This window comes from Emys orbicularis, chromosome 11, assembly GCF_028017835.1.
Source record: "Emys orbicularis isolate rEmyOrb1 chromosome 11, rEmyOrb1.hap1, whole genome shotgun sequence".
NCBI lineage: Eukaryota > Metazoa > Chordata > Testudines > Emydidae > Emys > Emys orbicularis.
Window position 1 is genome coordinate 45,812,754 of NC_088693.1, and position 144,179 is coordinate 45,956,932.

At 42.2% G+C, this 144,179-nt stretch overlaps 1 protein-coding gene across 2 annotated transcripts; it reads left to right on the forward strand.

Moving 5' to 3' along the window:
• The first annotated feature begins 8,124 nt into the window (after positions 1–8,124).
• UBE2E3 (ubiquitin conjugating enzyme E2 E3) lies at positions 8,125–99,360 on the forward strand. Of its 2 annotated transcripts, none has more exons than XM_065413213.1 (6): positions 8,125–8,188; positions 9,278–9,480; positions 12,346–12,396; positions 93,934–94,066; positions 96,883–97,030; positions 98,720–99,360. In XM_065413213.1, the coding sequence occupies exons 2-6, from the start codon at positions 9,287–9,289 to the stop codon at positions 98,815–98,817; spliced, it is 624 nt and encodes a 207-aa protein (XP_065269285.1). In that variant the 5' UTR covers positions 8,125–8,188; positions 9,278–9,286; the 3' UTR covers positions 98,818–99,360. The 2 variants fall into 2 exon arrangements, with proteins under 2 accessions (XP_065269285.1, XP_065269283.1); XM_065413211.1 differs by lacking the exon at positions 8,125–8,188 and adding an exon at positions 8,491–8,686.
• The last annotated feature ends 44,819 nt before the right edge of the window (positions 99,361–144,179 follow it).

Here is a 144,179-nt window from a genome sequence, read left to right on the forward strand (position 1 = left end):
TGGTGTCATCTAACCTGATTTTAATAAGGCAAGTCAGAGTGGATTTCTCAACCAGCTGTGAGGGTCAGAGACTAAACAGTTTTTTTGATCAGGCATGAAGCAGCATGAGTTTGAGCTCTGTTAATGTAAGCACTGTACAAACATAGAAACACATACAATTACTTCATGTAAGAGCTTTTGAGGGAATGAAATAATTGCTCTACCTCTGTGGGTACTCTTTACCACATTGTAGTAAAGGACACAGCTAGTGGAGATCTATTCCTGAGTACTGAGGAGCGGTGGAGGAAAACATGCTATTCTTCCACCCAGTTCCCTTTTTTTTTTTTTTCTTTTTCTTCTGGGAATATAACCTTAGCCTACTAACTTTCAACCCTGTGCCTTATATTGTATATACTATATATTACTCATCTGTATTGTGCCTTTTGAGTTTGTCAATAATGTTTTAACTGATAAGGAATAATACAAAGAAAACGAGTAGATTTGGAGCTTTGTAAACCGTTTTCACATACTCATTTATTTGTTGGATAGGATTCTAAAAATGCACAGTGTAGGAATTTCAAAGAGAGTCAGCAGTTTCCTCAGTGCAGGAAACTAAACAGGTTTTGTTGTTGTTGTTTTGTTTTTGCAGAATTTCACACATTCTGAGTCATGTGACAGTTTTCACCAATGGGAACTATACTTTGCCAAGTCTCTATAGGCTTATCACTATGAATTTGGCCATGTGTACCTCCATGAAAGATTTGCTAATTTTTCTTTATAAAAATAAGGTAAATATCACACAAGCATTTTTGCTAGAGCTATGTCCTATCTAGATATTACACCACTTCAGAGTATGTTTGAGACGAAAGACTAGGCAAATAGTAGAAAATTATACATTGAAGTCTATTAAAATTGTCATCAAAGTGAACATGATTTGACAATTTAAATTGACTTCTCATGGGTTCCAAAATTATTTTATCTTTGGACTGATGCTGAGATGGAGATACTGTGTATAAAACACTGACCTCACTGGGAGCTGTTAGGTGCTTGGCACTTTTGAAAATCAGGCCATCTGCTTAGGCACCCAAGTGGATTTAGGAACCTAACTTTAGGCACCTATTTTTAAAAATCTTGGCCTCCATATATTGTCCCAGTTCAATCCCCAGTCACATGAGAGCAACTCCACTGTCCAAGAAATTGCTCAGTTAATGATTTTCTTTTTGCACTAGCATCAATACGAACTAGTCACAGGGAAATAACTACTCAAAGTCCTATTCATGCTATCATCAAAGGCCAAGAGACCAGTCTTGCCCAGGGATGAAATAGAAACAAAAATAAGCAGAACTCAGGAATCATGATATGCATTAAAAAAAAACTAAACAACTTAGAGTAATTTAGGGATAAGAATAACCACAAGAGAAGTTATTTATGGCTTTCAAAATCAGGGATATAGTACAAAGTGAAATAATCTTTTGATGGAAGATGTCCGGAAGCAGCTTCATCAGCATATTTTTCCCACTATTTTGAAAGTAGCATCATGTTCTTATTTATTCTACTCTAAAATAGTGCTCTTTATTTTTATTTAACCAACTAATCCTTTTTTAAAAAAACAACAACACTGCATAATATTCACTATAGGCATTAGCAGAAATACTACAAGAAAAAGTAAAAGGCAACCATCCGAAATTCAAATTTGACGAGGCAGGATTAGACAAAGAAAATAAGCAAATAAGGGTGGCTTCAGTTAAGTTTGTTTCTGTCTAGTGTTCTGAACCACTGCTGTTTACAAGATATGAGAACATCTTTTCAGCTAACCGATGCGCATACTAAAGCATTTTAAAGTTGTACTTGAGCATTTGACAGCCACTCACTACATTAATTTTTCTGTTATAGTTGCAACTTTAACCTCAAGAGGACTATAACATACATAGGGAAGCAGTGTCACACAACTCTCCCGCCTGAAAAGATACAGCAGGTTGAGTTACATATTTATTAAATATTATAAAAAGATGCACACATTGCGGTGCCACATCTCATTTACTGGGGGCCCCAGCAGCAGCCAGGATCACTTTATTGAAAGCTCATCACATTTTAGTTGCAAACATAAAAGCGAATGAAACAATAGACGACACAGATTAGACTTTGGGACGAAGACGGGGCACACTCACCCTTGAAGCACCCCCTCCGCTTCCATCCATGCACATTGTCACCAGTATCCTCGGCTCAAGCACCTCCTGCAGGCTGTCTGCCTCTCACTATGTCTTCCATGGCTCAGCACCTCACCCAAGTCACATAAGTCACTCCCCTTCCGGGGTAATAAAATCCCAACTGAAAGGAACAAAACCCTTCTCTCTTTCCACACTCAATCCTCTGCACACTCTTCGCCCCGCTCCTGGGCTCTGCAGAGTTCCGCCTCACTCTCCCCAGAGGCCTGGCTCCTCCCACGCAAATGACCATCAGGGCTCCTTCTCTGGAGCTTCTCTTCTCCCCAGCTGCCCTCTCCCTTCAGTCAGTCTCAGGGTACAAGCTCCTCTGTTTTTTCTTTCCACTCTAGTCTGGACCTTCTTCCATCATCCAACTCTCTTAGCCTTGCCTCTCTTTCAGAGCCTTTTCAAAGCCCTCACCCAGTCCTGCCCTTCTCTCAGAGCCCACTGCCAGGGGTGTCCTTTTTCCTGCAGCACAGCTTTTCAACCCAGCCTTCTCCTAGCCCAGTTCGGATACCAGGGCTTACTCTTCCTCCCCCCCTCCCCCTCCCCGCCCTGTCCCCTTCCCCCCAAGGGCTTCCTTTTTACTTCCTCTCTATTCCCAGAAAGTGACTGCAGACTCTCTCCCTATCAGGAGCCCGCCAGCTTTTCTGCCGCCCTAGGCGGCGGAAGGTCCCACCCTGAAATGCCGCCCCCCACAGAGGCGGCGGAAGGTCCCGCCGCCGAAATACCGCCGCGGTTGCCGCCTCCCAAATTGTAGCGCCTTAGGCGACCGCCTAGGTCACCTAATGGGTTGCGCCGGCCCTGCTCCCTATGAGCCTATTGTACTATAAACGTCCTCTCTTTATAGTAACCAGCCTGTTCCTGCCCAAGTGGGCTTCATGTCAATTAAGCCTGGCTCCCCCTCCAGGTGCAGCCTGGTACATTAATTGGCCTCTCAGGCCCACATTAGCCCATTCGGGGCCTATGTGGGGTACACACGCCATTACAGGGACAGAGACAAGTTTAGCTGCAGATCATAGTACTTTGCACTGTCATTTGGGAGACTTGTTTTCTCTCATTTACTTAGCTGAGAGTGCTGGGGTGACACCACATTGAACAGGCTGGATTGGCCTCATGTCTCTCAATAGACAATTATCCAGCCCGTGAAAGAGTGCCATGAAAGGCTCCAAAGGAAGACCTGTTCATGCCTTGCCTGGAAAGAGTATGGTGGCCAAAATAAGTGTGAAATAGAGAACTTCATTATATCATGATCTGAAAGACAAAGGGAAATGGAAATTTCCCTTTGAAAATACAGGATATGTAAGAAGAGCTACCTCACACCTTCAGATCATAACCACTTTTGAATGAAGTCTTTCTCAGAAAGCTGACAAATGGTACTAAACCAGTTATTTAAAGACAGCTTCATTCTCACATCACACAGGTGGTGTGACAAAGAATGTGCTTAATATTAATGATGACCCATGTTGCCATCTACAGCACCATTTCACTGTTCCCAAACTTTTGACTAATTTTGGTGAATTTAACCCTCAAATCCATTCCTTATAGCTTCCTCAAACTTTTGCAGGCATCCTGTGCTTCTCAGGTAAGTCAGCTGATCATGATTCTTTGAGGCAGATACTTCTTCTCCACTGTAGACTAGGTGAGTAGGCCATGCTGACTTTTTCACCAGTGCAGAGGACCTGACAATAAATACAAATATTTTATGGCCCTTATCCTATAATTATTGTGTACTCAACCGCTTCTAGGTTGGTGTCTCAGTTGCTACCATAATACAAATATCAAATAATAATATTAGTGCAATCCATTTTTATCTCATAGTAACCACTGTCCTAAAAATACTTTATTCATTCCTTTAACTTTGCAACTGTTGCGTTTCTAGCTCTGGCACTGCAGTAGAATTTCAACAGGTATTCAGATTCCATAGTGTGGTATGGAAACATACATAGAACAGAAATACTTATTGCTATTCAGAGAGTCATTTACAGCCAGGAATAAGAGCATTTGATGAAGATGGAGCAGACAACTGACCGTGTCAGTCAAGCTGTTCCTAAACATGTACTGCCACAACCCCGGCATTCTGTTATCATTGGTGGGGCCTTATGCTATTAGAGGTAGGGGAGTCAAGCAATGAGTTATCCTTCTCTTCCCAGTTCTGCTGCTAGAAGGGGAAACTTGCTTTCCCTGCTGATTCTGCTGTCAGAATGGGACAAAAGTGTCAGGCAATTAGTTACTTTCCACTACTGCACCATCTGCCAAATTGAGGGGATGGGGGACTAAGTCATGAGTTCCTAATCCTACAAGGGATGCCCACATGCGTGTAGCCCAAAGCATGCACCAATAACAACTACACATCTGTGTTCTGTCACAATAGCCACTGAGCCATGTCCAGGAAGCTGAGCTTCTGAAAAGGATATCCACAGGAGTTGATGAGAGCATACCTGATGCCTCTCCATTTTGCCCAGGAACAGTGCTTTTGATGGTAGGATCAAAAGAAACAGCATCCAATGCACATATTCAATGTTTGTGGAAAGGAAATGCAGGTATCCCTCACAGGCAAGTGTCCTGAACTTTTCAGATCAATCTGAACTGTCCTTAGTTGAGCTTTGCACTCATTGCACCTCACAATGCTAGCTCTTTTCTCATAGTTGTAATGAGTTGATGGAAAAGAACATACGTAATAGGTACATCAGTAGTGATCTGGCTGATGTCAAATTATGAAGAATAAGATTAGTCACCAAGTTCACGGTATGTTGTTTTCGTATTACTGTCAACAAAATTCGCATTTTCCCCTCTGGCTCTGACTGTACCATACCTCTTCAATAACCTACTTTATATACCTTTTTTATGTAATCCCTTTTTAAAAGTCAGCTGACAACATAGAAATAATAAACAACATACGAAAGGAAAACACAGCTTCTTAAGAGGGAAGTGTCATCCCTTGGGACTTGATGTCAAAGGAATGAATATTCATTCAAATAAACATCTGTTACATCAGCAAGTTGCTGTAATAAATCTGTTTGAAGATGAAGATACAAACAGCTGAAAAATCACATCTAGTTTGTCTTTTCACTTAATCCCTGTTAAATGGGCTCTCTTTTTATTTTCATTTTACATCCTAAAAGCCAAACAGGAACCAGTATGTGGTAGCTGATATGGTGAGCAACCTTTGACCAGTCTAATTATACTCAACCTGCATTATCATTTCATAATTATCCTTCTCTGGATATGTATTGCTGGGATGTATTGTTCATTTTCACCTATAATAAAATATTATTTAAAATACTTAATCCTGACTTTCAAAGTTATCTGAATCTACTAGGCACCATATTGTAGCATCATCCACATCTTAACAAAAGCCTTGTAGTGCTGACTGTTAGATTTTGATATTGCCATGTCTCTCTTTTACTAATTATGCCCAGATTGCTCATCATACTAGATACTGTTTATGCTAGGAATTTTCTACAGCATACCTCAGGGGCAAATTGCCTGTAGTGGTGAGCAGGGAATTCTCCATAGCGTACTTTAACAAACAAACCTCCACTATTTCTCCACATCACATCACTACACTCTTCCACCAAACCTTTAGCATACTTTTCATTTGTACTAACTTCAGTTACCCAGAGGACTGTCAACTCAGACACATCCAATTGTTTATTCCTTTTAGACCACAGAGTACACAATCTGGCTCCTTGTTCCCATTAAGCCTAAAAAAATACAGTAGTTTTAAGTCATTTGGCTAAAGGTGTGCACTGTTTTGTTGGCAACACTTTTCGAAAAAAGCAACAGAGGGTCCTGTGGCACCTTTAAGACTAACAGAAGTATTGGGAGCATAAGCTTTCGTGGGTAAGAACCTCACTTCTTCAGATACTTTTCGAAAGAGATTTCTTGTTAATCACTGTATTTGGTCTTTGCACAAACATTTCAAGTAATACATTATTTTAAACAGTCCTTTCCCATCCCATTCTCACCCATCCACATCAGCTACTATCTACTCTACAAATATTGTTGGGCTATGATCAATTTTCCAATACAAGGTGATTTAATTTTCAATATGATCATCTCTTGCACAAGGTTGAAATATTCAGTTTTTCATCCTTCTTGTGCTAGATTCATACTGTCCCCACTTTTGCCATGTACAAATACCCTAGCTGTTGATTGCGCTTAGTTATTTACATCATATAGTGGACTAGTAACCACCAGAAATTACTCTATGCATGACTAGACAGGGGAAGGAAATGACTCTCCCTCCTAAACCAGCTTCTCTGTAAAATGATCCTCCAGCTGGCATATATTGTGATCATTATTCTTGACACCTCTCCCCCCTAAAAAATAGATTTTACAGCTTGTATGGCTGGTCATTTATGGAGTATCTCAGATCAGCATGCTGTTGCCAGTACTTTAGAATAAACAGGATTTTGAATACATATTGCTAACTTTGTTGCTGTTTGTTTTATGTAGTTGTGAATGCATATCTCCACCTCTTTTTGCAGCACAGTTGCACAATAATACCTTAAGGCCTGGATTATTCTAGTGCACTAAGAGAAGCTGTGTAATTTAGATGTAAAGAAAGGGGGCATGGAGCCAAAAGTTGGCTGGATGCTCTAGGACACAGGTGCCAAATAAGAGTTTTTACAACTTTCTTGTACTAGGGTGTTTAGATTTTTTGTTTGTTTGTTTTTGTTTGTGGAAAGGTAGCAGCAGCACTTCTTGCCTATTTTGATGGTACAGTTTCTGGGTTTGTGGCCATTATTTGTCAAAATCCAGACTGATCCAAATGCCGAATCAGAGTTTTTGTGGGGCTGTGCTGCTAGAGGACAGCAAGGTCTGGAATTTTAAGGGGCAGTAAGAGCAGTTAACCATCTTCTCTATTTACACATTTTTAATTTCAGGGCTGGGGGCCCAAAAATTGGCTGGATCCAGAAGGCCCTGGATTTCTGAGGCACTCCTGTGCTAGGGCACATTGGGGCCCGGCTTTTGCTGGTGCAGCAAGAAAGACTGAACATTTGAGGCAGTGGGATTTGGTGCTGGGGACAAAACCTGGCTGGATTTAGTTTTCACTCAGACTCGACATGCCGTATGTTAAGGCACTATATTATTCAAACCCAACCAATCCCAGTGCCCAGATACATACATTTACTCCTGAGTGACCTGCCTCTTTACACCGCAGGTTCAGTGACTATAAACAGCAGTGAGTAAGAGAGGGGGGACCGGCAAAAGCAGAGCAAGTCAGTTTCCTTGCTCTGGCGAGGCCCCAGCAGGATTTTGCACACTTGTGCATGGCACTGAAGTAATTTCAGGATCTCAGGCTCTCCCTCCCGTAGTGGCTGCTCGGGAGTTGCAAGCTTGCGAGAAAGGTATTTGTATGGGGGGAAGGGGAGACGGGACCAGCCACTAGTAAGACACACAAGCAAGGTCCAGGCTGCCAATGCCAACTTGGGGGCTACACAGGGACCAACTCTTTGTCCTTGGCCAGGCCGGGAGAACGCACGCTCCCTGCAAAGGTAGAGGAGCGAGAGAGCGTGCGCGTGCCCCAGCCCAGAGGGGGGCGCGCTCTACCAGCCAGGGAGCGAGCGCCCCCTCCCCCGCCCCCATGTCGTTTGGAACTTTGCTGACTGCAACATTCTGAATCCGAACGTAGCGACACAAGGGGGCGGAGGCGATAGAACGCTCGGCTCTTCCCCGTTCCATCCGGCCTCCTTCCCCCGAGGGGAAGATCGCCTTCTCTCTCTCCCCTCTTACCCCCTGCCCCGCCGCGGGAGCCCGCTTTGCAAAAAGGGGGCACGCCAGCGCCACCCTCCGGCCACCGAGCCGCACTGCAACCTCCCCCCGTCTCTCCCCCCTGCTCCGACTCTCAATGTTCCACACTGCCCGGCCACAGAGCCTCCTCTGCTGCTTTATATCCCCCCGGCTTCCTCCAGCCCCTCCACCGATACTGTATCCCCTTCCCTCCCCCCCTCCATCCCTCCCCTCCGACCTAACACCGGGACAGGACGCCTGCGAAGGTAAAGGAGAAGCGGGTTAGGTGGCTGCAGCAGGAGCCTGGGCGAGCTTGGTGGGGGGAGGAGGAGAAGGAGGCGGCGCGGGGGGGGAGGTTGGTAGAGGGAGCTTTGTTCTTGTTTTCAGCGCTTGCTGCCTGTCGGTGGCCGGGAGAGAGAGGAGCCGGGACTGAGTTCACGCCTCACTTGGTGCACACACACCATGCTGATCCTGGAGAGCCTCCTACCATAACAACCCCTCCGTACCCTCCTCGCTGGGAGCTCGATCTCTCCCCACAAAGCCGGGGGAGGGGGGGGGGAGAGAAGAGGGCGAGTGTGTGTGCAAAGCTGCATTTCAACCCTGCTGCAATTTCCTACTAGGAGCTTCATTTTCTTTTTCAGCACCCCCCCCCCCTCCAATTTGGGTGCCTTCCGCGTGCATCTATATAATTTCCCCCCCTAAAAATGTCGGTCTGTTTTGTAGAAACTGATCAAGAATCTGTGGCGTTGAAAGCTTTGCAGAAGGTGCAGTTTTAATTAAGCTTCTTCCCCCTCCAGGAGCTTTGTGGTGGCCAAATGCAATTCTTGCTGCTGGCCATGTAAATAACCGAGGCTTCTGCTTTCTGAGTTGTTTTAAATGTATAGTGTTTAAAAAAAAAAATCACTCCTCCTCCTCACGCCCTTTAAATACAAAGAGACAGAGTGAGTGTAAATTTCAATCTGAAATCGGCCGGAGTGTTATTGGCAATATATTGTCTCAGAGAGAGGGGGTAATCTGGCTGCTTGGACCCAATAAAATACTCTACTCCAGTGTAAATATTTACAGGGTATTAATGACTTTTTAAAAAACATTGTCAGCGAGGTCTGTTACTTACAATGTGTCATAAGTTATTAATGTTCATTGCCTGAAGGACCCTGCTAAAATCCCTGTCTGGGCTTTGAACAAAGTAGACAATTGATATGTTGTCTAAAGTATGAAAAAAATGTGAGTGGGCTTTAAAAAAAACTGGAGATGTCAATATTAAAAAAAAGTGTAAATATTACTTTAACTGTCAAACTGCAACCTAAAGTGAACTCTGCTTTTTTCCCCTCCCCTCTCTTTTCCTCCCCCAAAAGTTCACCACGATGTCCAGTGACAGGCAAAGGTCAGATGATGAAAGTCCAAGTACCAGCAGTGGTAGTTCAGATGCAGATCAGAGGGACCCACCAGCACCAGAACCTGAAGAGCAAGAAGAAAGAAAACCTTCTGCAACCCAACAGAAGAAAAATACCAAACTATCCAGCAAAACTACTGCTAAGCTATCCACTAGTGCTAAAAGGTAATGACTATAAGAAGTGATTGTTAAACATTCTATCACTGTATTTTTTGAGCTATAATATTTGCACTGCATTTTTAAGACAGACGGATTCTTGCAAAGCTGTATTAGGGAGTCATTTACTGAATTACAAACTTTTTTGAGTTAGGTGGCTGTCAATCAATAGCTTCAATAATGCGACGGTTAGTAAGCTAACCATTAAATAAACTTGTCACATTTCTTTGGAAGAGACACTTAAGAACTTTATAACTTTAAAAATTAAAATACTGGCTTCTAAAAGCTTTTATTCGCTAACATGAATTTTATCCTTGCAAGAAGTATGAGAACTATAAACATCTTTTTCACCTGAGTTCAAAGGCTTAGCCTTTCTTCCTTTATTTGTGTAGAGTACCATCCTTCTGGTGTATTTCAATAGATTGTGTGTACTGTTGACAATCAGTGCTATTGAATATAAAAATATTTACAAAAACTTAACTGGCACAAAAATAGATGGTTTTAGGATTGTACTTATAACTTCCTTTTCATGCCAACATACAGTATATCCTTTATACACAGTAACCTAATATAATGTGTTATTCTGTAGTTCTTCCTTTGGAAAAACTACCAACTTCAGTAGGACATTTGTCTTAATAGGGCCTGCAGAATCAGACTCTGGAGATTAATATATAGCCTCTACCTTTAAGTGTCAAAAACGTCACAAACCTCTTGTAGTCTATTTGATAAATATCTGTATTTACATATAAAATTTCTGTCAGACTGGCTTTCAGTAAGTGCACACTGATCATTTTCTTTAACTTCAGACATGTGAAACAGGCAGACTTTAAATCCCTTGATCTGCTGTGGTCTTTTGAGATAAGACACAATTTATTAATCCTTTCCCTTAAATTCACTTTTCCTTAGGAATACATATTATATTATGGCCAATAGCAAATAGATCTGAAGAGTAACAGTGGGAAAAGGATTTTTTAATTTTAGAGTCAGTTCTCTATTGAACAACTTTGTGCTTTGCTTATTCAGCATGGACACTATAGCTCAACCTTTCATAAAGATCTCAGGAGTTTTATATTCCACTTTAGTAAATATTCCTTGAAACGTTAAAGTGTTAGCCATAAGTAGAATACTACCTGTATTTTCCACTGATTTTTGTACTTGTAAAGAAATAGAGGTCTAAAATAGTAATAGCTAAGGTAGATACTTTAAATCAGGCCTGGTCTACACTTGAAACTGAGGTCAACCTAGCTACATTGCTCAGGGGCCAGGCTGTGAAAAATTTCGTACCATGTGACATAATTAGGTCGACCTAACCCCCACTGTAGATGCAGGTAGGTAGGTGGGAGAAATCCATCGACCTAGCTATGTCCTCTTGAAGGGATGGATTTACTATAAGTGACAGAAAACCCCCTTTTGTCGCTGTAGTAAGCGTGTACACTACTACAGCAACGTTGCTTGACACACTACAGCTGTACCATTTGTCATGTGAACATACTCTCAGTAAAGAAGCTAATGTATTTGATTGTTTTTATAACTTGTAGTATAATATGTTTAAGATAATGCTTTTGCCAGCCCTTTTGAAAAGCTTGAGATGTATTGTACAGAAAATCTCACCACTGAATTTTTCCGTGCAACTTTACTTTCCTTAATCATGATGGGGTCTGATTCCACATATCTTGAGTAGTTCTGAGTCATCTAATTGAACTTAATGGGACTATTCCTGAAAGGTCTTTCAGGATCAGGTTCTGTTGATCTCATTTAAATTGGAAACATTAGCATACTGACAGCTGTTCAATCTTATTTTATGGGCCTTCTTTTCTAAAAAGTAAGTATCTCTTGTTTTACAGACAATTAGCAGCAAGAAACAAAATTTCTTTAGTCTTAGAAGTAATTTAATACACACCTTTTAAACCAGGAGTATTTTTCTGGATAACTTGTTTAATTGGCAAAAAGTTTAGAAAATATTCTGGATATTATTAACACTTCTATAACTACACCTCTACCCCAATATAACGCTGTCCTCAGAAGGCAAAAAAATCTTACCGCGTTATAGGTGAAACCGTGTTATATCGAACTTGCTTTGATCCACCAGAGTGCGCAGCCCCGCCCCCCCCCCCCAGCGCTGCTTTACCGTGTTATATCTGAATTCGTGTTATGTCAGGTCGCGTAATATCGGGGTAGAGGTGTACTATCAAAGGAGACAGTGACTATCATGGATTATTTCTGATTAAGATAATGATTTATTTTACTAATATTATATAAAAACAGCAAAAATACTGTATTGTCTTGGGGGAGGAGATGTACCAAAAGGTGTGTACAGAAGCAAAGTTGATTCTCCAAGAATTATTCCAGTAATAAAAGCAGCTTGGGAAATTTTTAGAGTCACTATTTAAATACTGTATGAAGTAGCATGTAAAATATTGTCAAAAACATGTATTTGTTCACAATATAGCTTGTTAATTCAGTCTCAGTTACAGCTCTGTTACACTGGTTTAAAGTCATTGTCAAATATGCTTGTATAGTCCCCCCCCCCCCTTCCCTCATTTGCATATAAGCTTGAAAAGAAAATCTCTCTGGTAAAAAGCATTTAGATATGGATAATAGTTACTTTTATGAGTACTTGTGGGATATTTCTACCTATATCAGGTGAAAATGTTCTGTTCATTTACTGTATCAAGTAAGAAAAAAGCTGCAAAGTTTCTCTGTTATGGGATTTGGGTTATGCCTCTGAGAACAAAGAGGAAGCAGCCATGTTAGCATTACTGAAGGCACAGCCAATCTTGCATTTAACTGCATGGTGGTAGAGGGCAGTGTAATTCCTGATTTATTCTATAGACTATCTCAAATGCTTTGTGTCTGTTCTCATTTCACCCACAGAATTCAGAAGGAGCTAGCTGAAATAACCCTTGATCCTCCTCCTAACTGCAGGTATGTAACAACTTTTTAAATTGTGGACAGTGATAGGAAATTAAAATGGGTAGAGATGTTTGCTCAGCAGAACAGACAAGCAGTTCTTTAATGTTTGTAAGTGGACAACTATAATACAAACATTGTGTAAGGTAAATTGAACAATTGTCTGGGAACATTTGATAATGTATCACAAAGTTTGGATTTTTAAGTACATGTAGTAGTTGTCTCATTGAGATTGATATGAATGGTAGAGTTTGTTCAGTAGATTTTTCTGTAGAGGTTCATTGTGTATTTTAAAGTCAGTGTTATATAAACTTCCAAATGTACTGAAGCTTTGAAGTTAGTGCTTGTACACAATTTTAACTTACCTTTTGCATGCTGAGATATATGAAAGTGATGCTACAATGCTCTAAAATTTAGATAAATAACTGTGTGAGATTTTTTTTTTACAGTTTTCATCTTATTACAGTGAAGTGGTTTAGAGTAAAGCTGAAGTATTACATTTAAAGTTTCTGTCTGTTAGCCAGAGATTGTATTGTCTTGATAGATGGTATTTTAAGGAAATTCCCCAGTGGAGTGGGAGATTGTTGGTAGTTTTAGAAAATGAAATTAGAGTGTATAAGAGATAAGTGACTTATGCAGTCTTAAAGAAAATTAAGACTAGTGTGGTGCACAATCCGTAAGAAACTTAAACGGTAACAATTGACTAAACTAACTTTTTATCTTTAAAACTTGCTGGAAAATTATCAGCTGTGATGCATATTTATTTTAAGAAGATTTCATGTTGACTGTAAGCATCCAATGTTGAAATCTATAATAAATCTTCTTAGGTTTAAATAAGATACCTAATTTAATGTTACCTTTCTATTATACATATTTCAGCAGGCTGTCTGTGCATAAAGTGTACTTAGTTTAACAGATACTGTGCAATGCCAGCATTGTTCATATGTGAGAATACTGAAAATGTTCTGGAGTTTTATTTTGCTTTTTTGGAATATTGAGTAGTTGGAAGGCTTTGGTAAAAGGAGTTTTTACAACTCAGTAAAGATGTATTTTTTCATATTTTTATCTGGATGACTGGGATTTATCACAACTTTGTTCTTTTATTTGACTCTTACGGTCAGGGTATCTTATCTGGAGAGGTCCATGCCATGGACACCCTGTAATAGTATGATGTATATGTATGTATGGTCACTGTCTTCCCTGATCAAAGCAGTATGGGTCTCCAGTTCTACATCCCCTTCATGTTGGTGCTATCAGAGACCAAAAGGTGGCATGGTATGGGGGAAAGGGTATTACAAGGAAATAAGCCAGAGGTACGTCACCTTTTAATTTCAAAGCGTGTGTTGCTCTTTACCCATTTTGGGCACATTACGTTACAACTGACTTTCAGAAGGAGATAGTTACCCTCTGCTGTAACATCTGATAGGAGCATATTTAGCCTCTGGGAAAATTTGCTCCTCTGGTATCAGTTTAAGTATATCTACATACATAGATAAAGTCTTCAGGGTAGACATGACCAACCAAAGCACGGGGACCATTGTTAAGAACTAGGGAAAAAATAAACAAAAAAGTCTAAAATTATTTGAATTTCTCTGAGAGTGCGCGGAAAAAATATTTTTGGCCAGTGAAGAAATCTATAATTCTGTTCCTATGTGTCTCATACGTATTATATTTAAAGAGAAATTGCACCATTTTCCTCAGTGCAACTGTTTGGCATGTACCTTCCACCTTGTGTAAGATCAGCAATAAATGTGAAAAAGACATTGGCATCACTCTGGAGACAAGTCAGATTTTTGGGATGAACAATTTGGAGAGAGAATTCCATTGACTCCAGGAGTACCATGGATTGGAACTTAAAACAGTTTTTTTTTTCTTTTCCCCTTCACAAAAAGCTTTTCTATTAGGAAATGAATGCAGCATTTTGTTGCATGTAGAACAGTGAAGCGGAAGACATCATATACCTTCTTATAGTACAAATTTGGCAGCACAAACTGACACAGCATGTGCATGATATACCTTAATTGCTCTGCGTGCAATAAGCAACAAAATGCTATATCACCCCTTGCATATTTGAGGGAAATATAATTTCTTGGAGATGGGGGGAAAAAAACAATGTCAGTTAGTTTTAGGCTCATAATATAGATTGTATGTGTGTTTAAAAAGTTAGAGAGCTTTGCTATTCATTACAAATGTCCAGAAGATGTTTCTTAATGTTAATGAAGAGTGTTTTTTTCAATATGACTATAAATGTGCCTGTCTTATTTGCAACCATAATGTTGCAGGATTATGGCAGCACGTAATACAAAATTGAATGGTAACAAAAATGACTCACTGTACAAGCAGAAATGGTAAAAATAAATTAGATTTCTAAAATTCCTTAGTTCTAATAAGGTGATAGTACTACATGAAAGAAAAAAGTATTAGTGTTTAACAGGATGCAGTACAAGGGTTGATTGATATTTATCCATTGTGTAATGTATTTTGTGTAATGTATTAACAATTTTGGTAAAAAAACTGTTGGGGATAATACATCATGGAATAATGTTTAGTTGCTGCTCAATAACTATGAGCATAGTACTGTACAAACTGTTTTCTATGCCATTTAAAAAATGTAACTCGTGTTAAGTGTAATTGTATTAGCTGATGAATATTCAATGTTCAGCAGACACTTGAGGGTCTCAGCAAGTAAATCTGGTCTGCATTTATCTGGCCTAAATTTATCCATTTGTTACAGCTCTGTCAGCAGTACAGGGTTACAGTCAGGATGATGGCTTTAGGTATTAGCACATCAGCCACTGACGTGCATACGTCTGTCTGATTTAACACAAACCAGAATACACTTTTGTTCCATTTGTAGCATTGGGTAAAAAAGTTACTTAAGTACAAAATATGAAATGCACTGAAATTACAAATTAAAAGAAAAAGCTTAAGAAAACTAACCCTTTGTAGCTAGACTCATGTCTGACTGGTGGGTAGACCTCAATTCACGAACAAGAAAAGTGTGGATTTCCCCTGGCTGATTAAACCTTCCCACAGCCACATCTATAGCATCTGTTTTGTAAACATGCTAAAGTCCTACGTGAGATCCACATTGCTTGAGTGCTCAGGGTTGCCCTTTGGTTTCTCTTTAAGGTACACCGCTACCTCGATATAACGCAACCCGATATAACACGAATTCGGATACAACACGGTAAAGCAGTGCTCCGGGGGGGCGGGGCTGCGCACTCCGGTGGATCAAAGCAAGTTCAATATAACGCGGTTTCACCTATAATGTGGTAAGATTTTTTTGGCTCCCAAGGACAGTGTTATATCGAGGTAGAGGTGTACTTGGTAAAGGCTGTACCCTGCTAAATCATGTCACACTCTGAACTTCTCTGACTTCAGTAAGATTTCCCCAAGTGCAATGATGGCATGATAGGGCCCCAGAAATCTATGGTAAAATAAAGATTCAGATTTAAACAACAAACACAAGGAAATTAAGTGCCACTTCATCCTTAAGACCGCTCTTGTGTCTAAAGACAGGAGTCTTAGATGAGTGATTCCAAGATATACTGTAATACTAGGACACAGAGATAGATTGAAGACAGAAAACCTTAATGCCAAATTTTTCTTGCTTTTGTTGGCTTAACTGTTTGATGCAGTGTGTTGTATTTAATGGCTTTTGTGTATTTCACACTATAAAGCAAGGCTAAAAAAGGCCCTTCTTACCCCATTGCATCTAGGCAGCTCTATTTCAAACCATGGCCAAATGCTCAAACATGCTTCAAGGTATGGAAGTGTGCCAAATCTCACCTTTATACATGTTCAGAATAGTATTACAAGGCTCTTTTTCACATAATACATTGTAAATCCATGCTGCTGAGATTCTCTGATAGGTTTGACGCATGTCTGGAATAACTGTTTAGTGCGTAGCACAAAGCTGTTCTGGAATGGAAGTCACCACTCCTTGGTTAAGGCTGCAATTCTGAGATGTGCAGCTCAGAAGCTGCAGCTGAAAGGGAATGGGGGAAGGCTGGCTTTGTGTCATTGTTGTCGTTTCTGGATTCTTGCTGTTCATTAGCACAACTTAGAGCAGTTCCTATGATTCCGTAAATTTCAGCAACTTCCCACGATTGCTGATGAGCTGCTCTGCTGGTCCAGAATAGCTGGAGTGCACATTTCCTGTTTCTTTTCTTCTCCTGCTTTACATTCCAAAATTAATCAGGGCTTGTCTATGGAAGAAAGTTGCACCAGTTTAACTTAACATCTGAATTTAAACAGATTTAGTTATACTGGTGCAAGTGTAACCCATGCCTGCTTGGTGTGGCGCTCTGTCCTCCTTTAGTGGCACCTAGCCCAGCTAGAGATTGAGTCTGCTACAGCATTAGCTAGCGGTAGAATCTCATGCACTCAGCTTCAGAGGTCCCAGGTTTGATCCCGCCTGCTAGCTACTGGGGTCTGTTGGCGTTACACAAGGCCTATGTTGCCACATTTATTTCAGTTTAATAGTGGGTGTTTTTTTTTTGGTTTAGCTTCAGTTGACTGGGAACAGAAAACAAGTCTGTTCACCACAGGGCTTGCCCTAGTGTAACTAATTGGGTTTAAAAACAGCTTGAATTTAAACAGGTGCAACTTAAACAGGTAGACCAAGCCATAGTCTCAGAACTCTGCACTGCTTTTCTAGCATAGTGCTCACACCCAATGCTTAGAAATTTTATCAGACGCCTGATAGCTATAGGCCTAAACGTACTAGGCAAAGACTGCAAATGGAAGTGTCCAAGAACAATGCCCAAATCAGACAGTCAACTCCTCCCTTCCCAGTTGTTGGAAAAGTCTCACCAAGATGCTATCCTTGTAATCTGCCGAAGGCTCCATCTTTTATATCGGCCTCTGGCTATTAGACAACAGACTAAATCTGAAACCTCATCTCTCAGGCTGCTGAAAAGGAGTAGGAACATTTTCCTTCTGTATCTGGTCTCACAGTGCTGCTGCAAAAGTGGGTGTGAGGTGGGGGGAGCTCTGCCCCTGTACATTTCCCTAAATGTGTTGGCTGAGCCTGAGGAAGATGGATAGTGGGTCTGCTATCCTCTGCAACCTCGATTTTCCACCTCAATGAATAGCTCTGGTGTCCATGTTACAGGCTTCCCAAGCAGTAGCAGAATAAAATTTTTCTGTTTCACTGATGTCCACATTTTTCTGAGTGCCAACAGTTTTCACTCAGCAGCTTGGGAAAGCTCTAAGGCTTTGTCTTCACTACCCGCCGATCCGGCGGGTAGCAATCGGTTTATCGGGGATCGACTTACCGCATCTAGTGAAGACGCGGTAAAATCGATCCCTGATCGCTCTGCCGTCGACTCCGGAAATCCACCTCGGCAGGAGGCGGCAGCGGAGTCGGCGGCAGCGGTAGACTTTCCCGCGTCCTCACCGCTAGGTAAGCCGACCTAAAATACGCAACTTCAGCTACGGTATTCACGTAGCTGAAGTTGCGTATCTTAGGTCGGACCCCCGCTGCAGTGTATACCTAGCCTAAGTAGCAGCAGCAGCACTGGAGTTGTCTTTCTGCAAGCTTGGGAAGACAGCACAGCAATGGTTAATACACTTCAGATTTGGAGGATTTTCTTTGCAACAATAGGTCGGTCTAGAAATTTAAATAAAAGGTCTGAGTTTGTAAAAGCTGTTGGACATCCCAGGGAAAATTCCTACTCATCATAGATACAAACAGATTTTTCCAATAACAGTTTCTTGATACAAGAACGGTGATAGACTGCAACAAAAGCTGCCCTTAGCCCTGCTTAAACTCGCAACAAAATTCATCATTTGTGAGCCGTTCATTTTAAATTATCAGTGTACAGAATTGCTTTGAGGTTTTCCCAAGCTTTGTTTTTAAATAAAGCTTTTCCTTAGTTACCTTCATTTTATGATTACTTCATTACTCATACGTCCCTTGAAATAAGCTCTTCCACGCAGATTTTCAGTTATGTTGCTTGTATAATTAGCTTTCAATTAGTTTATAAACTTCATATTTTAAAACATGAAGGATTTTTGCGAAGGAAATTTACATATGGTCTCTGCCTTCATCTGGTTGATTTGAGTGATATGTAATTTGTACCTGTGAACATCGGTGTGTCTACATTAAAATAACGGCAGCCTATTCAGTTTACAGTTTATCATGTGTCTATAAACAGGGGAGCTGCATGCCAAAGACTGCCTTTGGCCCATACTATACAATTAGTAAAAAGAACAGGAGTACTTGTGGCACCTTAGAGACTAACAAATTTATTAGAGCATAAGCTTTCGTGGGCTGCAGCCCACTTCTTGCATCCGAAGAAGTGGGCTGTAGCCCATGAAAGCTTATGCTCTAATAAATTTGTTAGTCTCTAAGGTGCCACAAGTACTCCTGTTCTTTTTGCGGATACAGACTAACACGGCTGCTACTCTGAAACCTATACAATTAGTAACAAGAGACTTGGGTTTTGTTATATTACCTTATGTAATGGTCGTACTGTAGCATGCATTGCAGTACAGTGCAGCAGGACTCTGGTTTTTCCAAGTATTTCAGCTTTTGGCTAGTAGGTACTTTCAATATTTCAGTACCACTGCTTAGTTCTCAGGCACCCTTTGTCCCTCTGTTAGGGCTTTAAAACTTGCCAGTTTACTACTAAGGAGTCCATTTGGTGAGCCAATGAGTGCATCCCATCCTGAATTGTGTGATCAGAAGGGAGCGGCATGCTGGCCCCAGGGTAATTCTGTTCTGCCCTTATCAGAGGGCTCAGCTCTGGGAGAGACTGAGATCTACCAGAAATTCTTATGGAGCTTTACAGAGGAATGCTTCTTGTGTGCCATTGTGGCTCTATGCCACTCAGTTCAATGGGACCTTACTGGTATTACAGGTTATACAAGTGTTGTCAAAGTACAAAAGGTATCTGTGAAAAGTAAGATCCGCCCACAGTAGGGTAATACACTGTTTGGGTTTGATCCCCTCAGTGCATTTTTCAGTAGAATCCATTCCTGATCTGTTAGCACAATGCTACCACCACCAGCCCTCCTTCTGACTTTTGGCTTAGGGGGACATTGCCAGGGTCCCCTAACCCCTGCTGATGGTTGGCAGCTGTAGTGGCCCCTTAGAGCTGTTGGTAGTCTCCTAGGACTGGGGTGTGTGGGCAGAGGTGGCTACAAGCCACTTTTCTGCTCAACCTCAGGTCAGGCCCTATATCATTTCCACTAATATCTTCTGTACCAGCCTTAAATACCAGTAGTGATGGTGCCTTGACTAAAACAAGTAGGGTTCTAAATGCTAAAAATGTTCCTGATATTTATCTTAAAACTTCACCTGCTTGTCCTACCATCTTCACAGGCTATGAATAAATCCTTTCCTTCATGTGTATTATCTTGAAGCTGTTTATCGACTGTGATCTGATCCCCCAAGTCATCTTGTTTCTCAATAAATCTAATTCCCTCCATCTCTCCTCCTGTGTTTTATCCTCCAGTATCATTTTTGTTTTTCTACTTTGTCTTTTCTTTAGTTTACCTACATATCTTGGTGAGAGCAGAGCAAGTATTCTAGGTGCAAGCACATCAAGACTCTATAAAGCAGCACCAGTACTTCCCTAGGTATACGAATGTATGAATATAGAAGGGAGTCAATAGCACTGGCTTTTGATGGGGATTTCACACTACAAGCTAATTTAGTTATTACCCATTATCCTTCATCATCCTTCTCAGACGTGCTGCTTTCTAGATACAGTAGCTGTCCTTTAATTTTACATTTATATTGTTTATTTCCTCTGATTGGCAAAAGCCTTCACGTTTGTATGTATTACATTGTTTGATATCACTTGGCACTAAAATCTGAACTGTAACATTAAACAGCTCCCAGTAGAGAGAGGAGTTGATTAGGACATGTAAGAATGCGTAATGGGAAGATCCACAAAAATGCCTATGCTGGGGTTAGGGATCCTCTGTGGTGGGGGAACAAAAGCAAAGAAATAGCAGCCAAAAATGAATACAATGTCAGTTATACAATGCCTTTCATCCAAAAAGAAGACTTCCTTACCACTGTTTAATAAAAAAAAAAAAAAAAAAAAAAAAAAAAAAAGACACCCTTTGTGTAATTACTATACCAATTGGGCACTAGAAAAACAAAGATGTGAAGCAAAGCTTTCAATATGGTCTGTGAATATATATTTGCACGTTATTTCCAACACTATATTTCTGGATACATTCTTACCAATAACATTTTGCTCCTGTAAATGTGACCGTTTAAGGAAAGGGGTCACATTCCACAAAACACACTCAGTTCTTATTCAAACAAATGTTTAAATACTTGTAGCATTGGTCCAGCTCTAATGATAGACTATCAGTTCTATCTGAGATACTTTCTTCATCATTAATCTCTTCAGAAGGTAAATCAATGGGTTGCAACCATTTAAAGATATAGTTATCTAATGATAACCTTAATTCAGCTCTAATAACTACTTCTATTAAGGAATTTCTTGTGTTTAGTTCTTTTTTCTTATAACAAGGATGCAATTTTGGAGGATTAGACTAAACCAGTGAAGAGTGATATAATTTAGTGCAGCAATCACAAATCAAATATGTTTGCCCATTTGTACTAACTGCCTGGTTCTGTTACCTTTTCTCATGCAGAGCAGCTATTACCTTACTTTGTGAGTAGTCAATGGGAGTACTTAAGCAGTAAGGTGTAAAACACAATCAGGATCTGAGGAAGGAGTACCAGTAAATATGTAATCTATAGAAAAAGTGTGTTATTACTTAATGGATTTTTGATAAACTGGAGAGTGGAAGATGGCTCCAAAATATAGCAGTAAGAACCACTCACATCATGTTCTCAGCAATACAGTTTTTTGTTAAGGAATTATTCATTATTCTCTTGAATGTATGTATTAAGTATAAAAACTTCCTAGTCTTTTTCCACTTAACCTTTCTTCTGTGCAGAGGTTTGGTAACTACAACTATTTTCCAAAATCTTTTTCTGAGCAGTTATTCTTTCCCCTGTACTTTTGTGTTTAGTTTAGCACCTTGCAAGGTATAGAACAAGATCCTGCAAAGAGTTTTGTACATGATTAACGTCACTCATATGAGTAGTCCCAGTGAAATAGTGAATTAAGATAGACTGAAGAAATATAAAAGCCAGCAGGACTAGTTATGGAAGTAAAGCTTCATAGTTTATAGATTCCAAGACCGGAAGGGAGCATTATGATCTAATCTGACCTGTCTAACACAGGCCATAGAACTTCCCCCAAAATAATTCCTACAGCAGATCTTTTAGAAGAACATCCATCCTTGATTTAAAAGTTGTCAGTGATGGAGAATCCACCATGCCCATTGGTAAATTGGTCCAATGGTTAATTACTTTCAGTTAAAAATTTACACCTTATTTCCAGTCTGAATTTGCCTAGCTTCAACTTTCGGCCATTGGATCATTTTATATCATTTTCTGCTTGATTACCCCTCATTAAATATTTGTTCTTCACGTAGGTACTTATTAACTGTAATCAAGTCAGTCTCTCTCTTTGTTAAGCTAAATAGATGCATAAGTGTTTGCAGGATTGGGCCCTTATTATGTAAGCAGCATCCACAGTTTCCCTTTTATATATGCTCTGAAATATAGCTATAATTTAGTCAAAGGCTTCATAAAGCTGGTGCCAATCTTCATAGATATTAGCATCTAAACTGAAGAAATAAAAAAAAAATCCTCTTTATGATAAACTTGTATCTACTCTGGAGCTGCATAAATCATTTCACACACTTCTTCCCCAAGGACTGGTTTAAGAAAACTGACCTCCTTCTGTCTGTCTGGAAACCCTAAGAAAAGTCCCAGATAAAAAATATATCTGTTAAAACTATCTAATTTTATTTTGTTTGATAAGATTTGTAAAATTTAAAGAATTGTGTTCTCAGCTTTAAAAAAAATCAGCTTTTCAAATACTCATTCAATAGTTTACATAAAGGCCCTTCAGACACTATGATAATGCTGATTAATCCTGTTTACTTTACACCCAAGCTGTGTATTAATCAACATCAGCAGTCTTTCACACTTATTGTTTAATAAACAGTATATATGGTCAGGTCTGAGCACACCGAATGCATCTCCATCAGATTGTTTTGCCTGTGAATCTCAGTTCAGAGAGTTGGAGTTGCCACTTCCTGTCACTTCAAACTTTCTGTACATGGGAACATTTAGGAAAATTAATCTGAATTAACTGAAGATGTGAATTTGAAGTGCCTTAGTTAAACTTCATTGAACCCCTGTGTAGACACTCCCATTCAGAATAAAAAGTGGCCATAATTCACTTTATTTTAAGGCCACTTCAATTCATAGAATATCAGGGTTGGAAGGGATTTCAGGAGGTCATCTAGTCCAACCCCGTGCTCCAAGCAGGACCAATCCCCAACTAAATCCCCAAATGGCCCCCTCAAGGATTGAACTCACAACCCTGGGTTTAGCAGGCCAATGCTCAAACCATTGAGCTATCCCTCCCCATGAAAGCCTCCACACAGGTGTTTAATGCAGTTTAACTAAACCACTTTAAATTCACACATTTAGTTAATTTGGATTAATTTGCCTGAGTATCCCCATGTAGACAAGCCCCCAGTTTATTTTCTGATTCAGGCCTGAGCTGAAACCACTCTTTGATTATATACTATGTCTTGTAGAGACTGACCAAACCTTCTTTAAGGATCTTCTAAATAGAGATAGTGAAGAATATTTTCATTGAGTTTAGGATTTAAATTAGCACATCAAAGGAACAAAGTGTTACTCTCTGAACCTTCCTATAATAATAACATTTATTATCACATCTGTAGCATAATCATTCAGCAACGATACTAAGTCCTGTATTTTAAAAACACCTCAAAAATTATTCAAATACATGTTTCTAGTCCTTACATCACACAATGGAACAGCATGCAGCAAATCTCTTTTCACAGATTCCAAGGCCAGGAGAGACCACTGTGATCATCTAGTCTGACTTCCTGTATAATACAGGCCAAAGAACTTCCCCAGAATAATTCCTTCATTCTCCATTAAGAGCTTAAGATACCAAATAGGTTGCTTCTGGGGAATCTTGACCTCTGTTCCTTTTTGCCTTTTTTTTTTTTTTTTTTTGCTGCGGGGAGGGACAGGGTCCAGTCCTACATTCCTTGCACGCACAAAATTGATTGGATAGCATCACGGAGTAGATACGTCTCCACTGCATCACTAGCTCGAATGCCAGCAGCACTTGAGCTTCAAACCTCCTGATGGGCCAGCCACCTCAAGTTTACAGTGCCACTGAACTTGAGCTAAAGATTTGGGACCGGAGCTGAGTTAGGGGCAACACTCAAGGTGTATCTTGAGCTCACCCTGCAGTGAAGATGACAAGCCCTGAGACATCAGTGAGACTCTGCATGGACACAAGGGCCACCCATCCTGATCAGATTGCAGGATGGGGGCCTTATTCAGGTTTCTGGATGATCTCTTAGAGGGGACAATGTAGCTCCAATTTCAGTGAGGAGAATCCCATGGAGAATCATCCCACAGGAGGGAAGCAGAAGAATTCAGAGAAGGTTCCCCACCAGGTGAAAATGTTGATAGATTTAAAACAAAAAGCCAGCCACAACTTAATCTGCCACTATGTTTATACAACAGTTTTCCCATTCATTTTCTGCTTTCCTGTATGGTGACCTATAGCACAGGTTTGATATTTTCCTCTCTATAATCTACAATAATAAATGGAAAAATGTTTACTTTTGTTTGCATTTTAAACAGAATTTGGACTTTAAATGCTTTGAGAAAAAATGAATCTGAACAAGTATATTATAATTAGTAGCAATATGAAAGGAGATATAGATACATTTCTGTCTGCTGACACTTCTCATTGGGAAGCAGCTATTAGCATAGCTTCTATTTAAGCAAAGGGTGATCAGCTAGTGTTTTTCTCTTCATCTCCATGCAGACTTTCATACAGGTTGCAGTATACAGGAGGCAGCTAAAATATGTATACCAAATTACACAATCCAACAAACCCTCTGTACACAAAACCCACTTTGATTTCTGTGGTTGGAGCTCTGTGCACAGAGGGCTTGCTTGAATGATTTCCAGCTTTATTTTCCTTCTAAAGGAAAAGTGAAGATGAGGTCTTTGTTAGTAGAATAGAATCCATCTACAATGAAAAATGTAACCAATGCTATATTCCCATGAAACTGAACTTAGGTGAATTCAACCTGCTATATGCCAAATACAGTTTGTGAGTGGGCACACAATTTCTCACATGAAAGGAAAAATACTGTAGTATCTAAGACTATGCAGGCAACAGCTCTTGGGCAGTAAACGTTACAGGGAAAGCTTAACATTAAAGTACAAACATAGTACATGACTACAAACAATTCTCTTTGCCAGAAAAGTAGTTTTCTTCCAAGTATGTACTTAGAAATATATGGTAGTTATTGTAGTAGCCAGTGTCACCCTCCTCTCCTCTCTCCAAATCTTTAATGTGGCATTTATAGTATTGAGGGTATAAAATAGTAACATGACTGATTTTTTTTAAAGTGAATTTCAGCTACAGAAATCGCTAGCTAATAGTCTGTCTGATTTGGTTAATATTTAAAGCCAGAGTCCAAATTCACTGCTGGCATAAGAGTTTCTCTGTGGAATTGCATCCAACAACACCAGCTGTTGGTTTGGCCCCAAGTGTGGTAATTGAATTTTGCATCTAAGAGGCAGATTGCTGAAAGGGAGCAAAGCAAAAAAAAAATAGCACTGATTCATTTACACATATGAGAAATACAAAAGCAGAAATGTCATATAAAGTATTACTGCTAACACAAAATACATCAAAATTCAAATAAAGCAAGTAGTCTCTGGAAAAAGTAAATTTTAGAATAAAATTCTTTAAGGAAGTTGTTCTCTTTAAAATGTTTTAAATGTCTGTTTATGCTTCATTGTTTGTAATTTTTCCAGATTAGCATCATTATCAGTTCTAGTCATTTTTGCCATTTGACAAACACTGTGCCTCCTTAGCAATAAAAAAGAAAATATAATAGGAATTAAGGTCTTACCCGCTCCAGAGAGGAAGGTGCAGTTGCTAGTTGTAAATGGCCACTTTAGGCCTGCAGCTGACTGGTTCTGCCAGATATAAAGGGCCAGCCTCCCACAAAGCATGCTGGGAAAAAATCCCTATAAGACCTCAAAGCTGCTGTGGTAGGAGTTAAGTAATTAAAAAAGGGGGTATTCTGGTGTGTGTTAGAGTTCTTGTATTGCAAAATATTTTTCTTTGAAGGCAGTATAGTATGGCAAAAGATTCTTTATACTAATGATGTATTACAATATCTCTTAGTTAAGTTGGGCTCTCAGTGAATTATTGTTCTAAGTTTGCAAAAGAATAAAAATGGAGGGTTTTTTAATAGGTCATTCATTCCCTAATAGATTCTAACTGTTGTAAAATAGATTAAATCTGGGACCTAAACTTTGTGGGGGTGGCTCTTTTCATGTTGCACCTTCTGTGTCTGGGAACATGTAAAACTAGACCTTGATCCTGCAAGCCTATATGTATGGGTGGATGCCTGCACAAAGTGTGAACATCCTGGAGGGTGTAAAGATTAAACCATGTGTATGAGTTTGCAGGATTGGGGCCTTACTTACTTTTTGCCTACCAAATATAAGACTGTTCCCAATATTAAGAGTTCTTTAAATGTATTAAAGCATATAAACCACTAGAATTTACTTTTCTGACTCTTTTTAACATACAAAATACATCTACCTTGCCCTTTCTTTTTGTAGCAGTTTCAATTAAAACATTTTAAATACATTTTAGTCTTCTCCTTCTGCTGCATTTATGTTGCAATAAAGAAGCTACATACAGGGGCTTCACAGAGGGATCAGCATTTCTGTCAGTTCTTTAATCTTTGGGGAATGTTATGTAGATCCCATATAAACTAGCTTTTATTTTAGAAGCCTAATATTTTCAAAATCCCCTGCCAACCATTCCTTTATGCTGTTATGAGTCTTTACCTGTGGATAAAAGTGGTAGTGGCATACAGTGTGATGCACGCAAAGGTCTGCTGCTAGATGTCTGGGTACAGGCCTTCATGAGAAGTACATTTGTATATTTAATTTCACTCTCTGGATTTGAGGAGCCCCCCGTGATGTCTGTGGGTCCCTGGTACTCTGCAATAAGTTGGACCAGAATTCTGCAGCTATGTCCCTGCATGTTATAGTGTAATGCTGACAGATCCTGGTCATCAGCTGGCTGGATCGAACCTGGGAGCTCTGGATCTTAGTGCATGAGTCTCTAGCACATCAGCTAAAAGCCAACCAGCTATTAGCTAAGGCTGTAGAGCAGACTCATTTTATCTCTCTCTCTCTCTAAGGGTACGTGTATACTACCCACTGGATCGGCGGGTAGTATTCGATGTATCGGGGATCGATTTATCTCGTCTAGACGCGATAAATTGATCCCCGAATCGACGCCTGTACTCCACCTCCGCAGGAGGAGTAAGCGGAGTCGACGTGGGAGCCAGATAAGTCGAACTAAGTCGAATAGCGTAGCTGAAGTTGCGTATCTTAGTTCGAACCCCCCCGCTAGTGTAGCCCAGGCCTAAGTGGTGTCAATGCCACTAGATGGGACAGAATACCACACCCAGAAGGTGTGTGGGTTACAATAGCACTGCAGGGAGGCTGATGGGAAGATCTGCTGAAGTTTCATTTAAATGTTTTTTAAATTTATTACTTCAATATGTAAATGATTAATGCAATCTGTACACTTTATATGGCTTGGTATTAGATTTGATTTACTCTATGCCATACCCACATTCTGCAGGAGATTTTGTACTGACAAACTATCATAACTACATAGAGAAGTTGTTTGGGGAAGCAGAAGCTCTTGTACAGTTTAAATTTTGGTACATGGGGAAGCATGGCAAGCAGTTGGGGACGGGGAAGTGGGGGCGGGACAGGCATCTTACCTGGATGTTTCAATTAAATGGTAAGCAAGTGAAATTGACATTTAAACTGCCACTTTGTGGTTTCCAATTTAACACATTGAAGTGAAGGTGTTAGCAATTCACATCTGTGATTTTTTTCAGACTTTCTGCAGACTCATGGAGACACCAGTGCATCAGTTTGTACTTGGCTCACGTTTCCTAGGCTGTCTTCACAAATATGTGGGCTAGAAGCCTACAAACACAAATTAAATCTTTCAATCTGGAACACAGTTCTGAGGCAGAGTGTGGATGTTGTGCCAGATTCTTTGGCTGCTGAATTCTTGGGAAGGTAGTGATACCTGTCATTGAACACCTATGTGCAGAACTGACCATTGAAATACATTGAGGCTGGAAAATAAAAAAGGACAACAGGATACATCTCTAGGCTGGCAAATCAGTTATTGTATAGGAGATTATCCGTACTTCAGAAATTGTTTTAAATTAGGGGTGTTTCAATCAATGGAGGAGTTTGAATCCCTCCCAAACCATCAGACATCACTTAGAGCAACCTACGGCACGCGTGCCAAACACGGCACACAAGCCGATTTTGAGTGGCACGCTGCTGCCTGCCGCAGTCCCAGCCCCCAGCCCCACTCAGCCCCCCTGCCCACTGCTCTCCCCTGCGGGGGCAGGAGGCAGAAGCTTGGTCCTGCGGCAGCCAAGCTTACCCCCACCCCCGCTTCTTCCCCCAGCGTGGTGCTTTCCTGCCCCTCCTCCTCTCCTTCCCTGCGCCGATCAGCTGATGGCCCTTGCGAGGGGGAGGGGGATAAGTGGCAGCGTGCTCGCTGCTCTGTAGAGGAGGCAGAAAAGAGGTAGGGCCGGGGCCTTGGGGAAGGGGATGGGACAGGGCATATCCCTTCCAGCCCCCTGCCATGAGCTGCTCAGGGCAGGGGGCTGGGAGCACCCCAGCCCTCTGCCCTGACCCCCCCACACACCCCCAGCCTTCTGCCCTGCACCTCCACACACCCCGCAGCCCTCTGCCCTGACCCCTGAACTCCCCTCACACACCCAGCCTTCTGCCCTGACCCCTGAACCCCCCCACACACCCAGCCTTCTGCCCTGCACCCCGCAGCCCTCTGCCCTGACCCCTGAACCCCCACACACACCCAGCCTTCTGCCCTACACCCCCCACATACCCCAGCCTTCTGCCCTGCACCCCCACACACCCCATCCCTCTGCCCTGACCCCTGAACCTCCCCACACCCCCAGCCTTCTGCCCTGCACCCCCCACACCCTCCCAGCCCTCTGCCCTGACCCCTGAACCCCCCCACACACACCCAGCCCTCTGCCCTGACCCCTGACCCCCCCCCCCACGTCGGGTCCCAGCTGCCAGCCCCTTGCCAACTGGCGTCCCGGCCGTAGGCCCCGCTCAGCCCGCTGCCGGCCTAGGTGAACAGAACCCCAGGCTGGCAGCGGGCTGAGCAGGCTGGCAGCGTAAGATCAGCATTTTAATTTAATTTTAAATGAAGCTTCTTAAACATTTTGAAAACCTTGTTTACTTTACATACAACAATAGTTTAGTTATATAATATAGACTTATAGCGAGAGACCTTCTAAAAAACGTTAAAATGTATTACCGGCACGCGAAACCTTAAATTAAAGTGAATAAAGAAGACTTGGCACACCACTTCTGAAAGGTTGCCTACCCCTGACTTAGAGCATGAACAAGGCTCTTCTATCCCTGTCTATCCTGGGCTACTTTTTTGTATATCTTCTGTGTTGTTAAGGGAAGAATGGAGCTGGAGTGCCAATGAGAAGCGCAGTCAGGAAAGTAACAAATCCTTTCCTCATGGATTGTATTTTCTAAATGGACAACCAACCTAATTCTCAATTACTGAGGGACAATCTCCACTCATTGATATACTTTGCTTTCCACAACCAAATCTCTGTACAAGTTTTCATGAGTGATGTACCCGAGTATTTGGATTCTAATATCTAAACTGTATTGTTAAATCTATTCACCTAAATTTAGGTTATTGCTGATTATTTACTCTATGTATCAGATGACTTTTAAAAACTAACTGTGTATTTGTGGATAATCTAAGCACTATACCCAGATGTACAGACACTCTTTTCCCAACCTATGTATTATATAATTTTTTTAACATTAGCTTTAATAACATTTTTAAATCTAAGTTTTAAAGGACTACCACTTACTGGGCAGAATTGTAATGCAGGATTAGGGTAACTCTCTGCTTTGTTTCCTTAGCTGTTACACAAACTTGCAACTGCATTAGTAGCCTTACATCAGTATTTGCTATAGTTAATTTTTTCTTTAACTTTACTGCTACAACAGGCATTTTCAGATTTTGCACATGGAAGACTAAGCATTTTCTGATTCAGGTACCGAATAATAGAATCCATGATCTGAGTCGTCAGAAATTGGGCTCTGCCTTCTTGTTTTGGTATGGGTGAAGGAAGGGTGACAGTAAAAGTGTTCCTACTTCTATACATGAAATAAGCTGGCTAGCTCCCATTTAAAATCCTCCTGAAAAGCCAACTAATCTGGGAAACCTTCCAGCTACAATGGTCACCCACCCACTTCTGTGATTACCTACATTGCACTAGATTTAGAACTTGAGGTGGTAAAATGTTGTTTTTTTTAAAACTGATTCACAAATATAAGTGCTGAGACTGGTTTTCTGTAATTTGCTAGGCCCATGAATGTTACTGTTTGGAGTCTACGAGGTATTTATGGACATATTTGTGAATAACAAGTTTCCACAAATCTTAGCACAAACCAATGTTCATCCAAAAATGTTTTTCTAGAAGTTTCTTAATTTAGAAACCTTCGGTTGTCCAATTATAAAGCAAACACAATCATACAGCACATTTAATAAATAAGGTAGTGTCCATAGTCCATAGACCATTGTTTGTGTAAACTGTTTGTGTTTGTTTTTTTCTAAGTGTTCACCATTCAGAGAAACAAGAGGTCAAATAGGACTAGATTTGCAACAGATGTTATTTGCAATGAATAATTTGACAAGCTGTGTTTATAATATGTCTTGTATTGTACCCACTCATACCTTCAATACGTAAAATCTGTGCAATAGGGATTGCTAGTTGTGTAGAATGCTAGAAAAGTGTAAAATGGTATCAGTCATTATGACACTACAGAAATATTGTTTGAGCCATCTGAAAGACCAGACCCTGAGGGCTAGTCAAACTGCAATGAAGAGCAGGTCAGAAAAGGGCAGGAAAGCTCACATTTGCACTCTGATTCTGGGGCCACTAGTGTAAAGTTACAGCAGCTAGAGGGGCTGGTCTAAATTATACTGGCTGTTAATTATCCTCAGGGTCCGAAACCTCAGTCAGGAACTTGTGCTTTCTAGGGGTCCCATAACCATGTTCTAACACTGGGAGAACAGAGTAGGGTCTGTTATGAACCTGTATCTCACTGAGAAGTGATCCTTGTGACCCAGCTATGCTAGCTGTATGGCCAAATTCTGCCAGTGAGGTAATGCAAAGTGGCTGCACTACATTGCACCCAAGAGCTGAAATTGAAAGGGCTAAGAAGTGAAAGTGTGATAACAGATGGTCCAATTTCCTGTAGAAGTTCTAATAATACAGTGGACATGGTGCTGTGGTAATTGAGATGAATGCCTTAAAACAGGGTTTTGGAAGAAGGATGTTCCTTGGTATGATTGTTCCTGGGTATGATTGGTAGAGAAAAGCTTTACAAGAGGTTTTCTATTTTCATTTTTACTATCTGCTATAAATTGTTACCACTAATTATTTAATGCTTCTGGTTTGCAGAGTTAATTCTAATATACAAATAAATTAATGCTGCTAGGTGGATTGTAAATTTAACTATTGTCATGGTGCTCCAGGCTTTTTGCATGGGTCTTCTTTTTTAAATGTGAAATATAAAAAAAAATAAAAGAAGTCTAAAGTTTTTATTATTATTATTGGTGTTCTGTTAGATAAATTTAAAACACCAGGATACCCAGCCAGAATATGAATACTGAAGAGAGGATTTACACTGCTGAATGTGTTGTAATTTCCTATGGTGTATTCCAGTTTGTGGGGAGGGAAGGATACCGATACATATGTTTTACAAACGCTGTTGAACACAATGCTGAGCAGGTAAAAGTGCTTTGCTTTATTGCATGCTATAGTTTCTTGTATTTTTAAGACCAAGTCTGTATAGCAATTACAGCCAAGAAGAAAAGCCCAAATGTAATATTGAATTAACATGGCCACAACAAGAAACAGCTCTCTGATCCACTAGATAGATGTTAATAAATTAACATTTTTAAAATTCACATTCTTCTTCAGTTACATTATATATCAATTATTCCTTTGACTGTTCCCAGCACAGCTTTTATCCACATTCCTCACGTACTGTCTTGCTCAGTAAGGCTGGTGTGTGTGTGTTTTTTTCCCCCTTCATGTCCCAAAACTATTTTCCTTTGTGCTTTCTCTAAAGACTTCTTAACTACAAAAGTGAATCATCACATTTAATTCCATGAAGGGACTCTTCACAGCTAGATAGCTTCTCTTCTTAGTAAGAGTAGAGTCCAAAATCCAGGAAGAACAAAATCTTTGCTCTGCAACGCTTGTTTTTCCTGTCAGCTACTAAACTTCTTTAATAATCTCAGTTTTTGCATCCTCCTTATTAGTAAAGGGCCTTTCCCATTAATTCTGTGTACCCTGACTCATTTTCCATATCTAGATTTAGATTTTTTTTCCCCCAACCATTGCTTAAAATAGCAGATCGGATATCTCTTCTTCCTTAGGGAGGCCAAGAATACACAGATTAAATTTATTTATGTCAATACAATAGTTTAACTGTTTGCACTCTTACAGTGTGGAGCAGTGGTTCTCAAACTGTGGGTCAGGACCCCAAAGTGGGTCGTGACTCCGTTTTAATAGCGTTGCCAGTGTTGGCATTAGACTTGCTGGGGCCCAGGGCTGAAGCCCTGGACGGTGGAACTCAGGTTACGGGCCCCGCACCTGGGCTGAAGTCCTTGGACTTTGGCTTTGCCTTCCCTCCTCCAGCCTGGAGCTGAAGCTCTTGGGCTTCAGCTTCAGTCCTGAGTGGCGGGGCTGAAACCCTTGGGCTTCAGCTTTGGCCCCACTGCGTGGGACTCGGGCAGGCTCAGGCTTCAGTCCACCCTCGTGGGGTCATGTGGTCAGAAGGGGGTTGTGGTGCAATGAAGTTTGAGAACTGCTGGTGTAGAGCTTACTGTGTTGGTTGATCTGTTTCACTGGCTGGCTTGGGCATGTGCGCCAACTCAGTAAATTGCTGCTCCATGGTTTCTGGATGACTCTGTTCTGCACTTGTAGTTGAAAGCTGTTTGAATTTAGTGAATTGAATGTGATATTCATCTTTTGTAGTATCACAAACATCAGTTTAGTTACTGTCTGCCACTTCCCCTGTGATGCAATCATGATTGCAGGTTCCTGATGCTAAAAGGTCACTGTCAACTTGATTTTTTAAAATGATTGATTTTTGTTAAATGCATTAATTTTCAAATAGAGCAGCCAATATGTTTTTTTTAATTCTTGGGGGGAAAAAAAGGCTTTTCTCCTCCCTTGCTGAGATTTAGCAGGATTGTTTGGGCAGGCCTATGAGCAACAGTATCTAGCTCTGGCTCACTCCTCTTCCACCCTCCTCTGCGTCTCCATTCATACACCTACCTGTTACTTCTTCAGTTTGTGTCACTGCTTTAGGAAAGTCCTGAAGTATATATCTCACCCATCGTATTCAGGAAAACATTTAAGCATGTAAATAAATATTAAGCATGTGCTTCAGTGCTTTCCTGAATCTGGTCTTGTTTCAGCTGACGGTAGACAGTTTTACTTAGCAATACGTGCGACAAGAAGTGCAAATGGCCATCCTCAAAGTAGTGAAATTGATTATGTATAAAGTGGTGTCAACTATGCAAAGTAAACAAACAAAATATGTTTCTTCAGTCTTTGTGATAATAATATTTGGTGTTATTAGAAACAATAATGGATACCAGGGTGGATTGATATAAATCAAGATGGTTTAAATCACCCAGTGCAAAGTCTTGATTTTAATCAGCTTTTCCATTTGTACTGCAGTTATTTTCTTAAGAAAGGTGCAGTCTCACTGGGTGACATAACCATTAAAACATGCTGATTTACAGCTAAATGGAGCCTTTTCACCAGATTTGGTACATTTTTTTGCTACCTAGGAGGGTACACGGTACCTAAATAAATTTATTTAAGCAATTATGTAGCTTAATACTTTCAGATTTTTATTAATTGTACATTTTAGTATGTTAGAAAATGAATGATATAGTGCTTATTTACTAGATAATTTTTGCACATGATTTGGGTCAAGCTGCAATAGGATGATAACTGGAATTTAATTAAACACAACAGCATATAAATTTATTTTTAGTAACAACGTTAAATGTTTTGTATACATACACTGCTCTTATCAAAACGTTTCACATTTATAACAAAATGGTATATTAAAGGAACAGATGGATTAACTGTAGTCCCTGAATTAAACTGATTATTTCAGGTCAACCTGGGAAAATTTTAAATATACCTAAGTGAAAGTGACTGGAGCTTAAGTTCCTACTCGCTAGGGTTGTCAACTTTCTGACCGAACACAACCAAACACCCTTGCTCTGCACCTTCTCTGATGCCCTGCCCTGCTCACTCCATCTTTCCCCCTCTCTCTGTTGCTCGCTCTCCTCCACCCTCACTCTCTCGCTCATTTTCACCAGGATGAGGAGGGCTGGGAAGGGTCCCTTTTCAACCGGGTGTTTGGTTGAAAACTGGACACCTGACAACCCTAGTACTCGCCTAAGTCTTTTGAAAATGAGACAGTGTCCTAAGTTACTCGGGCTGACCTATTGTGCTATATTTATAAAGCTTGACCTCAAAAGTTAGATTTTTCCCCCCTGATTCTTATTTTTATATATATATATATATATATATATATATATATATATATATATATATATATATAGAAAAGAAGCCTTTAGCTCAGTTTTTGATAAAGTCTCATGGATTCTGCATATTTATTTTTTATTTAAATGTTTTAAATAAATTTTTTAATTGATTTTTATCTACCCTGGTGGATCCAAAATATTCGACAGGAATTGTGATATTTCAGATTGGTGTTCTTAAAAGGAAGTTCTTTGGGGGGAAAAATCGTGGGACTAGCATTATTTTTTACTCTTTTGTTGATATGCATTGGAAACTCTCAATAGTCCGTTATACTTCAAGAGTAAAATTTGTCTGATGCATCTCCTAGAGCAACAGCCAAAAATATATATTCTGCTTTCATGCCAGATTTTTTCCACTTCCTTTGTTGTTGACATTTAAGTTAGTATCACTGTCGTTAAAGATACTTCTTTATCATACTGCAAATGATAATTATAGAATTTTTATAATTTTGTGCTGTGCTTAGACTTTAAGTCGTGTAAAGCCAGCTATCAGTCTGGAGTCTTTATTTTGGCCTCACTATAAATGTGCAGTTTTAGCCTTCTCTGATTGTTAGAGATGAGGTATGTTACTGATGGTTGAATGTTTGGAACTGGAAGGGAGTTTGTTCTGGAGCAAGTCTGCACAGCTTTGGGCATAATGACAATTGAGAGGCGGTATGTGAGAAATGAAGGTCTGAATGTCAATATCTTAACTGATAATTTGCTTTTTTTTTTTTTTTTTTTTTAGTGCTTGTTCTAGTCTGTGCCAGGGAATTTTTTTGAAGCTTTCTCACCATTACCTGCAGCCGTTCAGCTCCATTGGTGTTAGCATTGTAGGGAGACTTCAGAGTCCATCTGAACCTGTAGTCCCACTGTTGCTAACCCTGGTGGGACTGAAACTGAAAAAATAGATTGTGTGTGTGTGGGGGGGAGTGTTAAATTTCTCTAGTGTAGACAATGCCCTACTGTTACAGAATGCACATGATGAATTTTAACTGTTCATTTAAATACATTTTTAGTGCAGTATTAAGTTTAGAGTAAGATTAGGAAGTAAGCTCTTTGTAGCTTAATTTAGCTGTCATGCCATATGTTTATAGTTGTAGCTCATGGACTACCTTAAATTCTGAGGGGTTTTTTGGAGTGTGGTTGAGGATGGATAAGATTTTTGAGTACTTTATTACAGAAGGAAATGCAGCAGTATCAGACTGTAAACTTCAGCTCAGTTATAGGGAGGCTTTACATGAGTGTTTGGGGTTAATGTAAAATCATGTCTTTATTCAATACATTTGTTCATTGTTATGTCCTTGTATTATTTAATAAAACCACGCATGCAGTGAGACAGTGCAATTTCTGAATGTTGCATACAAAATATAAAGCTCATGGGCTTCGTTTTCCAAACAGCTATTGCTATCAAAGCATCATAATATACTTCATTATGCAGTCATTTTTCCTTGTAGCAGAAAGGTGATTTAGGAGATGTATGTATTCTGTTCATAATTTTTTTTTTTAGTACTCAGAGTATGTAGGAAAATTGTGGGGTTTTTATTTTTTTTTAGTTTGAAATCAAGTTAACGTGCATTATAATTTTGGAAGTAAACATTCAGCTATGTAAAAGCTTGGTCTTTGAGTTAACATTAAAATGCACTGAAAAACAAAAAAAATCATACAGCCCAGTTTTGTAGGTTTATCTTGTTTTGAAGGTTAAAGCATTGATAATTGTTCTCCATGGACTTTTATACCTACATTTTCGTTTGATTGTATGTAGATGATTAAAACACCACAAGACATTTTGATTATAAAACTAGAATGATGTTAAATTAACATAGCACACAATAAATGGATTAAAAATTGCCTAACAGGTCTCAAAATGGAACTCTAAATAGAGAATTGTTTCAAGCAGGTGTGTTTCGGGGGAGAGGGAAGAGTCTGCCTGGATTGGTTCTTGACCTACACTATTTAACATTTTTATAAATGACCTGGAAGAAAACATAAAGTCATCACAGAGTAAAGTTTGCAGTCATCAATGGATCGTTTGGTAAACTGGGCGCAAGCAAACAATATGCGTTTTAATACAGCTAAATGTAAATGTATACATCTAGGAACAAAGAATGTAGGCCCTACTTACAGGATGGAGGATTCTATCCTGGGAAGCAGTAACTCTGAAAAAGATTTGGGAGTTGTGGTGGATAATCAGCTGAACATGAGATCTCAGTATGAGGTTGCAGACAAAAGCGTTAATACGATCCTGGAATGCATGAACAGGGGAATCTCAAGTAGGAGTTAAAGAGGTTATTTTATTTCTGCATTTGGCAGTGGTGGAACTGCTACTGGAAAGCTGTGTCCACTTCTGGTGCCCAAAATTCAAGAAGGATGTTGATAAATTGGAGAGGTTTCAGAGAAGAGCCACGAGAATGATTAAAGGATTAGAAAACCTGCCTTACCGGCAGAGTTCAATCCATTTAACTAACAAAGAGAAGGTTAAGGAGTGATTTGATTATGGTCTATAGGTATCTACATGGGGAACAAATATTTAATAATGGACTTGTGATGGGCAGTGTTTGCTGGTGGTGTCACCTAGGGGTACGGGTTTAGGTCTCTGCTTACCACAACTCTAATCTTTCCCCTGGGCCATCATCATGCCCTGTGGCCATCTGCCTTTTGATGGGGGTTGACCACCCTCCAGTCAGGTCATCAATCAGTCTTCTCTCTTTCAGGATTTCAGGGAAGATACAGGGTCCATCTATAGACCCCCATGAATGTCCAGTCCCAGACAGTCTTTACCCTTTTCTTCTTGCCCTAAAGGACGTCTAGAAATGAGCTTTTTGGGCCCTTAACAAGGGGGGTTGGTAGGGGAGTCCAGGCTCTCCCACTCTACTGGGCTGCAGCCCAGGGCCCTGTAAGAGATACCAATGTCCAGTACCCAGGAGTGCCTTAAGGCTGCCTTCCTGGGCTTCTTCCTACCACCCACTCTCTTCCCAAAGTCTTACAGTTTGCCCTAAAGTAGTAAAAGAAAAGATAATAATTGAGCTGTCATCCCCTCCGGGCTCAGCAGACAGGTGCTTTCTCTCCAGAAGGAGGTTTCTGCAGCACCCATCTCTAGGAGCCCTCAGAGTAGGCCTCTCTCCCTACCCTGTCAGGCCCCTTCTGAGCTGACTGGCTCCACCTCCAGCTGGAGCATGCTCTGCAGATTCAGCTGGGGCTGGCTGGGACCAGAGTTTCTCCTTAACCCCTTCATAGGGCTCTTCAGTCTAGTGAGAAAGGCATAACGTGATCCAGTGGCTGAAAGTTAAAGCTAGACCATTTCAGACTGGAAATAAGGCATAAATATTTGACAGTGAGGGTAATTAACCATTGGAACCATTTACCAAGGATCATGGTGGATTCTCCATCACTGATAATTTTAAATTAAGACTGGATGTTTTTCTTGAAGATCTGCTCTAGGAATTATTTTGGGGAAGTTCTATGGCCTTGGAATCTGTGACTTTATGAACCACTGATATGCAATCAATCGGATCCCATCATTACTTCTGCAGCTGGGTTTGGTATAGGCACACTACAAATGTTTTCTCTTTTTTAGCTCGCAGGAACCTTTTCCTTTTAAAATTATGTGCCTTTTTAAATGTGTCATGGCTCAATGATCACATTCTGTTTTGGCTGCCAAAATAACCATATATATTGTCTAGCAAGTGACAGGCTGGGCCCTTATCTCTTTCTGGCCTTTTGCCAGCTGTTTAATTGGAGCCCTTTATTTGTTGTGTGTCAAATCTTATGGGGGTCTATTATACCCAGCTAAAACAATATTTTGAAAATATTTCAAATGTAAACTAGTGCTGTGAGAATTTATGTTCTCCTTTGAGATGATCTATTGAGTTGGAAGTGTTGGTAATTATTTTAGTTTTCTCCTGTAGAGGTGGACATGCAGACCTCAGTCGTCATAACATATGCTTTCAAGATAAAATACTAAACTGTGATTCTGACACCTTTTTCCTCCTGGGCTGGATTCATTAAAGCTATACGCTTTCCATGTCATTTCTCATTTGAGGAATGCATTTCAAACTATTGGCCAAATATTTCCTTTTGTTCTGCCCTTTAGAAGGCAGCAAACGTATATAAACTGAAAAGTCAGAAAGGAGAACAGCAAAGCCTAACGAGGGATACTCATCCCTGACAGATCCAGTGGGAGAAAGCTGCACATTGGGGGTTGAATGGCATTTTGAATGCAGTGAGCCTTAAGAAGGCAAAGCCATGGCATAATCTCTCTAGGCAGTATGCCGTACGTACTTGGCAAGGCATGTATTTTGTTTTGGGAAAGTCCTGGGGCTCATGCTACTCATAGCAGCATTTGACTTCTGATTTGTGGCTCGTAGCCCCACAAAGCCAGCCATGTTACTCAGGGCAAACAGGGTGAGGCCAGAATATGTCAGAGGACCAGGCACCCCAAATGAATGCACCCAATGTGTAGCTTAAATTTCCTTTGGCTCTTTGGACTAAGCAAGAATCTGAGGCCATTTTCCCTGTTCTCCTTCATGTGGCTGCTAATCTCTCTAAAAGGAGCATTTGTCTGGAAGGATCTCAATTCATGGGCAAAATCATCAGCTGGTGTCAATCAGCTTAGCTCTGGGAGCTGTGGTAGTGCACATCAACTAAGGATCTGGTCCATGTCGTTTCCAGCAGAGTCTTTCCTCTTCCACCTTTTTAAATGAAAGAGCATGTTTTGGCCTATTATCTGTTTAGTAGGAGTAATGATTATATTACAAGGAGAGAAATGAAACATAGCATTAAAATTTCAGGTGCCAAATAAGCAACAGGAGCAAATGAGATCTTAAACGAAGATCCCGTTTTTGTACAAATCCCCATACTAATAGTTTTAAGTATTAAGTGGTGTCTTAAAAAAATAGAAGATAGTACATAGACAGGACTGTCTTGACAGACTTTTTTCTGTTCCTGTAACAGAAGGGGGGGGAAAATCATACCCCGTCTAAAAAGCCAACATCCCATACTAATTCAGATATTAAGATGGTTCTTTCAAAGAAAAGAATCATGGCAAAATGGCCTTTACAAGAGTTATTTTGGGGGAAATATCTTAATATTTGTTTCAAATGGTCTATTTTTTTCCCTTGGAGATGGAAGAATTCTGAAACAATTCCCCCTCTCCCGCTAATATCTTTTCAAAAATTAACAACATTAGTAAGAAAAAGAAGTGGATGCTAAAAGAGCATTTGGGAGAGGGGAGCTGTAGGTAAATGGGACATCTGGAGTGTGAGCGATTATGGCAGTTCTGCTGTGCTGTCACTGTGCTGCTGGTCGGGAAGTGCAGCAAAATAATAGCTAGCAACACTTTATTGTAGAAGGATCTACATAAATTCTATGAGTTTTACAATGTGACCAGTCCATCTAATGTCAGAAAAGGTTACTTTCCCATGCCTGTGTTTCCGCTTGACTAAGCTCTGCCCTCTTCCAGTAAGCTTTCATGTAAACATTGTCCTTAGTGTTGTGTGTTACATCCCCCAAATCAGTTAGTTCTTGGGTAAGTCTGAAGTTATCATTGACTGAGTTTCATAACAGACAGATGGTGCTGATGCTGAAGGGTAGCTGAACAGAAACTTGTTTCTGTTTATATCCATATGGGCTTGTTTGATAGGCTGGTGTACACTGTTGAATTGGAGAGAGTTTAGGCAGGCCCCAGTTTTATATTTAAATCGCTTGTAGAGAAATTGCCATTTCAAAAAGGTAAATAGACCACTAAGTTATGTATATGGTCATATAAAAGAAGATCGATAACGTGCAAGATATTTTCACTGCAACTTAAGGATAGTCTTGGGAAACTAAAGTGCAATGGAAACACATTGACCATGCCAGGTTTGCAGGTATCCCTAGGTGCTAGAGACAAAATTCAATTAGAGCAGGACTAATGAGTCCAGAGTTTGCTTATTGCACACAAACCAGCATTGGCCAAGGAGTCATGTCCGTTATTTTTCACAGCTCAAAAACTAGTGTCTGCTTGCTACAGCTTGGGTGAAAGAGGACACTGTCAGAAGAGATCAGGGATGTACAGACTCTATGACAGCACAGGGCAGTGTCACTCTGAATATCGGGATAATCAAACACTGATCAAAAACAATGTCTAGTTGAATATATTTCCTAGACCATAAAGCAGAGCAGGGGATAATTGAATGTTTATACAGCAATTGCTGAAATTTTACTTGAGAGGGGCAGGACTGTAGCCAAAATGCAAAGGTTCACAGAATCTGGGGAATTTTGGGTGAAGCCTGAAACAAATGAGCTATACGTAGTTTGGGGGTTTGTTTTGCTCCCCTCTGTTCAAACTCCTTTTCCTGATGCAAGTCCTGTGACCCTTCTTATCCTTATTCACATCTTCTCACCTTGCAACCTGTCCTATCCATCCTCCCATCTCCATGCCTGTGAAAAGAAAATAACTAGGACGGAAAGCTATCCCCATCTTTTAATTATTTGTTCCAGTTATTTGCCTTATGGTTTAATGGGAAAGAGAACCTGAACAGTGTATAAAAATATATTGAGCACATTCATAGTTAAAATAGACCACAGAAAAGGACATTTTCCCTACTTGTCAAATTGGCTCGTAGATTCACCATTGTGGAATGCAGGCCTGAAACTCCAGTTTTCTCATAAGAAGGAAGCAGAACCAATTGATTTAAACTTCTAGTTGTGTCGGTTGGTAATTTCCATCAGCAGCTAATTACAGCTAGTTGGTGGCACCAGTGTTTGTCCCACCTTTCAAAGCAAGCAACTTTCCAGTGCTGCTTTTTGTGTGTGTGTGTGTGTGTGTGTGTGTGTGTGTGTGTGTGTGTGTGTGTGTGTGTGTGTGTGTGTGTGTGTGTGTGTGTGTGTGTGTGAGAGACACATTAGGGCTAGATAAAGCTGCATATAAATTCTCCAAATAATACGTGTCGTCACAAAAAATACCTCAAAAAGCATGGAAATTCTTTTGCTATGTAATATAGATTTTTTGCAGCTTTTCTTTCTTTGAAAAGGAGTTGGTGAGTTTTGCCTTGTGTCTCCTTACTATGTGCATTCAGACGCTGATATGAATAACCATATCTTAGGGATGTAAATATCATTTAAAAAGTAAACCATTTAAACGATTAAAAATATTTCATTTAAACAGTTAACTAATTAAAGGGTTGACTGGGGTCAGCTGGGGCTGGGGCTGCTCCAACTGGCACGGCTGGGACTGCTCTGGCCGGCACGGGGCCACTGGGGGGTTAACATTTTACATCCCTAGTCTCTCTATATTGTAAGTTTCCTAAATTAGTTTACCTTAAACCTGAAATGGCTCCGTTCCTTTGACCAAATGAAGATGTGGATTTTAACTTTTTAAAATGTTTACAGGCCTGGATTTTATACTACATGTAACAACAGTAGGGTTACCATACGTCCGGATTTTCCCGGACATGTCCGGCTTTTTGGTCCTCAAATCCCTGTCCGGGAGGAAATTCCAAAAAGCCAGACATGTCCGGGAAAATAGGGAGGGGTCGTGGGGCTTGGGTCCGGGCTGGAGCTGCTGGGGCCGGAGCCGAAGCCGCTGGGGCCGGGGCCGGGGCCGCTCGGCCGGAACCGGGGCCCGAGCCGCTGGGACCGGGGCTGGGGGTGCTCGGCCGCCGGCTGGCACCGCTCCCCAGGGCCTGGGCCGGGCCAGAGCCAGAGCTGCTCGGCCGGAACCGGGGCCCGAGCCGAGCCGGGTTGGAGCCGCTGGGACCGGGGCTGGGGGTGCTAGGCCGCTGGCTGGCGCCACTCGGCCGGGGCCGGAGCCGCTCGACCGGGGCCAGGGCCGGCGCCCCAGGGCCCGGGCCGGAGACGCCGGGGCCAGAGCCTCTTGGCCGGGGCTGGCCACCGGAGGGAGTCGCTCGGCCAGGGGGGCCGGACTGGGCCGCGCTTCCTCGCGCCCGCCGCCCCAGCTTACCTGCTGCCTGCCTGCCTGTTTCAGGCTTCCCGCGAACATTTGATTCGCGGGAAGCAGGGGAGGGGGAGGAGCAGGGGGTCGGAGCATTCAGGGGAGGGGGCGGGGCTGGGGGCGGAGTTGGGGCGGGGCCGGGGCCCCGTGGAGTGTCCTCTTTTTGGAGCATTAAAATATGGTAATCCTAAACAACAGCTCCACTAACACTATATTTCCTACAATAATTGATCTTTTAATAAAGCCTGAGGTGTGAATTTTTGTACTCTGTTCACTAGGTGGCATTGTATATTAGTGTAACAATTGTATTATTAACTATTGTCATAATGGAATTGAAACCAATAAAACATTTTCAAAAATTTGAAACCTTAATAAATAAATAAATTAATGGAGATATCCTATCTCCTAGAACTGGAAGGGACCTTGAAAGGTCATCAAGTCTAGTCCCCTGCCTTCACTAGCAGGACCAAGTACTGATTTTTACCCCAGATCCCTAAGTGGCCCCCTCAAGGATTGAACTCACAACCCTGGGTTTAGCAGGCCAATGCTCAAACCACAGAGCTATCCCTCCCCCCAATATAGAATATCAGGGTTAGAAGGGACCTTAGGAAGTCATCTAACCCAGTCCCCTGCTCAAAGCAGGACCAATCCCCAACTTTTTTTTTTTTGACCAAGATCCCTAAATGTCCCCTTAAGGATTGAACTCACAACCCTGGATTTAGCAGACCAATGCTCAAACCCCTGAGCTATCCCTCCCCCAATGTGTGGGGTTTGTTTTTTTCCTACTAAACAACCTATTACCTTCCCTGTCTCTCTAGACCAGTGGTTCCCAAAGTGGGGTTCATGAAATGTTACAGGGGGTTCTCGGAAAAAATTCCCTAATGGCAGACAGAGCTGTCCCTTGGGACCCTGGACAGCAGGGGCCAGCAGCCTGGAGCCCCTGGACTTCCAAGAGCTAAGCAGATCAAAGCAAGCATATCTATCACACTGAGGAGATTTAAACTTCAAGACTCCTTATAAGAAATGGAAATGGAGGTGGATATTTTTTGCTGTTTTTAAAATTAAATAGGCAACTAATATTGTTTTTAAAATTATTATGAAGAACAAGTTTAAGCTTTGTTGTAACGTGCGTTGTTTGCCTGGACTGCTCAAGACCTGAATGCTTGTGTAGGAGGAACTCTTTGAGTTGGCTTCTTAAATAACTTCATGCTGTTTCACATCTGATACTCCTTGATGAAACATAGGAGCCATGTCTTCTAACAGGCTTATTCAAAGTGATACAAGCTATGAAAGTGAGACCTTGGAAGAGTGTTGCCGTTTTCATAATGTAATAAAAATACTGTAATGATAATTAATAATAGTGTGTAATAAGCATGTCATAAAAACAAATTTTATATTTCCAAGATCACTGCTTTTATAATTTATACTCAGGTAAAGGGGAAAATCCCTGGAAATATTCATTTTTAGGAGGGGGTTCGCGAGACTTGACATTTTAATGAAAGGGGTTTACAGGTTGTTAAAGTTTGAGAACCACTGCTCTAGACAGTATCAGAGGGGTAGCTGTGTTAGTCTGAATCTGTAAAAAGCAACAGAGGGTCCTGTGGCACCTTTAAGACTAACAGAAGTATTGGGAGCATAAGCTTTCGTGGGTAAGAACCTCACTTCTTCAGATGCAAGACCTCACTTCTTGCATCTGAAGAAGTGAGGTTCTTACCCACGAAAGCTTATGCTCCCAATACTTCTGTTAGTCTTAAAGGTGCCACAGGACCCTCTGTTGCTCTAGACAGAGAGACCATCTCCTATAATTGAGCATCTCAGCTACTACAAAGCTCTCCCAGCGCTCTAAAAAACCCACCTCCATGAGGGGCATAGCTACCAGCGCTGGGAGCGCGGCTTCCAGCGCTGGTGCACTGTCTACACTGGCACTTTACAGTGCTGCGCTCAGGGGGGTGTTTTTTCACAACCCTGAGCAAGAAAGTTGCAGCGCTGTAAAGTTCCAGTGTAGACAAGCCCTTATGGGAGGAAGCGTTCCTAAACCAAAATATATAAACTCAGAGTGCCTATTCAGATTCCAGAAGCAATTTGTACAAAACATTACTATAGTATCTTTGAGGAAACTAAGCCTATATTATCATTTCATGCTTTGATCTTTTTATTCAAATAACTGTAGTTTCTTTTAATCCTATAGCTAAATACTAGAGAAACAGTTATACAAAGGATACTAGATTTTTAAAATTATATTTATGTTCCTTAAAGGTACACTATAAACTTGGAAATCACATTTGTATAAAATTTTTGTGCCTACAGTTACAGACAATGTGAGTTTAGTGACAATATTTTTTCCAATTGTTGACCTTGGGTGTTAGGCAGCACTCTGTGTATGGTCAGTTTCATTGTTTTGTTAATGGATAATTGCACTTCCTGTCTCATGCACTGGCATGTCAACATTGCGCTCATGCCAGATACATGCTCACTAGTGTTTCCTTCTCCAGATGCTGCAGCAGGGTGCTTGCCAGCAACTTCAGCAGTAAAAGCTGAAACTGAAGAGACATCAGGCAGATGTGTGTGTACAGAGGGGAAAGTAAAGGGCCAGAGACCCAAGCATGTTGGATGATGTTGCTGTCTGCCCACACATTTTCCTCTGTACTACAAAGACACTTCTAAATATCATCAGAGATGCAGAAAATCCCTTAATTTTTTTAAGGAATTATTTAAAAATATAGGAGTACTTGTGGCACCTTAGAGACTAACAAATTTATTAGAGCATAAGCTTTCGTGGGCTACAGCCCACTTCTTCGGATGCATATAGAATGGAACATATATTGAGGAGATATATATGTGTGTATATATATCTCCTCAATATATGTTCCATTCTGTATGCATCCGAAGAAGTGGGCTGTAGCCCACGAAAGCTTATGCTCTAATAAATTTGTTAGTCTCTAAGGTGCCACAAGTACTCCTGTTCTTTTTGCGGATACAGACTAACATGGCTGCTACTCTGAAACCGTTTAAAAATATGTTCTTTATTTAAAGGGTATTCAGTTCAAAACTTGAATCCTCAAACAATTGAAATTGCAAATATCCCTTTAAGCCTGTTACATATTCTAGAATTGGGGGGGGGGGGGGAGAGTATGGGGAGGCTGGTGTGATTTGATTTGTTTTGTTTTTTAATTTAAACCTTAGTGCTGGTTAATGTCAATTGATTAACTTCTGGTAAAACAAGCCACAAATTAGGTATAGACCAAATGCACTGCTGTAAGTGTAACACTTGTATATGCAAAATTATATTTCTTAAATTGTGGAGCTTTGCAAATTTGTACTAATGATTAAGGGTGGGATCCACAGAGGTATTTAAGTGCCCCTATACCCCAGACTTTAAGTGCCTAGTTCCCAGATTTAGTCTCTACTGCCATCCATAAAACTCTGCCCAGCATGTCACTAGTTTTTCCCTGCCTCTTCTCAGCCGGGCCTCGCTGCTGAGACTCTGCCAGTCTCTGTTCCCTGGGCGCTGGACTGATGCAGCTTCTCCAGATTTTATATGATCAATGAAAGCAGGAGCAGTTTTTCATTTTAAAACATTTTTAAAAATCCCAGCTTTGAGACAGACTTGGGGGTTAATTTAACTGAATATTTCTGTGTGGGTAAGGAAGATATCAGATGGTGGCAGTCAGATTTTTAGTGGGTATGTGGAGACCAAAGCTGAAGGTCAAAGCTCTTTTTACAAACAGTTTAAGTCAGTACAAGAGTCCTGTTCTGCCACATGTAATTCAACTACTCTGGAAAGTGTTGGGCTGTCAGGATAGCATATAAAATGTTACTAAGTTCAAACCTTGATGCCAGGCATGTGACTCTCTCTGCCTGGACCTCTATCAAGAGGTAAACTTCAGTTTGTCCCTAGTACCAGAAACTACTTTTCTGAAATTGCCTTTGAATCAGTGTCCTTCCTGGCTGAGTTACTCGCTGGTAGAAATTGGAATATGACTACCAGCAACGAAGATAAAACACCAGGCTAAGGCAGGTCTAAGAGTTGGTGACTTCTGGCTGAGCTGCTTTACTGCTCACCACAGTGTGTTGTGAAGAGGATCTAGGACGGGTTCTTGCAACAAATTTTTTGGTGGCCTCAGAGTGCGGCCACCAACTCTTGGTGGTGGCTGCACTGACACTTTTTCCTAAAATTATTTATTTTTCCTATAGTTAATAAAGTAATATGCACATATATACATCCAAATCATTGTAATTTATTTATGATAGGTTTGGGGGTTTTTTTTGCAGACTCGATAATAAAAATAATGCACAGTCTTCTCTGTTCTTTACTGATCTAACAGAATAGAAACACAAATAAGGTGCTTTGCACGTTCTTGTCTTTTTTACTATTGTTTCTTTTGCTTTTTTGGTGTGTGGTTGTCTGTACAACAATTCTGAAGTAAATTTAAAAATGCTTTGACATAATAGAAGACCAAATAATAATTAAAAACATATCTGGGTGGCTTGGGTCTGGGGAGGGGAGGAGAGGAGAGGCGCAGCTGCGGTTGGCCCGGGGCTCCTCTGGGCAGGTGTGGGGGGGGGGGAAGGGGAGACTTGGGGCTTCGGCCGACCCAGAGCTCCTCTGGCTGGGGGGGGGGGGCACTCAGGGCTTCTCCGGGCGGGGGGCTTGTGGCTTCAGCCGTTCGGGGGGAGACGGGGAGATAGAGGGTCTCAGGACTCCAGCTGTGGGGGGGGGGAGGGCGCAGGCAGAAGGGGTATAGTCAGGGGCTAGCCTCCCCAAAGGGGTGATCAACCCGCTGCCTATGCGCCCACAGCTTGCCTCCTGCATCCCTCCTCAGTCCCCAACCTGCCGTTTGCCTCCTCTTACTCCCCCCACCCGCTGCTCACCTCCTCACTCCCCTGCCACAGACACCCCCCTGCCCGCTGCAAGAACCCCACTCGCTGGTAGCTCACTGCTCACCTCCTCACCTCCCCCGCTCGCAGCCAGACACACCCCCCCCCGCCCGCCTCCTCACCCTGCTGTTGGCTCGCCGCTCGCCTCCTTATTCCCTCTCCAGATCCGCCCCCCCCAACCACTCATCTCGCCGCTCGCCTTCTTGCCCCCCCGCCCCCTGGCTCGTCTCCTCACCCCAACGCTTGCCTCGCCGCTTGCCTCCTCACCTTGCTCCTTAAGCGTGTCTCCAGAGAGGCGGCGCATGCAGGAGCAACCGGGAGGAAGGGAAGGGGCTGATGCTTCCTCCCTCCCCTCCCCCCACTGCCCAGGAAACTGCCGTGGCCACAGGGGAACCCCGGGTGGCGGCCACGGTGGCCGCATTTGAGAAACGGTGATCTAGGAGGAGCAGTTTGCAGGCAAGCTGCTAATGCTGATTAAACATGCTGCAGGAACTGTCAAAGGGTAGAAGACTTTACAGCAAAGTGAATAAGATAAAAATTAACCAGCTGACCTAACTGTACTCAGAAGGCTACCGACTCACTTACAGAAATATCATTGGAGTGTAAAAGAGGAGTCACGCTTATGTGCTGGAGACCACATACAAATGAGGCAAGACACCCAGCAAGCCTGGAAGTGGGATTTTGACAACTGTCTCACCCACCCTCTCCCCCCTTTCTGGAAGAGAGCACAAAACTAACTTGACGGGGCTGGCATAGGAAGAAATGCCACCCACCTGTTTCAGTGGGCGGGGGAACTTGATGGGGCCAGCAGTGAAAGGGGGACGGTCCCAGTAGCAAGAGAGGGGGACACTTGCCAAGGAACAATAGGTAGCTCCTCCCCCAGGGAGTGTCTAGCTCTGATTGGCCACCTCTACCCACCCACGCAGGGGCCATGTGAAGCCCCTTTTGGCTCTGTTTCAGCAGCCCGTGATACCCACCCGAACTTGGAAAGGGAACCCAGCCGGACAGATGCCTTGGGTCTAGCTGATCCCTGTTTCGGGGGTCGGGAAGGAATTTTTTCCTCCCGTGGGCCGATTGGCAGAGGACCAGGGAGTTTTTTGCCTTCCTCATAGCACCTTCAAGCCACAATGGGTTGAGTAGGAATGTGCTTAGTACCTAACTGAGGTTCTGGAGTAGAGTTTTTTATTTGTTGCAACTTGCGGCCGGTTTCCAATGTGGTTAAGAAAATAAAATGAACAGTTCCCAGAGGTAAAAGACCTGGGATTTGTTAATGGGCCTTGGGCTCACGTGATATGGTCAGACCTTGTGGCCTTCTCAGGCCAAAGTCCCCACCCTGCTGCACGCTCTGTGCCCTTGCAGGAGGAGGGTGCTAGGACTCAGGGAGAACTGAGTCCGGGGAGATGGGGGGGTATGAGGAGAGCCTAACCAGAGTTTATATGATAAGGAGCCCTGTAAGCCTTGCATTGGAGCCAATTAAATCCCAGGTATAGGAGAGTTTGGGTGATGGGTGGGTAGTGCCCCTCCGGTGTTAAAGTTTAATAAAAGTTGTAGCCTGCTGCTTAAATCCATGCGTGTGTCTGTCTTCATTTTGCTGCGCTGTCCGCAACAGTTGTCAAAAGCATACTTCACAAGCAAGAAATGACTCTTTCCTGGATTTTTCCTTACAATTGTACAATTACATGATGGACACATCCTGAGCTAACCACCGTCTGCTTCCCCCACTCCACCCTCAAAAAAGGCACTGCAAAACAGAAATGGTATATTAAAACACCTTTCCCATAAATAATAAAACTAACGTATGTAAAAACATAATCGTAATTGTTGTGGGTAGAGGAAGGGAGAAAGGTGAGAGCTAAAATGCTGCTGTCTTATATAAAGTTTATGTGAGATGGTTCTGCTGCTTATGTCCCGCTACAGGGGCAGCCTGGAGTATCTCTTTTTACACTCTGCATGGATCAGCCATTAGCAGCGTTCTGAAGTAGCAAGCCAGCTGGTATTTTCCCTTAGAGACTGGAAGGTATCATGCCACCAGGACTGCTTATATTACATGTACTAAACACATTTGGTTCATTTCTTCTTTCTCCTTGGCATCAACTGTTTAGAGCAGGGACTGAAATTAGCAACATTTGTAAGGGGGAGGGTGCTAAGTAAACAATTAACCAGTAGTAGCCTACAAAACATACATGATCCAGACCTTTTGCTAAGTTTTTCAATTTCTATTGTGAAAACCCTCAGAGGAAGGCCGACACTTGATCCTTACCTTATCCAGATGGGGGCACTTACAACTGCTTAAGTGTCAGCCTTAAAAAGGACATTCTCCTTTATGGGAATCTGCTGCTCTGTCAAGTTTGGTATTATTGGATTTTTTGTTTGTTTGTTTGTTTTTTCAAATCTGAGGCAGGCGAAAACTCTGCTTTGTAAATGCAAACTGGATACAAGATGAACTATTGTGGGACTATTAGGCCAGATCTACACTTAAAATTTAGATCAACTTAGCTACCTTGCTCAGGGGGTGTGAAAAAGATATCGCTAAATCTGCCTGAACCCCAGTGTAGACACGGCTAGGTCAATGGAAGAATTCTGAGAGATGGATTAACTACAGCGACAGAAAAGCTCTTTCCATCGCTGTAGGAAACATCTGCACTATGGCACTGTAGTATAGATATAACCTTAGAATACCAACATAGTCAAGTGACTGGATTGCTAACAAGGCAGGGCGATAGTCTGGTTTAAAATAAAAAGGAAAGTGTGTGAAAAATTTTTTTAAAAAAAGGTTTCAACAGATATAGCTTTAAAGTTAAATAAATATGTGAATGTGAAAAGGAAGATCTCATTCAGTGCTGTATTATATTGGCAGCTGAGAGAATTGGTTTAAAATTTTATTAGGTGATCTCATTAAGGAAATGGGGGAGTAGGATTTATACTCTTCCCATCTCATAAGGCTTATATGGAGTGTTTCAATATTTGAATGCTTAAGCATCGCAGACTAATGAAAAGATTATTGCAGGGCTCTTGAACAGTTTTATAGGTTGCAATAGCTGAAAAGATATGTTTATTTCAGGAAAGATTATTTAACTGGTACAGAAATGTGTGCGTGATCTCTCCTAGAGCAATATGCCAGCAATTGTGTGAAATGTATATATAACACAGTAGCTGCATCTGTGGATGTAATCTGTTGACTGAAAAACCCAAATGATAAGATTGCAGTTTTGCTTTTGCTCAAAAGAACAGCAAATTAACCTGAACATATTTTATATCATCTTATTCTAAGAGATTTAAAACTACCTTTCACTTTAAAACTAATATTAAACCTAAAGGGCTATTAGACCATATTATCGGGTTTTACCGTTTATTTTAATTTTAATTTTTTGTCATCTGCTTTTTACACTGCCAGTTAGTTTACTAGCTATAAGATGAAGCACGTTTGTTGTAGGGAATGCTGTATTGGATTATTTTGAACTGTCTAACTTAAGTGTTGTCAAGGGTGTGTGTGCGGGGGGGGGGGGGGAATATATTATTACACTTGTGTGAATCCAGAGAAACTTCATTAACTTAGTGCTATTACTCAGGATTCACACCAGTGTAGATGAAAGCAGAATTTAGCTAAATGGGAATAGTATGATTAAGTCTTAATAATTCTCTGCATATTCAAAGCTAAAAAAATATTTCTAATACCTCTTAGCCCTGGTAAATGTACTAACCAGGGCAAAAAATTACTATCTGGCACACTCCATGCAATTTAATTGAATGAAACAGCTGTCTACTATTTTACTTTGTGCTGTCATTTTTAAATACCTATATTCTTTTCCTCCATTATATTATCTCTTTTGTTCTTTTACAAAAAAATCTATATATAAAATCTCTCTGAGCTTTACTTTTTTGCCATTTTAATCCATCAGTTACTCCCTTTGCCTCACCCTCATAGGGCTTGGAAACTTTCTCAGAGAACGAATAACCAGAGAAATAAACCCACTAGTCAAAGATTGATTCAAAAGATGAAGGGATACCACTGCCAAGGCAAGAGTGATCAGGTGAGAGGCCAACTCTCCCTGCTGGGATTCCTACCAGATGCTTTCCCTAGGCCCTACTTGTGGGCTCATCTTTCATATCCGCATTCAACTACCAGACATCTAATAAATGTGAAGCCCACCTCTCAACCCCTCCTCATTCAGCCCAAAGCCTCCTGTCTGCTGCAGTATTGCGAGTGGCATTTCCATTACTCTAGCCTTCCCGCAGCTTTCTGGCTGCTGCAAAGTTCATGTTTCTGTTTCTCTCCCCCTCCTGCAGCCTCTATTGAGTCACTCTCCCCCCAATGAATAATCCTATTGCTTGCCCCCTCCATTATGTTGCTCATAGCTTTCCCAATGAGCTTCAGAGCAAAATGGATCAAATTTGTCAATTTTGCTGCTGTTTAAGATGCTCTGAATAACCGCAGTGAAAGCATAGGAGACTGGTTGTGTGCAGATACAGTAAGACCACACTGCTTTGGCTTATGCCAACTTTGACAGGTCATCTTTACAGCCAGAATGGCTATACACTTACTTTGAAAATTCCACTCACCAATGAAAAGCAGGCAGCTTACCCAGGCAAGTGCAGAATCAAACCCTACTTTTTTTTTTTTTTAATTCCTGTGCATATCGACTAACTTTTCATATTAGAATTTGTCGCACTTTAAATGGCTAAGTGGCCATCTAATTTAGTTGTCATTTCATATCATGGTATAATATGTTGAAATGTTTTTATGTAACTTCTGACTACAACATTCCTGATAGCACAGAAAGGGATTTGTCACTATGCAAGGCTATGGCCACACTATTGAATTTCACAGAAAAGTTTCCACTGGTTTAGCTTGACCAGAACTATAACCAGTCAGAACTGCAGCACAGACGGCGCTAGTGACTTCGAGTGTTTTCTTACCACCAAGTTAACTAACAGGTTTCAGAGTAGCAGCCGTGTTAGTCTGTATCCGCAAAAAGAACAGGAGTATTTGTGGCACCTTAGAGACTAACAAATTTATTAGAGCATAAGCTTTCGTGGGCTACAACCCACTTCTTCGGATGCATATAGAGTGAAACATATATTGAGGAGATATATATACACACATACAGAGAGCATGAACAGGTGGGAGTTGTCTTACCAAGTCTGAGAGGCCAATTAAGTAAGAGGGGGAAAAAAAAAAAAAAAAAAAACAACTTTTGAAGTGATAATCAAGATAGCCCAGTACAGACAGGTTGATAATTAACTAAACGTTAACTAAACAAGTTAACTAAACGTACTGAAAAGTTAAACCATCCCTGGGAATCTTGCGTATGTTGTGACTTTTGTGGCATCAGCAGCAATGGAAATTCTTTATGAAATTTCCAAGCATATCTAAGGTTTTAGAACTTTGGTCCTGTTTACATGGCACCATTAAGTACAGACAGTGTAAATATTCAGGAAGAAGAGGGGTAGAAAACTTTTCAAATACACCTCTACCCCGATATAACATGACCCGATATAACACGAATTTGGAAATAACACGGTAAAACAGTGCTCCAGGGGGGCGGGGCTGCGTGCTCTGGTGGATCAAAGCAAGTTCGATATAACGTGGTTTCACCTATAACGCGGTAAGATTTTTTGGCTCCCGAGGACAGGGTTATATCGGAGTAGAGGTGTAGCTGTATAGACATTTTATGAAAGGTATTGTTTTCATTTTTATGCTGGCTAAAACATACATCTGCTTAAGTACTTCACCTTAATCAATGATAGCTTTTGACAGCTATTATGTTTAGTCCACTGAGCTGGTACTAATAACTTCATGGCCCCCCTATCTACACTAGAACCAAGCCTCAATCTTACTTTCTGTAACTGTGCTGAAAGTGGCTGTCTGCAAAAGGAGTTAAACCATTTGCTACCCATTTGGAACCCTTTGGTTCCAACTTAATCAGCAATGGATGAATTTCTAAGTGTAAGTAGGGCCCTAATATGTGGTTTTTGGTTTTTTGGCTGGTGTTTTTAACATTTGCTCTTCTAAATCAAAACCAAGATTGGAGCCAGCTGTTCCAGATTATTTAAATGTTTCTGAATGTGTGTTTGTTCTGGAACCATTCAAATGAACAGAACATCAGGCAATGCCAAGTGTATACTTGGCTGCATTGAGCAAACCCATTTTCTAGATGTGTTTTTGATACGTTATTCAACAGTGAAGCAGTTTTATTGAAATGTAATTGACCATAATTAGACTTCAAAGTTCCTACCCTACTGAGGTAAACAGAAGTTCACTACTCTCTTGGAGCTGCTGTTTCAGACTCTAAATGTCTGACTTTATGCTCATCTCAGGATGCCATGAGCTTGTCATCATGGCTCCATTTGTAGCCAAAAGTGGTAGAGATGTCTGTGTTAAAACAAAAGTGTAATAGATTCTGGAAAATGGAAATTTGATGAATTTGTGATTGGGAGGCAATAGATGAAAATGCATAAAAATCATAGGTGCAGTTTGACTTCTATATTTGGGGCGGGCAGCTCCAGTCAGGCCAACAGGGCCATGTGTGTTGGTGGTGGGGGAATTCTGCTCCTGCCCGAGGCTTGCAGTTTGGGCGGGGCAACGCCCCCTGCCCCTCGCCCGTGATAAAATACTTGTTTACTGATTTCTTTATTTTAAACCCACTAGATTAACTGTACAGATGTAGCGGCTCTATGGAACCCTGTATTGCAGAAACAAAACAAATATCAAAATTGCATATGCTTGTAAATGCCATACATTAAAATTTAGGGGGCAGTTTCACTGTCAGGGCATGGTGGGCAGAGGCTCTTCGAGTGGGACAAGAAGGAAGCTGCAACATCGATGACTCACATCACTGGAAACTGGACCTAAGTAACAGAAGGAATTAACTATATTCAGCTAACACTACTGAATTTGCCTGTATTTCTTTGCTAAAACTTTTGGAATTGGATTCATTGCAAACAGAAAGAGCAAAAACTTAATGCTAAACAGTCCTCCTATCCCAGAAACAGAATTTATATCTGGATGCACATCTTTTTTTGTCCAGACTACTGGACAAAGATATGCATCCAGATTGAAGAGGAGGATCTTTTCTGGTATGAACTCCATGGGGAGAACATCTGCAGGCAATACTGCTCTGCTGTAGTTAGAAGACCATGTTACCAAAAACTTCTCAGGCCACCACTTAAGCTATAGCTGGAAGTGGTAAAATGAAGACTCAGAAAGACAAGGACAGATTTCACTGCATAGTTTCAGATCCCCTTTTTGCAGCCTAATTTTTGAAACTGCTCTGTAAACATCCTATTTCATTCGATGCCCTTCAGCATCAAAGATCTACCAACACAGTCTGACATACCTTCTGCCTATAGACAAATTACTCCCTTCACATACCCAATAGGGTTTATTTCCTCCATTCCAAAGTGAAGTGTGATACGAAGCTAAAGTCCAAGTTCTTCTCTGTTACCTGCATGTAACCATATTGAAGTGTGAAGGCAAAATTTGGCTCTCGGTTACAGTAGTTTTGTGAGAGTGTGGCCCAAGCCTTTAAGAGTTCACTACCACTTGCAGTCTGCTCTGCTCCCTGTACAATGATAATAGCAAATTATAAGTTGTAAGAAATAAAATAAGTGATAAGAGAAAAGTCCAGAGAAGAGCAACAAAAATGATTAAAGGTCTAGAAAACATGACCTATGAGGGAAAATTGGAAAAATTCGGTTTGTTTAGTCTGGAGAAGAGAAGACTGAGGGGGGCATAACAGTTTTCAAGTACATAAAAGGTTGTTACAAGGAGGAAGGAGGAAAATGGTTCTTGTTAACCTCTGAGGATAGGACAAGAAGCAATGGCCTTAAAATTGCAGCAAGGGTGATTCAGGCTGGACCTTAGGAAAAACTTCCTGTCAGGGTAGTTAAACACTGGAATAACTTGCGGGTGGGGGGCCGGGGAGGGGATCTCTGTCATTGGAGATTTCTAAGAGCAGGTGAGACATACACCTGTCAGAGATGATCTAGATCAGCAGTTCTCAAACTGTTGTTCGGGACCCCAAAGTGGGTCGGGACCCCGTTTTAATAGGGTCGCCAGGGCTGGCGTTAGACTTGTTGGGGCCCAGGGATGAAGCCCGAGTCCCCCACCCTGGGCAGCAGGGCTCAGACTTCAGCTTCAGCCCTGGGTGGCGGGACTGAAGCCCTTAGGCTTTGGCTCCCCCTCTCCCTGCGGCGGTGGGGCTCGGGTGGACTCAGGCTTCAGTCCCCCATCCTGGGGTCGTGAAGTAAGTTTTGTTGTCAGAAGGGGGTCACGGTGCAATGAAGTTTGAGAACCCCTTGTCTAGATAATACTTAGTCCTGCCTTGAGTGCGAGGGACTGGAGTAGATGACCTCTGAAGGTCCCTTCCAGTCCTACCGTTCTATGATTGTCAGTGCTCATTTTTCTCCATTCTCCATTTTTTGCCTGGTGGGATGATGTAAGAGAGCGATGATCAGGTAATACCCTTACCATTTGTTCCTGAAGATAATAAATAGGGAAAATTTTGAAAAGGAAATGGGTAAGCAATTTTCCCTTTTGAATTAGAGGGAAGGTGAGACTAGTTATTTACAGAATCAGCTATCAGCCTCACACTTGCATCTCTGCAAGCTAAATTTAGTAGATCAACTGTTTTCATTGCAGATAATTTATGTTGGTGTTGATCATCATTGATTTAAGATGTTTTAACAAACTGTGCACTAAAATTCCGCTACTGATTACACCAGAGTAGCCATACCAAGTAGTCTTCTTCCTTGATTCCCATCTGTCAGCTCAGCAGCGCCGAGAGGGCTGAACAAAGTCTTTCCACCCCTTTATGTCTCATACCAGCTCCCTGGCTTCGTTCGTCTTTAAACCTTTCTTAAACTTTCTTTTTTTAAACCACACCAAGGGCCAGAGCAGAATTTGGCTCTGTGTATGTGCTGAAAGGAAGGAAGAATTTCTTACTCTTATCAGCTATATGATATATAATGACCAGGGGAATAAGAGCAAGCCAGTATTGTGCATGTTATTTGGCTGTGAATTCAGTGTGAACGGTGGAGGAAACCGGACTTTAAATGGTGTGGCACTGTTCAGTTTTATTGCAAAGGAGCAGACGGATTTATATTTAGAAAAAAGTTGAACCTTGTGTGGGTCACTTAACAAATGAGTATAAAATGATTAATATTCATGTGAATGTATACATTCAGGTTTAGCACTATGATAAACACATTTCCAGCAATGTTTTAAAATTGTTGTAGTATTTCCATTTAAAAAACCTATTCTCTGTTGCTAATATTAATGTAAAACTGTGCTTTAGGCAAACACTTAAACAGGTTAGTCATTTTTAGTTATTGTACAAGTCTACATGATGTTTTTCTGCACAAATATAACTCAAAAGTGTTTCAATTAAAAAAAAACCATAGCTTTTCCAAACAGTCCTTGTAATGGTCTATTCATGTGAATAATCTGAACCAAAAATGGCATAAGTTATTAATATTTTTTAAAAATTGCTGTGCATTAAGATCTCTGTTATCTTATATGTGACAAACTAAAGATTCATAGTCCTAGGGGATAAAGACATGTGTTCTGTAGTAAATTTAAGAGAATATTAAGGAAATGATTAAAACAAGGTCGCATGTACAATCTTAGTCTGTTGGATGCATATGGATCACAGTACCTTTCATTACATATTATTTCTCAAATAGATCCTACTGTTTTTCCCCAACATGACATACAGATGTAACATCTTTGTAATATTTTCCTTCTTGTATGCTTACACTATTTTCATGTCATAAGTTATCTTTGATTTTTTCCCCCTGTGTTCTTCTCCAAGGTATATTTTGTTGAGTGTTGTTAGAATTATATAATTTGTTTCAATAACAGCTCAGTCTTCCCAATGCACATTTCTGGGGATAGTCAGTTAACTAGATTACTAATTTAACTGCAAATTTAAGTCATCTGTACAAGCCATCAGATTTTCACTATTACTTGGTGCACTTAATCTGTAGGAAGTTGTGTAAAAACTATTTACTACATGGTCTTCATATAAATAGCTGTCATGGATTCTGGAGTAAACTGTAGAACAGGGGTCGGCAACGTTCGGCACGCGGCTCGCCAGGGTAAGCACCTTAGCGGGCCGGGCCAGTTTATTTACCTGCTGACGCGGCAGGTTCGGCCGATCGCGGCCCCCACTGGCCACGGTTTGCCGTCCCGGGCCAATGGGGGCGGCGGGAAGCCGCAGCCAGCACATCCCTCGGCCCGTGCCGCTTCTCGCCGCCCCCATTGGCCCGGGACGGCGAACCGCGGCGAGTGGGGGCCACGATCGGCCGAACCTGCCGCGTCAGCAGGTAAATAAACTGGCCCGGCCCGCCAGGGTGCTTACCCTGGCGAGCCACGTGCCGAACGTTGCCGACCCCTGCTGTAGAAGATGGTATGACAGATTTTATATCGAAAAATGTTGGCTAGACAATATGTGATAATATAATTAAAGCATTATAATGCATATGCAGGAGGAATTAGAAGTACGGTTGCGTATGCAGTTTTAACATTTTCTGGTTTCTAAAGACTTATCATATAACATTAGGTCAGCTACTCTTGGGGAACTCTCTCTAGAGGTCCTAGCTTTGTCCTAACCAGTCTCCTTCTATTCATCTCCCATTAGCCCAGTCCATCAACTTAACCTAAAATGAGTTTATCAGCCCCTAAAGGAAGACTGCAAGCCCTAGAGTTTATCTCCTTGTTTGTTTCTTGGAGGTAGCCTAGCATAAAGCTGTTATCCCTCCACTATGCCAGGCCTTTCTGCCTCCCCATTGTTTACTGTTCTCCTTCCTTTATAGCTGGGCTTGTTTTCCTTATTGGTCCCAGCTGCCGGCACATGCCTCCGTGATTGGCAGTTCTGACAGGTGTGCTGGGGTGTGGTCAGCCTAGTCACCTGTAAGCAGGGGAGACTCTCCTCTTCCTTCTGCCTGTGCTCTATGTGGGGTTTGTAAACCCCATTACATCTTAATGTTCCCTTTCAGTCCCTCCCCAGCTCTGGAATTGAAGTATTTCTATATCAAAAGAAAGGACTTTAAGAGGAAATAAATTTTGTCAGTAAAAATGCAAGTACTGTAACAGAACAAACTATTTCAGGTAACTATATCAGATTTACATAAACATAGCCTCTTGAGGTTAACAACATAAAAACAGTTAGAGGCAGTGCTTGATCCTTTTTAAACTTATTTGATAATGAAAACATTACAGATTATGACTATATTATATTGTAAACTGCTTAACGCTCACTGGGAAGTACCTTACCAGAGACAAAGAAAGGCCTCCTTTTGTTCTTGAGCAGGAATACATGAATAGCAATATTTTTAGTTTTAATTATTTAAATTGACCTATTTAACTTTGGTGTGACTTAAGGACCTCTTGATGCTAACTGGCAGAGGGCATAAATGCATAAGGGTTACAGCCCTCTGGTATTTACATTCTAGCTCCCCAGAGAATGTCACGTGTGGATTCTACTGAAACCCCGTGTCACTGGGCATCAATATCATTGCAAAACGCATGTACAGATTTTGTGTAAGGAGTTACGTATAGACACAGAAAACTATGTTCTTAGTATTGTGTCTAGGGGCTGATCACCAGCAAAAGTGAAAAAGAGTTTTCTTTCAGGCAAGAAATGTTTAACCATCTGCCTGTTTACATGTCAATTCACTATTGTATGGTTCACGGTGAGCATCCACTCACAAATCTGAACTGAATGTTAAGGATTATGAAATCTTCAGAGAGAGAAATGTAACAGGAAGAGGTAAACAATGGGTGTGTGTGGGAGGAAAGGTAGGACCCTAGCTTGAGGTACACATCAGAGGTCTGTGCTGGTATACTTAGGGGTTCAAATAGATACCCTGGCATCCTTCACCTAGGAAGTAAACTGACAGCAAGTTTGCTTCATAAAAACAGGAATCTCAGCCAGGCTTGGTTGAAAACACTAAAGAGAACTTTGGGTGAGAAACTTCTTTAGATAGGAGGGGAGCTTGTAGTTAAATTCAGTCCCTAGAAAGCGTGTTACGATTTGTTTCAATGTAACCATTTGTTTCCAGTATTCTTATTCAACAGAATAAACTTATTCTTGTTTTCACTATAAACATATCTAAGTACAGTGTGTTCAATGAGGCTGAGTGCTAAGGTATAGGTAATACGCTGCAGTGTACTTTTTCTTTGGGAAGAGCAGGCCTGGTAATTCTGAGTGTCCAGCGAATAAGGGCTTGAACCCTACAGGGAATGCTCAGAGGACTCAGAGATTGAGGCTTGCCTATCGCTAGCCTGGACAGAGAGAGTGAGGCCTGTGGAGGGCTGGAGGAGCATGCTTGTGTTGCCAGAGGCTGGTGTAATCAGGGCGCTGACGCACAGCAGACACAGACAAGGACAAGACTTCCTCATGCGGAGGGCAAGTGGTGAGGTGCGTTACAGCCCTGGGTACCCCTGGGAAGTGTCACATACATATGGTATACTTTGTGTTTTATAGAAAGGGCTCATTATACCAAATCTTGCCAGTACGAATATGAAAAGATTAAATTGCCAACAAGAGGTTACTTGTTCTTTGATAGAATAAATAAGTGGTTCTCAAACTGGGGCCGCCGCTTGTGTAGGGAAAGCCCCTGGCGGGCCGGGCCGGTTTGTTTACCTGCTGGGTCCGCAGGTTCAGCCGATTGCGGCTCCCACTGGCTGCGGTTCGCTGCTCCAGGCCAATGGGGGCTGCGGGAAGCGGCGGCCAGCAAATCCCTTGTCCCGCGCCGCTTCCCGCAGCCCCCATTGGCCTGGAGCGGCGAACCGTGGCCAATGGGAGCCGCAATTGGCCGAACCTGCGGACCCGGCAGGTAAACAAACCGGCCCGGCCCGCCAGGGGCTTTCCCTACACAAGCGGCGGCCCCAGTTTGAGAACCACTGGAATAAATTATAGCGACAGATCAAATACTTCAGCCTGTCTAATTACTGTTTTTAATGGTTGTGAAGATATTAGCTGACATCTAGGTCATCTCTAAGTTAGATTGTTTTCACAGGCAGTTCAGGACACTTGTTGGAAGAACAGTAGCAACTTGGAAGCATTTCAGAGGCACATGATCACATGAAAAGGAAGAGTACACCTGAAGCTGAGTAGAGGGCTATATGAAAGACCACTGACCTGGGACAGGGAATGCAAGAGAGGCAGAGCAATGTCTGAGGAGCCGTGGGAGAACTAGGATATCTGGGAGGCAGAGCAAGCCTGAGGTTTTAAAAAAAAGATACCCACTTGCATTGTGTTTTTAAAGGGATGGCAACGAATGGAGTCAATGTTTGGGAGAACGTGGGAGGGGAGAGCTCCAGAAGCTGGGCCAGGAGGAGGGGTGTGATTGTGTAGTGGTGCTAAGGAGCTAGCCTGGAGGAATTTATCAAAACTTGATAAACTGCAACTAGTGACTGGTGTTGAGGAACCATTATTTGTAAATCAGGTTATCTATTCAGGGGTCTTCTAGAGCTGTGCAAGTGACAGCAGTGTTGAAGAACTATATTCATTTGCTCTTGGTGCAGTGAGTGCAACCTGTTTGTTCTGGATGGGGACCTTTTGTTTTGAGGACCCTGCTACACTTATCTATACCTTAGTCACCTTGAGATTAGATTCTGTTATACACTTTTCTCAGAACTACGCCTGGAGGCCATTCAGAAGCTGTAATCCAGCATATGGCTGTTAAACTAAACTTTTCATAACTCTGGTGCTCCACAAACTGCCTCTGGGCTTCCAGATGGATTTCAGTGTGGTATGTTTGACCTTTAAAGTCTTAAAGGTTTTAGGATGTGGTTACCGGAGAGACTGCCTCTCTCCTTGTTTGATAATACTTCAGCAGCAGTTAGTCGAGATTACTCTGGTTTCCTTAATATATAGCATTCTCCAGGAGGGCGTCCCTTCCTTTGGTTTGCCAGAGCCTCCCAGACTTACTGCAAAATTCTTCCTTTTCCTCCTTGGTGAGCAGGCAGCGTTATTTGTAAATACAGTATAATTGATCTGAAGTGGGATTAGATTATGATTATATAGGAAGGATAGCAGTTGATTTTAAGTGACCAGTGCAGTTATTGATTATTAAGAGCTAAATAGTGGAAGGGATGCCTAGAGTTTGGGATGGGTGTTTTGAGTAGGATTAATTTTTAAAATATGCAATATAAATAGGTTGTGATGGACTGGGAATTTTTGATAATATTTTGGATGACTATTGTGTGCCTCAGTTTCCCCTATAGCTGCATGGTTAACTAGGTGGGAGGAAAAGGTTGTTTATTCTTTGCAGAGACCCAGCAATCCAGGTGTAGCTGATGCCTAGCTGTCTGGGGCCTGGGCCCAGACAATTGCCTGGACATCTAGTACCTAGCAACTAACGACCGGGGGGGCCTACGTCAGCTGGTTATGACCAGTTGGAGAACAAAGGACTAAGAAAGATGGCCGGGTGACCATGTTTGCCTGGGAACAAGAACAAAGGACTGAGGAGGGATCACTTGGTAAGAATTTCAAGAACTGGGGCAGGGCCTTCTGGGTGGGAGGTTCTCTGCTTTGCAGCTCTTTACTTTCAGGTGGATGAGTCCAAGCTTGACCATATTTAGAGTATGGTGCCACACTCATCTTACCCAAAGCCTCCAACCAATAACAGTGGCTGAACAGTGCATTACCTGACATTGTAGTGGTTTAACACCTGTCTACTCCCAAATGAGCACTTGGCTGGTTCTAGGAAGGACTGAGAACTAGGGTGACCAGACAGCAAGTGTGAAAAATCGGGACGGGGATGGGAGGTAATAGGAGCCTAGATAAGACAAAGCCCCAATAAAATTGGGACATCTGGTCACCCTACTGACTACTGAGAACAGAGTCCGGTGCAGACAGACAATGGAATTCTTAATTTTGTCTTTAGTCTGCCTACAGACTGTGGGGATGGGCCTGTGACGGGGGCCATAAGGCCTTCTCAGCACCCTGTGGGAGGTGTCAGTGCCCTGACACCCCCTGTTCAGGGAAAATCCACTCCATGGGGTTACCAACAAGGCAGTAGTCCAGGGGGCTAGAAGAGCCAGGAGGAAATACTGGCCAGTCAAGGGCCAATAGGCCAGTTAGGGCGGCTTGCCTGCTTCCCCTCAGAACAGTGCAGGGTGAGGCTGGGAGAGAGGAGGAGCTCCTCGGTGCTAGCCCAGAACCACAGGGCCAGACCGGGGTCTTGCCCTCAAACACTTCATTGGCCTTGGAGTTCTGTTGTGTTGTTTGTTGATTTATTTAAAGGTGCAGGCTGCCAAAGGTTGAGGGTTTTTTGTTTTTACTGTTATTGAGTTGGGTATAGGTTGATGCCAAGCTTATGGCCACAACTGGTGGATGGAGGGAGGGAACGCCTTTAGTACCATGATTGGCCTTATAAGGGGACACCACAGAGTGGCCCATCTGCTCTTTAGAAATGACAGGTCACATTCTCATTGACTGTGGAGAGCAAAAGAGTGAAATGGAAACAGTGTCATTGCCTCAACTTTGGTTCTGATTTAAGGAAGGACACCAGATTTAGCAGTGTCCCTCTGCTGAAAATATAAACAGCATAATTTCTTCAGATTTGGAAAAAAAACCTCTGCTGCTGTCTGAGAATTACATTTTGGGCTCATATGATGTTCCCACATAAGCAACAGGTTCACATTTTTATAGTGCTGGAATGGTCCTTTCTTTCACATGCTGTAATTTTATTTCTATGAAAAAGGGTAAGTGTTCTACACTGTTCTTTATGCTGAAATAGCAGATGTGACCTTTCACTCTACTTCTGAAGGCATGAGGAATAGAATGTAGAAGGCAGAGGTGTCCAATCTTCTCTTATTGAACTTTGCCCTTTGAAAGACCTGATTCCTAATTTATACCTTTGTTATTTACAGTGGTGACACAAATTACCTGTAAGCAGATTTGAAAAATTGAGCCAAACATCTAAGACTCTTAGGCTCCTAAGTCCAATCTTGAAAAACACCTGAGTCATTTAGAAGCCTAAGTCCAATTGGAAGTCAGTGGGTCTCAGGTGATTTTGCAAGTTTTACCAGTAGGGCCTGATTTAAAGCCTACTGAAGTTAATGGAGAAATACTCATTTACTTCAGTGGATTTTGGATAAGGCCCATACTATAGAGCCAGTCACATAAGTTTCCATAGTTGTTAATGTTAAAAAGCTCCTTTGTAATAGCCCAGATGGGGAAAAACTAGACCCCTGGCCAACACAGCTAGGCTGACATAATCCCCACTATAGATGCAGCTATGTTCATGGAAGATTGGGCTTCTGTACTGCAGACGCTTCCAACGTCAACAGTACCACAAAGTGTTCAAAGGATTTTTCCGTCTGTGTAATTAATCCATCTCTCCAAGAGGCAGTAGCTAGTTTGACAGAAGAATTCTTCTGTTGATCTAGCTGGGTCGACATAGCATTCACGGCACAAACTTTTTCACAGCCCTGGGGGATGTTGCTAGGTCAGTCTAATTTTTAAATGTAGACCACGCCTCAGTGAATGTTGTCTCACTTCTGATAGTTTTTGAGCAACTACCATATTGAAGCTAACATAGTTGGAGACTGAAATTCAGTATAGGGTCATTAATGAACACTTTATAAGGATGATAGTTTACTGACCATTAATAACATCTGTATTGATACTCCATGTATCAGCCATAGTAGATCAGTTCAGTGATATTTTAGATTACAAGCTTAAAGAATAAAGAGTTGTGAATGCTGTATAATGTACATCCTAAAAAGTCTGATGTGGACTGTTAACTTCTGATTTCAGAGAACTGGTTTACATTGGTGTGGTATTCTCTTGAGACATTTGGAATTACCATGGAAAATATTTTATGAAAGAGGAGTGATATTTTTAAATGGAGTTGCCTTTACCTGGCAAGGTTAAATGAAAGCAGTTAAGCTAATTGGTCAAAAGGCAAATAATACAGGTTACACTTAGCAATATTGGATCACTTTCTCCAGAGATGAAATAAATGTAATTAAGAGGCTTTAGAAACTAATTAGTGACATTGCAATATACATAAAATATATAGCCGTACCTTCTGTCACACAACCATGCTTATTTAAAAAAAAAAAAAAAGACACTGAAATCTTTCATTGGCATGTAGAGGAAAACAGAAATCCCCTTTTTTATAGGTACTCATTACACTTTTTATTTTAAGGTACCAACTGAGCTGTGCAAGAAAGATACCTGGGGTACAGAATCACGAGAAGTTTAGACTTAGACATTTTGAACTGAAGTGATAGTTATTTTGGAGTTTCAGTAAGTCATGGAACAGTGGAATCTGAAGAAAATGTTCAGTTTATATTAGTGTCTAGGGGGAAAAAGTTTTCTATTCATGCAAGCACAGAGAACTAGAAACTCACCTGTTACCTGGCCTTAATCATGGAGCATTTCAGAGATGGGATAGACAGAAAAGTGACAGTGTCATCTAAACTGGTTGTAACGAAAGTGGCTTGAGCTGTATACAGGCTGCAATGTTCCTGCTCTGTGGCAGTTACTGGAGAGAATTTGCTTTTTGACTAAATGGAAGCTTTGAGAGACTTCATTTTCTTCAGATTTCCCCCTTCTCTCCCCCATACATTTTTGAAGCATGATTTTTCAAATTTTGGAGGGAAACTTCATTCTCTTTTTAAAGAAAAGAAAAAAAAATTCTCCCCATACTTTTTTTACCATGTAAAAACCAGCAGGGGAAATAGTATTAAAGTGAAAACTTATTCCTGCACTCTTCCAAACACTTTTTAAAAAAAAATTGTCCCTCCTTTTTCAGTGGAAAAAAGTGAAAACAAGCTCTTACAAAAATTTAAAAAAAAAAAATTGAATTTATCAAGAAAAAAAAACAATCAAAAACACTTCATTCCTTTTTTAGAAAAACTGTTAAATAATTTGTCACCAGCTCTGATTTTGACCTTTTATTTTGAAGATGCAAAACAGCAAAAATCTCTCCTCAGAGAGAATACTAGACCTATGATTGGCTTATCCTTCCATTTCTTTGCATACTTTATTGATTGAGGAAATATGATGTTACATTGTTTTGTTGGGTTTTTTTAAACCAAAGTGAGCACTTAGAAGAATTTTGAATTTTTAAATGCTTTTTTATTAGCAAATTTGTGCCACTCTTCAGGGGGCCAGCTCATAAGTGGTCAGTTTTCCAGTGGGACTTTTCTCCTTCTGTAATGGTATTTTCTCAGAACATGACACTTTCAGCAGTAGAAGGCTTGTGCTTAATATTGCTTTATTCTTTCAGTTTACCTTCTATTAGCAATGGCAGCTCAAATCAAGATTGTAATCTAAGTGCTTCTATTTTTTGGGCTAACCATTCATCCTAGAATGGCAGGGCCTATATGATTGATTTATTCTGAATATTCTCTGGAGTGTAATCTGCTGATAACAGTATTTTAAGCACTTAGGCTAGTACTAACTTGGAAAAGACCTCTCATGTCAGATTATGTGCTACAATAGGAAATTCAGGAAGAGTCAATGCCAACGTATCTAAATCCAGTATAGTTTCTGAATACTTGAGGCATCCCATAGCATAGCATAGAAGTTAAAAACTAAGGTTTTTCTTCCAAAGCTGCTTAGGATGACATATCTACACAGGGTATAAAAAACAGTGGGCTAGATCATTTGCCTGAGATAAAAAGCTGCTCTAATTAGGCAGTTAACGATTCACCACGTACCAGGCAGTTCCTTCCATTCCTTAGCACATGGGATATTCCAGAGCAAGGAGGGGGCAGAGCCAGGGAACAATGTGATTCTGAGTAGGCAGAACCCACCTGTTTAAAGTACAGTAGACCTGTGGCTGTCCTAACTTATGCCTGGAACCCATTTGGCTCCTGTCTGCTCCCAGGAAAAGGAGATGCAAATAGGTGGCTTAGAGCCACCTTTGCTTCCTCAGCAACACTGATACCTAAATTCAGCAACACCCAGTAACTCTTCATCCCTTAATCTTCCATGTTTTCCTGCTGCATTACCTTTTGGGGAAAACAGAGGATGCATGCCCACAACTTACCTAAATGTTTCACTGTGTTCTGCAGAACATCTATGCACAACCCCTGTGAGCAGTTTTGCAAGTCACACTGGGCAATCCTACCAGACAACATTTAGTTCTAGTAGACCCTGATAAGATGGCCATCTGTTTGAAAGAAGACCTTTCTTCTAAATTCCAAAGTAGAAGACTACATAGTTTTGAGGGGTGGTTAAAAATAAGTGTTATGGAGAGAGCGCCTTACTAAATTTTTCCAAACCAACACAATTAGAAATTCAATGAATAAGGTCAAATAATGGGTTGCAGTGGCACATGCAGATGAAAAGGAAGGTGTAGGAGTCATATGGTTTTCCTTTGTGGTTTACAAGCCCAGTAGTTCTTCAGAAGAGAAAGGAAACTTGGGTAATCCTCTACCACGGGTGGACAAGAGCTCAGTTGGTTAGTCCCTCACATCCTTTCTCATTACTTTTACAGCAGACTTTGAAAAGGTCTATTTGTATGTTATGATTTGAGACTAATAAAGCTAATTCTTCTGGTTGCTGAAAGATTCATTACAAGGTTTTTCAGTATAGTGATCATAACCCTAGGTCAGAAACATGTTTAGAGAGTTCTTTACCACCTTCCTGAAAAATTTTCCTTTGTCACATAGAATCCTTGTATGGAAAAAGTTGAGAATTATTCTAGGTGGTTTACAAGTTATAAGCAATTTCTAGAAATTGGTGTATAAAACTGGTAATTCATCAGGAAAAAATATAAAAACAAATTTTTATTTATCTTAGATGTTAGGCAGATGACAGAACAAGGAGCAATGGTCTCACGTTGCAGTGGGGGAGGTCTAGGTTGGATATTAGGAAAAACTATTTCACTAGGAGGGTGGTGAAGCACTGGAATGGGTTACCTAAGGAGGTGGTGGAATCTCCATCCTTAGAGGTTTTTAAGGCCTGGCTTGACAAAGCCCTGCCTGGGATGATTTAGTTGGGGTTAGTCCTGCTTTGAGCACGGGGTTGGACTAGATGACCTCCTGAGGTCTCTTCCAACCCTAATCTTCTATGATTTTATGCTTCCATTGGGTAAAAACTTTAGACTTTCTTGAAGGAGTTGGAATGTCCCAGTGAAGAGTCGATAGATCGTCTCTTGGATCACTTTCAGTAATTAGTTAGATCTTTTGAATAAAACATTGTAAACAACACTTTAATCAAGCACAGCCTCATTGAAGTAGACATCTAACTCTACTCAGTTCTCTTTTTAAACCCCTTCAAGATGTTCCATTTAAGTTGCCTTCAATATATATATTTTAGTGATCATAAGTTTGGCAAGGCATGTATATAATTTCAAGCATTGTTGGCATTCATTTTTAAAGTTCCATTTAGATAACAGTTATTTAAAGAAACTATCCTAGGATTTTTTTCAAGTATTAATACATTTTCACATAAACCGGAAACTCCTTGGGATTTGAGCAAAGAGTACAGAAAACTAAATTTAATTCACTATTTTCATGTTGAAGTGTTTAACATTTGTGGAGAACATAGAAGCCCTGGTTTATTGAAAATTTGTCGCACACAAATGAAAATGAATAGGTTCCAAAGCATTGACGTTAAGCAGTGCAAACTGGATTAAGTTGTGCAGATTGAAGAGATTTCCAAGACATCTGGTAATTAACTTCCAACTCAAATGGAGCCTCAATCTACAACAGCTACTTCTGCTTCATGAACAGAAGAAAAAAAAATAAAGTTGAAACCTAGCATTGGAGACCAGGAGTCTTGTGTTCACAAATAATCAGTGGGATATTGAAAATTATTTGAACATTTTTTTGGAAAACTGCCTTTCCTCAAAAAGTTTAAGTAATTCCCCAACCTTTTCCTACTTTCAAAAATTTGTTGTAGCTTTTCTCCTGAGCAGAGATCCACTTAGTACATTGTACTAAGGAGGACAGATAGTCAGGGAACTGCTTCTGACTTTCCCATTCAGTGAGAATCAGTTGCTCTAATTTATACCAACCTGTTACCATCCCAAAGAGACCATATACCAACTAGGAATAACTGGAGTGCACTGTGCTGTGGTCACAACCCTTTTCCACTTCAGCATGCCTTCTGTGGCTTAGGACTGGTGTTGGAGGCAGCTACACCAGCTCTAAAGCTGGTAAGTATTAGCTGGGGATGTATTGGGACTTTCTCCCTTTTGGCTACAGGAGTGGCACAAAGGGTAACAGAATCAGGCAAGAGAATTTGATCTGTTGTATTTTTCAGGAACTACTTGTTCATTTCCTAAAATTAAGATTAAGTCAAGAAAGAAACCTTTCGTTTTTCAATTCTTGCTAATTAAATCTGTCAGTTAGGACCATCCTTCCCTGGTACTTCTATAGGAAATTTGTCAGTGTGTGTGGGGGGTGGGGGTTTCTTGAACGGTAGCCGCTCTCTCAGCCTGAGTGGGCGGGGCCAGGCCAAACTTACTCCACCCCCCGGAAGGGGAGGGGTGGAACAGGAAGTATAAAGGGCGGGGCCCTTAGCTCACTCAGGGCAGCACCAGGGAGGGAGGCAGACGCAGACCGCGGGCTGTTCCCTTCAGACCTGCTGCCGTGCCAGGGGAGGCCCTGGACCAGGAGAAACCTGGAGGAAGGACTGGAGCTACCAGGACTGCCCGCTGCTGAGTACCCGGAGGAACCTGACGCGGAGGGGGAGCTGGAGCTGCCAGCAGCTGAGTACCCGGATGAGCTGGAGGGACCGGAGGGACTTGCTCGAGCGACTGGGTAGGAAGTAGCCCAGGGACAGAACTGCACAGTGCGCTGAGTCTATTTGGTCAGCGTGTTGCGGAAGGATCCCGCTGACCCAGTGGCGGGACTCTCGCCCCGCCACTTTCAGGGCCCTGGGCTGGAACACAGTGGAGTTGGGTGGGCCTGTGTTCCCCTACCCCGGCCAACCCGCCTCGGGTAGCGGAATCCTGACAACGCTCTAGACCCTCCCCCGCCGCTCCCCCCGCCTGAGGGGCGCGCTCTAGACCCTCACAGGCGCCCCTCCCTCCGCTAATTCTCTAGTGACAGACGGCGTGACTCAGGCTGGCCAGTGAGGCAGTAGCTCCCACTGTCCCCTAGTGGCTCGGTGGGCCAACTGACAAAGGTCACAAATGGATTACAGAAGTTATAACACTAAGATTCTAGAAGGATTTCCTCGAGTTAGCTAGACAGATTTCACTGAGGTGGTATTAACCTTTTTCTATAATAAAGTTTTGGTTTTATATAATCATGTAACTATTGAGAGGAGATCTTGATGGTTTAACTAGTAGTGCAGTTTGATCTCAACAGCTCTGTTTCTGTAAAGTGCAATGAGCGTATAGAATGAGAGCTGCACAAAGCTTTTTCTTAAATGCCATTTCTTCGCAATACTGTCCAAGTTTTAAGTTAGAATGGCAGCAAGTGTGTGTATTTTATATATGATAGACACACACCACTCTTTAGTTGGACTGCTTGTCAAAATGGACACTAGTTGCACTGGATTATTAACTAAATGTTTGTCTAAATTAGCAAGGGTATTAAATTATGTGACTGAAAAATATTATGAAAACAGAGCTATATATCAGTATACAATATTAAGACATGTTGAATGAGTAATCATATCTAATTTGTACATAACTTGATGAATTTTACAACAGTGGTAATTCATTAAGCTTACTCTTGTCTAAGAATAAATCATGCTGAATGTCTCCTTTCAAAATTCTACCCCGATTAAGACTTTCATCATTTAAATGTACAATCAAATTATGTAACCCAAATAAGAGAGCCATAGAAGGCCCTGAACAAAATGTAGCTTATGTGGTTCCATTTTCTACTGGGGCAGGGAAATGGATATGGTGAGGCCAGGCAGGGTTCTGTGGACCCCAGATGCTCAGATGAGGATTGCTTTGAGGGCAGTGGTCCTTGTGCCATACTGCAAAGTGTTCAGGAAGGAGGCTTCTGCTTCTGTAACAGATCCACTGGCCAGCATGAGCCAGGGATGGTTGCTTTTGGTTCATGAGTCTGCAGCATGTGATGTGAAGGTTATCAGATTCTTGGCAGCACTCCCTGCCAGCCACCCATTCAGACAGCTAAGAGAGGAAACCAAGCATCTATGCTCTGGATCCCTTGGGGTGTAAAGTTTCTAGAGCAGTGGCGGGAGTCTGAGCGGCGCTTTTGGGGGGGGGGGGGCTTCAGCAGTTCGGGCGGCAGGGGGTGCGTGCTCAATTTTTTTACTGATAGGGGTGTGTGATCAAAAAAGTTTGGAGACGACTGTTTTAGAGTCTCAGCAGGCTGCAGCACTGGTTCCTCTCTTGGCCTCTCTGCTACATTTCCTGACTGTCTGTTACCTCTTGTCAGCCCACCTGCCCTAGGCCCCAGGACCAGCACTGACACAGAGATACCCAATTACTTAGACACACCCCTCTCTCAGACCTCCACTCAAAAAGTTTGAAGCTCCTGGTTTAATTTAACTCTCTCAGGGGCACACACTAGTTGTAAGGGCACTCAACACACACACACACTAAGGCCTTGTCTACACTGCCACTTACAGCAGTGAAACTTTCTTCACTGGGGGGGGAGGTGTGTGTGTAAGTTTCAGTGCTGTGAAGTGGCAGTGTAGATAGTGCTGCAGTGCTGGGAAAGCTCTCTCCCAGCATTGGAACCGCGACTACACAGCCACATTAAAGTGCTGCCGTGGCATTGCTTTAACGTCGGCTCTGTAGACATACCCCAACACCTTTTTATACTTAACTGTGTGACGCACAGGAGACTACAGATCATATAAAACCCTAAACAAGTTGTTTCTTGACAACTCCAGGGCTTCCTTTGGGCTGTCCAGAATCCCTGGGGCCATCTGAGCTCCAGAAAGTAGGCAGGAGCCTTTGTTTGCCCCAAAGAGTCTGCTTCCTGCTGGAGCCCCTTATCCAGCTACTATGACCTTGCTTTCTGCTGCCCAGCACTTTCTTTTCCTGTCTGACCCTGCCCTGTTCCTATGTCTTTCCCCACTCCTGGTCCCCTGTGTTCTACTGGTAAGTTCCCACTTTGGGCAGGAGGGTGAAGCTAAAATGGGAATGCATTTTTTTAGTGTTACCTTTGTGAGAGCCAAATACAGTCATTAACCTTAAGTATTTCCCCCATGTGTCTGTCTGGTATGTGCCTGTTAGCAATATGGGCCCACACTCCTGGCAGCCATTTTTCACATTATCAATCAGAATTCATAAGTTGTACTGATATAGCCCCAATTAATGACATAGGGAAGGCGCAATGAACGTGTAGGGCATTTGGTCCTTTACCATCAATGACAGCTCTACTACAACATTCTCTGTGGGCCACTAACTTCTTAGCTGTTGAAAGTGCCTCTTAATGCTCTGCTGTGGCTGACAAGCTGTTCAGTGAAGTCCTGTGTATTTGAAGCCCTACTTTCATGCCTAACTGGAATATGTACTATTCAGTGTGGTACACTTCAACAGCTGCCCCAACATAGCTCTTTGAGATGATTATTCTATTTCATTAAATTAACACTGTTAAAGAGCTCAAAGAATTCGGAGGAAGGTACATTTTCTTCAGTCTGCTTTTTCTTAAACTATTTTTTCCTGAACAATACAGTGTTCCATCTGCAATGGAACAATTCATCCATTTCCCAGGTGTCTAACATAATACATTTTTGTAGTGTAAAATTTATTTATTTTATTGTAGTGTAAAATATATATATAATACAAATACAATTAAATATATATATATATATATACACACACACACTATGTATTATATTTTCTCAAATATCACTTGAATTGTAATATTAGTGTATATATATATATATATATATACACACACACACACACTATGTATTATATTTTCTCAAATATCACTTGAATTGTAATATTTTAGTATTAAAACTAATATTCATAGGGGTTTATATTTCTGATATATGTGAGTTGTACATCCATTCAATGTGCAGTGGCAGTCAAAAAGCTAAGAGAATGTTAGGAACCCTTAGGAAAGGGATAGATAATAAGACAGTAAATATCATTATGCCACTATATAAATCTATGGTATGCCCACACCTTGAATACTGCATGCAGTTCTGGTTGCCCCATCGCAAAAAAAAAAAAAAAAAAACCACACACACACACAACACTTATTCATCTTGGAAAAGAGGTGACTATGGGGGGATATGATAGAAGTCTAGAAAATCATGACTGGTATGGAGAAAGTGAAGGAGGATGTGTTATTTACCCCTTCACATAACACAAGAACTAGGGGTCACCCAGTGAAATTAATAGGAAACAGATTTACAATAAACAGAAGGAAGTACTTCACACAATGCACAACCTGTGGAACTCATTGCCAGGGGATGTTGTGAAGGACAAAACTATAACAGGATTCAAAAAAGACTTAAGTATCAGAGGGGTAGCCGTGTTAGTCTGAATCTGTAAAAAGCAACAGAGGGTCCTGTGGCACCTTTAAGACTAACAGAAGTATTGGGAGCATAAGCTTTCGTGGGTAACAACCTCACTTCTTCAGATGCAAGTAATGGAAATCTCCCAATTTCCATTACTTGCATCTGAAGAAGTGAGGTTCTTACCCACGAAAGCTTATGCTCCCAATACTTCTGTTAGTCTTAAAGGTGCCACAGGACCCTCTGTTGCTTTTTAAAAAAGACTTAGCCATTGATGGACCTCTCCTCCATGGACTTATCTATTAGTCAAGATGGTCAGGGATGCAACCCCATGCTATGGGTATCCCTAAGCCTCTGACTGCCAGGTGCTGCGACTGGATGACAGGGGATGGATCATTGGTAATTGCCCTGTTCTGTTCATTCCTTCTGAGGCATCTGGCATTGGCAACTGTCAGAAGACAGGATACGGTGCTAGATGGACACAGTATGACCATTTATGTTCTTATAATTGTCTGCTGTGTATAAAGTATCCAGAATTCCTTGTTGTAGACAAAATGGGGTCATGTCCTCAAATGTCATACGTGGATTAAGATCAGGTAATTACATTGAGATCATTAAGTTTAGATGGGGGAATTTTCAGTTTTCATTAATATTAATATATTTAGTATTATGGAAACAGCCTAAAGGCCACACAAAAAACTAAGGCCCTATTGTGCTAGGTACTGTACAAATGCACAGTAAGGGACAGTTCCTGCCCAAAAGATTTTACAATCTAAATCAGGAGTGGGCAAACTACAGCCCACGGGCCTCATCCAGCCAGTCTGACCTTTTAATCCAGCCCTTGATCTCCCGCCAGGGAGCAGGGTTGGGGGCTTGCCCCGCTCTGCATGTGCCGTGTCTCCACACAGCTCCCGGAAGCAGCGACATGTCCCCCTTCCGGCTCCTACACATAGGGGCAGCCAGGGGGCTCCATGCGCTGCTCCAGCCCCAAGCGCTGGTTCTGCAGCTCCCATTGGCTGGGAACCGCGGCCAGTGGGAGCTGCAGTGGTGGCGCCTGCAGGCGGGGCAGTGTGCAGAGCCATTTGGCCGCACCTCCGTGTAGGAGCCAGTGGGGAGACATGAGGCTGCTTCCGGGAGCTGCTTAAGGTAAGTGCAGCCTGGAACCTGCACTGCTAGGGCTACCATATGTCCGGATTTCCCCGGACATGTCCGGCTTTTCGGTCTATAAATAGCCGTCCGGGGGGGATTTTTAAAAATCTAAAAATGTCCGGGATTTCCCCCCGGTCGGCTATTTATAGACAGAAAACTGGCGGCCAAGCGCCGCTGGGCACCCAAAGCCCCTTCCCGGCTCCCCCCATCCCCTGCAGCCCTACCATGCTGTCCGGCCCCGCAGCTGTCTTCCCCCTCCTCCACTCCCCTGAACGCTCTGCCCACCTGCTCCTCCCCCTCCCCTGCTTCCCGCGAATCAGATCTACGCGGGAAGTCTGAAAAGAAGCAGGGGCAAGCGGGAGACAGCAGCGGGGGAGCACAAGGAGGAGAGCTCCGGGGAGGCGCGGCCCGGGCCGAGCGGCGCCCAGCAGCCCAGCAGCTCCGGCCCAGCTCGGGCCCCAGCGGCTCTGGCCCCGGTTCCGGCCCCAGGGCGGCGACTCCGGTTCCGGCCGAGCGCGCCAGCCCAGCGCCGGCCGAGAATCCCCAGCCCGGCTCGGGCCCCAGCAGTGCCGGCCCTGGTTCCAGCCGAGCGCGCCGGCCCAGCCCCGGCCAAGCACCTCCGGCCCGGCCCCAAGCCCCGCAACCCCAGCCGGAGCTCCAGCCGGAGTGCAGCCCGATTCCTGGGCTCTTTAAAGCTGGCCCTGGTCAGGGGACAGGGAGGGGGGGTTGGATGGGTCGGGAGTTTGCGGGGGGGGGGCTGTCGGGGGGCAGGAGTGTGGAGAGGGGTTGGGACAGTCAGGGACAGGGAGCAGGGGGGGTTAGATGGGTCTGGGGGGGCTGTCGGGGGCAGGGGTGTGGAGAGGGGTTGGGACAGTCAGGGACAGGGAGCAGGGGGCGTTAGATGGGTCTGGGGTTCTGGGGGGGCTGTCAGGGGGCAGGGGTGTGGAGAGGGGTCGAGGCAGGCAGGTAGCAGAGGGGGTTGGATGGGTCAGGAGTTCTGGGGGTCCTGTCAGGGGGCGTGGAGCAGTTGGATAGGGCATGGGAGTCCCCGGGGGTCTGTCTGGGGGCGGGGGTGTGAATATGGGGTGGGGGTGTGGATAAGGGTCGGGGCAGTCAGGGGACAGGTAGGGTCGTAGGGGGTTCTCAGGAGGGGGCAGTCAGGGGACAAGAAGCAGGGCGGCTTAGATAGGGGGTGGGGTCCTAGGGGGCAGTTAGTGGCAGGGGTCCCAGGAGGGGGCAGTCAGGAGACAAGGAGCGGGGGGGGTTGGGGGTTCTGAGGGGGGCAATCAGGGGTGGGAAGTGGGAGGGAGTGGATGGGGGCGGGGCAGGGGTGGGGCTAGAGCGGGGCTCCTCCCCCCCAGTGTCCTCTTTTTTGCTTGTGGAAATATGGTAACCCTATGCACTGCTGACCCCCTCCCATGCCCCAACCCCTCCGTCCCAGCCTGGAGCACCCTCCTGCACCCCAAACCTCTCATCCATGACCCCACCCCAGAGCCCGCACCCTCAGCTGGAGCCACGCATTCCTGTACTCCCACCCCCAATTTCGTGAGCATTCCTGGCCTGCCATACAATTTCCATACCCAGATGTGGCCCTCAGGCCAAAAAGTTTGCCCACTCCGATCTAACTAGACAAGGCAGACAAAGGGGGGGGAGGGGAAACAGAGGCAGAAAGAAGTGAAATGATTTGCCATGGGTAACATGACAGATCAATGGCAAAGCTAGCGAAAGAATCTGTTTCCTTCCTGGCCTGTCTGTTGGAGCACATTGCCACTGATATTTGCCGTTTGTCCAAGTTATAATACCTAGTTCTTACATAGCATTTTACATCAGTGAATCTCACAGCGAGACTTAGTCACACCTTCTTGTCAACTGTTTGAAATGGGCCATCCTGATTATCACTACAAAAGTTTTTTTCCTCCTGCTGATAATAGCCCACCTTAATTAATTAGTCTCGTTAGAGTTGGTATGGCAACACCCATTTTTTCATGTTCTCTGTGTATATATCTTCCTACTGTATTTTCCACTGCATGCATCCGATGAAGCCCGTTTTAGCCCACGAAAGCTTATGCCCAAATAAATTTGTTAGTCTCTGAGGTGCCGCAAGTACTCCTCGTTCTTTTTTCTTCAATTCAGTTAGCTAGTGACAAAAAGTCGTCAGGTGACCTCTGTTTTTCCCCAAAGGAACCACATCAGAAGAGCCATCATAACAGACACTAACTAAAACTCCTGGTACCTACAGCTGTATGCTCAATATGTCTAGTATACAGGGCTCCCCCTTTTGTCTATTTTAAAGAACTTAAAAATTTGGTCCCTCCACTGTCAGTCCTGAAGCACGTGGACTGCTGAGGAGAATCTTCACTGCTGATGCCCATGCTGCACTTTTCTGTAGAGCAACAGAAGGCTTCATTTTAAAGTACTGTCAATCTTGAAACATTAAATTCACTTAAGAAAAAGTGACTGGTGCTTTGACAGCTTTGAAGCATTCCCCTTCTCTGCAGCTTTTGGGAGTCAAGGGGAGCTTCAGAGCATCCGTATGTGCCACCTCAGGCTCTCGCCACACATTGTAAGGCAGAGGGTGTTTCTCTTATTAAAGGATATCCCTGCTCAATTTCTTAAGTCCAACAATCTGAATGTTCAAAAAGGTCACAAGCGGTTAGCAGCATAAACTACACTACGGGATGAATTTGAAAATAGAATCTTTAACTTAAATTGGTACCTCCATGTGTATTCATGATGGTAATGTACTTGCTAAAAATTGCAATTTGTGCCACATGTGGTCTGAGAGCCCCTGGGTCAGATATGCTATTTCAAAAAAGTCTTCCTGTTTCGATAAGGTGAGTCTCATTAAAGGAAGTGTCAGCGTTTTCCAGCTTTTGCCACACGGTGTCAGAGACACCATGGTATTTCCCTATGCTTAAATTTAGGAGCTAGCTACTGTATCTGATAAATGTCTAAACAAGTTAGTTATTTTTATGATTAAAACAAGTGGATACTTACTACAGTCACTTACAGAAAACTGGTGCATCTCTGTTGTCATCTGGATTTCCCTTTGCATCTAGTTGGTAACCACTGGCAACTGGCTCAAATATACTAATTGTAATTAGATTTTATTTCAAGTGTATTTCAGTTTTTGGTCTTAGTCATACTCATTTAAACTTCCAGGTTTGCTGGGTCATTAAGAATCAGTTTGTTTTTTCTTTTAAGATTATTGCTCTGCACAAACTTGTAAGAGACCTGGGTTCTCTCGCCAGTTTCCTGGTCTAGTCTCGCTCTCCAGAATGGCAGAAGCTGTAAGTGTAGAGGCAGCTCATTCAGAAGAGGGGAGGGAGGAGGATGACCTCCTGGGGTTACTGCAGCAACAATCATCTGCCACCAATGCTGACTGAGTTCCATCCTGCTCTCTTGCTGAAGGAAGAATAGTGTAGTGTAGGGACTGCAGTGGGGGTGATCCTGTCACGGGGTGTTCCACTCACCGCTGGGCTGGTACATCATCCTGGTCACTCTAGGGATTAGCTCTCAAGGTAGATGCCCCCTTCCACGGTTTGCACTCTGTCGTTCCAAACTTTCTCTCTGGTCTGCAGCCCATCTTGCTCCAGGAACCACAGTGTCCTATTTATGACTTAGCGCTCCAGCTGGCTCACTCAGTGTTGCCCCCTTCCAGGGTACAGTCCTTTGAATCCTTTGACCCACAGTGACTCAGTCTTCCAGTTCACTGCCCCCATCACTCTATGCCACGCTCTTGGTGGCTGGTAGGGTAACCTGGGCCCGCCCTCTTCTCCAGATTCCAGTCCAGAGACCCTTAACCCAGCAGTTCTGGGCTTTTCACTCTCTGCCCTCACTGCTCCTACCCTGGACTGCTTCCTACCACTCGGGTTCCCCTCCTCTCTCTGGGTGTACCAGCTCCAAATCCTCTTCCCAGAGAATGGCTGCCCTATCCCAGCAGTAGCCCCATTCTGTTGCCAGCTACCTGGCTCTTATCAGCCTCACCTGTTCCTGCCCAGCTGAGCCTGCTTTCAGTTAGCTACCAGCTGCTCTTTGAGGTGCAGCCTGTGGCGTTAATTGGCCTGCTTGGGCCATCTTAACCCCTTCCAATCTTGTGTGGGGTGGACACCCCATCACAGGTTCTAGGAGGTATATGGAGGGAATCAGCTATACAGCTATGCTGTGCCACTTTTGGGGGAGGGATAGCTCAGTGGTTTGAGCATTGACCTGCTAAACCCAGGGTTGTGAGTTCAATCCTTGAGGGGGCCACTTAGGGATCTGGGGCAAAAAATCAGTACTTGGTCCTGCTAGTGAAGGCAGGGGGCTGGACTCGATGACCTTTCAAGGTCCCTTCCAGTTCTAGGAGATGGGATATCTCCATTAATTATTATTTATTATTATTATGTCCTTCTTGCTAACCTAATCCCCAAAGGATTAGGCTGATATTCAATTCCTCCGTCCATAGACCCCTAACAAATTAGATAGCTGCATTTATTCAGTCAGGCTTTGATCAAACTGTGAAGGTGGTGTAAATTCACCTGTGAAAGCAGGTGGTGTCTGCAGTGGCAAGATTCTATTTAATATCTATTCTATTTTTCTTGAGTGATTAGTGATATAGGCTGCAATGATTAGGATTTGGAGCAGGAAAACTAACTTGTTCCTACTTCAAAAAATGTATACGTTGATGATAAATTACTGAATCCGTAACTAGCAAGACTTAAACAACATATCTGTTCATGGAATAAAATCTGTGATTTGTAAACAGGAGAAGCAGAAGGACTATAACAGGAAGCTTCTGGAGAGGATAGAAAAAGGTCAAGCATGTGAAGAAATTCACACCTCCTTGCTTATCACCTCAAATAGTTGAGCACTAAGTGGATTCAAAAGGGGTAGAAGATTTGTACTTTAGAATTCCTACACAATTGCCTACTTTAATCGGTTGTTGAGGGTTATATTGAACAAGGAAGAGCTCTACCAGGAAAATGATTTCACAAAAACGATTCTATCCAGCCTGTGTTAACCCTTGTAAAGATTGAACTAATGCTGCTTCACTGAGGCATAGGTGGCTGGTGGAGGTGGGGGAAAAATAGCTCTTAGAATGAATGGTAAAAGGCCGTTTGGCCCTCTTTGTTTGGAGTGACCATTTTATTTTTGATGAGTCCAGCCTTTTATTGCTACTCAGAGAGATGCTTGTCAGATTGTTACGGCCTCAAGGGACTTATCCAGTGAATTGAGATTCTCCCTATTCTTTTTTGTTAACTTTATCCATGCTTAGTCTTGGATGTGGAAATGAATTGGGGGGGGGGGGGGAATTTTCAAAAGAATAGAGTTAAACTTATATGCAAGTGTGCCCTACATACCAACGACTAAACCACTAATTGACTAAAGCTATGCTTACTCTGCCCTGCAGTTTGGATTACAGGGGTGTGAATAGCAGCATGCACCAAAGTGCTGCTCTGTAACTCCCCCACATGGACATTTCAGGCGCTAATTAAAAGGTTCCTAGTTTGCATTAACATAATCCTGTTTGACAAAGATTACATTAATGTATAGTTCATGGCCACAGTGTCCTCATGGGGGAGTTACAGTGCAGCACTTTGGTGCCCGCTGCTATTCATACTCCCATAGTCCAAACTGCGGGCAGTGTAGGCAAGGCCTTAGGTTACGCCAACAGTTTGATTTTGAGGTAAAAAAAATCGAGATGTTTTGTTGTAGAGAAAGGTTGTTAGAGAGCGAAGTAATTGTATCCACATGACATTGCAACAAAAGCAGAGTCGCACAATCCTTTCCCAGTACTACCAAAAATTTAGGGTGTTGATTTTCTGATAGGTGGATACAGATAAATATCAGTAAGAGTGACTTCATGGCGACTGTCTCTTTCTTGATTTCTCACAAAGTCCCAAAATAAATTCTGTTCACTGCATTGCATTTTTTTTTTCCTTGTCAGGATACAGGGATATATTTCCACAATAGTAACAGCTTTCAATTATTTATTCCTGGAATCAGCCTTTGGACCTGAACTATAATCTAGAGTGATTGTGTAATGAGCTCTGTGGGTCTTGTGTTGAAAACACTCTGTTCATCGGTGGAGTTGTTTTGCATTGCTGTCTGGAAAGGGAGTTTAAAATATTCTGGTGTATGTGTAGAGGTTTTTTTTAATTACAGTTGTTAATGTGATCAGCAGAAGGGAATGTGTAGAATATTTTATTAAATATTTAGGCCAAAAATTTTCAGTGTTGGGTGTCTAAAAGTTAGGCATCTAAATCCACATTTAGGTACATGCATGAGTGGCCTGTTTTGACAGCTTCCAGTGACTTCAGAGATTCGTCCCCCTGAAAATCAGGCTACTCATGTTACCAGACTGATAGATTAGACACCAAACTTTGTAAATGGACTAAGTGTTTAAAGCTATTTTTTTTAAATTATAAAGGACATTCTCAGTGAGACTGCTTTGTGATGTCATTCCATATTCTTTATGAAAATATGCTTATGATATAGAATGACCAGACGTCCCTATTTTATTGGGACTGTCCCGATATTTCCTTGTTTGTCCCGCGTCCCGACCAATGTTAGGTCGGGACACTGAACAAACAAGCAAATACTCCGGAGGCCCGGAAGTGCTCCCCCCCCCCCGCCCCGTCTCCACGTCCCGATATTTGACTTGGGTGATCTGGTCACCCTATTATGATATGAGTTACATAACTGAGATATACTTTATGCCAGATGGCTCATGTGAGATCATTGGAAAGGTTATGATTTACTGAATGTCATTATCCAATTTGTATGCCTGTATCATTTCTGAATTTGAAGTTAGGAATATTGACTATGTATCTGTATTTCAACTATGTTACTTTGGGTGACACCCACTGCTAACGCTTCAGGTACAACAATGGAAAAGCCAGACAGGGTGGATGGGCCCTCAGGGAGGGCAATGAGCTGTGAAAAGCTTGGCCTTCCTATGGATGCTCCATACTGCCATTGACTCATGGACACTGATACTACAGGGTCAGGTGGTCTTGTCACCTGACACTAAAACATTAGCTGGGACTTCTGGTAACTTTCCACTGTAAGGGAAGGGGGGGGGGGGGGCAAGTTTGGGAAACAAACAATTCCCGCCTTAGTAAATCCTATTTAAGGGCGAGGAGGAAGGCAAACAGGACTCCTCCTCTCCATGGCCTGTCTGCCCAAGAAGAAAGACTGCAAAAGGGAAGGCAAGGGGGGAGTCCAGACTAGGGTTACCATATTTTAATTTAAAAAAAGGAGGACACTCCACAGGGCCCCGGCCCCGCCCTGTCCCCAAAGTCCCCCAGCTCCGACCCCTCCCCTGAACGCTCCGCCCCCCTGCTCCTCCCCCCCCCCCAAATTTTCGCGGGAAGCCTGAAACAGGGAGGCAGTAGGTAAGCTGGGGCGGTGGCGGGGCGCGAGGAGGCGCAGCCCAGTCCAGCCCCCCCGGCCGAGCGGCTTCCTCCGGCGGCCGGCCAGCCCCAGCCAAGAGGCTCTGGCCCCAGCGTCTCCCGCCCGGCTTGGCTCGGGCCCTGGGGTGCTGGCCCTGGTTCCGGCCGAGCGGCTCTGGCCCGCCCTGGCTCCGGCCCAGCTCGGCTCAGGCCCCGGTTCCAGCCGAGCGGCTCCGGCCCGGCACCGGCCCTGGCCGAGCACCGGCGGCTCCGGCCCGGCACCGGCCCTGGCCCGGCACCGCCGGCCCCAGCGGCTCGGGCACCTCCGGCCCCGGTCCCAGCGGCTCCGGCCCAGCTCGGCTCGGGCCCCGGCTCCGGCCGAGCGGCTCAAGCCAAGCACCGCTGGCCCCAGCGGCTCGGGCACCCCCGGCCCCGGTCCCAGCGGCTCCGGCCCAGCTCGGGTCCCGGTTCCAGCCGAGCGGCTCCGGCCCAGCACCGGCCCTGGCTGAGCACCGCCGGCCCCAGCTGCTCCAGCCCAGACCCAAGCCCCATGACCCCTCCCTCCCTATTTTCCCAGACATGTCCGGCTTTTTGGGATTTCCTCCCGGACGGGGATTTGAGGACCAAAAAGCCGGACATGTCCGGGAAAATCCGGACGTATGGTAACCCTAGTCCAGACTGAGACAGGGGTCTAGTCGGAAAAGGAATATTACTGGAACTCTGAACCACAGAAGCTTTGCAAACTGCCTGCAACAATATCTAGGGTGAGAGAGACTATTTGTAACCAATTTTGTTAGTGACATAGCTTAGTTTGCGTGTTTGATTTCATTTGCTTAGTAATCTGCTTTGTTCTGTTTGTTACCCCTTTTACCACTTAATCAGCCTTTTATAGTTAATAAAATGTGTTTTGTTTATTATTAAACCCAGTTTCTGTAATTTCTAATTGTGGGGGTAAGAAGTGTGCACACCTTTCTCCACATTAAGGGAGGGGGCAAATTTCATACTATATCTTTGGGTCTGCACTCCAAGGGAGGTGGACATCTGAGTGCTGGAGCAAGTCACTTGAGCTGAGTCTTCCCAGAGTGGATCTGCAGCTGGGTGTGGCCCTGCCTGTGTGTGTATTAGAGGAGGTTTTGAGAGCCTGGCTCAGCAAGACAGGTTAAAGGGAGCCCATGCTGGCAGAACAGGTAGAATCAGTGATATCTCAGCACATCAGGTGGCTTCCCAAGGGATCCAACCCATCACATGTTTATTTGAAATTTGGATTATTTCTCTAGGAATAATGGCTTGGAGTGTGTGTGGGGGGGGGGGGGCGGGGGGGTGGAGGGAGTGGGGAGAATGTTCTCTTTGCTGATGTAAAGATGCTATGATGCCCAGCAGAAATTAGACAATTGTTAGGTTGCAGGAATATTGAGACCACTGCCTGTCAAGCAGACCAATATTGTCTCCGTTTTTTCATATTCGAACAGTCTGTGTGGATCCATTTGTTGTCTTTTGTCTTATACTTTGTTTGGAAGCTCTTTGGGGCAAGGACGGCTTCTTTGTTCTGTTTGCACAGTGCCTAGCACAGTAAGGGCCTGGTCTATGACTAAGGTTCCTAGAAGCTATGGTAATACAAATAATAATGAAGATGGCATATAACATACTGGTAGGCAATTCCAAACAGGCTTTCTGACACTTAAACTTTCAAGATGGGTGTTTCCCATTGCATAGTAGAGGTGTCTGAAATACCTGAACTCCATTGAATTGATTCAGACCCCAGCAGGGGTCTCTCATTCTACAGTGCTAGCTTGGGACATCAGAGACTTGGGTTCAGTTTCCTGTGCACCACAGCCTTCTTGTGGGACGTTGGGAAAGTCATTTAGTCTTTCAGTGCCTCACTTTCCCATCTACAAAATGGGGATAATATTTCATTACTTCCTGGGGGTGTTAAGGATAAATACATTAAAGATTTTGAGACACTTAGTGAGGGAAGTATAGAACTCTGTACGTTCGGTAGATGTAGTTACCGCAGCAAATAATGGGGGGGGAAGGGGGGAAGAGAGAAAGAGAGGAAAAAAGTTCTCCTCCATTCGACCATCAGAGAAAAATGTCTCTGGGTGATGAAGTGAATTACAGAACTATTTGCAAATGGGGTTCATATTTGAAGAAGGAAAAATATGAAAATATGCCTCCACTGGTGCAACTACTTTGCAGCGGTCAGTATTTTAGTGGCACAAAAAAACCCTGAGCATCTCGTTTTCTTATTTTTATTTCTTGCTAGAGTAGGTGATTGTCCCATTTGACTAGAATAGGGAATCCCACACTTCCTACCGTGTGTAGGATGAGCTTACTGCACAAACCTGGGGCTCCTTGCATCCCTCCATTACCCCACACACAAGCTCTCTGATACCCATCTCTCTTTTTCAGGGACTCCCCCAGTCTTCCCGCTGCCAGAGGTTCTCTGTGTCCCCCATTTCTCCCTCTTCCCATACCAAAATCCCCCATTCTCCCCTCCCCCCCATACGCAGTGAGCTGATGCTGCGGGGGAGGGGGAACAGCAGGGGAGGGGCCAAGGGCTCAGGGGCCGGGCAGGAGGGTCCCGCGGGCTGTAGTTTGCCCACCTCTGTCCTAGAACATGCTTTGGAATTGATCGGATGCTGCATTCAAAAATTATTGCACACACAGAAATGCCATTGAGTTGAGAAGTAAGGCTTTCACAGGCTCGGACAAAGAAAGATTTCAGAGTAATTCAGTGTTGATAGTAAGGAGACACGAGAACTGGCATTTTATTTTCTTCTTAGCAAAGTCAGCTACTGACCCATTACAAAATGTTTTGAAATAGCAGGAAATATTTTCCTTTGCTTTTTAAACTAAATTTTTGAGGGGAAATTATTCTTTAAGACATTTACTATAAATGTGCCTGTAGCATTAATGGAGTTTTATGTTGATTTCAAGTTATTTTTTTAAATCGTCAAAGTTCAGATTTGGTGTAGGTCTTTTAATGACCACAGATCCCGCTATTTGGATTTCTCTTCTGTGACATTCAAAAAAATAAGTGCGCTGTCAGAATTATAAAACTGTATGTACTGTTTGGGTAGAATATGTTTAATTACAAGTAGGGTTACCATACGTCCGGATTTTCCCAGACATGTCCGGCTTTTGGGATCTCAAATCCCCATCCAGGAGGAAATCCCCAAAAGCCGGACATGTCTGGGAAAATAGGGAAGGAGGGAGGGGCCGGCGGTGCTCGGCCGGGGGCCGGAGCCGCTTCGGCCGGTGGTGCGGCAGTGCGGGGCCGGGGCCCGGCGGGGCCGTGCCAGGGGCCGGCGCCCCAGGGCCCGAGCCGAGCCGGGCGGGAGACGCCGGGGCCAGAGCCTCTTGGCCTGGGCCGCGCCTCCTCGCGCCCCCCAGCCCCAGCTTACCTGCTGCCTGCCTGCTTCAGGCTTCCCGCGAATCAAATGTTCGCGGGAAGCAGCGGAGTTGGGGCGGGGCCGGGAAGGAGCGGGGCGGGGCCCCGTGGAGTGTCCTCTTTTTGGATATTTAAAATATGGTAACCCTATTACAAGTCTATTGTTGGAGGGTAGACTAAAATGACTTTTGTATCCCTTGTTAGTGACAATGAAGCAACACATTGATTGGCTTAAACTCAATATTTTGTATTGTACCAAATTAACTTTTTCAGGATTGTGTTGCCCAACAGAAAAATGGCAAGAACTCGAACTTTATGGATTTCTTCAGTGTGTATTGGAAAAAAGATTGAATCTGGTTACGATTAACATTAGCAAGTAATGGGATTAAAAACTAGCTCAAATACAAATGTGAAAATAAGGCTGAGCTACAGTAGCAAGAAATTAATTGAATGGTTCTTTGTCCTATGTCTTCTGGCAGAGAAAAACTATCAGCCTTCCAAAATACATTACTTGGTAGCTCCATAGTGTAGCTTTGACAGCAGTATCAAATGATTAACGAATTACCCAGCTGTGTTTATTACAATGCTGTGTTCTTTAACTGAAGAGAAGTTTAGGGTTAGCAGTTTTAATTGTCTAAAAAACTGGAGTTTTTCTGTCAGCAGTGCTAAAATACTCAGGAACAAGTTCTATGTTACTTCACAATCAAGCCTGAATTAGCAGGGGATCCATAAGACAAAGAAATAGGGATTTCCAGCAGTGATTTCTAGACTTTAGGCTTAAGGGCGTGATATACTTAAGGAGTGACAAAAGCAAGGGTTTGTGCAGTGAACTAGACTCCATGTATCTTCAGTTACATGCTCCCTTTGTGGATGTTTTAGAGCAATAAACAATCTTTCTTGTTTAGGCAAAAGGCATTTGCCACTGAACTATCAGCTATAAAATAATGACAGTTACAGCTATATAAAGTGCACAGTGGACTAGAACTTTTGAACATAAACCAGAAACTGATGAGGCTACTTCAAATCTAGTTTCCTAAATAAACATTATCAAAAAAGGCACTTTGATTAGATCCATCATTATACAGTAGGACCTCAGAGTAATGAACACCTTGGGAGTGGAGGTTGTTTATAACTCTGAACAAAAACATTATGGTGGTTCTTTCAAAAATTTACAACTGAACATTGACTTAATACAACTTTGAAACTTTACTATGCAGCTCAGAAATGCTGTTTTTAACCATCTTAATTTAAATGAAACAAGCACACAAACAGTTCCCTTACTTTGTCAAATTGTTTAACTTGCCTTTTTTTTTAGTAGTTTACATTCAACACAGTACTGTACTTGTTTTTTTTCCCCCTCTCTCTGCTGCTACCTGATTGCATACTTCTGGTTCCAAATGAGGTGTGTGGTTGACTGGTTAGTTCGTAACTCTGTGGTTCTACTGTATGTATCCTGCTTTTCTAAAAATATGTCCTATGTCATCAACAAAACTATCGGTCTTTCAAAATTAGGCTGCTGTAGAGATAAAATTGCATCTGAGGGCCTTGCCAATAAAAGCCATATAGCATTCTGTGTATGGAGGACATAAGTAGAGCCCCACAAATCTGCAGATATCCCCTTTATAGCCATGGACTGTGTTTGCAGATTGGATGCAGATACAAGTTTTATATCCATGCAGGGCTCTACACATACACACTCAGATACTGTGGTGCTAAGTACTCTAGAAATCCCCGTAAATGTAAATAATGAATGCATTTCACACTGACTTCACTTCCATTCCTGCTGGGTCCCTGTTAAGTGTCTCAGGGTTGAAATTCACAAAAGTTTTACTCTAACGCATTTCAATGTCATCACTTATGGAACATAGCAAAGGTTGCAAAAAGGGCTTTGTCACCGCAAAAGGGGTACTCTACTCACCGCTCAGTGGCTTCTGGCAATTCTGGGTATTAGCTCCGCCCAGGTCAGTGCCCCTTCCACCATTGCCGCTCTCCTGTCACTTATGGAATCGCTGTACAGCTGCTTCGTGACTCAGCCTCCAGCCATATCAGGTCACATCCTGGTTCTACCTTCTAGGCAGGGCCGGCTCCAGGCACCAGCTGAGCAAGCTGGTGCTTGGGGCGGCAGCTTGTAGGAGGCGGCATTCCGCCCAATCCTAGGGCGGCACGGCCGCTTTTTGTTGTTGTTGTTGTTCCGCTCCGGCCGCCCTGTAGGGGGCAGCGGCGTGGAGGACGGGAGCACCCTGCAGCAAGCCCGGCAGGGCAGCCTGCGTCCTTCCCTCCCAGCCGACCGGAGTGGTGCGGAGCCCTCCCGGCAGGGGGCACGGCGGGAGGGGCCGCGTGGCACCGCCCCGTTGAAGCCCTGGCCGCCCCCCTTCTCTCTCTCCCCCTGCTTCCTCCCCCTCCCCCTGCTAGCCGGGGCACATCTGCAGGGCAGGGAGTCCCCCTGCATCCTGGCTCCGGCCGCACCGCAGGTTTTTTTTTTTGTTTTTTTTTTTTGCTTGGGGCGGCCAGAAAGCCAGAGCTGGCCCTGCTTTTAGGGGACTCTTTCAAAGTCTCTCTGCACAAGCAGTATCATTCAGTTCTCACGCCTGCTGTCCTAACTACATCACTCCCACAGTGACTCAGGCAGTCTTCCCATTCACTGCCCCAGCAATACCACTCTGCATTGGTTAGCCTAAATATGCCCTATTTGCAGCTTAATTGGATGCCTGAAGCTGCCTGGGGACAAGGCCACTCCCCACCATAAATCAGAATGTCTTAAATTCACTCAGCATCCTAAGGGGCCATTCTGACATGTGGGGATCCCCGAATTAGAGCTGTTCTAACCATGCCACTTTATACAGAGTGTAAAGGAGTCATGCCTGAAAAGGTGAGTGGCATAGGAATTGCTATGGTAGCTTTATGCCACTCAGTGATTCTCGCATGCTGGGGGAAGCCTCCACTGACATCCGCATTATGGCTGTTGCACCACTCTGGCAGCCATAATGGGGCTATAGAGTAGTATCTTTTGTTTTATTGTATTTTTTAACTTTTCAGTGCCCTGGTTGGGAAGGAATTCCAATCAGAGACTGAAAAGGTCTCTTCAGTCACCCTGTGTCCATTGCAGTTGTAAGAGCTTGTCTTAGGAGGCTGTTGTACAGTCAGACAGATCCCATTGTTTGGACGTTTTCCTGGTATTCAGCCAATCTTTTTTCCCTTTATTACATCTCATTATTACCTTTGCATATTACGGTCCTCCATTACCTCCCATAACTAAGGTCAGCATAGAGTTGACTTTGCGCAAGTGGCTGTAAATTACCTTTCTCTCCCCCTTCCTTTTTATTTACCCAACCCCACCATTATGAAATTATGAATCGTGCCTAAATTTTAGGTCTAATTATTTAAAATGAGAAGTATTGTCAGTGGAAGAATACTTAATAATATATGGTATTTTACTGTCACTTGCACCAGTTAAGTTAGAAATTATTGTCCTAGACAAGGTTCCTGCAACTGGCTCCAGGTGGGCGGTTTGAATGCATTTAATGAACTGTAACAAGGAATCCTGATCATTAGGCTCAGAGAGGAAGTGTAGCACATTAGAACATTCATGTTGTAATTCTAACATTTAATAAAAAGTACATGAATAAAAATAATTTTCCCTAAATTACACTGATGTGCATAATAGACTGGTAAATTTGACCAACTACTCTTGCACCAAATTAACATAAGACCAGTACATACAAACTGTATTTCATGAAAAAATATACATCCATTATCATGACTAGTCAAGACAGAATGGTGGTGTCTGTAAAAATATGGCGCTGAAGGTACCTATGAAACAAAGTGCATCTCAATATTGATGAACAATCCTTGGCCAATCTTTGGCTAAATAAATTGGGGCTTTGATGGCAGAAAGCTTCCTAGGATTCTCTCTTTTGTACAGGAAGAATCCTAAAAAGAATCCTAAAACAATCCTCTTGTTTGTTTTCAGTTTTTTGTCCAAAACCAGTACAGTCATGGGAAGCTCCCATTGAAATCTCAGGATCAGTCCACCTTCTGGACAAGTGTTTGTACAAACTCACACTTTATAAGGAAGGACAGGTGCATTCTGATGAGAGATGCTTTTGTTTCACTGGTCTTGTAGTGCTACAAATCTCAGATCAAATTCATACTAGAAATTATATTTGTGTTTATTTTCAAATTGCCCCAGAGTATCCTAGGCACTTTACAGAATCATATAAAAAGACCAAGTCCTTGTCCCAAAGAACTTACAAGCTAATAGCCTGCTCCTGCTTCTATTGACATCAGTGGTACAGGACCAAGCACTAAAACCCTGATCTCTGTGCAGACAGTCCCCTGCACCCACACAAAGCTCATTGCAGGATCAGGGCCAAGGGATGTATCTACACTAACATTTTTCTCTCAAAGTTTTCCACCTTTGCAACCAATGTGGCAACTTCACAAGCATAGCATTGATGGAAGTCCTGGTGTAGACAGGTCTCCAGGCTCCTGCAGTTTTGTTCATCACTTAACTCATCCAGAGCAGATGTAGAAGACATGAGAATAAAACTGCTGGCACTTTTTCTACACTAGAGCTGCACTGGTTTTAGCAATGGCAGGAAGTTTTAGGGAGAAAAGACTAGTATAGACAAGGCCTAATTTTAGATGCCCTGCAAGAAAAGGATGGCCAGGGAAAGGAGTATGGGAGAGCAATGGTTACAGTCATAGGATTACACAGTATATTGCTTCCGATTGTCATTCAGATAAGATATGTATATGTCCCTTGTCTTGGGATATGTCTACAGCAGTGGTTCCCAAACTTTAACAACCTGTGAACCCCTTTCACTAAAATGTCAAGTCTCACGAATCCCCTCCTAAAAATGAATATTTCCAGGGATTTTCTCCTTTACCTAAGTATAAATTATAAAAGCAGTGATCTTGGAAATATAAAATTTGTTTTTATGACATGCTTATTGCACACTATTTATTATTAATTATTATTTATAATTACATTATGAAAATGGCAACACTCTTCCAAGATCTCATGTCCGTAGCTTGTATCACTTTGAATAAGCCTGTTATGAGACAAGGCTCCTATGTTTCATCAAGGAGTATCAGATTTGAAACAGCATGAAGGTATTTAAGAAGCCAACTCAAAGAGTTCCTCCTACACAAGCATTCAGGTCTTGTGTAGTCCAGGCAAACAACGCACGTTACAACAAAGCTTAAACTTGTTCTTCATAATAATTTTAAAAACAATACTAGCTGCCTATTTAATTTTAAAAACAGCAAAAAATATCCACCTCCCTTTCCATTTCTTATAAGGAGTCTTGAAGTTTAAATCTCCTCAGTATGATAGATATGCTTGCTTTGATCTGCGTAGCTCTTGGAAGTCCAGGGGCTCCAGGCTGCTGGCCCAGTGCTGCCCGGGGTCCCTAGGAACAGCTGTGTCCGCCATTAGGGAATTTTTTCCCGAGAACCCCCTGTAACATTTCGTGAACCCCAGTTTGGGAACCACTGGTCTACAGGGAGGTGTAATTCCCAGCACAGGTAAACATGCACATGATAGCACCTTAAAATAGCAGAGTGGCTGTGGTGGCTCGGGCTGACCACCCTTTTTTGTACCTGGAGGTTGGGCAAGATTGTACTCAGGGCAAGTCTACGCTATAGTGCTACTTCGGTGCAGCTGCACCGCTGTGGTGAAGACATGCCATGCTGATGGGAGCGCGCTCTCCTGTCAGTGTGATTACGTCACCTCGGTGAGAAGCGTAAGCTCTGTCAGTGGGAGAGTGTCTCCTGCCAACATAGCGCCAGTGGGGAAACTTGTCTCACTGGGGTGTTTCCACTCCCATGCACAGTGTAAGTTAGATCAAATTAAGCAGTAGTGTAGACCTGCCCTTAGCTAGCTTGAGCAGAGCTAGCACATGTATGTGTACCCATGCTGGGAATTACACCTTCCAGCTTCTATGTAGACATACCCTGAGTCACAGTCCTTCCCATCAGTGAAGCAGCAGGTATTTAAGGAGCAGCTGTTTTTGGTTAACTTTATTTTAGCAATAAATCTCTAATTGCACTAATCAATTTTTTTAACCTATAAAGTAAAATTTTCTGTAAATTTTAAAGCATAGATTTCTCGTCACTGAAAAAATGTGATTGCTTTGTTCCTTTGTCTGATTTGTTTAGCCTATTTGCAAAAAAAAAAAACCCCCAAATATTGCATTATTAAAGTGTGTTAACTGAATTTTGGATGTGCCGGCAACTAATGTGGTAGGGCAGCAAGACAACAGCAATTAACTGCACAGATATGCTACATAGCTAGAATACTTAGATGTATATGTGTGCAAGAGCAAATCTCCACTACTCCCAATCTTCTGCTGGCCTAGGTGAGGGCTGCCCCTTAGCTTTTGCCAGGGCTGAGTCCGCGAGCTGCATCTGGCTCCCTGCAGCTACCGTGCTCCGCCATCTCTAAGCAGCATATTGACCTAGTGGAGAATCAGGGCCATGGGGCTACTTGCATTTTTACATGTAGACACTTTGCTGAATTAGGCCTTTGGGTTCCAATGCTCTCCACAATCTCGCTAATCACTGGATCCTTGGTGCCCTGATCCTATTGTGAGTGGTTCTAGTCTCTGGTTTGCTGATCCTTGTGTCAGTCATACTCCATCAGCACTGTGAGGGAGGGAGTGTTGCTCTGTTCGACAGGTAGAGAAAAGAATAAAATGTAGTTTGGTAAATTTAGCCGGCGGCTGTTCAGTATTTAATGCTTGAATGTGCTGTAGAAAAAAACTGATTGGAAATAGCCTGGTGTGTTGTCTTAGCTGTGTATTACACTCTTTAGTATGGTCTCCACATATCAATAATGTCGCAATTGCTGAAGTTTTCAGTCACTAGTGAAGCTAAAGTATCTCTCACACCATTGGAGCATGGGGTACTGTTTCCAACTGTTGTAACACATTTCCCAAACCTCAGTTAAAAGTAATACAATGACTAACCTTTTGATTTAACAATTTTCTCCTTTTGAGTGTATTTACTGTTACAGTGTTATCTTATTTCTGAAGTTGTGGCAGTGTTTTCTCAACTGTGAGAGGGATGTTGAATATTGTACCAATAGGGCATTTTCTTCCCCTCTTATAAAGGTGAGACTATTCTAACCTTCAAAATAGCATTCTCCTCCCCACATGTAACCGTATCCTTTTACATAGGACTAATAGTAGCATAGATGATAACACTAAATAATAAATGGAGAGTTATTGCACTTAGATACTGGGCTATTAACGGATAGGTGCCTTGTTCCAAGATGGTGAGTGATTACCAGATAGTTTGGCTCAAAGCTAGACGCCATAGCAGTACTTAATTGTGACTGATTCATTTGGCTGAAATATGTCGCTATTGTAATTCAGCTAATTAATCTGATTGAATGCCGTCCAGCCATTAGAGTTGTGTGAGAGAAAGGTAGCTGACACATGAGGCAAGAACACTAGCCTCTGCATTAGACTATAAAATAACCATTAGGACAACTAATGCTGAAATTGAATTGCTTCATAGAAATTTAGTTTCCAAGCATAATATTAATTAGCTATAAGCCTGATTAATATCAAGAATTAATTAAAACTTTTCAGTGGCCTATGTGGGTTTTAAATATTATCATTATTGCTCCAGTATTTTTAGTTCTTATGCTAATTGCTTTTTAGAAAGCATGAATGGAATAATCTACAGTAGCGATGTGAGGTACAAACAATTTACTGCAACATTAAGAACTATTGCTTGGCATCCTCCTACACACTTTTCACTTTTTCTTCTAAAATTTATCTGCAGTTTTTGTTAACTCCTTTGTACATGCAATACAAATCAAAAGGACATGGGTCAAGGTTTACAGGCCCAAATTTTATCCGTAGTATTTCTTTTCAACAAAGTTAAAATAATTATAACCTGGAAGCTGTCTACTTTTATTTTTGGTAAAGGGACAATAGCTACAATACCACCAGAGATTATTTTTAAAATTTATTTAAAAATGCTAGCTAGAATTCCTGATTATTTTTGCAATATAAAGAAAAGGCCTCAAACAGACTAATTATTTAATACATAAAACAGTCACTGATTAACAAACATGAATAAGCTATGAATTATAACTGGAAGAGAATTCATAATTAAAATCAGCATTTGTCTGTCTCTTGAATGTCATCTTAAGGCTAAAAAATGCTTCCATGTTTATGACACAGGATGTGTGGATGCATGATGATGAAAAAGTTCCTCTTCTGCGTATTAAAACAGGAAAGAAACTGGTTTATAGTAAGACATGAGTGCTCATATTGCCACTTTCTCAAGCTATGTTACTCTGCACAGCCATCAGCGTGGATCTCATCAAGAGAGGAATCTGCAAATGTAAAATCAAAACATTACCTTAAATTATGGTTTTGTAGAGGCGTACTTATGTTTTTTTAAATCAGTGCCTGCTTTATGGAGAAATAGTTTTGTTTTGGATATTTGTGAAGGGATCTAGACAGACTCTCACATTTTTATAGCATTAATTCTAACATCCCAGCAGTTGGGAAAGTGCTAGCTCATTATTTCATAAACAGTTTTGTAACATTGACATCAATTCAGTTGCTAGAAAATTTGTATAATATGCGCTTTCCTTCCTGAGGAAAATGTCTGTAATATTACCATTTTTAAAATATACAGCATGTAGTAACACAAATATAGAAATATGGGGTTCTACACTCCTATTAATTTGGGGGTGCTGTGTTACAATAGATTCAATTCCTTATTTTTTTTCCCATAAGAGAACCTTAAACTTTCCAGGGTAGGGAGTACAAAATTTTACTCTATCTTATCCTAAACAAGTGACAGTAAACATGTAACAGCTCAACACTACTACACTCGTTAATCACACTTTAAGGTACTTTTATAATTTAATTTTATAAATGGTTAATAGATATTACAGACTGGAGTAGTATATTTTACAGTTGGGTATAAGCACATCCATAGAAGGTGTTTATAGATGGCTATAAGCCATGGTTACAAACAATCTGTTCACCTGTTGGAGCCTAACAAGCTCTAAATCAATTAACCACTTATCAAAACATCTATTAATTGTTTATTATATTAACCCTTTATAAACTATTCATAAATGTGCCCTTAATATAAATTGTGACAATTTTTTTTCTAATGCCCCAGAGCCAGTGAGTGGGTGTGAGGTATAATTTCTTTTTTATATGTATGTTCCATGTAGCTGGAAGGACAGAACACAGAAGCTTACTGCAGCTAAATACTCCAAAACACAAAGATGGGAATTGTGCTTAATACAGTGATAGTCCAATGAATCCACTACATTGCCAGAACATGGAATGGTTAATCCAGTCCATTGCCAGAACATTCAAAAGAAGTAAGGTCCTGATTCAGCTAGGTACCTACGTACAATGCCTAGTTTTAAGCAATAATCCCCCACTGAAGTCAATGAGAAGCTTGGCACCTGCTGAAGTCATGTAAACGATTGATATTAAACATAATAACTGGTAAAAAGGTAATCACTACAGATGTTATTCACAAAGGTACAATTGATTCTCTCTCTCTCTCTCTCTCTCTTTTTAAATAGTGCTGGCCCTAAAGGAGATAACATTTATGAATGGAGATCAACTATACTTGGACCCCCAGGTTCTGTATATGAAGGAGGTGTTTTTTTCCTGGATATCACATTTTCATCTGATTATCCATTCAAGCCACCAAAGGTAAGGGTAAGGTTTTTATTTATAGTAACCAAGATTTTTTTAAAATGACTAGTGATTTTTGGAGAAAGGCCTTGATTTTCAGATGAGTGCTCAGCATTTTCTGAAAATCAGGCCCCTTTAAGATTGTGACGGGTTGGATCAAAGAAACCCCCTTGGGAGCTGCCACCCGATGTGCAAAGACTACCCCTGCTTCTGTTTTCCCTGCCAGCTCAGGACTCCAGCACCCTGTCTTGCTGAGCCAGACACTCCCATCTGGCTCCAGACACAGACCCAGGGTCTGAATCACTTGTCCCAAAGCTGCAAGTTTACCTGAAAACAGCTCACAGAAGTGTGCTTGTCTTTAGCACTCAGATGCCCAACTCCCAATGGGGTCTAAACCCAGATAAATCCGTTTTACCCTGCATAAAGCTTATGCAGGGCAAACTCATAAATTGTTCGCCCTCTATAACACTGATAGAGAGATATGCACAGTTGTTTGCTCCCCCAGGTATTAATACATACTCTGAGTAAATTACTAAATAAAAAGTGATTTTATTAAATACAGACAGTAGGATTTAAGTGGTTCCAAGTAGTAACAGACAGAACAAAGTAAGTCACCAAGCAAAATAAAATAAAATGCGCAAATCTATGTCTAATCAAACTAAATACAGATAATCTCACCCTCAGAGATGCTTCAGTAAGTTTTTCTCAGACTGGACACCTTCCAGGCCTGGGCACAATTCTTTCCCCTGGTACAGCTCTTGTTCCAGCTCAGCTGATAGCTAGGGGATTCTTCATGATGGCTCCTCTCCCCCCTTTGTTCTGTTCCACCCCTTTATATATCTTTTGCATAAGGCGGGAACCCTTTGTCCCTCTGGGTTTCCACTCCCCCCACTGGAAAAGCACCAGGTTAAAGATGGATTCCAGTTCAGGTGACATGATCACATGTCACTGCAAGACTTCATTGCCCACTTGCCAGCACACACATATACAGGAAGATTCACAGGTAAATACAGCCATCTGCAGACAATGGTCCTTGTTAATGGGAGTCATCAAGATTCCAAACCATCATTAATGGCCTACACTTTACATAATTACAATAGGCCCTCAGAGTTATATTTTATATTTCTAGTTTTAGGTACAAGAGTGGTACATTTCTACAAATCGGATGATCATACTCAGTAGATTATAAGCTTTGTAATGATACCTTACAAGAGACCTTTTGCATGAAGCATATCCCAGTTGCGTTATACTCACTTATTACCATATTTTTCTAAAACTATCCCAGTTACATTATATTCACTTATTATCATGTTTTTTATAAAACCATATAGACTGCACAATGTCACAAAGATGTCCCAAAACCACCTTTGAAAATCTTGGCAAACAATTTCCAGAAATGTGTCTGCTTCACAATTCATACTGTTTTTTTCCAACTTTCCTAGTGGTCAATTGAGTGATAATTCTAAAGTAATTGGTCAGGAGTAATAGGTAGGGTGACCAGATGTCCCATTTTTAAAGGGACGGTCCCGTTTTGGGGGACTTTTTCTTATATAGGCACCTATTACTCCCCATCCCCTGTCCCCTTTTTTCACAGTTGCTATCTGGTAGCCCTAGTAATAGGTGAAAAACTAATTCCAATAAAAGATATCTTCTCTTTACACATAAGTTTCATAGCAATCAGTAACAAAAAGAAAGGATATTAGAACTGAATAAATTCAACTAAAAAATGTTACATTGTACCTTCCGGTTGGCTAAGAATCCTATGATAGTATCCATTATTATAAAATGTCAGTGTAACTGAAACTGATTAGATCTGCCTTTTTGACTGCCACTGCACATTGAAGTGTCTTTTTTATTTATTTATGTATGTTGGTTCCTTGGGGCACTACAACATAAAGAATAATGCATTCTCAGACTTCCCGAAAAGCACAAAACACAAACCATAATGTTCTTTGACGTAAGTTTGTTTTCATGGAATGATGAAGAGTTTTTGCAGAATATTTCTAATTCCACATCAAGATTATACTTTTATGTGAGTTGGGTGAGTTTCATCAAACATTCAGATGTCTCCCAAAGTACAGTAAAATGAAAATGGATGTTTTACTCATCTCTGCCATAAACTGTGCCTTCTGAAACTAATGCATTGAAATATTTCTCACTCATTTTGTTTATGCACAGAAACTATTTTCATACTATACGAATATTAATCTGAAATCAATTAAAACAGAAGGATGATGGCACTTACTGCAGTAGAAATGTGTTATAAGTATAGTAATTCCTGTCTAACAGGGATGTGATGATGATGATTTAGTATGTAAAATGCTTTGAAGATGACAATAGCTATACATTCCCAAAAAAGCAATATTTAAATGGATACTAGGGTTGCACAGTTAGGTACAGAAAAGTAAGGAAAAGATAAAGCTAAGATTACACATGCAAGCCAATTTTTCATATGTATGCATTGCAATAAATTGTAATATAGTCTTGCTCATGATCAAACTGTTACTCAAACACAATATAATATTTATACTGAATACACGCTGCATTTGTATTACTATGTATGACTCTGTGTGCATGCCAAAGAGTCTGTATAAAAGTAATTTACCTACCAGATGTGCAGTGAATGAGGCCAAGACTCCTGCAGAGTTACAATGAATGAAGCAAAATGTGCACTTTTTTAATAAAGTGCATTTTACAAAATATGCAATGAACGAGAAAGGTCTTTGCAGAAGTTCTGCTCCATTCAGAGTGCATCCTTCAAAACTTCTGCTACCCAAAAGCTAGGGACAGGCTATTCATAGATAGCATTTAATGATTTTTGTCTGTAACTTTAGGTTACTTTCCGTACCAGAATCTATCACTGCAACATCAACAGTCAGGGAGTCATCTGTCTGGATATTCTGAAAGACAACTGGAGCCCTGCTTTGACTATTTCAAAGGTTTTGCTGTCTATTTGTTCTCTCTTGACAGACTGCAATCCTGGTAAGCAAATTCTAATTTACCAAGCATGAACTCTTGCTCATTTGCTGCAAAAATGATTCAGTAGATGATTCTCTACAGAATAATTCTGTCATTCTTAAAATAGATGTTTGAGATTAGAGATTAAAACCCCTTGTTTTATTTAAATCCATCTAAACGTGTATCGTGGCAAGATTGCTCCCTGTAATATATTTTCTAGCCTTTGCATAGCCAGTGCCAAGATCTGCACATCAGTCCTTAGCTCTCATATGGCTCTCTTCACTCATCCATCTTTAAAGAGGGTAAATAGCATTATCCCGTTTTGCAGAAGGAGGAAACGGGGATACAGAGAGTTGACATGACTTGCCCAAACGTACACGGCAGGTTAGTGGACAATCCAGAAACAGAACCCAGATCTCCTGACTCCCTGTCCATTGCCTTAACCACTTGACCATTATATGAAAAACACCTTCCTGTTCAGCCTCCTTAAATATATTTTTTGGGGAGGGGAGGGGAAGAGAATACAAACTGGAAAGAATATGGGCCAATACTTTTAAATCAATGGATTTATTCTGGATTTACACTAGGTTAAATGGGAGCAGGATTTGGTCAAGGGTTTTATCATGAAAGAGCCTTGAATTCGTTAATATACACAACACTATGCATCCAGCACTTTGCATTCATAAAAATGTTGTAAATTAGCACATACAGTTACTCTATGAAATATCTAAGTTTTCATGTTTGTTCATTTGAAGCTACACTCTGATGTTTTCAAATAAAGGAAGGGGGAAAGCAAAGAAGGTAAAATGTTAATGGTGTATCCTATCCCTGTAAACAAACAACATTTCAGCTCCCCTGCTTTTCCTTCTCTTTTATTTCAAATTGTTAAAGGGGTTGAGTTGGGAGTGAGTTGACCAGGGAAGGGAGCCAGAGCTCAAATTGAATGAGACTGGGGGAGAGCGCTTCCCCTGGTGCTGGGGCCTGGATACCTGCGCCTCGCTGCATGTGTCTGTTTTTTTGCAGTGTAGACATACTCTATGAGGGACCAGTCAGGAGAATGGGCTTCCAGTTGAGGCGGTAGAGTCTGGTGCGACTGTATGAAAATTTAGATGACTCTGTGGTATTTAATAAGCGTGGAAGTAACCAGCTGCTCTTTTAAGGGTGTCATGAGGAAATCTTTCAGTCCATGCTTTTGTCACCTCTGACTGGTGATGTGTTAATCTGCACAGGAGCAGTTTGGCCTCCTGTGGCATGTGAAGTTTTTATTTTTTAAGTTTAACATTTTAAAAGTGTGAAAATATTCTATATACATTGCATAATATCAAGCAGTTCCAGACACAAATGGCTCATGGGTTGCTTCTAGTTTTACACAACTCCAAGCCTGTGTAGCTGTTGTTCAGACAGTCAGCTAAAATTAAAAGCTATAACATTTTAACACAGATGTCTGTCTGTCTTTTAAATAAACTAAACGTTGGAGCCTGCAGATAATCAAAACAGATTAAAATCCTTCCTATTCATTCTGCTTTGGGTGTTTGTTCTTGAAAATGTCTTATGTGTCAAGCCCTCTGCTACAAAGCCTAGCATTTTCTGGCCTAACAAAGAGAGTGTATTGGGAAGCAAGTAATTTTTTTAATGTTTCCTTTTTTAATAGAACGATTTCTGATGTTGTTTTTCTTCCCTATCTTCCTCTCCTTTTACCCCAAACCATTACAGCTGATCCTCTGGTCGGAAGCATAGCCACTCAGTACCTGACCAACAGAGCAGAACATGACAGGATAGCCAGACAGTGGACCAAGAGATATGCAACATAAATGACATAAACTACTTGTGCTCTGTGAGGGTGCAGGAGGCAACTTTACAGTGTGCAACAAATCTTTATAGCCTTTACAATACGGACTTCTGTGTATATGTTATACTGATTCTACTCTCTGCTTTTATCCTTTTGAAGACCGGGATTCTGCCCCCTAAAAAAGGTAAATGCTATCAGGAGTAGAACTTTGTAGCTGTAGATTAGTTATGTTTAAAAAGCCTACTTGCAAGTCTTGCTTCTTTGGGATATCAAAATGTATTTTGTGATGTACTAAGGATACTGTTCCTGAAGTCAACCAAATATTATAGTGCATTTTAGCCTAATTCATTATCTGTATGAAGTTATTAAAGGTAGCTGTAGATTACTAGGAATTATGTCATTTGTATTAAACCCAGATCTATTTCCAATATGTGGTACATGCTGTTGTGAAAACTGTTTTAACTTTTACCTTTGTCAGTTTGTAATGAAAGGATTTCCTTTTCCCCTTTGTAGCTCAGAGAGCACCCAGTGTATCATCTCAAACACAATAAACATGTTCCCCAAGGAGCAGTTTCTTTGTTTTCCTACTTTAAATTAGCATTTGAGTGAATTTAAATATAACAGTGATGCAAAGCTATTGTATCACAGGTCCCAATGGATCATCTGGTAAATTAATATACACAAGCAAAGGCTTGCTATTAAATGTTTAATGTATACCTCTGGATTGTTTAAAAGTAAAAAATTTCCACTGGATTTTTTTTTTTAAACAGGAAATATTTTCCCGTATTTTTTTTTTAAACTAAGAAGGTTATTTAAGTTAAAATGAGAGCAGTTAGTGAGAGGTTGATATGGCAGTTACTGTGGATAAATTATATGGGCCCAATCCTACTCCCATAATAGTCAATCTGAGTTTTCCATTAATTTGTTCAGCTGGAGCAGGGCCAGGCTCTTGATAGCTTGAGGCTTCATTTCTTAATTTTAATGGCAAGAATGTGGTTCGCCCAGCCAGAGAACTGCAACTGTCCATTGAAAAGAGTCTTCCAAAGCCCGATTGGATGCTTTGTCAGCTCTCTGGGAAAGAAAGGACTAGAGGAGATTTAGGCAGGGATTATTATAATAAGAGATTGGAAACACTTGTGGGGAAGTGCATTATTGCAAGTGAAACTAAAAATCAGAAGAGACTTTTAGACTTCTCACCAGGAAATCTTGTGTGCAACAAAAATGCAAGTGTATATTCTGTACAGTTTGAAAAGTACAGTCACTAATTTTCTCTTTAGGGCGTTGATCACTGTAGTGATGACCCTTGAGTAATTGAGTACAGCTAAAATGTTCATTGATCCCTTTAAAACTAATTTACAAATAATTGGCTCCTTTTTTAAAAGTAATTCTCTCCTATGTGACCTTGTGTTTTTGGAGATGTAGCTCTTCCATTATTAAGATGTTCTGTACATTAAATGTATAGAAAGCAGAATTTCAAGGTTTTAATATCTAAGCAGTGGAAGAATTTAAAGATTATCTAAAGTTAATTATCACTGTTAAATCCCTGTTCTTGGGTCAGGTGGCCTTTAGCATGTGTCATTTGCTCTACTCTAAATATTTGTACTGTTTCCTCAAGGTGGCTCACAGGACTATATATCCCAAACTAGATATATTTAGGAGCTGTGAGGTGGATTTGGAGCTTGGGCTGTGAAGGGAATAAGAGTTAGGGAACTGGCCAATACAGTGGAGATCTTAGTGTGGTAATAAACTAGTGCAAGTGAACAAAGTACTGGGAACCACTGCTGAACGCAACCTCAATTTCTCACTACAGAGTTGTACGTAGTGAGAAATAATACATATTGGCAAAGAAACATGCTTCTAAAAACCAAGGAACTATGCTACATACAAAAGATAACTAAAGTCTGGAGAGAGGCTTCAAAGACCTTGATGATCACCGTACGTAGAAGAATGCATGCACAACACTCCAATGAATTTCCAATAAGGGGCAAAATATATATTTCACATATTAAATATGTGACCTACAGAATTCAGATATTTATAATCACAAAAGATATGCTATAAAAGAGATGTAATTCTTATTTTAATGTACTTGGTTTCATATCACACATCAGACTTCAAATACCTAGGTGTACAGGTGGGATGCCTTCTTAACATTGCCCCATTCTATCCTTCCTAGACATTTGGTCCTTTACTCTGAATTCCCATCCTTTTGTTGGTTTGTCATGATTCTGTTCTTTTTAATGTAGTTTGTGTGTGTAAATTTTATATTTACTGAAGTAAAGGTTGTTTTTGTGTAAACATTTAAACTTTAAAAAAATAAGCTAATTTTGTTTCTCAACTTCTCTCTGCTAAACCAAGCAGTAGAAAGAAAATTTGTATTGTTAAATAAATCAATTAGTTGTTAAATGAGCACGTGTGTCTGTTTCCCTGGGGTTGGGGAGAAATCTCCTCCAGTCCTGACTGCATCCAAGAACTCCTACAGCCAATTTGAAATGCTAAATCAAAAGAGAAGTTGAAGTGTATAACAATCCATTTTCTTAGCTCCCCTACTGCGAATAATCTCTCCTGGCAAATCAGTGTAGGTGTGTATGCTTTTATTTTATTAAAAATCCAGTTCTGTGATTTCCTAGCCCCAACTACTAGTGCTGGCTGGAAAATGTCAACACAAATGACATTTTGGCGAAAAACATATTTAAAATTTTAAAATTTCAAAATTCCCCCTCCTCCTTTTCTGGACCTTCTTTTTCCTCTCCAGAATCTACATGATTTGCAAGTCAAACACAGTGAGCTCAACTAGCGCTCTGGTTCCAGCTCTTTTGCACCATTTGGAAAACTACCCTAACGGGGCAGCCAGGGATTCCCCATCACAGGAAATCCTCACACAGGGAACTAGTACAGGCAGTTTTGTGCCACCCCTTTCAGCATAAGCTTGTTGGAGGGCAGGGAGGGAAAGAAAGGTGCATGCCGGGGCAAATGGAGATTTGCACTCTGCCAACTTCTTGTCCACTACAGCCACTGCCTCTGCCTGCAGGCAATGTAACTTAGAGCAGCTTTGGAGCTGTTCTAAATTATGCCCAGGGCATTTTCAGAAATACTGTAGTATTCAGTTTCCCATGAAAAATGATAGATTTAAAGGAACAGAAGGCAGTTGATATACTAAAATATCCTTATTTGTATATTTACAGAAGCTCCTGAATTATTCATAAGACAGCAGTTTCCTGGTCTATGATATCTATCCTTGTAAAACATCAGCTAGCTAAAAGGAATGTGATCAAATACAGTGTAGGCCATAATGCCCTGTGATTATCAGAAATACATCACTGGAAGAGGAGGGTATCACTTGAGGCTAGATTGTGAGAATGTAATCGGCCCGGAGTTGCACTGCCCCACAAGCAGGCCTGAAACTGAATTAGCTCAGAGCCACAAGCTGCTCGCTTCCTTCCTCCCTCTAGGAAGAGGTCTGTGCCAGCCTATTAGCAGGTGCAGATTTGTTCTCATTCTGCACTGGCTCAGCTGTGTTGGGAGAGCATCATGCAGGGTAGAGTCAAGGCTCTGCCCTTTGCCGGCCTGCCCATGTGAGGAGGAGCTGCAGCCCCAGGGGGTTCTCCCCTGCCCCCCATGTTGTGACCTGTGAGGTGGGTACAGAACAAGTCACAATCCTGCCCTTCACAGTCATCTTATAATGGTGCATTAACATACTTGTGTTTCAAGGGATTTATGATTTATCTAAACATATTTACCTGCATATCTTTGCAGCTCCAAAGGGCTTCCTGCTGATCCTGCATAGGCCACCACAGAGAGCTGCAAGGGAGAGGGCCAAGGAGCTGGCAACTGAAGTTACACTTTACATTAATCCTGTGGCCCCAAAGTCCCTTGGGCTCAACTTGTGTGGGGAAGAAGCAGCTACTTCTGCCTCTAGCTAGGGAGCGAGTGCAGGAGCACTGGGCGGGTGGGCAGGAGGACCGGGCCAGGGCACCAGGACATTCCAATTGGGGCCTGGGCCCAGTTGCCCCAGTGGCTAATCCACCACTGAGTGGCAGTTGTCTATCAAATGGGCATTAGCTCTCCAAGGAACACCAGTAAACCTGGAAGGGAGATTTTGTATTTTTCTGGTACTGGCTGTTTGTAGGGGTAATATGTTCTTTACAAACTAATAGCAACATACACTGGGAAGGTCTCATTGCATAGAAGGGGTCCCTGACGGCAAGTTATCAACCTGCTTCTGCATGGCCCAGGTAAAAACAGCAGCCAGCTCATGTCATCAATCTGGGCTTTGTCTCTCTCTACAGAATAAACGGCAGGCCATCATTTCAAGAGGAGCTCCAGATGGCAAAAATTCCAGGCTCCACTGAATGAGCTGTCATAGATGAGATTTTTGGGATCTGATATAGGTAGCTAATAGGGGTGAGCCTCAGTCCTGTGGGAGACCATTTTCCGGTATGCACCAACTGGACATATCCCTGAAGCAAACCGTTGAGTTAGACATCAGCGATCTAACATTTATCTGAGGAGCCACTCAACAGCAGTAGGAAAGGATATATAGGGACAATAAATGGAAGCTAAATGAAACTGCTGAAGTACAATTGTGTGTGGTGGGATTACTTTCAGCCAGTGATTGTAGCAGCCTGTCTTTGTGCTTATATATTCCAGTACTTTAGATGTCCTTTATATTTATGAAAATTTGGATCAGACTGCAACTTGCTATTTTGTTTCTTTTTTCCGTTTTTTGCTGGAGCTAGTATGCTAACTGTTCATTATCAGAATTATTTGTTACAAATATGCAACAACATTTTTCATTCTAATTCAGTTGTACCATTGTTGATTTCCAATTAAACTGTTTTATAACTATGGATTTAATGGCAGTAAGAAACACATTCATATAATCTACCTTTTAAATTGCACAAATAGTTTTAGTAGATATTTTAATGGAATATGACTTGAATTATTTCCCTTATGTTAGAGAGCACAAATCAAAATTACATAATGGTTTTCCTTGATGATTATGCTATTTGTTACCTTTTGCAAAGATGTTTATCTAGTTTGGTATATAACATAAGCAACTAATTTACCTTCACTGAACATAACCACAGTTTTGTATTGCCTGCAGTATAATATTTGATCCAAGCATTTCTAAAATAGCTCAGGAAAATTAAACCAGAAAATGGATTGTTGTTGTGTTAAGGGAAGTAGTATTAAGTGAATCCTGGAGGGATCAAAACTAGGCAGATTTCTATATTTCTTGAGCTATATTATTGACTTAGATATGGAGACTACTTGCTTTGCAGTCCTGAACATGAAAGGTGTCAGAGGCAGCCAAATACACTGACTAGATAGCTAGCAAAATCCAAAGGTTGTTAGCTTTGCTATGGATTTTCACTGACATGAGTAAAAAAAAAAAATTGAAGCTGGCCATTATGTGAAAAATGATGATGATAAAAAAATACTGAACTTTGCATTAAAAAGTAAAGCTAGGACAAATCAAACACTTAGTCCTAAACCTTGGTCTTCATAGTTCTGTCAATCCCTTGAACTTTCATGGAAATTGCACAACTAAATGAAATATTTTGTAAATTTCTCCTTAATGAATTTTATATCAAAGTTTCAAACCTAACTTCATTGGGAGATGTGTGTAAATAAGGCCATCCATTCAGAATTTTACACATCCCAATTTCAACATTTTGGCCTTGAAGCTGGATTTTCTGAATGGCACTAGGCTTAGTTCATTTTCTGACAAGGACCCTCTACAGTCCTGAGAAGCTCTCTCTTTTAACCCAACCTAGTCCAATTTCACTGCTTCAGCCTAGGTGAGGAGGACTGAAAGAGACTTCTCATCAGAGCCCCTCAACAACAGTTGTTTAATCAGCTGAAAGGGTGATTTCTAACTGACTTAGGACACTCCTGTAGCAATTGCAGACTGGCCTATTTCCTCGGTGCTGTGATGGGAGTATCCTAAACATCTTTGGAGGGTCTGGCTTCTTGTTACTGGCTGGGAAAGAACCTTGTTCCTGGCACATTTAGGAGAAGGCTCTTCCCTTGTCGCTTTTAGTAAAGTGCTTTAGAAATGGCCGCCTGCCCCTGCCAACACCCCTCATTTCCACATGGTTGTGAAAAGGAAAGAGAGAAGTTCTGTTACCTCCACCTCACCTGGTTCCTTGAGGGAGGAATTGTGAGGCACTCTGGCAATGTCCCATCAGCTCTTTGTCCACTGTTTTACCAGGTAGATATCAGCTTTCAAAGCATCTCCTGGCTTTCACCAGGAAGTGATCTGGGGATTGTAAAAAATAAATTACCATCTAAAATGAAACAGCATTTTGTTTTAAAAGACCAGGTTGGAGGTTTTTGAGCATGTGGGTGAGGGTTACAATAGCATTACACGCTGGGGCATGTCAGGTACATCCTGATCAGTGAGCGGGCGGGGGTTAGTTAATAAGGGCACTGAGAGCTTCACGTACTGGCTTCATAGACAGTGGTGTTTCAGTCATAGGTAGAGTACCTGTCTGTACATCCCCAGTTTGAGGGAGTATTTGAATGGCCAAGTCCACTTCTCCCCCTCAAATAAGCTAGGGGTGCAGGGCTGAGAAGGAAGGCCCTACGGCCCCACTGCACATGAAGGGAGAAAGGGAAGAGCCAGAAACTCCCCATATAATATGTGGGAGAGGTGGGAGGAGGGAGAGGGGGATAATCTTCCCATTTGCTTTTGGTTTCTGTGAGTCAGGAAGAAATAGAGAGATCTTTGGCTACTTCGTTATTTATCAGAGGTGGGGAAAGGGTTAGAAGGTTTTGCCTCTGCTCAGAATAGGCTTTCCCTGGAGATTCCCCATTGTTGGGATTAATCAAGTTGTAAGAGCTTGTCTTTTAGAATAATTGGCAGTTTTATCATGTTAGATGAAATAAATCTCCACTAGATGTCAGCGTAACACAGTTTAGAGCCATATACTTGACAGCACCTGAAGTTATGTAACACACTGGCTCTCCTGGAAATGAGCTTTATAGAAGCCAAGGTACTTGAGCTTACATGCCTTTCCTTCCAAATGCCTTTTTGTAAATAGGATATAAAATATAACTTTGGAACGAAAAGCTGCCTGTAGAAGGCTGGGGATTCAGGTAATTTGTAATGGGATAGTGCAAGGTTCACCTCCAGGTCACCAGTTCAATGATACCTAGTAAGCCTGGAAATTGTTTCCATATGTTGGCTGTGTGACAGCCAGGCTCCGTGGAGTTCCTAGTGGGCATAGATAAGAGCACAATTGCCGTCAGGGCCAGCAGACAGGCTGAAGGAGGCATGGGCATAGGGTGACCAGATGCCCCGTTTTTAAAGGGACAGTCCCATTTTGGGGGACTTTTTCTTATATAGGCACCTATAACCTCTCCCCCTGTCCTGTTTTTTTCACAGTTGCTATCTGGTAACCCTGCATGGGCATGGAGACTGAATGCCTCCTGGGGGACTCTCTCCAAAGCAGGGTTGAGGCCTATTGATGGGGTGGTATGATGAAGCTTGCACTCCTCTTGCCTTTGCATTACCTGGCCTCATAGTAAGCAGAAAGCTTTATTCTTCACTGCTGCCAATCTGTCATCCTCCATAAGCACTAAATTCAGTTAAAAAGTATTTTTTAATTTGTTCAAAATGGGAAGACCCTGCTACAGCCTTGTTAAATAGAGGTGTTCAGCACAATACTCATTTCTCGCCCACTCTCATAAAACAGGTTTGAAACCTACAACAGTAAAAATATTCTTATCAACCTAAGAAGATAAGAAAAACATAAAACATTTTGGGTACTAGTCTATGACCATCCCACCTAACACTGTACCTATCTGCTTTGGGTATATCTTTATCCCAGATAAGAGAGAAGATATATTTGGAATTGTAACGGGGTGCACTCACCTGTCACATGCACTCCCTTGGCCAAGTGCGTATGCCTGCCCTCTCTCTCAGTTTGCTCCTGCTCCAGGATAGCGTGGTGCCCGAGGGCTCCCTCCCTGGGGACAAAGTCTTCAGCCTGTTGGGGCCTTTCTAGTCACAGCTCTCCAGATGGGCCACCACAGTTCAGTTCCCCCTCTGGGGTACCTCAATGTCCAGATCACTTCCCCCAGTGGCTAATGGGTGGGGCGAGGAGGGACCCAGGCCTACCCACTACTCTGGGTCCCAGCCCAGGGACCCTGTAGGTAGCAGCCATCTACTGTGTCCCTTTATGTCGTACCGGTGCTCTAATTCGCTGGGCCACTTCCCTGCATTGTCTTCACCCTTACTTCAGGGCCTGGCCCTAATGGAGTCCCAGCAACCAGTGCTACCCAGGGTCCTTTCAACCCAAAGCTCTTGGTAACTTTACTCTGTGCGAGGAGGTGTCAGGAAATAAATCAGGGGAGACACGGCCGTCTGACCGATAGATGGCTGGCACCAACAGGACAACACAAGAGTGCTTTCACTTAAAGCTAAACTTTACTAGTCTCAAGCACTTACACATGTCCACAGCAAGATTAGTAAAACACCCCCAACCCTTGATAATTACCAAAGCTGAGTTTGGCTTTTGAGTGACACAGCGGCAGGCTTCCGGTGGTCAAATCTTCCGTCTGCCGGTGGGGACCGCAAGATGTATCCAGAGGGAGAGTCCAAAAGAGTCCCCAAATGAGTCCAACTATCTCAAGCTTTTTCCCTTTATTTATACACTAGTAATAGAATGACATGTCCCTTAAAGAAACCTTGTTAAGTAAGCAGTTTCAAAAGCAAGAGGTGCCTTCTGATTATTGATTAACCAGGTGTGGGTTTTTCCAGAGTCTGCAGCTCTGAGACCCCAATAGACATTCCTGCTCTTTTAAAATGCATGAATCAGCAACTTCAACACAGTTCTCATCAGGAAGGACGCGGAGTCAAGCTGCCCCTTCCGTGGCACCCCAAAACCCCCTCCCCTCCTGCCTCAGTCAAGCTGAGTTTGCTGAATGGCCAATTTACAGCTTGCTGACTAGGTTGCTTTTTAACAATAAGCCATAGTGGTTTTAGGCACTTTACTGGTTTGCCAAAGTCTCCCCGTACACCAGGACTCCTCCTCACACTCCCCAGCTTCTGGCAGCACTGCCCTGTCTGGGGTTCTGCAGCTCCATCAGCCAGCCACACACCATCCATGCTCCTGCAGCTCTTCTTATACTAGGCTGCTGGGCTCTGATTGGCTGTGTCCCACATAGCCACTCTAGGCAGTTTAGAGGACCCTCTCCACTGCCCTTTTCTGGGGAAGGGTGTGGCAGGGCCAGGAGGCCTCCAGCAGGGGGCCTCTGAGTGTCTGGCATACCCTGTCACAGGAATATTGACAACTGGCTACAGTACCAATAAAAATGCAACGATATCAAATAAAAATAGTCTAGGTTGAAAGACGATTGCCTTGAAACAACAGCCAAGGCAAAGCATGGAAGAGAAGGGAAACCTGAATGTAGGAGAGAAGGATTTGGATCATCTTATTCAGGTCAAGGCTTTGCAGATGGATAGCGTAGGCCTGCCTGGACAGGGGAACTACATGCCAGTCAGCCTCACCTCAGTCCCTGGAAAAATCATGGAGCAGGTCCTCAAGGAATCAATTTTGAAGCACTTAGAGGAGAGGAAAGTGATCAGGAACAGTCAGCATGGATTCACCAAGGGCAAGTCATGCCTGACCAACCTAATTGTGTTCTATGATGAGATAACTGGCTCTGTGGATGAGGGGAAAGCAGTGGATGTGTTATTCCTTGACTTTAGCAAAGCTTTTGATAGAGGCTCCCACAGTATTCTTGCCAGCAAGTTAAAAAGTATGGGCTGGATGAATGGACTATAAGGTAGAGAGAAAGCTGGCTAGATCATCGGGCTCAACGGGTAGTGATCAATGGCTCCATGTCTCGTTGGCAGCCGGTATCAAGTGGAGTGTCCCAAGGGTTGGTCCTGGGGCCGGTTTTGTTCAATATCTTCATTAATGATCTGGAGGATGGCATGGATTGCACCCTCAGCAAGTTTGCAGATGACACTAAACTGGGAGGCATGGTAGATACACTGGAGGGTAGGGATAGGACACAGAGGGACCTAGACAAATTAGAGGATTGGGCCAAAAGAAATCTGATGAGGTTCAACAAGGACAAGTGCAGAGTCCTGCACTTAGGACGGAAGAATCCCATGCACTGCTACAGACTAGGGACTGAGTGGCTAGGCAGCAGTTCTGCAGAAAAGGACCTAGGGGTTACAGTGGATGAGAAGCTGGATATGAGTCAACAGTGTGCCCTTGTTGCCAAGGCTAACGGCATTTGGGGCTGAATAAGTAGGGGCATTGCCAGCAGACTGAGGGACGTGATCATTCCCCTCTATTCGGCATTGGTGAGGCCTCATCTGGAGTACTGTGTCCAGTTTTGAGCCCCGCACTACAAGAAGGATGTGGGAAAATTGGAAAAAAGTCCAGCAGAGGGCAACAAAAATGATTAGGGTTCTGGAGCACATGACTTATGAGGAGAGGCTGAAGGAATTGGGATTGTTTAGTCTGCAAAAGAGAGGAATGAGGGAGGATTTGATAGCTGCTTTCAACTACCTGAAAGGGGTTTCCAAAGAGGATGGATCTAGACTGTTCTTAGTGGTAGCAGGTGACAGAACAAGGAGTAATGGTCTCAAGTTGCAGTGGGGGAGGTTTAGGTTGGATATTAGGAAAAACTTTTTCACTAAGAGGGTGGTGAAGCACTGTAACGGGTTACCTAGGGAGGTGGTGGAATCTCCTTCCTTAGAGGGTTTTAAGGTTAGGCTTGACAAAGCCCTGGCTGGGATGATATAGTTGGGGATTGGTCCTGCTTTGAGCAGGGGGTTGGATTAGATGACCTCCATCCAATCCAAAACTGTGTACTTTAATGTATAGAAAATACAATGTAATGTGTAAATGTATATAAAGAAAGAGGTTGTCTCTGTAATTTTGGATGTGTGATACGCTCGATACCCATGCCCTATGTTTGAATCTGATCAACTCAGCGTAGCTTTGCTGTCTGACAAATAAAGGAACCTGATGAAATCCAGAGTCAAACTGAGTGTTTTGGATTCCAGAGAACAGGATGAAGTGTTCTCCCAGAACTGGACAAGGTGTTCTAGATAAGCCAAATGGAAAAGGTCTTGGAAGGAATCCCAACAAATAGCTATCATCCACATGAAGTGAAAGAGTGTTCAGTCCTTTATTTTTTACTAGATTAACTATTAGACTGCCTGGATTAAACACACATTCATGCATATCTGCCATCTGGAAATTAGCCAAGTCCTGTTAAGGTGCTTTAAATAACAATTTGTCTTTCATTGGAGTGGTTTTATGCCTTACTCTCCATGTTCTATTCCAATGCTCAAATCTTGGAAGAGTTTATTCTAATCAGTGAAAGTCATGATGAACTATTACTGTGTAATTGATCAGGGATTTTTCTTGGCACTTGACTTATATTTTGTTACTAGAAGAGTGACCTCAGCTAAACATTATAAATCAGGTAAAGCTGACATAGGTGACTTGTAGGTTTCTAAGGCTTTCCACTTTGATGATATACACCTCTACCCCAATATAACGCTGTCCTCGGAAACCAAAAAATCTTACCGCGTTATAGGTGAAACCGCGTTATATTGAACTTGCTTTGATCCGCTGGAGTGCGCAGTCCCGCTTCCCCCCCCCCCCCGGGAGCGCTGCTTTACCGTGTTATATCCGAATCGCGTTATATCGGGGTAGAGGTGTACTTGCTTATTTAGCTATCAGGGACTAATATGGTTCTAGAGTAGCAGCCGTGTTAGTCTGTATCCGCAAAAATAACAGGAGTACTTGTGGCACCTTAGAGACTAACAAATTTATTAGAGCATAAGCTTTCGTGGGCTACAACCCACTTCTTCGGATGCATATAGAGTGAAACATATATTGAGGAGATATATATACACACATACAGAGAGCATGAACAGGTGGGAGTTGTCTTACCAAGTCTGAGAGGCCAATTAAGTAAGAGAAAAAAAACTTTTGAAGTGATAATCAAGATAGCCCAGTACAGACAGTTTGATAAGAAGCAAGTGTGAGAATACTTACAAGGGGAGATAGATTCAATGTTTGTAATGGCTCAGCCATTCCCAATCCCTATTTAGCCCTGAGTTGATTGTGTCTAGTTTGCATATCAATTCCAGCTCAGCAGTCTCTCGTTGGAGTCTGTTTTTGAAGTTTTTCTGTTTTAAGATAGCCACCCGCAGGTCTGTCAAAGAATGGCCAGACAGGTTAAAGTGTTCTCCCACTGGTTTTTGAGTATTATGATTCCTGATGTCAGATTTGTGTCCATTAATTCTTTTGCGTAGAGACTGTCCGGTTTGGCCAATGTACATGGCAGAGGGGCATTGCTGGCACATGATGGCATATAGCACATTGGTAGATGTGCAGGTGAACGAGCCCCTGATGGTATGGCTGATGTGATTAGGCCCTATGATGGTGTCACTTGAATAGATATGTGGACAGAGTTGGCATCGGGCTTTGTTACAAGGATAGGTTCCTGGGTTTTTGTTCAGTGATGTGTGGTTGCTGGTGAGTATTTGCTTTAGGTTGGGGGGTTGTCTGTAAGCGAGGACAGGTCTGTCTCCCAAGATCTGTGAGAGTAAAGGATCATCTTTCAGGATAGGTTGTAGATCTCTGATGATGCGCTGGAGAGGTTTTAGTTGGGGGCTGAAGGTGACAGCTAGTGGTGTTCTGTTATTTTCTTTGTTGGCCCTGTCTTGTAGGAGGTGACTTCTGGGTACTCGTCTTGCTCTGTCAATCTGTTTTTTCACTTCAGCAGGTGGGTATTGTAGTTTTAAGAATGCTTGATAGAGATCTTGTAGGTGCTTGTCTCTATCTGAGGGATTGGAGCAAATGCGGTTATATCTTAGAGCTTGGCTGTAGACAATGGATCGTGTGGTGTGTCCTGGATGGAAGCTGGAGGCATGTAGGTAAGTGTAGCGGTCAGTAGGTTTCCGGTACAGGGTGGTATTTATGTGACCATCGCTTATTAGCACAGTAGTGTCCAGGAAATGGACCGCTTGTGTGGATTGATCTAGGCCGAGGTTGATGGTGGGATGGAAATTATTGAAATCATGGTGGAATTCCTCAAGGGCTTCTTTTCCATGGGTCCAGATGATGAAGATGTCATCAATGTAGCGCAAGTAGAGTAGGGGCGTTAGGGGACGAGAGCTAAGGAAGCGTTGTTCTAAGTCAGCCATAAAAATGTTGGCATACTGTGGGGCCATGCGGGTACCCATAGCAGTGCCGCTGACTTGAAGGTATATATTGTCCCCAAATGTGAAATAGTTGTGGGTGAGGACAAAGTCACAGAGTTCAGCCACCAGGTTAGCTGTGACATTATTGGGGATACTGTTCCTGATAGCTTGTAGTCCATCTGTGTGTGGAATATTGGTATAGAGGGCTTCTACGTCCATAGTGGCCAGGATGGTGTTTTCTGGAAGTTCACCGATGGATTCTAGTTTCCTCAGGAAGTCAGTAGTATCTCGAAGATACTACTCCCCTTGTAAGTATTCTCACACTTGCTTCTTATCAAACTGTCTGTACTGGGCTATCTTGATTATCACTTCAAAAGTTTTTTTTCTCTTACTTAATTGGCCTCTCAGACTTGGTAAGACAACTCCCACCTGTTCATGCTCTCTGTATGTGTGTATATATATCTCCTCAATATATGTTTCACTCTATATGCATCCGAAGAAGTGGGTTGTAGCCCACGAAAGCTTATGCTCTAATAAATTTGTTAGTCTCTAAGGTGCCACAAGTACTCCTGTTATTAATATGGTTCTCTTATTCTCCAGTAGCCATTCCAGAGTGTAATAAATTGACTTATGATGCAAGGTTAAATATTTTAAACACACCAAATTGCTAATGATTTGCAAAGGCTTTAACTGAGTGATTAAAGTGGCCATTGATTTTTCAGGTCTCAAAGTGTAAATCACACATTTTGTAAAGGAAGTCTTGCACCATCAGATTTAGACAGTCTTCAAAGTGAGGCCTATGTAATCACCACAGCACACGTATAGGCTTTCTTTGCCCTATTAATTTACCTTAGGAACCTGGAGTGAAGCTATTAAACTGCAGACCTGCAGTTGCCTGTGGTAGGGTCTTTATTGAAGCCAATTACAGAGTCAAACTGCAAAGGGTTATACATTTATGCAAATTGCTCAAATTTACACTCGAGAGCCAACATAGCTCTACAAAAATGCTGAAATCCCTACAGAATCGCTGCCAAGTCCCACAAATTGCACTGCGGGGATCCAGGACTTTCTAGCTTATGGCATATATAGTCTCCTGCTCGAGACAGAGCGTACCAGGGGATTTGTAAGAGAAATCCGGTGGGCAGTGAGCCATGTAATCTACAACTTGATCATGTTCCTTATTTCTGTTTGGAGATGAATTATTTTAAATCAGAGCATGCCTCAGGGCATACTAGGTCTAGAGCTATCAAATGCCAGAATTATATAGCAGGCACTTGTGGCTCAGGCTTGGTTGTGTCCTGACACTTAGTGGGAACATGCACTCCACAACTTTGAAAAAAAGCATGAGATTAAATGCAGGCTTAAAATGATCATCTCATGGTAACGCAGTTGTGCAGCTATGATTATGTTGCTAGTTTCTTTTGGCTTCAATTTTTCCCTTGATCTTAACTCCTTTTGCTTTGAATGTATTGATCCTAGTAAAGTAATACTCACCTTCAAACATTGCAGCGTGATGGTTAAATAGGATTATACTTTACTTTTTTGGGCAATCCTGGAAGACCTAAAAAGGTATTCCATTGCCTTGAGCAAATGCATAGATATCCATCCATCCATCCTCCCTCCCCCTCTCTCCCCTTCCTCTGTGTGGTTGGGTTTAGAATAACAGTCTGAGAAGGCACTGTTGATACTTTTTCTTTGTCCTTCAAATGATGCACATCATGATAACAGTCTGGGTTAAACCAAAATTGTGCAGATCAAAGTAGTTGCTCACCTTGGAAGCTGCTATGCTAGGTTTGTTAGCACCGTTTGTTTATTTGGATTTACACAACTCCATTACATTAATGGATAATCTAACCAGCTAAATACATGCCTACTCTCAGCCCTGGGAACCTTTGCCACATGATAATGCAAAGAAAAATAAACCTAGAAACTTCCTCAAAGCCAGAAAGGAAAACCAAAACCACTGCAGACCCCAAGACCTAGTTCTTGGCACAAAAATTCCACTTACCCTGGGAAAGAGATGACCTTTTCAGAGTTTCACGAGGCTGGGGGTATTCTGGACCTTGAAGAAGAGGGAATTCAGAAGTTCAGGGCCCATCATAGCAAATGCTCTATTAGCAGCTCACTTTGTCCCTGGCACTAACTTTGGCTGTAAGGACCTTATTTGTTGCTTGGGATTTCTTGAGTGTTTTTATTATTATTGGGGAGGTGGGTAGGAGTCAAATGTCACTAGACAGGTTAAGGCCTTGCCTCTTTTTTGTTTGTGTGTCTTACATCTAGCAGAAGTTTCCATACTTCTCCAACACTATTAGGATTGTGGTGAGGCACAAGCTATTGGAACTGCTGCTGCTTCAAAAGGGTGCTCAAGTTACTACTACAGCTGCCAAGCACTCTGCAAACATCAGATGAGAGTACCCTTGATACTTCATATACTGCACACTTAACTCTCTTTAGCACAAGTATTAAATGCTGGCATGGATCAGACTCAGAAGACAGCAACAAATAAAAGTTACTCATCTTGTAGTGCCTTTGCTTTTCTACCTCTTCCTTTTTCTAAGAAATTGAAAGAGGAAGCTATTTCCCCAACTGATTTTATGAGAAATTGACTAATGTGAAAGTTTGAGCTCAATATTCAGCTGATGTGAGCTTAGTGCCAACTCTCAAGACATCTGATTGGTGGGGGAAGCAAAGATGGCTCTAACTTATGCTGGCTTGAATAGCACTCTAGGGGCCATAACATTGGTGAGGACCATTATGTTATAGGCGCTGACTTACTCAGATCCCAGGGGGTTCTGGACCCCCACTCTGTCCCAGGCCCCGCTCCCACTCCACCACTTCCCCCAAGCTCTCACCCCTTCCTGCCCCGCTCCGCCCCTTCCCCAGACCTCTTCCTGTCCCCAGCGCCTCCTGCATGCCACTGAACAGCTGATCCACAGCGGGTGGGAGGCGCTCGAGAGGAGGGGGAGGAGCTGGCTGCCAGTGGGTGCTGAGCACCCTCTCCAGTCCCGGAGCACTCACGGAGTCAGTGCCTATGTTGGGGGCATTACACTGGCAAGCATCAGCTGGAGCCCAGTGCACTCCTGCTGGCCCCCTTCTCCTCCATCATCCTCATGCCAGGGGCAACATCGCCCCTCCCCCCCCCTCCCCGATTTGCTGCTTGGATTGTACTGAGCATGCGTACATGGACTAAGCATGCTCAGTAACACTGCTGAAGCCTGCTGCCCTCACTCTGCCCCCCTCACTATTGGCAGGCATGGGTCATCTGTGCCTCATGATGTCAGTCTTGCCCTTACCCACACACACTACACCAGGAGTGGATGGCACTGAAACAGTTAAATCAAAGACACTGAGAATTCCTCGCTTCCTGGGGAATCTTCCCCTGCCCTGAGCAGTGCCAAGCAGGTAGAAGTGGAGCCAAAGGATCTGGCCCATAGTCTGAAAGTTGAGTTGAATTCATGGTTCATGGCCCAATTCTGCTGCTTTGCTACCTGACTAATTCAGGAGCCAATGGGGTTACACTGATGTTAAAAAAGTCTAAATGAGATCAGGATCAGGCCTTCATAATCAGACACATATATAGCATATAAGTATTATGGGCCATTTACTGCCTTTACTCCACCCATGCTCCCACATCACATCAGTAGGAGTTGTTTATGAGCAGTGATGAGAGCACATAACCTTTGGTCTTAGCTTGCAGCCTCATGGGCAAAATTTTTCTCCTAGTTACATTGCTGTGAGGCTGAAACCAATGGAATAATGCCTGATTTATGACAATGTAACACTAGATTTTTTGGACCTGTGGGGCTGTTCCTCTTCTTACTTACAAAACGTGAAATCACTAGTAACCCCACTGCAATCAATGGAGTTAAATCACTGTGGGATCACAATCATGGCCTAAGTTTCATGTCACACACTTTCTTAGATTAAATATTTGGGTTGTGGGTTCGGAATCCTACCTGAGTTCCTACAGAAGGTAGGGCAGAGATACAAGAGGGAACAGGAGTCCATTCAATTCAGATTTACACCAACGTATCTGAGAGCAAAATGTGGCCCTTAGTCTGCAAGATGACAATAATGGGAGATGTGTGTGCTCAGAACCCTTCGAAAAAGAGACCACATATTTACATGCTTAACTTTTGGCACCTAAGTCTGGAAATTTTGGCCAAAATATTTTCCTATTGATTCCATTGGGCATTCTGTATGTGGATCAATGGTGTTATATAAACCTCAGTGCATGTTTTATTCAGGTGTTTATTCTCATCTTCTGCTTATAATTCAGTGTCAAAGGTTTGAGACACATCAGGCTCTATTGTCAGCACAGCTCTGATGACATGCAGCTGTATATTTTCTGCCCTGCAGTTGTGCTCAGCAGTGTCAGAAAAATGTGCCTGAAAGAGATTAACACCATGATGACTTAAGAGCTGGCTCAAAAGTGTTGCTGGTGGGAAGGCGTATAACATAAGCTAGCAAACACTGATCTTCCTCTACCACTGCACTTTTAGGGCTTACTAGATTCAGAACCAAATTTTGAACAACAATGGAAACACCTTCTTTCACCTCCATCCTGCTAGGAACCCTACTCCTTTCTCTTGGCTGAGAACCTAGCCACACCAATCCCTTCACTCATCCCCTCCAGGGTGGACTATTGTAACTCAGTGTACCTACAGATAAAGATGTGGGAGACAATGGAAACTGCAGCTTGTGCTGGATGCAGCAGCCTGCCTCATTAGCAGGAAAGAAAGTGACAAACACACATCATGCAAGTTCTCTACCCTTCACTAGCTCCCACTTCATTCTGGGTGCTAAATTATGACTCTGGTATTAATCTTTCAGGCCCTACATGGTTTGGGTCCAAATTACTTCAGAGATCAGCTATTCATTCATGACCCACTGCGACAGCTCTGCTCCTCTGGGCAATGCTGCCGACAATGCCCAGCGTGAAGCCCAGGAAAGGGCACTTGACTGTGCAATAACCTACCAGAAGGGATAAAACTAAAGCGGATGTCTGATTATTTTCCGAGCACATTGCAAGACTCCCTGCAGTGACAGAAGACAGGGAATCATAACAGTCAAAACCAATAGTTAGCCAAAACTATTGAGTCTTAAACAGGCACAGAGTAGATCCCATTAATGAATGCACAATGGAGATCTTCATAGCAAATCTTATTACTATAGGGGGCACTAATTGCTATTATGCTGATAGGTGCCCTGAAAATACTTAGGATGGATCAATAGCTTTTAAAAAGTGAAGAAACCTGTTTTAAGGAATGGGATGACATATGGATATATTTAATATAAATGGTAGTATGGTACAATGTGGTACGCTATAAAGACACCCGAGTTTTGGTGACTTTGTTCATTCCCAAATAGTGCAAATAAACCCTTTACAACCACAGCATCAGGGTCTTTTTTTAAATCAACTATTTTTGAAATATTATAGTGTTTTTAAATTTGTCACTTTCATACTCTTTAGAGCCAGGCAGCCTCAGTACTATGAATCTAATTGTACAAGACTTAGACAGAAAAATAATACATTTTAGAACATTAAAAAATTAGCAGAGGTAGCTGTTCTGTTCATAATATCATGATTTTATTAGCTTGTAAAATTCCCCAGCCTTTACTCAAGCAAAACTTCCATCAGCTTCAGTGGGAGTTCTGATTAAGTCATTACCACCACAGAATTTGGCCCTTTAACTTTCAGAGATAAGGGCAGAGATCTGCTATTGATAAATCAGAGTTAATAAAATATTTATAGGCAATTGCTTTGCTTGCTGCACATTTTCTAAATGCTTCCTGTGATAAGACATGAACATAGTGTTTTGGGTGAATGTTGTCTTTTCAGCAAAAAAAGCAGGAAGTGAAAAAGAAAACAAAGGATTCCACCCTCTATGTCCATAAACAAATTACCAGGCTCTTCTCTGCCAGGGAGTGCTATTATGCTTTATGGGCCTACTTTGTCTCTGTCACACCAGCAGAGCTCCATTGAAATCAATGGCACTAGGCTGAGGTAACAGAGTGGAGAATTGGGGGCCCCCAGCATTTCATTTAAAACGTGTAATATAAAATCAGTGTCCAACCAGAAAAGACAGATGTACATGACCACATGATTTAAAAAACCCAGACCGAATGGTAGGGATTTCCCCCACGCTCAGCCCTGCTCATCTGCACTGCTAAGCACACACCACAGTCTTGAAGTAAGGATGGAAACTTGTCCCCTAAGAGCTGAATGAATATCACCAATTCATTTTGCTTCAGTTACCAAAGAGCCAGAAGGTGAAGACTTTGACTCACTACTATATTTATAACAGTGCAAAGTATTATCATTATCATCGCAGTTCTAGTAACTAGGAGCCTTGTTGAGTAGGCAGTTTGAGCAGAGATGTAGAGGACCGAATGGACAGAGAGAGTGAATTACGGCTAGCTATGGAAGTGTGTTTGGCAGGGGTAATGTGGGACACCTTGCATTGTAGCATTCATGCTGTAGGTTTTCTTATGGACAAAGCAAGGATTCCAGTTGTCTAGCCTGTCCGATAGCTCTTTCAGTGAGCACTACATTCACTCATTAAAAAAGACTGATGCATAGCACTTTAAAATATGTCATTGAACTTAGTGCTGCTGACAGCTGCTGATTGACCACCCTGGAGACTGAATTCCTCTTGCTCACTTCAGAACAAGCACAGCACAAGCCAGAGTGCAAGCTTCCTTTCCCGCACAGTGTCACCAGTGTGCTTCGGCTCTGACCCAAAGGGTCTCCTGTAGCAGTGAGAGATCAATCAGTCTCCATGCCTATTGACTCTTTCCACTGCGCTGGGAGTGCTACCAAAGGTGCTGAGACTACTACTACACCAGCTGAGGATCTGAACTGACAGGTTCCTTTCATCTTCACATGGTAAAGAGACATTACCAACCTGGGCCGAATTTGAAATGACATGACATAGGCCCAATACCAACCTCCGGAAGCAATGAATGCCCCAGATTTATTTTGCTAGTCAAGGCACAGTTTGTATAAACAAAGTAGTGTGAAGTACTACATAGTATGTGTGCTAATAGTCAAAAAAGTATATACTAGTTTTCCTGCACTGTTACAATAAGTTCAAAGGTGGTACTTTAAAAAAAATGGTACTCAATTCAATGGGACTACTCACATGTAAAGTTAAGCATCCCTCTTAAGTAAAGCACTTATATACTCGCTAAAGTTTAAGAACATTCTTACGTACTTTCCTGCATTTGGGGTCTGCAAGTTCTTTGGGACAGGAACCTTGGCCCAGATCTTCAAAGATATTTAGGCCCCTAATTCCCATTGAAATCTCGGGATCTATGCCCTTGTCTTCATACGTCATGTTGCTCTGCATCTAGCATACAGTTGGTGCTATATAAATAGCAAATAATGGTTTCCTTATAAGTTATATTAGGTATCTTATCTATTTGATAAGATACCTTATCAGGTAGATCCTCCTGACTGGCTGTCAAGAATCTCAAATTATTTCTACTCCTCTTATGTCTACTATCTCCTTTCAATGCACCATGTTGGTCATTTCCCCCCTGTGTTAAATATCATTTCTGCTTTTTATTAGAGTAACACATGCCAGATTGTGCATTTCTGGAGCTAAATTTATTATGGTCCTTGGTGGCTGAAATCTCTCAGCTTTTCAACTACGCAACTCATAAATGCACTCAAGGTACATATTTATATATTCTCTCCCCTGTACCCCCCGCAATTAATGCACATCTCGTTATGCTTTATTGCTGCTGTATTTGTACTGTTATGTTTATTCCTATCCAGACACACAATGACTCTAACAGCACTTATTGCTAGATGTACAAAGCATGTGTGTTTTTCCTCCAGCGCGGTAGTGGATTTATGTGGAAACAACTATAATTTCTTTTCTTTAGAGTATGAATTGTGTTTTCATTCACAGCATTGTATACTTTTGTGTTATACCTGTTCTGTGGTCTGCTGCAAGTCATTCTACATTGTCTCTGGTCTATGTCAACTTTGTGTCTCTATAGTTCAAAAGTGTATTTGGATTTGTACCTGAAACACATGCACAGATGTTATTTCCAGCTGTTCCTGGCCTTTGGGTACACAGTATTTTCAATATTGAGTTCCCAAGTCTCTTTCAGAAACTGGAAAGCAGATTCCAATGAATGGAGGTCAGTATATTCTGAGTCTTGGCTACCTTTTGTTTGCTGTTTTATTCACATTTTTCCATTTGCACCAGGACATACAGCTCTGTGCCTTTCATTCTTTGACATACACCACTAAAATGTGGAGAGATGTGTACGACATTAGGCTATGAGAAATTTTTAACTCATTACATTATAATTTTGTTATGTATTTTATAAGAAATTCTCTCTCATATCCTGTGTGTTCCAGTTTGAAAGGTGAAGTGCTGTATGTTCTGCAACAATGCAAACTGGAACATGCAAAAATGAGGAGACAGGGAGTGTAAGTCAGAATTTCACTTCGGGACTGAGTCCTGTGGGTGGGCAAACTGATTTAGATAAAACCCAGATCCTTCCCCAAAATTTTAAATCAAGCATTTTTTTGGAATTTGAATCAGCTTATTTCTTTCCCCACCCTCCATTATTTTTTGTTTATTTCAGTGTAACTAATGAACACTGCTTCCTGGTCCTGGCACTACCTGACAAATCTCATGTGAGAATCAGCTCTAGAATGACTTCTAGCCCAATACAGAACCAGTAGGTTCAGCTAGTTTGGATAAGTGTCCAGACGTTTGGATGCTTTTCCTAACCAGTCCTCTGAATATTTTGAGGCTCACCTAGCCCTTAAAGCATACACTCTGCTCCAAAAGCAGTCACCGATGAGTGCTACGAATCATAAGGACATAACATTTTGGAAAGTATTGCTAAGGTACAGTGTACTGCAAAGTCTCATTTAACATAATTACATGATTTATATAGAACATTATAAATATTCTATTGTAAAAGTGAAAACATACTCTTATCAAATCTTGCTTGGTACAGTAAATGTTTCAACTGCTATTAGACTGGATGCCGATGTAAATATGCCTCAATCTTATCCCCATACTAATTTTTATATAAATATATATGTTCTAGCTGGAGCATGTAGTGATAGCATCAGTTAAGTATTTAAAATAAAATGAAGTGATGTAGTGTAACGGTTTTGGCAGCATGATCTTGAGATGGGCACAGAGTGTCAAAACAATGCATGAGTTATGTCGGTTATTTCAAATGAATGCCAGTGATAGCACAACATAATTCTTCTATAGCAACCATCCCAGTGTTTGATAAGCCCTGATATAAAAGGTAACAACGTTTGTGCCAGACCACAAAATTATGCATTCTGTATAGCTACATAAGTTTTAGGAAAATTGTTTTACATATTTAAAAGAGCTGTATGTATTTTTAACTGGGACATTTTTTGTGTATCTGTAAAACACCTTAGTGCTAACCTTAGTTACTATCAATCCAACTGCACAGAAATCAAACACCTAAAAAAGCTTTTCTATTCATAAAAGTGTGATAATTTTAAGATCTGTATCTCTGGATTTTCCTTGACTGGGATATCTCGCTGCGAAGCTGGGAGTATCTCTTTTTCAATTATACACCTCTACCCTGATATACCGCAATCCGATATAACACGAATTCGGACATAACGCGGTAAAGCAGTGCTCCGGGGGGGTGGGGCTGCGCACTTCGGCAGATCAAAGTAAGTTCGATATAACGCGGTTTCACCTATACTGCGGTAAGCTTTTTTGCTCCCGAGGACAGCTTTATATCGGGGTAGAGGTGTATAAAGCTATACATTTAGCCCTGCAGGACTGTGAGATGTTAGATCTTAAACCTTATTCCAGTGTGTCTGAATATTCCTTGTCCTGGGCTTTGATCAGGTGATCATTTTGGGGGGAAATTCCCCAATTAGAAGGAAAACAGATCTTTGGAAGGTCATTAAACAAAAATGGGAACCATCTGAAGCTCCTCTCTGGTTTGTTATGCTAGAAATAATCCTGGGGAGCTAGTTTTGTGGGCAGAGTGTAGGTGAGAAGGTTGAAGTTGCATGAAACAAAATGTATCATGTGATTCCATAGTTTATCACATGGGCATGCAATTTATTACATGAATACCACCACCACATATGATTTATGTCAGAGTGTGTGTGTACACACAAATATTCTGTTAGCCATTTAATGGAGAAAAATTAGTTTAATTTGCCTTCTGACTCACTGACTAAATAGATGTAGTTTTTGATGATTTTTTTGTAAACTCTGATTTTGATCATTAACAAGATTATGGATCAAGCATGACTCTCAGGTAAGTTTTCATTTAAGGATATTTTCAAGAAAGGAAAAAAGTATTCAAAATGTAGATTTTTTTAAATGAATAGATTTATGCTAGACAGTGATTATCCATCATTCTTTGTAGTGTTTGACTTTGTTGTTCACGCTTCAGAGGGCATGGCAACCACTAGACATGTGTGATATTTTGAAAGCACATACCATACCATCAATTAGTGATCCTTCTTCATGAAGTATATCATTTAGTTATGAAGATGTTAATAGCTATGTGTCCCATCAATAATTCTATAATAAAATCTATATTTCATTGATAATTTTTTTAATGACTGGCTGCAAAAATAGCTCTGGGCCTCAATATACTCAGCAAATAATTTTGATATTCTTTAGTTGTGTTTTAGGAATGTTCATAATAATCCAGTTGAGTCAGCTCTTTGGAAGTAACAGTTTACATTTTCTCATGTACATTTAATGTCATAATTAAAAATGAATGGAAGATTTTTGTGAAAAATTGCCAGCACTTAATCCATAATTTGGATTATACATTTAGTGTGACATTCTACCAAAGAAACCTTGGGTGAGTTTAGCCTTTTCCTACAGGTCGGAGGGCTAGATAGGCATTTTGCAATCCACCATGAGCAGCATGTAGCTAGAGGGGCAACTGGTTGCTTCCAGAGATGGGCTTGACCCAAAATACCAGAGGTGAAACTCTGAAATTCCCCAGTCTTCAGGAAAGTTTGGATATGTATCTAAACTTTGTGGCTCAGGCCCATGTCTAGTCTATTTTAGTACAGCAGCGACCAGTTCCTAATACACTGGCTCAACAGATTAAAATACAGCCAGAGTGACAGCTAGTAGTTTTAGCTGTAACTCTGAACTTCCTTGCTTTTCGATCTATAAATCAGACCATTAATGTTAGATTAATGCAGATGTTTGAGGTTTAATTCACATAAAAGCTCCTCATTTTCTGACATGAGGGCTTGGTCACTTTAAAATCCTCTCTATTAAGGTAAGCACTGTCATTGTAAGCACAATTCTGACATATCAAAATTTCCTTTCCTCTCAGATTGAAATGAAAAGTTGAAATTTCAATTTCTCATGAAAAGAAAATTCAGACAAATTGTGTTATGGAAACATCCAGATGACTTTTTAAATGTTTTGCTTCAATAAGGTTGAAGTGCTTTATTTCAGTGTCATCATTTTGAGATAGATTATATATATTATAACACAGAAGTCAAAATGGTAACATTGAAACAAAGTGCTTTGATCTGATCAAATTAAATGTTTCAATAATTCATGTGAAAACTTCAAACAAAATCAATACATTCCCATGAAAGGTTTCAAGAAAATTTTCGACCAGCTCCCGTGATGAGTGAATAAGAGTCAAGTTTTGTTTGGGGAGGGTGAGGCAGGAGTCCGGAAAATTTGGTGGGGAGGGGTGACTAAAGGCAAAGTTTTCTGTAAGCCTGGCCAAAATTACTAAGAGGAGCCTTCCTAAACATACCATTATCTCATTCAATGTATGTCATCTTAAACAATATCTTCCCACCACCAGTTTGCTGCTCACAAACATCTATATGAAACTAGAAGCACTTCCTCTATACTGTTCTGCTTTAGATATTTTGGAGTTTCTCAGACACACCCTTTTTGAGTTTCCTCACGAATTCTGCGGCTTTTCTACTTCTTTAATCATACCCTTAGTGCCTGCCTTTCTGTCTTGTTTCCATTGTATCTGAGACTTTCACATCCTGCTGTTGCAATGAGAAAAATATCCTTCTCTTTTTCTGTAATTTTAAATTAATAACTGTTCTTTGGAATTCCTCTTTGAAATAAGGAGAACACTAACCCACTGACTGTGGACCCAATCTTGCTCCCATAGGCGCTCAACAGGAGCAGGCCCAGGCCCTTATCTGTTTGCCTTTTAAACTATCAGTTTGAGGCAGTATGACACTTGATACAAAAATGGTCTACTGGCTTGTCACTTTGACTACGTCATCCTCCCTTTGCATCCCTCCATTGGCTCCCCTTTTCCATGACCTCAACCATTAAATACTTGTCCTCACTTTTAAGGCCCTACATGTTCTAGAGTAGACCTAACCCTATCACTCAGGGCCGCCCAGAGGGGGGGGGGCAAGTGGGACAATTTGCCCCGGGCCCTGCAGGGGCCCCCACGAGAGTTTTTCGGGGCCCCTGGAGCGGGGTCCTTCACTCGCTCCGGGGGCCCCGGAAAACTCTCGCGGGGCCCGGGAGCTTCTTCCGCTCTGGGTCTTCGGCGGCAGTTCAGCGGTGGGGGGTCCTTCCGCCCCGGGACCCGCCGAAGACCCCCAGGCCCCCTGAATCCACTGGGCAGCCCTGCTATCACTTATACTGTATTGAGTTCTCAGCCCCTGACTCGTCTCTTCTTTGTGTGTTTGGCAAATTTTCCAACAAGCAGCTCCGTGCTTTCTCCCAAGCCACCCCTTATGCATGGAACTCTCTGCAAAAGCCCATAGAATCCATTATCCTTCAAATCTCTCCTGAAACTTCACCAGTACTGAGGTGCCTCAAAATACTCAGTAGTGGCTTGGGAGTTGATATGCTGTGGTTGCTACTTAGTATAATAATCATAACGGTCACAGCATTAACCTTGAGATCCCTATGTCTGTTTTCCGTATCCACCTATTCTCTCTCCTCTTATACTTACAATGGAAGCTCTTTGGGGCAGACACTATCTTTTAGTTATGTGTGAATGCAGAGCCTAGAAGAGTAGAGTCCCAGTCTCTGGGTGCTACTGCAATACAAATAAACACTACTGCAACTACACTGCTTTGTACCTGCTCTACTATCATATTTATCTTGGACCTAATTCCAAGAGAACCTGGACCAGTTTGTGGTTTAAACCTGAAATCCCAAAGGATAAACTTCAGATAGCTGAACAAATGTAACTCTGAATTAATGAGTATGCTCTTACAAACCCCTTCAAATTAACACCACCCACCCACCCCATGTTTTGGGCAGCACAGACTATGAGCCCAACCCTGGTAGAAGCTGGATGCCTCCTTGAGTTACCCAGAGCCCTCAGCTCTCAGTGGAGTCAGTGGGAAATGAAGGTGCACAGCATCTTGCAGAATCAGATCCCAGATATAATAATGTGGAACTTGAGCTACTTTTATTTAACCAATTATTTTTCATACAGTGGGGCTGATGTGGCAGTTCTTATTCTGGCAAAAGTCTCCTCAGAATCAGGGGAAATAAGGATTGTGCAGTGAAGGCCAGAATACTGAGGCAAATTATTAGTGACTTTTACTAACTGTCCTAGAAAACAATATTGCTTATAGGCTTTATGAATATACATTTTATAATCCCTCCCCATTCTAACACTTATTTACAAAATGACGCCCAATCATTTCACTCAGAGAGATCTCTTCTCTTCATGTGCAGGCGTTATTCCCATTAGTGTTAATGGGAGTTATTAGTGTATCAAAAAGTAGAATCAATAGATTCTTTTAAACATTGTAATGACAAGGATGTTGGAAAATGTAAGCACGAGCAGCCTGCATGTATACAGCCAATAACCCACAATGAAACAAGAGATGGGCCTGAATCAGAACCTCACCTCTGATTCCCCCCCCCCCATGTGTTTTGGGGTGATTTAAATAAAAGGCCTCTGAGTTTGTTGCTGGTTGGACTGAACAGGCACAGAAGTTCTTTTCCAGATGTGGTTTGGTGCATCACTAGCTGGTGAGACACTCTGCCCCTTCCTCACCCCACTGCCCCCTTTCCTCCTGTTCTTAGCTTCAGGGGCGGCAGGTTTGTAGAATTTTTGGTAGTGCCCAGAATAGGTCCAAGTCCCCCCCGCCCCCCATACCTGCCTGTAAGCTGATATATATTTTTAAAATAATATAAAAATGGACTGGAAACAGTAAGCGTTTAACAGTTTCCCTATATAGCACAATGTGGGGTGGGGTGGGGAAGAGGGCTCTGGCTGAGGGTGCGGGCTCTGGGCTGGGGCTGGGGATGAGGAGTTTAGGGTGCAGGCAGGCTGCCCCAGGGCTGGGGCCAGAGAGGAGGACTCCACAGTCCCCCCAGCCCTCTCCCCCCCAGCAGCACATTCACCTGGCACCATCACTGCACATGCTGCTAGGGGCCGGGCCCCTCTCAGGTCCAGGAAGCCCCCTCACCTCCCCTGTGGTGGGTGCCGGGGGGGGGGGGGCAGGGCTGCCATCACATGTGCACCTATTCCCCTCCGCAGGAGGCAGCTATGGCCACCGTCTCAGCCTGCTGCCAACGCTGCTTCCTTTTGTAGCCGGCAGTGGCCAGTGAGGGAGCGTAGCACAGAGCTGCAGGGCAGCCGCCTGCTGCTGAGGGCGCAGACAGGGACACTCCGGGGGAGGTGCACTGGGGTGGCAGGCGGGGCCGGGAGATGCTCCGGGAGGGACGCTCCGGGGGAGGCATACAGGGCGGCAGGCGGGGCCAGGGGAGAGACCTGGCCCCGAACATTGGTGGAGCTGGGCCCCCATGCCCTGAATTTGCTGGAGCACAGGCACCAAGGGCTCATATAACTCATCGCCACTGCTTAGCGTCTCTTGCAGTCACCTAAAGGGGGAGAGAGAAAGAGAGAAGAGACTTCCCTCCTGGCTCTCTGAGGTCCCTGGCCTCTACCTCCCCTTTTAGCAGCTTCCTTCCCCCACCCCTATTTCTGAACACCATCTTCTGCTCCCAAAAGCAGGGGGCAGAGGCTTCTCCTCTCTTCCCCCAGCTCCAGCTTCTCAAGATGAGGGGAAGGGAAAGAGGCTAGCCCTTCTCAAATTACTCAACTCCCCGATTCCTGGAGTCCATGGTTTCTAGGTTTCCAAAGGCTCCACACCTTCTTTTCTCAATCCTCACAGCCACCGCTCTCCCAAATTCTCATAAAAGGCTTTGCTCTCTCTAGCCCCCTCAGATTTGCATCTACCCCAGACTGCTGGTCCCTTGGCTCCTATTTCCTTGTCAACCTTCACTTCCCATGTTCCATCTGCCCCCCAGATCCCTGCCTTCTTTAACCCCAAACCCAAAGCTCGCCCACCCACCTTCAGACTCTGGTGCGTCTGCAGGCCCTGTTCTTCAAGTACTATATCGCCCATCCCCCCAACCCCTTCAAGGCTCATCTCCCCTATCCTGCTGCACTTAAATTCAGCAGTCTGAGGGGGTGGGTGGTCTTTTTGCTATCCTTTTTGCAGTCCTTTCAGCTTCTTTCCCCCAGCTCACACAAAATAATATGTTACATTTTAGAATACAGCAAAGATTACATATTCCTTCATGTGGGAGTGAGAGTTCAAATAACATATTGCAATTCTGCAATAAGGGATATGTATTCACTGTACTTTACAAAATCATATGTATTCATAGAATTGTAATGTAGATGCCTTTGTCAGTAGCACAACACATGCTATGTAAAGAGCAAACCAGAGATCTGTAATTCACATTGCCATTTAAGTTTACTTTTTCTAACATCATTCATTGTTCATGGGATTTGCTCAGTTATAAAACCTATTAATCAATCAAGTCATTCTAACAAAACAATCAAACCTGGTAAACAAAAAAGTATCTTTAGCTCAGTAAATTCTCATTTGTCTCTGCAGAGAAAGTCAGGCTAGGAACAGTCTTACCACTAGATGGTGCTGCGGGAATGTAACCAGAAGCATTTTGCATGTTAGGGCCTTGTTTGGTTTTGTACCTCAATTTTAAAATTGCTATACACTTGGGTCCCTTCATGCTTCCTAAGGGATGTCATTGTGATCGCTATTTAGTAGTTGAGTGTACATAAAATTGATGTTGAGCATTACCACAGCTGTTACTCACTATTTTATGTTGATGTTGTGACTTTTTTAAAATGCTCATTATTTGAAGAAAATGTTAACTCTTCAGAAGATTCTGTGGGAGTGCTCGGAAGGTCCTGGTTACATTTTCTGTATGATTTACTCATCTTAAAATGTTCTGATTTAGACTGCTTGAGAAAATATAATCCTGGTTTATCGCTGAGACTGATTTTTCAGAAATAAACACTTCGAACTGAGTTTCCCTGGAAATGTTGGAAATACAGCTACAGAAGACGTTTCAGTCTTCTAAACAACCCCTATCACAATATTCATTGTTTTTGACATTAGTAAACAAAATATATATGGTTAAGATGGTTAATGATTATTACAGATCTCTCACCTTTTTAAATATACATAAGCTTTTTATTTTAATTCCAGTTTCTGTGTTTGTAGAAATATTTCTACAGATTTTTTATTTGAATCTCTGAAAGTAGCCTTATTTTTATCCCATGAATTTCAAAGTTCTTTAGAGTGGAAACTAATTTTTCTTTTTCTGTACTTGTATTGTCGCATGCTAGTGCCCAAAGTATATTCCTATAAATCCAGAAAAAAATGCAGTGTCACTGTGGAAAGCATTTGGTATCTGGTACCCATCAATACTTTTATTTAGATTTCATTTGTATTTTAGAGAATCTGAAATTTAACTGATAGAACAGTTTTGTGTTGCATCTACAGGAATGACATTCTTTAAGACTTTTGCCTAATTCAGCCTATGCACTGTCCCTAATGGCATTTCAAAAAAGGACATGCATCTGTTCCATTTCTTTGGTATAATGTATTTGTATCAGTTTTCAACTACAAATGGACAGCAAGGGAAATATGGCAATGACTGTGTTGTTTAGACTGGCCAAGCAGAGGGTACTTTAATTATCTTGGGGTTTATAGCACTGTACCTACATTACTGTTATCATCACAGAATTATTTTTAAATAGGGTTGTGTGTTGTTGGTTATTAGAGCATCACCATTATCTCTCCATCATTGTGGCAGTTTGACATCTCCAGCCTACCTGATAATGCCTCATAACCATGCAGATAATCTACCATAATCTCAGCGTCAAGTTCTGTAGCCTCACCACTTGTGTTACATTCTCACAGATTCTTTTTTCTTTAAGGAGTTCATGTATTACTGTTCAAGAAAATATATTCTTTGCTTATTTTTACTTAGCAATACCATCCAGCTGGCTAGAACAATAGTTACCCTGCTGTCTTCTGACAAGAGAATTTAAGCCATTTGATATAAAACACCCGTGGGACCTCAGTTCTACTTTCACACCAGTTCACACTATTTTAACTCAGTGGAGTTAGTCCTGATTTACACCAATGTAACTGATAGGAGGATCAAGTCCATTAATTCTATTAGAAATCACATGGAACCACTGTGTATATTGCAGAATACACTCTAATAAATAGGGTCAATTGTATCTGATTTCTTTTTTTATTATTATTATGAAGGGTAACAAAGCTTTCCTGAACTGCAGTATTTAAAGCAACTGAACTATGTGGAATCTCTCCCCTCAACTGCTATTACACAGCTTGCAACCTTTTGTTCAAGAGATTAAGTTTGCATCTCTTCACATTATCTCTTTGTAATTAGAAAACTTTCATTTTGACAGAGAAAATGTGCCAGCCTCCCTATGAGCCTTGCTACAAGCCAATGCAGAGTGCCATCTGGAGAACTGATGCCGAAGTCGAGCAACAACATCCTGTCATATTTTATCTGGAACTTTGCAACAGAACGACTAATAACATCTTAAGCTTCATTTGTCTGGCTCTCTAGTGCTTTTGGCAGAGGTCATAACCAGTAGTGGTTTTGTTGATTTGCTGCATCAAAACTAATTAGGTTACAGCTCTCACTGACAGAGCCTCTGATAATAGTGTAAAAGCCCCAGGCTTTAACTTTACCCATTATGTCAAAGTAAAGTTTAAGACTCATAAAAACATACTCATGTCGGCTTTTTAGCTGTAAAATGCAATGTCTATTGAAGATACTTATTCAGCTTGACTAGGTTGTCTTCGCTTTACATATCACCATTTTCTCTTGCTTTTCCAAAAGTGCAGTTGATGAGAGGTAGTAAGAAACGTATAGAAATACCTTGAAATGACAGTACAGTATTTCACGATCTGACCTTTCTATTTTTAGCTCCTTTGATGGTAAAAGGAAAATACCCAAAATGTACTTGCTTTGGCTTATAAATGACTCAACTGAAGCGGCTGGCTTCTTACTTCTATGGGGAACTTGACACAAGTGACCTTTTCACCTCGCCTCATTGGAAATCTGTTCTTTTACCAGATGCTTTCACACTTTGTCTTATCCAATGAGTCATTTTATAAATCTGAGTAAAAATAAGATAACCGTTACTTAGGGTTAAAATTAGGGCAGCACTGAGGGTAGAAGCTAGGAGACTTTTTAACGGGTTTCAGGACAAGTGAGAAAGCAGCAGGAAAGCAGATTTTTGTCTGCACAGGAAAAAAAAGAAAGAAAGAGAAAGAAATAAGGTTTAACAGTTTCCTGCTTAAATGTTGTAAAACAAGTCAGCAGGGAGCTGTGGCAGTGAGGGGGATTGTGCTTCCTCACAGCAGGAAGATAGCACTTCAGTAGAATGGCTACATTGATTATCTAGATGAGGCTGTTTAAAGAGCTAGCACAGTACTTACGTATATTATAATGTGCAAAATAATAATGGTTTGCATTCAGACATTCTGAACACTGTAGTTTGCAAGGCCTGAGTCAGTGCCAACAGCTCACAGAGGTGGGTTTTGTGCTTTCGCTCAGTGACATTTCAGCCAAACAACAGGGATCTCAACAGATTTTGTGCCTGAATTTGTAGCTGATCTGGGTTTTGGTGTGGATTGTACTGTCAGGTCATTTGCTTTTGATAAAGGCAATAGGCATATGTGAAAAATGAGGGTTAAATAAGTATTTATTTGAGGATTTTGCCTACACCCAATGAGTAATTATTTTGCTGTTAATTTAATATTAATGTACTGCTTATTTATTTATTGCTTACCTCTTTGCATAATGAAAATACCATGACGCTCTGGTCCCTCTAATGCTCTTATTTAAAATGAAGTTAGGGTTAATTTGAAATATTAAAGTTACCAATTTCAGAGTTTAGACCAGGGTGGGCAAACTTTTTGGCCCGAGGGCCACATCGGGGAATAGAAATTGTATGGCGGGCCATGAATGCTCACAAAATTGGGGTTGGGGTGTGGGAAGGGGTGAAGGCTGTGGTTGGAGGTGCAGGCTCTGGGGTGGGGCTGGGGATGAGGAGTTTAGGGTGTAGGAGGGTGCTCTGGGCTGGGACCGAAGGGTTCGGAGGGCAGGAGGGATCAGGACTGGGGCAGAGGTTTGGGGCATGGGGAGAGGTTAAGGCAGATAAGGCTCTGAGCGGCGCTTATCTCAAGCGGCTCCCGGAAGCAGCGGCATGTCCCTTCTCTGGCTCCTATGTGGAGGCGTGGCCAGGCGGCTCTGCACGCTGCCCCATCCACCGCCCCTGCAGCTCCCAGCTTAAAACGGCTCGCGGGCCGTAGTCTGCCTACCCCTGGATTAGACCAATGGAAATACCATCATTGTTTAGAAACTCCGAGTTCTTCTCTATGGAAAATGATCTGCTCATATAAACTGTCCTACTCTTTCAAATATACCCTATGAAATTGATTTCTTGCAATATAAAGAAATTATGTTTCCTTTTATGGAACACTGCACATCTACGCAGTGGCATACATGTGAAAATGGACATGCAGCATTCACCCAGGGGAGTGGTTTTCTTGATTGTTTGTTTTTATTTTTAGCAGTCCTTTGTGTATGCCTGGTATGTACAATGGAACCATGTCTGTACAGCTCTTTAGACATGAATAGTACATCGGTGAATGTATCATCATCGGTATGAATGAGCCTTACTTAATATTGTCCTTCAGTGCAGATCTGGTGCAACCACACCTGGAATATTAGCGTACCTAATTACCAGAAAGATACTGAAAGTTGGAAAGAAGAGGGACTAAATGATTAAGGTTCTGGATGGATTGCTTTAGAAGGGGAGATTAAACCAGGTAAGATGTACAGCCTGGCCAAGTGATGCCAAAGGAGATTATAATAGTCTGAGTCTACAGATATTTGAAGAATGTAAACACTAAGGCCTCTTTCCTGCTAACATTTATGCATGTGCTTTATTATTGTGATTCCAGTGGGACTACTCTTGATAATAAAGTTAAGCACATGCAGGATCAGGGGCCTAAGGAAGGAGAGGAATTAGTCAGTGGGGCATATATGTGGGTACAATTAGGAATAAGGAGAAATTAAGGAAAGAAAGTTCAAAGTGAAAGCCAGGAAAGCCTTCCTGACAGTAAGTTCTACTTGTTTTAGGCTCTGGAGCAGTCTACATGGGTGGTGATTAAAGCTCCATTGTTTGGCACTTAAAAAAAAATAGAGGCAAATTATTAGTACCTGTAAAATAGGGAAAACCCATGAGATGGATTAGTAGATATTTTCCAAGTATAATCACTATGATTTCAGCAATTAATGATTGATGCCAGCACTAACTAATGATCTCATCTGATATTGGCTGCAAATGATTTGCACAATAACACGCTTGATTTCCATCTGCAATTCACAAGTACAAAAAGTCTATCATGTTCTTCATTTGCCCATCGGGTGATATCCATGTCAACTTCTACTGAGGCTTTCTTTGTTGAAATAGCATGTGCATTATCACCAGACTGTGCTTAGGCAGAAATTTAGTAGCTCTTTCATTTTTTTCACCTATTCCAAATCTGCCTATTGATCCAGCCCAGGAACTCCAGTTTGATCGTATATTTACATTAAAATCTCCCATTGCCAGTAACACATCTTGTCTTTAAACTTCTTGTGTTATTTTCTGTAGATTGTTATAAAATTCATCTATTTCTTCCTTGGGCTCTGCAAAGATTGGCTCATATACTTGTATTATTGTAACTGCGTTGGATTTGATTCTGACTCCCACCTTCAACATATGAGGAGATATTGGGTTATTCTGCTTTATATTGGCCTTCAGCTTTAATATCAGTACAACCCTGTCCTGGTGGCCACCATCTTCTCTTCCCAGTGTCAATATCCTATGTTCATCATGTAGAATTCCCCTTTGCCTTCCCACTCATTTCACATAGACCAACAGTTTCCCACTTATATCTTTTCATGGGAGGTAGGGATGCCAGGGCTTGCCACAGGGCTTTTATTGGGTCCATGATGGCCTCATTGAGAAGAAGGGCCACTCTCAATGGGCCTGCCGTGGACAAGATGTTCACCAAAGAGTGGGAAGACTCTTTAACCTCCTCTACCTAAATGCCCAGGTTTTGGGCCACTCTTTTGAGAAACTCCTGATGGGCCTTATAGTCATAGTGGGAGGGTGATATGTCAGCTCCTGCCACGGCCTTGTCCGGAGAAGAGGAGGCCTGCACCGGCAGCGGGCACTGCTCCTCACCTTCAGCACCAGCCGGGTCTTGTGGCATTGGCTCTTCATACTCAGCACCGGCCTTGGTACCAGAGCCTGGATCAGGCTGTGCTCAAAGGGGCGGCAGTATTCTTCCCTTGGAGGTCACTGAGTAGGAGCACCTCGACGGCACCCCAAAACTGCTGGTACCGCACTGCCCCTATGGTGCCGACCGATTGTCCAGTGCTGGGCTCAATGGCACCTGTGAAGAGGCCAGAGACAATGGCGCTGACTGAGCTGCTGGACACACGGAGTGGCCTGATGCGAGTCACACTCTGCTCTGGTCTCCATGCCTGTCCATCTTCAGAGTCGGGGAATGTCCTCTCTCAGTTGGCGTCTTCTTTTGTTTTTTCCTTGGCAACAGAGATGGTGAACAGTGCCAATGCTCCTGGACAGCAGCAGGAGTGTTCTTCACTGATTCCAAAGTGCATGGTGCTGAGTCTGAATGGTCCAGCTCTGAGGGAGGTTTGAGCACTGCTTCCATTAAAGAGGACTTCAGCCTAGCATCCCAGTCCTTTTTGGTACAGGGCTTGCAGTCCCTGCAAATCTTGCAGTGCTCTTGAACATGATCTTCACCCAAGCACTTAAGGCAACTGCAGTGCTGGTCACTCAGAGGCATAGCCTTGCTTCAGGAAGCACAAGGCTTGAAGCTGGGCAACTGAGGCATGACTTGGTACCAGAAGTGGAGGTAACTCCACTAATAATGGAAGAGACTAACTCTAACAACCAGGGTCGGCTCCAGGCACCAGCTCAACAAGCAGGTGCTTGGGGCGGCCAAGGGAGAGGGGCGGCACCTGCGGCAATTTGGGGGTGGCACGTCCCTCGATCCCTCTGGGAGCGAAAGACCTGCCGCTGAACTGTTGCCGCCGATCGCGGCTTTTTTTTTTTTTTTTTCCAATTGCCCCGCGGCCGATCGCGATCGCGGCTTTTTTTTTTTTTTTTGCTTGGGGCGGCAGAAATGCTGTAGCCGGCCCTGCTAACAACTACAAAGAAAACTATGAACAACAACTATGTACAGAAAAAAAGGGGAACAAAGTCCACTGAGGAAGACTTGCAAGAGCAAGGATAGAGCAGATCCAGCGACTGTCATGGGTGGTAAGAAAGAACTGAGGTGGATGGGCTTGGTGGTGCCCTTTAAACCGGCGCTATGGATGTGTGGCACCGGAGGACACCAGAGCTTTTTGTTGGCATCCTTCCAATGGATACCACAGAGGGAAAATTTTACAGCAACTGTGCTCGGGGTGCACACATACCTACATTGGAATGGACATGTGCAATCACTCAAAGAAGAAGAGAAAGTTGCACAAGGCAATTGCCAGGAGATCTTTGACTTTTACCTGGAGACCCATCACCACAGTATTAATAACCTCAATTTTTAATCTCATCCACAGGTTTCATCTGCAGTCATACAAACCTCCATAGTTCTGTATTGAAGTGGACAGGAAGGATCACAAATGTAGATATAGGCTTTGTGACCCCAGGAGACTTTCTGGATATAAGTGCTACTGGCTGAGCCATCATGCATAAAAGAGGCAAATAGTCAGATGGGTGTATTTACTGGGCAATATACATCGATTTAATTATAATTAATGGGTACTCAAAATGTTCTACTGATGTCCAGTTTTTTGAATGTGTACAACAAAAGCTCATTTTTTCCTTTATAAGTCTATTAACTTCTCAGTGTTTCTAACTTGATTTATATCAGTATTAAGAGGTACATTCATGATTCCTCATTAGCCTTAACAAAAATTACTTAATTGACAAATTTTAAGTTAGGCTTCCTTTTCAAAGGTGATGGATGCATTGGTTAGCATCTTGTCAGCAGAGTCCTAATTTCAGCACCTTCCCAGCCTAAGAAAACCTTAGCCAGTGCATGGTGGAGGCATTGACAAACTTGATTCAAGTCAGGACAATCCTCACACAGTCCTGCAAGAAAAGGTAAGTTAAGTTGCTACTAGTGGTATAACTATTCAAATGTTGTCTACTCCTGCATGTTGTCTACTCCTACCAGATCTGCAGAACAGCCTAAAATAAACACCAAATAAACTGACTAATCTCAGTTGTTTTGCAGAAAAATGATTTCTCCAGATGCTTTTATGCTCCAAGAAGAGACTGCTGCAGTCTGCAAGACATATCTTCCTCAGCCCCAATGGCTCTCCAAAAGGGAGCAGGAGCTTGTTGAAAGGTGGTAATATTAGCTCCTGGACTGATTAATAAAGATGCTATTGTCCCAAAATTTCTGACAATGGAGCTCTTGCCTTGTTGAAGAGATTTTTTTACTACTGATGTAGATTAATTGCTGCTAAACTGCTTCCAGAGATGTGAAGACATACATACCAGTTGGGGTTACTTGTCTACGCACAGTATATAGAGCTGTCAGGGTCACAGAGGAGACATTAGCAATCATGGAAACCAGAAAGGCTCTCCCTGTCTAGATCAGGAGCAAGCCACCTCTCTCTTCCAACATTCTCCCAACCTGCCTGTACACAACAGCACTGAAGGTGGTCTGTGAGGAAGCAGCATGTTTTGTCTTCAATAGTGAGAGCAAAGGTTGCCATAGCAACATTGCAAAGGGGAATGCTACCTTATAAAAGGTGGGGGAGGAGACCAAGGGCTTACTGAACATAAAGGAAATGGTGGCCTTAGAATGCATACATGAACAGAAAACCACATTCAACATCCTATGTTGGTTGCTGAAAAGTTTTGCTCTTTTGTCTTCCAACACCAGCAATCTCAATTAGCCAAACAAAATCTGTAATCCAAACAAATTAGTCCTGTTTTGCCCCCAGTGACTTAGAAGACAGGGAAGTGATAAAGTAGAGGATTAGACAGATACTGAGCATGTACTGGTCTGTGCTTGGAAAGTGAGTGACACCACATAGGATTTTTTTCTTTATGAGCTGCTTGTTTCATCCCACAAGTATCACTGTCAAACTCTGAATTATTCTGGTAAAGCTGCTGGATATTGTAGTTTGTCAGGAGTTGGAGCTGGGGCAGCTGTTGGTGTATTTCCCCAGCACCAAGCTCATGCCGGTTGGAACCAATTCTTTCATTTATGGAAGAGTGTTGCTACCCCAATGGTGTAAGGAAAGCCCAAACTTGATGTCCCAAAGGCAGAAGTGCACAGCAGTCCCAAATAAGAGCTGTAAAAAAGACTGCAGCCCTAATTAATGACACATATGGTCTGTTAATAATGAAAGAAAAAATGGAGCAATTACACAAACATAGTGAAATGAACACTAAATATTAACAGTCTTTTCTGAATCTGAGAACAAAATTATGGTAATTTTATTTCCAATATACAGTCAAATAGATCTTTAATATTTCAAGTGTTGTGTATATATCTGTTTGCGTAGATGGCACTTTAGTACACCCTAGACCTATGAAGCCATGCTACACAAACCAGAGCTGACAAGAGAGAGCCTGCAGCCCTTTTTTGATTGACAGATTCAGTCAGTTTACACATAGAGCCCAGAGCTGTAGCCTGGACTGCTTTACAGAGCTTAGAGAATACCATCAGAAACTTTTTCACTGCAGATTATTGTTTTAAATAAATCACCAACATGGTGATTTATTTCCAGTACTAAATGTCATCTGCAAAGACCTGTTAAGAAAATATTGTTGATGGATCAATGGCTGGGTTTAGCGTCGTGCAGAAAAGTGTCATAATGTGCATTGCAACATTACTGTAGCTCCTACCTATGCAGAGCAGTTAAAGCTTCAGACTACAGAGACTGAATATTTTCTCTATGTTTGACATTTCAAAGAACATCTTGATTTCATTGTTTAACTTACAGGTTCCCTGAAGCATTGTAGGGTATACTGGGATTTACATACAGAAGATCCTAGAGAAGCTTTTACACTGTATCAATTTGTAATAAACACTTTTCAACATAAATGTTATTATGTTTTGAGATAACACACATTTGTTGTAAGTTTGTTTATTTTAGATGATCTTGGATAATACTGGAAAAAAACTATTGCATGTTTGCTCTTAATACATTTGTGATAACACCTAACATCATAAAACTATAAAGGGACTGATTCACCAGTGCCTTACATCTTGTGTAGTGTTTTACACCTGTGGAGAATGATTGCAAAGTGGGTATAAAATACTGCAAAAACAAAATAGCTAAATAAGGTGCAAAGCAGTGGAGAATCAGTCTCATAGTGTCTCATTCAGCGCTTATGCTATCTTTACAATAGCGTAATATGAGATCATATTTAAATCATAAAGAGGAATTTCAACCCAGTGCAGAGGGCCCATATAAGGGGCCAGATTGTCAGGGGCTGAAAACCAGAATAACTCTATTTACTGTTGTTACCTATCAGCTCTGTGTTCTTGGGGAACCAGGGCGCAGTACCCAGCCTGTCTGACTCACAAAAGACCTTCCCCCCACCCCAGCCTCTGCTTTAACCAAAGCTGATCAGAAGAAAGACTTACAAAAAGCAATGAAAAGGCCGTGGCAGACACACCTAAACCCCTCCGGACAAGGGTGACAGGATTAAGGAAACTCCCCAACTCATTTGCTTCGAAGATGGGACAGGTAGGCATCTTCATTAGCATACAGAATGGAGAACAGAGATTCCAAGGCAAGAACAGCACTGAACTCTGGGACCAGAAAAGCAGGGAAGCACTGCATGATGGGGGATCTCTGCTCCAGAGGTTAATGAACCCACACCTGCACACACCCAGCTCAGCAGTTATCAGACCAATTCTAGTAATAAATCCTTTATTGGTATCCAAAATACTGAAGCTGCCTAATTGCATTGTGAGCTCCCTCACAGGAACACCGCCAATAGCCAGGAACTCTGACTGATCACACAAGTAAGTCAGTGTCAGAAGGCTATACCTAGAAAGACAGAGAGAGAGCTGGGTTCTCACAATTCCATGAAGCTTGAATCAATTGGGGTTCCCAGGTGATCAGTCAGGAGAAGATGAAGTCCCAATGGAACCGATGCAGATTTTGGATCCAGGCATCAGAGCACTTACTTGAGCATGGGTAGGGGTTTTTGTAGGGAAAGAATAATGGTTCAAGGGAGAAGACTAGATTTGTTTATGGGTAAACTGATGGCTCAAGGGAATATATCAAAGTTGTTTTGTTCAGGTTAGACAATAGGAACTGATTATTTTCTAAACCTGACTTTTATAATCAAATTTAAGTTAGATTTAATATTATAACTGTTTTGTTTGTTTGGCTCCCCTTGTATGGTTATTACCTAGCAATAAATAACTTTCATGGTTAAGCTGGTTGCTTCTCTCTCTCTCTCTTTCCCTCTTGTGAGTGTTTTTTGGCTTCCCCATTCGCTCTGCAGCAACGCTCCTCATACCTAAGCTAAAGATCCCTGCAGTGCCCAAAAATCCCGTGGGGTTTGCTCATCAAGTGGGTTACTACCAGAACAATTGTAACATGAAAGTGGGGATAGGGATGTGCTGAACCTGGGGTATATGAGGACGACAGCTTGGAAGTGCTGCTCGACCCAGCCTGCTGAGTCCAGGGACATATAAGGGGTCAGCTTATGAGTGCTGATTGACCTGGTCTGCTCAGACGCACTCTGTGTTCATCTGATTCTGGGGCTGGAAGAACCCAGCCCTGGGGAACCTAGGTCCTGCAGGATAGCTCCATTGGGAGGGAACTTGCAGAAGGGAGAAGTAGAGCTCCATATGAGAGCAGAAGTGATACAAGCAGTACATTGATAGAATTACAGACACCCCCCCCCAGAAGAGTAACCCTAATAAATGAGCGTACCCCAAAGTAACAGGCAAATCTGGTAACACTGTAATGGTCTTGGTCTAGGAGTAACTGCTTATAAATTTTAGAAGAGTGCAATAAAAAACAAACAAAAAAACATAAACAAACAAACAGTTAAGGATGTTCCTTTGAATAAAACTATAAAAACCAATAAGCAAATAAATAAAAAGCCCTTAAACCTTTCTTTTTGTATATTTAATTTACCAGTAATTAAAATATGACCAGAGAAATGCAGCTTGTATAAGAAAAATCTATGTTCCACTAGAAATTATTTTTTTTCATAAAATGAATGTAATAATTTCCTCCCCAAACCATCTACATTTCTAGATGAAACCACCCTATGTGCAGGTATGTTCTCCTTTCCCCTCAATTCCTCCAACAGAGGCCCAAAATATGATGGATCTTAATTGGAGTCAAATGTTATCTAGACAGTAATTTATAAAAAAATTTCTTCATGAGCTAGACTAACGGGAGTGTAGAGCTCCTTTCCCATATAGAGACCCTCTCAGCCAGATTAATTTCTTCATCCAAATCCCTCTCCTAGCTTTTCATCTACGTTGTTTTCTTAATTTTTTTTTTAGTCAAAGCTGAATATATCTCAGAAATTAAACCATGGTTCCATCTTGCTCCTGAGTCAACTCCTCAACTGTGGTTAAAGGTCTAGACAGAGCTGCTTCAGATTCAGAGTTCACAACAAAAATTGACTTGTAAATATTGATAATAAGGGAACTTTATATTGCCTGCCACCTAGAGATCCTCTGACCTGCTTACTCAATGCTCCTGTAGAGGATCTATATTTTAAACAGAACGACAAATGAATTTCTTTTTTATTCATAGCATCTTGATTTTGTATTGCACATTATTGGAGAAATATGACCCCTCCTCCTATGGATTTGTGATGTAGTAAAATATGGAATGTCCTTCTCTGGGAAAAGCTTTTACACCAAGTATGTACACAAGAGAAGCACCAAAAAGTTGATAAGGTCTTGAAAAATTGGTCACCCTTTCTAGAGTACTCAGAGTACTCCCCAGCCAGCAAGCCAGAATCTGTAGCCACGTTCTTTGAATATTAACCTGATTCTGAATAAGTAACCTATGATGTGGTATGTAAACATTTTATTGTAAACTTTGCCTTAATAAAGAGTTAAAAGTATATTTTTAAGTGGCCTTTTATGGAACATGTGCAGGAGAAACAAAAATATTTTTGTACAAATTAAACATTAATATATATTACTAATTATGTTCTTTCTCTATACATGGAATCATCTTGTTCATAAACAAAATATATCAACTACTACAGGAAATCAAGTTTACTTCATGATAGGATACATATATAATGCTATCCATCAAAGATGTCAATGTGCTTTACAATTTGTGCAAGTATTATCATCCCATTTGACAGGTGGGCAAGCTGTGGCATAGTTTAAAGGGGAAATTTCCAAAGGCACAAATGAGAGTTTGAAAGTGAATGGGAATTGGGCAGCTAACTGCTTTTTGTACCTGTGAAAATCTAGCCCAGAGCCATTTGCCTAAGGTTACAAAAGGAGTCAGTGGAAGAGTAAGGAACAGACTAAGTCTCTTGACCACAGTTCCCTGGTATACCCACTAGACCATTGTGCTTCAATGCTCCTTTCCCCCGATCCATCATATATAATGATATTCAGAAGATAGATAACGGATTATGTTTTCATTTGGAGGTAGCAAGTGAGGGAGGGGAGGGCGGTCACATGTCATCTCCAAATTCATTAACTTGAACTATCATGTCAAAACTCCACCCTGTATACGTGCTGTTTACACAATGGTAAAATAGCATTACTTAAGGTACTGAATAGAAAAGGAGTTTTTGTAAAGAAATCTTTCAATCGCCAATCCCATTGGGCTACAGTGTTGTCATTCTCAGTACTTTCTATTGTAGGCCTGAGATCCTTCTGAAATAACAGCACCTGTAGAAGGACCTCAAAGCCCCGTAAGAGCCCTTTTAATTTTTCTTTTCTTCCTCTTCTTAAAGACATTCCACTTCAGTAAGAAATTCTGGCCAACCAGAAGAACTATGGATGTTTCCCAGTCCAGAAGAAATTACCAGCATCCACAGAAGTGGTACTGTCTCAATTACAGAGACAAATGGTTTCAGTTCCCCCATGTAGCGGGGCGGTTACCCTGCTCCGGCCCTAAAGGGGTTAAAGGTAGGCTGATTGGGGAAACAGTCACAGCTGGGGCCACGCCCCAATCAGGCCACAGGTGGCCCTGTAAAAGGGCTGTGAGACAGCAATTCAAGCAGTCTCTCTCTAGCGGTAGACAGAAAAGGACTTGGCTGCCTGGGAGCTGAGCAGGGTACCTGAGGCTGAGCAGGGCTGGTGAAGGGCAGAGGGGCTGGGGAGCTCCAGCCTGGCAACTCCCCAGGCTGCAGGCCTTGGTAAAGGCTTAAAGCAGGTACTAGGGTTGCAGAAGTGCAGTCCAGGGTTAGGAAAGGCAGCAGGTCCAAAACCCCCCTTGTCGATGATGAGTGGTTTATAGACTGCAGTCTGACCCAGGGAGCGGGGGCTAGACGATGACTGGCAGTAGCCACTGAGGCAAGGTGGGGATAGAGGGTTGGGGGTTCCCATGGGAGGGGAGAACCAGAGAGTGTGGGGTACTGTAGAGGGCAGAACCCCGAGGGAAGGGGCACCGGAGTCTGGGAGGGATACGGGGGCCAGCGGCAAGCGGGACATCGGCCAGCAGAGGGTGCTCTGGAGCTGGAGAGCTAATTCCCAAGACAACCAGCAGGAGGCATCGTGCTGGTGAGTTGTAGCACCGCTACCCCCCACAATTGCAAGGCGTGACTCAATATGGCTGATGGCAAAAAAAATGTTGAGATAACATTTCAAAGATGAAAGTGAAGTGTGAAAATAATAATATATTAGTCACATTAATTTTCCACTGCTGTTTACAAGGATGGTGCTGTGGTTCAAAATGAGACACTCTGGGAACTTTGTTTGCATGTTAGAAATGTCAAAATCCTCACAAAGTTAATGGATTTGGTTGTGCCCCTCCCTTTTTAAAAAATAAACAAACAGATTCCATTTTCAATAGCAATAAGAAAAATCAAGGAATGAAATTATCAGATTATTGTCTTTTTAGAGTAGCCAAGGTCACATGATGTCCAGCTCAGAACAGCAATGTAGCAATGATACTTTCTAATTATAAATACACTGTCTAGCCTATTTTTTTTCTTAAACATACATTAGATATGGAGTAAGAGGTATTTTTCTATTAGTTAAAGTACAGAACTTGGAGTCAAGTGAGCTGGGTTCTACTACTGGCTCTTCTGTTGAGTCACCATTTAATCTTGCGCAAGTCCCTTACCCTTCTCTGCTTCAGTTCTTCCTTCTGTAAAATGTGGATAATTCTTCTTTTCTGCACAGGATTAATGCGCTGATGTTTGTAAAGTGCTTTGATATCCTCAGATGGAAGGCAATATACAAATTAATGAAGTAAGCACCCACCCACAGTGTGTTCCACTGGCCTCTTGTGAGAATCTTCACAACTGTAAAAAGTTCCTGTATTGTGTATTTGGATGAGAAACACAATAAACAACTGACATAAGCAAAACTTATTTGTTTGTTAGCACTCCCATCAAACAACTACAAGGGCATGTCAGATAGCAACACTCAAGCTGAAACTCAGCTCCTTTAGTAAATGGAGCACTAGAGAGCACCGTTCACATGAGTCAGTCTATTAAGTTCTGTTCACACCACCTTTGTTGGCTGTCTAGGTAGAATATAAATAACTTAATCACACTTGTGAATAAGTAAAGTCCCTAGAGGGTGCAACACAGCTCAATGCCACTCTTTTCCTCTGGCACAGGGGACACACTGGGGGCATGGCCAGAGTGTGCTGTGCTCTGGAGACTATAGCCAGCCCAGGGAAGCAAGGAAGCATACAGGTGGCATAAAGCCCCTTTGGGTCCTTTGTCAAGATCATTGCCAAAAATTGCTGTACAGCATGAAACAATACGGAGCAATGTTTATGGAACTTACTGCACTGCATGTAATGCAGTTCCTTTAGCCTGTGGTATCTATCTCACCTGATAGAAGAAATTAAAGAATCCACTATGCCCCATTATCTACATTATTCTTAATAGCTTTCTGCTGTTGAGATACCAAATATCTTTGTAAACAGTATGGTCAGAGTTGTACATGTAATACTTCTATGAAATATGCAAATGATGAGCTACACTCCAATCCGATCTGTGTTTGTATTTGAAAGCCTCTTCCATTCTACAGTTTGGATACTGAGCACTTTCGACAGTTTGTTTGATGTAAACAATTCCAGCCTGTCAGCATGATTCACCACCAACAGCTAAGAGTGACTTACTCGCAGAGCTGTATGGTTTTTTTTAAAACACTTGCCTTTTTTTCAGTTTGCAAATAACTGGGGGGAGGAGGGGGCAAAACAAACAAAAAGGAAATAACAAAAGAGACGATGGATTTGGTTGTATTGCAGAGAAAACAGGATGATGAAGAGATTTTTACCTAGTGCAGACACCTGGAATGCAGCAAATGTGTCTCAGACGCCTCAGAAGTGTGATCCATGGGACACGTGCTGTGCACTGTAACAAGAGGCTGTCATCACACACTGCCCCACAGTCCCGCTCATATAGATTTCTCTGAGTATGTTTATATTTTGACAGCTTTTGAACAGTAACACCTTTCCCTGTTCTCCAAGTACAACTGCAGCTGAATTTCCTTTCTTAAAAGGTGCAAATTATGGTTGCAGTGTGGCCTGTTAGAGGTGCAAATGAGCACAACATAGGCAAAATGGAATTGTGCTTAAGTAGTAAATATATGGATTTATATCCTGTTGAAAGATTTGGGGGGGGGAGGG

Excerpts from the sequence above, each read along its gene's own strand:
- UBE2E3 (XM_065413211.1), top strand. The coding sequence starts at position 8,627 with ATGTCGGTCTGTTTTGTAGAAACTGATCAAGAATCTGTGGCGTTGAAA. Across the intron at positions 9,481-12,345 it reads CTATCCACTAGTGCTAAAAG|AATTCAGAAGGAGCTAGCTG; the intron begins GTAATGACTATA and ends TTTCACCCACAG. Across the intron at positions 94,067-96,882 it reads ATCCATTCAAGCCACCAAAG|GTTACTTTCCGTACCAGAAT; the intron begins GTAAGGGTAAGG and ends CTGTAACTTTAG.